We start from the raw sequence: 114,662 nt of genomic DNA, 5'->3' as shown, positions 1-114,662 counted from the left end.
ACTGAAGTAGTTTTGGGTGGACCCCTTTAAACTGGCAAAGTTTCATTGAAATCGGTGAGATGGCTTGTGCCACCCCCGCCTGGTCCTATCATGGATGCACTCTTAAGCTGTACATCCACACCAACAGTTCAGGGCTACCACTGAATCTGGATGAAGGCAAGCAGCAAGTGTCAAAGCTTGTCTGAGTATCCAGAAAAAAACAGAACAAAGCAAAACAAAACAGTTTACTCTGTGCAATTTGTTGTGAACAAAAGGCCTGAAGCAGAAACTCACTGTTAGTGCATCATTTTTGATGATGGAATTCATCAATATTAGCACTGACAAGACATTAACTATGACTTCTTGACAAACTTAAAAACTGTTTCATTTAAATGTTTGTTGAAGCTGACAAAACATTTTTCCAACATAAACACGGTTCAACATATTCACACAGGAGCTGCCCAGTACGACCAGTCTGTTACTGGTGGATACTGATTCCTGTTGTACAAGTTTCTCTGATATGCAGTGCACAGCTTGGTTAGTAATGCATCACATGTCTGTCTAGTTTAATCTGAAAATAAAAAAAACAAAACAAAACAAACAAAACAAAAAAACAGGTAGCTGTGGTCTACACAGTGCACATCTGGTATTATTGAAACAACAGTCAAATATAACTTAAAAACTTCAACTTTAAAATCTATGCAGGAGGGCGGCCTTAAATGTTTAAAATTCTACATAGTGCACACATTAGACAACATATACACTGATACTGATATCTCAGTGACAGGCTACTATCAGCTCATGGATATAAAAAACAGCAGAGAGAGATTCAGTCTTCACCTTATCTCTGGTGATCTTGGGTAAAACATCATAACCGTCTCTCGCCCTCTGTTCAACACTTCGCTGTCCTTCTACTCCTCAAACCACTTATAGTTGGCAAAACTGACAAGACTCAAAGTAGACTTTCCTGGTGGGAAGAAAAAATACAACATGTTTGAAAAAGCTGAACAAACCATGATCCTGAGCATAGACTGTATAAGAAAGATGGACGTGGCAACCGGCACTGAAACATGAAGCCAACCCACAAGTGTCAAAAGCCTGCAATACCACGACGGCCAACAGGAGCTGGTACCAAGAAGCTCTGGCTCTATAGATCCGATTCTACACAGAAAAACTCAGATGACGAAATACAACTTTTCTACAGCTCAGGATTTTTTTTTTTTAAATTAGGTCTGAACAGTCAAATCTAGAGATCAAGTGGTCAATCTAAAAATAATTCAATCTTGAATTTTATATAAAATGTCAAAGATTTAGTCCCGTCAGGGGGCGTGGCTGCTTGATTGACAGTCTGCTCTGGAACGATTGATAGGTGTTCGAGAAGGAAGACCTCATTTGGGGCCTCATGTACAAAGACTTGCATGGATTTCATACTGAAACCTGGCGCATGCTTCAATTCAGAAAACTGCGTACGCACAAAACAATGCAGATGAACGAAAGTGAGCGTACGCCTGAACCCAAGCACATTTCCTTTGTACATCCCACTCAGCGTGAAATTGGCCACTCATGTTGGAGTACCAGACTCCTCCCTCTCCATGCCCCCCATTTAAATATGCAAATTAGTATAAACAGGGCCGACAGGTGGGATTCCCCTCTCTGCAAGATAACAACAAGGATGATCTCACCCCGTTTGAGCAGAGAGTCGCTGCTATTGTGGGTGACACTGCTCTCACAGATGATCTGTACATGGATTGAATGAAAATGTTCCTGTTTACATAAACAACTTCATCTTGTTATGGTGCCTTTACAGCAATGTGCGCCCAGTCGATTGCTCCATTAGGAAAACTGGCCTTCGCTGCAAATTGCACTTTTATATCGTCCTGGTCAACAGCAGTGTATGGGAATTTGATAGACCTGGCTGACATTTGGATAATTCCATCCCACACAGCTGGCATGGCTTGGCTCAGTGTCGACTGGCACAGTCCTGATCGGTCGGCAAGCTTCCTCTGAAACAACCCTGTGGCTTGGAAGCCCAGTGTGGTCAGCACCTGTATAGGCACAGGTAGGACATGGCTCCTGGGTTGCGCTCCAATAACAGCCACAGTTCTAAGAGGATAGCCCTTGGGAACATAAAGCGGCTGATGAGCCAGTCGTCATCCTGAGGTCTCTGGAAACCCGTTCTCTTGGCACTGCTCCATTGGCAATATCCTCCAACAGTGCCAAAGCTGCCATTGTTGTTAACGGTATTTTTGCACCATTTTACGCACACTTTTATATCCACTCATCTGAATGTAAACTCCTGGGTGTGTTAATTGTTTATCTGTGTATCTCTGATGTGCATATCACTTTGAGGAATGATCTTTTTCACATTATTAACAGGCCCTGTGATAGACTGGCGACCTGTCCAGGGTGTCCCCTGCCTTCGCCCTAAGTCGGCTGGGATAGGCTCCAGCCCCCCCACGACCCTAGTGAGGATTAAGNCATGTTGGAGTACCAGACTCCTCCCTCTCCATGCCCCCCATTTAAATATGCAAATTAGTATAAACAGGGCCAACAGGTGGGATTCCTCTCTCTGCAAGATAACAACAAGGATGAACTCACCCCGTTTGAGCAGAGAGTCGCTGCTATTGTGGATGACACTGCTGTCACAGATGATCTGTACATGGATTGAATGAAAATGTTCCTGTTTACATAAACAACTTCATCTTGTTATGGTGCCTTTACAGCAATGTGCGTCCAGTCGATTGCTCCGACTCCATTAGGAAAACCGGCCTTCGCTGCAAATTGCACTTTTATATCGTCCTGTTCAACTGCAGTGTATGGGAATTTGATAGACCTGGCTGACATTTGGATAATTCCATCCCACACAGCTGGCATGGCTTGGCTCAGTGTTGACTGGCACAGTCCTGATCGGTCGGCAAGCTTCCTCTGAAACAACCCTGTGGCTGGGAAGCCCAGTGTGGTCAGCACCTGTATAGGCACAGGTAGGACATGGCTCCTGGCTGTGTTGCGCTCCAATAACAGCCACAGTTCTAAGAGGATAGCCCTCGGGAACCTAGAACAGCTGATGAGCCAGTCGTCGTCCTGGGGTCTCTTTAAACCCGTTCTCTTCTCACTGCTCCATTGGCAATATCCTCCAACAGTGTCAAGGCTGCCATTGTTGTTAACGGTATTTTTGCACCATTTTACGCATACTTTTATATCCACTCATCTGATTGCAAACTTCTGGGTGTGTTAATTGTTTTTCTGTGTATCTCTGATGTGCACATCACTTTGAGGAATTACCTTTTTCACATTATTAACAGGCCCTGCGATAGGCTGGCGACCTGTCCAGGGTGTCCCCTGCCTTCACCCTAAGTCAGCTGGGATAGGCTCCAGCCCCCCGCGACCCTAGTGAGGATTAAGTGGTGTATAGATAATGGATGGATGGACATTATTAACAGTTTCCCAGCATCACCCCTAGGTGTCGCCAACGGCTCAAAATCAATAGAAACGTGCATACGCCAGTAAAGAAGTTGGTGTGGAGGACGGCACGTTTCCACGATCATTTCACTCTTGATACATCTGGAGGTGAGCGTGGAAAAGTGCGTATGCCAAGTTTTTGTGTGTACGCACCCTTTGTACATGAGGCCCCTGGTGCTGTTCATCTGGTTGTAAAGGAGACTAAATGGAGAACATCCTCAGTGAACCACTTCCAGTTTAGCTTCCTCTGATGGAGGCACAGAGCAACTCTCAGCAGTTTATTCTTCTCTTCTGAACTGAAAGATTAACATTAATCAGTAACAATGTTCTGTGGTGTGATGTTAGCTTGGTTTAATTTCTGTCTGCTGATGATTTACGAACAGCACGTCGAGACAGCAACATTTAAAAGACTGTGATAACATTCACTAATTTAAGAAGCTGACCAACCTGATTTAACAGTTGGTTAAACATTATGTCAAGTAACACAACCTGAGATTTACAGAACAACTTTTAAGCATGATGTTAGATCATGTTTTACCATCAGAGGTTGACAGTCTGATGTTAACTTACAGTAACTTCAGCTACAGTAACGCAGGTCGCTGCTTTTATATGTAACATCGTCCAGATGTGGACAGCAAACAACCAGTTACTGAGACGACTTTAACACTGCCCAGCAGAGTTTATCTCAACTTTTAGAGGCTAACGTTGTTAGCAGCAGCCGGTAAATGTGGGTGGACAGAGAGGCCTGAGCTCAGTCAATCTGACCAATCAATGCTCTCCGGCGCCACCCTCCCTCAGTCTTTTTTCATCTTTTCCTCCAAAAAGCCAAGATGTCAGCCAGGAAGTTGCAAAATCCACTCTCACAGAAACCAGTGTCTGGGGTCATGGTAACCTCGTCCATCTTTCTTACACAGTCCACCTCCAGTCCATCCATCTGTCGTTCTATCTACAGTCCAACCTTCCACAGCAGCACCTTCCAGCAAGACTTACAGGAAGAACAACCAAGACCAGTGCTGCCACCTGGTGACCAAAGCCTACAGAAGCATTTCAACTCTTCTCTGTATCTTACTATGATAACAAAACAAGGCAACACTAAAAAAGAAAACACATGAATTAACATTTAAACTACTTCAAACAAAAAAAAAACTAATTTTCCAGAGTCTATCGATAGTTCACTTTAAAACAATGCATGCTGGGAAGTTCACTAGAATGTCTCCAAGATATTTACAGTAAAGATTATTGATTACTTTTCTGGCTGTGTTGAGTTCATTGTTACTTTCTAACTTCAAACAAACCTCAAAGTGACAGTTCTGTGTCAAGCAGCTGGCTTCTTTTCACGACTGTGAACAGGAAATACTTGAGAAGGGAGTGAAGCAGACGGAAGCAGATATCAGCTAAAGAAACAGCCAGGAAATGTCAGGATTGCATCGAGCTAAACAAATCATTTGAAATGATTTGTGTGTATATTTTGTATCTGCACACACCCTCTTAGGTTCCTTGTTCACATGAAAATGTTTTGTTGCTGGAGAGTATACGCCTGCGTTTCACAATCTCAGTTCATCAGTCATGGCCAGATGTCTGCAGATGTTGCTGCTCATCGTGGCCTTCTCTCAGCTCAACAGCTCAACAGCATCCTCGAGTAACAAGGTGAACCACGGTGCTTTTGTTCGGTTCTGACTTGCATTATTTATCACAAGTAAAATTGAAAACTCAAGTAGAACAACAGGATGGCTTCTTCAAATATTTCATCTTCATTTTCTCCAAGGCAGAGGAAGGAGCTGAGCACCACAAGAAAATGAAAAGCCAGAGGAACTAACACAGATCCAACTATATTATTAGACCTGGATGATGTGGAAGCATTCACTCGATAAGCAGAATTTTTTTTTTTTACAAAAAACGAACATAAAAAGTTGCTGTTTTCATTTAAACGTTTCATGTTTTTGCTGTCAGACAACAGAATGAGGATGAAATAGTAACTGTAGCGCAGCCCATTAAGACTACATGTTAACCAGCAGTTTCTCCTCATTGTCAATTGAAGGCATAAAGACAGTTTTCTTCCTGAATTAGGCAGGAACAGCAGCAGCTCATTGGTTTTCAGAGCAAAACAGCCTGTTTAAAACAGGCCTAAGACCAGGAGTTATACAGTCACAGTGAAATCAACTATCTTTGTAGCATTTTGAGCTGAAAAACAGATTTCAAACAAGTAGAACAATAGTCCAATATTTTATAATTAAGGCTAATTAAAACACTGACCGTGAAAATAGAATGTAACACTTTCTATAGCCGGGGAGTCTGAGGGAGCATGTTGCCTGTCTTGTTGTTGTATATACACACACCTACACCCAAACATTATTTCAGACAGCAGGAATGAGTATGATGTCATCCCTTAAGCGTTATCATCTTGGATCCACGTGAAAACACTGATGAATTGAATTGCACTCAATTACACCAGTAAACGCCAGATTAATGCCGAGTTTGTCCATCTGATGGGAGCATCTGCTCCTTCTGCTCCAGGTAGACCAGCTTGTTTTAACCCAGGGTCTCGAACTCCGGTCCTCGAGGGCAAGTTTTAGATGTTTCCTTCTTCCAACACACCTGATTCAAATGATCAGCTCATCATCAAGCTCTGCAGAAGCCTAATAACGATCCTGATCATCTAAAAACATCTAAAACTTGCAGGATTGCAGCCCTCGAGGACCGGAGTTCGAGACCCCTGTTTTAACCCATTTGCAGATAAAAGTCCATCCATCCATTATCTATACACCGCTTAATCCTCATTAGGGTCGCGGGGGGCTGGAGCCTATCCCAGCTGACTTAGGGTGAAGGCAGGGGACACCCTGGACAGGTCACCAGTCTATCACAGGGCCACACTTCGAGACAGACAACCAAGCTCACATCTATGGACAATTTAGAATCACCCATTAACTTCAACATGTTTTTGGACCTTGTGGGAGGAAGCCGGAGAACCCGGAGAGAACCCACGCTGCACGGGAAGAACATGCAAACTCCACACAGAAAGATTCCGGTGCTGGCAACCTTCTTGCTGTGAGGCAACAGTGCTACCAACTGCGCCACCTTGCAGCCTGCAGATAAAAGTGGCCACCTTAAATGAAAAGTGTCGGGGATATAGGTGTAAGAAGGAAGAACAGAGATAAGACAAAGATCAGAAAACAACTCACCACCCACTGGTTTCTCTCCACACATTTATGTGATTTTCCAAATACAAATGTTTCTGCTGCAAACAGGAATGGAAACAGTTTCTTTTAGAAAACAACAGAGAAGTGAATGTTTCTGTTTCCTCTGTTGATCATTGCACTGGCCTAAGAGAGAACACAGAACAGAAGAAAGTCCTCTGCCAAAGCTGGACAGACAGTTTTCCACATTCCTCATTGTTTTAGCTGGGGGGTTCGTCTCTCTGTGCTTGTGGATGTGACACTGAACACTGTAAAGATGCCTGATTTACATGCACATTAGTGGCAGCTTTGTGCTTTAATAGCGACATATTGTAATTATTCCGTGACATTATCTTTATTGATTTTAACCCATTGATGTCCTTCCTGTGTGTAGTGAAGCCTTGTCGCTTGTGCTGTTCCTCTGCTGTCGAAACGCTCTCAACATTTTTGTCTCAGTTTAAACATGTTCATTCAAACTCTAAACAAAAATGCTTTCCTCAGTACGCTTCCAAACAAATCGCTCTGTGTCATTGTATGTCTCTGTCTGTCTGACTCATCCTTGTGTTTATTTTGTGCAGCGTGACAAGATTCAGCTGGATTTCCTGCTGTGACTAACACGAAGACCGGTTTCCGACTCCAGAGGCCGCTCAGCTTGTAAGGTCATGAAATTTACAGGGTGAACTTTTGTAAACTGTGCTTTTATATGGGACTGCCTAATTTCTCAAGGGGTGGGACATTTGTCAGAAGATTACAAATTTAACAAATGACAGGAAAATACCACTTTACCCACATCTAGTAATTATTTCTCCATATTTTTTTTTTGATGAAATGTGTTTTATCGTGTGGGTTGAAACAAATCAAGAGCAGATTTGCAGTGCAGTAACATAAAACTTAGACTATGCCTGCAATGTGTTTCAGATTCTTGTTCTTTTTTTGTTGCCACATTTGTGTATGTGGAAACAGCAGGGGACGCAAACAGTCAGAGGGAAGTTTCTTGTAAATATGTGTTGCCAGTTGAAATGAGAGCTGCAGCAGATTATACTAAATGCAAGCTAACTTTAAATTAAACCCAGCAGTGGAAGGTGATGTAAAGGTTCATCATGAGCAAATCATACTTAAGTAAAAGCAAACAAGTATTAGCAGTAAAATACCATGAAAGTATTAACGTCCTTGTTTGGTCCCTCTGACTGATATATCATTAGATCATTATTAGTGAAAGTGTGTCAGCAGCATGGTGCTGGTGTAGCCGCTGCAGGTTTGAACTACTTCATCCAGTTTATACACAGCAGGGACACAAAATAAATCAAAGTTCTGAGGCGCTTGTTTTCAGTTTTTGTACGTTTCGTGCTGAGATTTGAACTGCTGGATCATTTAAACATTCATTGAAATAAAACCATGTGAGGGAAGTTTAGAGGAAAAAAAATCACCATCAGACATCTGAACTGTGAGATCAACTACACAGGGCTGCTTTTAAAAATGGCAGAAGCTAAAAAAGGCCTCCCCCAAAAAACAACTACCACTGGTTTAAACTTCAACAATGTGTTGCATTTAAAATGTTGTCCATTGTGTAAAATCTTTATCTTAAAAGTTACTAAAGCTGTCAGATACACTGAGTGGAGTAGACAGTAGAAATACTCCACTGACCTGTGGGGGAGTGGAAGTAACATAACATGGAAACAGTCATGTTAAGTACCTCAAAGTTGCAATTAGATACCGTACTTTAATAAATGTAATTAGTTACTTTCCATCCCTGACCAACTGTTTCTAAAGGAAAGTAGAACCTTTCAAAGCAGCACGACAGTCGTCTGCTGTCTCGATGAGGACGTTTCTTCTGTCTAAAACAGTTTGGTTTCAGTTCCAGAGGACTGTGGAGGGTTCAGACCAGGTCAGGGGTGGACTGGCCATCTGGCATTCTGGACACTGTCTCACTGGACCAGCGTCTAGTGGGGACTGGTCAAAGTTGTTTTTTAAAAAAATCTTTCCCCTACATAATTGGCCGGTGAGTTATGTGACCTGTTGTCCAGTCGTGTGGCTGACTGGCCATTCGGCACAGCCCATCGATACATGTCATTGGTTAACTGTCAGTCAGGGCCTGTCAATCACCCAGTTGCTGGATGGACGGGGCTAACAGAGTTTTGGCAAGTGAGCTGAGGTTAGGTGAGGAGTCTGATACGGAAAAACAATCACCGAAAAAACACCCTGGTGACGCTGAAAAGCAACGAATGAAAAAAATGAAAGCAGTGGAAGCAGAGGCCTCCAAATGCACCAAAATAACTCAGTTATTTGGTCCAGCAGCAGCAGCAGTAGCATCCAATCGCGGAGGGGGAGACCATGCCTGGTCCTGGCGTTACCCTCCCAGCTTCAGGCATCTCCATTGGCAGAGTACAAGTCGAGAACAGAGGAGGATGGATGAGGTGGAGGGGGGGACAACAACAACACAGAGGCAGTGAAATAAGTCCCATAAGCTGTGTCCTCTATGCTGCTACCAGATACTAAGACACTTCAACATGCGAACAAATGCATACCATACCAGTTCCTCCTGACACTATTACTTACTTGCTGAGAAGAGTGAACTACAGAAAAGGCTGCTCTACTGATAAAGTGAGACACATTATCATAACAGACTTAGGTATTTGGCAACTTTATGATTTTTCCACATTTTACATTGCGTGCTTATGTGGTGGTCCATGACAGTGTGATCATGTCCAATCATTGATCAATGTCCCTGCCTCTTTCTATTCCATCCTCTCTTCTGTCTCATCAGGTTGTCTTGAGCTGTTAGCTTCATTTGTCAGCTTCCCTTTTGGGCAAAAGAGCCTTTTTAATTTGGTGAGCACACAACCTGTTGTCCAATAGGTGTCACTACAGCAACAAAAGCAGAGCATATGCAGATAGTGTGTCTGCTCAACTGGATTGCAATTTTTTTTCCAACTTGTCAACAAGTTTGTACAGGTCTCAGAAGATGTCTTTGAATGTTTTGTTCTGAAAATTCAATCTTTCTGTCAGTTTTTTGTCCTTGCATTCATAAAAACAGTGATGATGCCCATAATGTTGTGTCTGGGCCAAAAATGCCAGGGCTGATTTTTTTTGCCCCAGTCCCCCAAGGATCAGGTTTAGGTGGACCTCTAGTTGAGGTCAGGTTGATGTTAGATTTAGTGACAGTGACAGTGCGTTTGTGTGTGACAGAGACATAGTGGGCGTTTCATCTCCAAGTAAAACATTTTAAAAGAATCAAATGTCGCTTTTTTTCTTAGGATGTGTTAACTGTAGTAGTTTCAGTGCGGTTCTTCCTGTCCTTTGCCACGACACGGAGCTGTTACCGCTGCTCTCCGCCCACTCGCGCTGCGCTGCTGCGAAATCAAAGCAGCCTCCTGCGCAGACGGCAGCGCTCTGAGACGGACAGACTGACAGACTGACAGACAGCAGGAGACAGCACCGTGAGTAGTGTTAATCATAGCTTTGTAAATTAATAAACAGCTCAGTACTACACACTGTCAGCTGTTTAGTTCACTGAGAACTGCAGGAGAAACCTTTGTGCTGATTCGCTGTTGCAACAAAACAATCAGACGAAGTGTCGTGTCGAATGATTTGTAGTGAATTTATTTCGATTTATTTATTTTTAAAAAATTTTAAATGCAAATTGGAGTCGTGTCATATCACCTCAAAACAATGCTGGATGAAGTGTTAAGATCTTTCCTAGAGTAGTGTAAAAGTACTCCATTACAAGTCAAAGCCTGTCTGATTAAATGAATATACAAGATGTGTCTTTCCACTGTCTCTTACTATCAGTGCTGTTGCAATGTCTGACGCGCATGCCCGGCTTGTCTCACTTTAAAACGATGTCCAGATATTTCCAGTTGTTTAAATAAGCAAGGTATGACAATTAGGTAGACTACTAATACATACTGCTCCCATTTGCAGTCATCTCATCCGCGCCAAAAAAACAATCATGCACACCTGTCCTCTCTGACCTGGCAGTAAAATGCTCCTCCACCGGAAGCTGCCAGTGCCACCAGCAGTACAAACATGCAACAAGAAATAAATGAATAAACAAACACATGAATAAATGGCTGTTATACAAGACAAAGGCAGAGAAGCTCCTGATCAGTTCAGCTCCTCTCTGGGTTAATGCTGATCTCACTCATATTTAATTACACTGTAATTATTCTACTGATGTACAGAAATGAAAAGGAAGGACTTTTAATTGACACAATGTGTTCTCATAAGAATATGCTTAAACTTAATAACACAGTCCTGCTAATGTTACTTCTCTAATACATTATGTACACTATCACCTAATGCAGTAACATAGTAACTATTATAAGAACATAATAATAACTACTAAGCAGTGGAATAATGTGTTATCTGTCTTAGAGGCTAACTAACTAGCCTTAGGTTAAACTTACACCATTAGCTAGCTGTAGTGCTACCTAACTAACTAACAGGCTAACCATCGCTGGAGATGTTTTATGACAGGAATTTAAATATCAATAATAATAATTTTGTGGTAAAGTGAACACTTCTGTCATAAAGGCATCAGTTCTCAAGTGAATGGCAATAATCATTTTTTGTCCCTGTGCATAAAAGTTTGAAAATAAATGTAATCTTATACATAAATCATAGGTTAAGGTGAGATGACCCCGTTGGAGGCTTCTTTCTACTAAATGTAAAATTAGGCCAACTTAATCCAGGGGCATCATGTATCATCAGTGCGTGCGCACAGATGTGTGCGTAGAGCGTGCGTACGAACAAGTATGGCATTTATCAACTTGTACTTATACTTAGGAATGTGCGTAAATATACGCACAACTCTGACCATGTGTACACACATAATCTAGTGGTAGAATAGAGAAACTACAAATAGAAAGCATTCAGGTTTTTTGACCACCGGCACATTCCAGCGTGAAGTTGGAGACATATGCGGCATTTCCAGCCACCACTGAGCAGGATCAAGCCGGCAGTGTTAGATGCCATAACTCCCCTGGGCCCAGCCTACATCCAGTTCCCTTACAGCCATCACCAACAAGCCCAAATCAAACGGAACTTAACGCCATCGCTGGATTCCCAAACATAAGTGGAGCCATAGACTGCACCCACATCACAATCAAAGCAGCATCACTAATGAATTTAATTTTGTAAATAGACAAGGGTTGCAATGAACGTACAAATAATTTGCACATTTGTTGCTATCCAACGTTGTTGCCCGGTGGCTTGGAGGACCGCACGACTCATTTATTGAACAGAACAGTTCTGTGGGTACGTCTCCAAGCAGGAGCTGTTAAAGAGGGCTGGCCTATTGGTGAGTGTTAGAAAGTGTGGAAATGTTTTAGCTGGACTTAGTATGGTTAATAAAACATCTATAGTGATGAGGGTTATCCACTGGGTGAACGTTCGGTATTAATTCATCCTCCTCCAGTTGCAGTCATTTCTCTTTTAAGGGCTGTGATGCATTTTTTGGCACTGAGCTTAACGTCAGACTACTTTTCAAAAATTTTGCCACTGCAGTGGTTATCTTGTCCCATGTGGTATTTTTTCTTTCGCTGCTTATCCCAACATTTCACACACCAAACAATATTTTCTGGCTAGCATCAACCTCGCTGACAAGTACCTTGATCTCAGTTTCAGAAAAGTTCCTCTGTTTCGCCCGTTTTGCCACGATGATGACGACAGGTGAGGAAAAAAATCAATAAAGAGGCATGTTGTTGCTTCCTAGCTCCCACAAGGTCCAAAAACATGTTGAGGTTAATTGGTGATTCTAAATCGTCTGTAGGTGTGAATGTGAGTGTGCTTGGTTGTTTGTTAGACTGGTGACCTGTCCAGGGTGTCCCCTGCCTTCGCCCTAAGTCAGCTGGGATAGACTCCAGCTCCCCTGTGACCCTAGTGAGGATTAAGCAGTGTATAGATAGTGGATGGATGATGTACGTACGACCCCGGTACGCACGTTTGTTAAATACAGATTTTTTTGTACTTACACACACTCAAAATTTCATGCGTACAGGTTCGCACTGACAACTTCTTTTACACACTGACAAATCTCACTTCGGACACACAGATTGAGATAGACAGACGACTCTCCATTCGCGTTGACAAATCACTCCCTATGCCCTACATAGTGCACTATGTAGAGGGTTCGCCATTTTGTAGGGGTGTCCGAATGTTAAGTTACAAATGTTACACCCTATATAGTGCACTCAAAATATCCCACAATGCACCATGAACAGTAGTGTACAGCCGATGGTCACTAGCCGAGCAATATGGACCATCATGCATTGCGCGAAAGGAAATGGAAACTAGACGAATAAGAGCATGAAAAATTCCCGTTTGTTTTGTAAAATTTTATTTTACCCGGACAGTGAACGTCGTTAAAATTGTGGCGCTCGGTTGTGATTTGGACATACTACACAACTTTATTTAAATTGCTTTAAGTTACTGGATCCTGAAGAAACGCTCTCTCATCTGGTATGTACAGCAAAATGACAATAAACGTGATTTAATTTGATTTCTTAGCTACGCAATGAACTGTGAATTTGATGTGTTTGTACTACGCTGTTGCAGCACAAATCGTGGCTAGAGAGCGACGTAATTAATAGCTCAAGTAGTGTCCGAAATGTTACTTTGCCGAGGTGCTCCCTACTTGGTGCACTATGCAGTGAGCAGGGAGTAGGGAGTGAGTGGATGATTTCGAACACAGCCATAGTTTTGCTACAATAATGCCCTCATAGATGTGGACATTATTAACAGTTGTTTTTATACAGTCAGCATGTAAATTTAAACTTTTTTTCCTTTCACTTCACTAGATATCATCTGTAATTTATCAAAACAGGCAAAATCTGTAAAAAAAAAAAAAAAAACCATTAATAACAACAAAACAGTTAGAATAACTATCTACCATTTTCCAGTCCTTAAAACACATCATTTATCTTTCAAATAACAGCCACAGTCAGTAAATTAATTGTAGTTTTTGCTGATTTAAATGCAGTAGTACATTTTTATTACCTTACAGTCACGCATAGTAAACAAACAAATTACAATAAAAGCAGGTTTTTGCTGTGGACATTATTTGTGGGTTTGTTTGTTTTTAACAGTTAACATATCAATAATATTTTTCTGTTTTTTTCTCCTTATTATAATATTATAATCTAATTATAGTTTTCATAATACCATTATCTATACACAGCTTAATCCTCACTGCAGAGTGAGTTTGCTGAATGGGGCTCAATGCAGATTTTTTTTAAAGAAATGTTATCTCAGAAGGTATTTGATAAAGCAAGCTCAAATTTTATAAATATACATATTATATCCATCCATTATCTATACACCGCTTCATCCTGACTAGGGTCGCGGGGGGCTGGAGTCTATCCCAGCTGACTGAGGGTGAAGGCAGGGGACACCCTGGACAGGTCACCAGTCTATCACAGGGCTACACTTAGAGAAACATTTCGAATCACCAATTAACCTCAACATGTTTTTGGGCTGTGTGGGAGGAGGAGAACCCGGAGAGAACCCATTTTCTATTTTGATCATGTCTCATGTGGTAACGAACATCATGTTATATGTAAATTGCTGTTGGCAATAATTGATAAAAAGGTGAAGCACTGTCATTAAAATGTCTCACAATCATCCAGTCACAGTACATGATACAGTGAGTGACATCCTGCAGATGTCCTTGAACCGTAGGTGTGAATGTGAGTGTGCTTGGTTGTCTGTCTCAAATATCAAATATCATTACATTTAAACACATTCCACCTACAGATTAACACATTGGTAAGGTCTCCAAAACACATTGTTGAGCAGCTGATCATCATTTTTTCTCGTTTGGATTATTGCAACTCACTGTTCACCTGCCTGAGCGATTACAGTTGTCTCAAAAGTCAACAGCGAGATTACTCATAAGTACTCATTACTCCAGACCTGGCTAGATTACACTGGCTCCTCATTTGATACAGAATTCTGTTTAAGCTTGTGCAGATTACTTTAAAGTCTCTACAGGGTCTGGCTCCACTATACATGTCTGTAGTTTTACCACCTTATTCTGCACCTGGACCCCTCAGATCTGAGAATCATAAAGCTTTAAAGGTTCCACAGTCCAGACTTAAAACTAAATGGAAACCATGCTTTTTGCTTTTACTGTTTCAGCTGTGGAACAAGCTCGTCCTTACTGTCAGAACAGACAGATCATAGAGACACCCAACTGTTCCCCCCACAGATAAACCACAGACAGAACCAGACTCTGGGTCAGTGGCTTTGCAGCAGTTTTCCCATTAAGGCCTGATTCCTCTCAGCAGTTGAGGGGTTCAGTACCAAAGTGGGCCAAACCACAAAAAATCAAAAGTTGGGTTTCATGTTTTTTTCACAAGTGCTTATGGTGTACTCGTTTGTGGCAAAGTGGTCCAACCAGCAGCCCACTAACAATGTCACAATGGGACTTTAAAGTTTGGCCCATAATGGTTTTGGCATAAAAATTAAGTGGCAAACTGGGCCAAGCCACAGGAATTGCTGACCATTATATCGCTGGTGCAGGTTGTTGCAATGTTTGCAAGATAGTGTGACCTCAAGCCCTGTGAAAACTCAACTCGTAGGTACAGTAAGGTACAATTAAAAACTTAATTAACCACCACCAAGCATCTATTTCTACCCCATGGTACTCAAAAGTATCTCTAATTCCTCATGATGTAAACTCTTCATGCTGTTTGGCAAGACAAACCTGGAATCAGTTTTTTTTCTCAAAAAGTAGAAAACGTGGTATGGCCCGCTTTGGCACTCAGCAAAAGGAAAGGCAAGATTAAAACTTAAATAAGTCATCACAAAGGACCTACTTCTATCTCTTGACAGCGCTGAAACATCTTTGGATGTGTACAATGACTCCTCCAACAACCAGGATTTTTTTTTTTTAGCAACACAAAATTCTGACCTCATTTTTCTCTAAAACTAGTAAATGTGGTTCGGCCCACTTTGGCACCAACCCCTCAATTAATGTTGAGCTGGATCTGCTGCTTGAACTCTGGGAAGCACTGATGTGGACTCTAATCTAAGAGTTCAGTATTGATTTCTGAGGCTGCTAAGTTACAAAATGACTCAAACTTATTTATCAGTTCGTTGCCGATTCATTTAGTTGTTGACAACTAATTGATTTCGAGCTGTAGTCTGCAGCAGAGGGGACTCGTGGTCTCCTTTTTTGTGGTCATACATATCAATTTACCTGGAGTGTCTGTAAATCACACAGATTATTTTTTGCTTACAGAGGTATGCATAAACTCATCAACCAGTATCAGCATACGTGTGCTATAAAGTTGAGCTACAAAGTTGCAAAGCAGAACTTAGAACCCTTAAGATTTATTAATTTGTCCTGGTATTGCATTTGAAGACTTGAAGAAACCTTTAGAATTCTTGAAATTTTCTGATCTGACTGACTTCATGTCTTAAAGTAATGACCAACTGTTTGTCATTCGTCAGCTGAGCAGAGAGTAACTGAACAGGGTCTTTTGCTGTGTACCAACACAACCACTGCACAACACAAGTGAAGGTCTTCTGACAAGACACAGCTGTTACCTGGAAACCGTCCCAGGTGACGACCTCATGAAGCTGGTTCTGATACTGCCAGTAATGTGAGAAGTTGTTGTTAAAGTAAACAGTGACTACTTTAAGGAATGTGAAATATGAAACACATTTTATCTGTATTTGTTTAAAACTTTTTTCTTCATACTACATATTTTTATGTTTATATTTCTGTGATTGGGGCGTCTTCTATTAAATAGTGCTATGTAATTATATAATACGTCCTGAGAGACCAACACATTCTCCAATACTGCGTTTTAGCCACTGATCGTACAAGTGGAACCACGTGTTCCCTGCACGGAGGTGTTAAAAACACAAAAGCAGCCGAGTAGAAATGTAATGCACTGTGCAGAGGAGAAATCTCAGCAGGGGGATCTCCAGAGAAATTTGATTGTTTATGCAATCTACACTTGTGGAAATTATTCCTCTGCACTTTGCACTTACCCTGCTGAGAGAGGCAGAATGAAGTCACCATGATCTCAGAGAAGATGCAACAGGGAGGAAAGGTTCAGGCCAGGACACGATGTCCACATATTGACACTGATTGTATCACAAAACAGTAATTGGCCCACAGTTGCACAACTTTTTTGCAGTATTTCTTCTTTACATGCTTCTTTCCAAACCAGATGAATTTTGTGTCCATGTTTCCTACTGTGTGGCCAATTCTGCAAACAGTTCAGCTGTGTTGCATTCAGAACATTAAATCCAGACATTAGGTTTGTAGTTGCTTGTGGCTTCAGTGGAGTCCTGGCATCAAATTATCATTTACTTTTGCCAATTTCTTTGTCAATCTGCACTGATTTAAGATATCCCCTGTGCAAAGTTACTTTCAATTGTGTGCACGTTGTTGCCTGAGCATAAAGTTTAGAGGCACAGTGACATGACAAATACAGTGTGCATTGGTTCATTGCTCATTTCTATCTTGTTGCCTGTTATTTTTGAGAATTTTACAACAAAATTCCTTTTAGAATCCCTCAAAAGATGTTTCAGATAACTGGTCTTGATTAGATTGTCAGTGGTCCAGGTCACAGTAATCCTAAGTGCTTTAGTAGAAGGAAACTGGACCAGTTTTTGGTTCTTGAAGGTGTTTTACTTTATAATCAAGAGGTTTAGGATTAACCAGACAAAAACCAGTTCACCCTTGGGATAAGATACCCGAACTTAAGGTAAGCAGTGTTGTATAAGGAGTTCAGTGCAGTGAGGAGTTCACAGACGTCTATACAGGTTAAACAGTCACTCCATGAGCACATGGCACAACCTGGAGTGCATCTAAAAGATAAGGGACACTTACTTTAGAACAGCTATGTACTCCTTTTAGACAGAGAAACATTGTTTGAGAGGAGTAAAGGAAGCCCTCTATGGTCAACTGGAACAGCCACAGGAGGGGGGTCTACTGCACCACTGATCAGTTACTTATAACTTATAATATCGTGAGTCGTATGTTTCCCAGATCGTTAACAAGCCTTGACAATATGTTATTCGGGGTGTTAAATACCTCCAACTCCCCACTTCCAGCTGAGGAAGCCTCTTAGATGAAGGGTGAAACATTTCAAGAACCAAAGAGTCCAGAGTTTCCACTGAAGCAATCTCTCATTCAGCAGTTTCTCTTCAACTCTCTATCTAAAAATCAATGTGACATTTACACAGCTAATAACTGAAAATGAAACCTTTCAAAGTCCTTTTTTTTTTTTTGTAGCAGTGCATTGAGTCTTTGGCTTCTTGTGTTTAGGCAAGTTGTTAGACTTCAGCTGAGAAAATGCCTTTAAAGGAAGGCTTTGGTCACTTCTGGATACAGCTGAAACTCTGGTGTACCTGCATACCTCCATGCTTACTCTGCTTTTTCCATTCACAAAGTAATTGCTGTTTTTCTCATGTAATCTCTGAGGTGTTATAGTGGATGTAGGTTTATCTAAGAAGAATGTCAAGGACTAGATTGATAATCTCGTAGCGAAATCCTTCATACGTATGACACGTCACATTTTAATCCAACGTGTTTCCTTACAGCTGTATCAGGATGGATGTCTCGGAGGAGGACGACTACTACTACCACGGAAACGTCAGCTTTAACTTCAGCTACGATGACTATCCAGCCCTGTGCGAGAAGGGCGACATCCGGTCCTTCGCAGCCCTCTTCCTGCCCATCATGTACACTGTGTGCCTGGTGGTGGGGCTGGTCGGCAACGCCCTAGTCGTGGCCGTATACGCCTACTATAAACGCCTGAAGACCATGACGGACGCCTTCCTGAGCCACCTGGCCGTGGCCGACCTGCTCCTGCTCTTCACGCTGCCTTTCTGGGCTGCTGATGCTGCAAGGGGCTGGGAGCTGGGGGAGGTCGTGTGTAAGATCGTGTCGGCCTGCTACACGGTGAATTTCACCTGCTGCATGCTGCTGCTGGCCTGCATCAGCTTGGATCGCTACTTAGCGTTAGCCAGAGCGCAAGTTAAAGGTCAGGGAGGGCGGCTGCAGAGGGTGTTCTCCAGGAAACACTGCTGGAAGGTGTGTTTGGCTGTGTGGGCGACAGCTTTTCTCCTCGGTCTTCCTGATTTAACGCTGTCAGAAGTGAGGTGGGCGTCTAACAGGAACATCTGCGTGGCCATCTATCCCCCCTCTATGGGTCGAGGCGGTAAAGCTGCTCTGGAGGTGGCCGAGGTGTTGCTGGGATTCCTGCTTCCTCTTGTGGTCATGGTGATCTGTTACGGCAGCGTGGGCCGAACGCTAAGCGGCCTCCCCATAAGGAGCCGAGGCAAGAAGTGGAAAGCTCTGCGTGTTCTTCTAATAGTCGTAGGGGTGTTTGTGGTCACTCAGCTGCCGTATAACGTGCTGAAGGTGTACCGTGCGATGGATTCAGTCTACACTTTAGTGACTCACTGCGGGACAAGTAAAGTGCTGGATCAGGCTGCTCAGGTGACAGAGAGCCTGGCCCTCACTCACTGCTGCCTCAACCCCATCATCTACGCATTTGTAGGGTCTTCGTTCAGGCAGCACATGATGAAAGTGGCCAAGAAGTTTGGAGAGAACAGAAGGAAGAGGAGCAGAAGAAGGGAAACTCCTGCAGAAGTGTTCAGGATGGAGATGTCATGTAACTCCCACAGTGCATCCCAAGCGACAAACACATTCTCAATCTGAGTTGTGATTAATACACCACAGCAAAAGACGCCTGAGGTTCTTCTTTGGTGTAGTGCTGTTGAGGAAAAGAGCAGCAGTAGCATGTTTGAAAGTCATTAAGTTGTTTAAAAAATTCCACTGGTTTTAACACTCAGTTCCCTCCACATCAAAAACATGAGGTTACGCTCAACAAGTCTTTTTCTATTGAAGCTGACTTTCACAGAAAATAGTCTTGTTTGCTTTCAAACAACAAAGCATTTCACATTTCTGTCTATTGTGAGTCATAAATGGAAAAAAAAGGGTTTATGTTCTAATCATGAAAGAGCACAATGTCCATATTTTACAATAACCATGACAATAAGCACTGTAAATAGAAACTTTAGGAATATTTTAAGATTCTGTTTGTGATTTTTATGATTTATAAACCATAATCAGCAAAAAAAAACTGTAACAATCTAAAATATATATTCAGTTTTGACTTTCTTAAATGACTGATGGAAAATGACTTTCTTCAGCATGTTCTAATTTTTTGAGATGCATGAGTATGTTGGCATCTGACCCAAAAGTCTGCTAATTGCTCCGCCCACGCTGTACAAAGTACAAATGACATTCATTCTTTAACTTCTTACATAGAAGGAAAAACAAGATCTGCTTTTAAAACTATGTAACAGCTGGAACTCTTCTCTGTTGAAAAACAACTCTGTAACTGCAAGTTGTTAAAAGGATGCTTGTTTTAATTATAATCAGCCTGATGTGTAGATTCTTTAAACCAGATACTCATGCCTGCACCTGTGAATCAGTGAGGGAACATACTGATCCTTTGATATTGTTCCAGTTGAACTTTGTGCTCTCTGATCTTGCGTTTTCTTTCTCAGTTCAAGATGACTGACTTTCTGAAAATTAAAAGATAACAGATCACAAATAATCCACACCAAAGCATTTACCTCCGGTGGGATTTAGCTCCATTTGATGTAGAAAAAGCATTTGGAGTTTCCACGAATTCCTCAGACCATCTGAAACGCATACTTTGTGGACACGTACGCCTGAGTTTTTCCTCACAACAGACTGAAACTTCCAGTAATTTTTATTTTTATGAGGTGATGATGAAAAGTTGATAATCAGACTTTTTCACTACAAATGTGTTTTTTTAGCACTGATTTAAGATGACAACATTTAGTACCAGCGTGTAGCTGCACAGAGGAGCGATGGACGTTTTCTAATCTTTAGTGTTGTTCTGCAGTATTAGCTTCATCTACTGTGACAGACGTAAACACAGCACTGCTGAATTGTCTGATGCAACTAGTTACTTCTTTCTTTTCAACCTGTATCATATGGTTTGTCATATCACTGATCTCTCTTATAAAATGTATTAAAGCTGGTGTTCACACTTTTTCATTTATCACCCAAGGATTCTTTTACATTTTTTTTGTTTTTCCTCCCTTATCCCAGCTGGTACACAGATCAACTGATGATTTGTGCAGCAGGTCATTCTCTGGCACGTGTGCTCTCATATGGAAACCATCTGACTGAGGTTTACCGTCTGTTAACGGAGGAAAACACTTTACTCAGCCAAAAAAGAAAAGGTCTGAATCCAGGGTTTAGCGGTCAGGTAATGTGTGGTAAACACTACCTTCTGTAAAGTTCAAGACAACCTTAAAATGTCACCCTGGAAGATTAGTACATACTGGAGGGATTTGGGATCGTATTCCTTCCCTACATTTGCAAATTGAACCATGCTCACTATCTGCCAGGATTAAATCAATTTATTGAAATAAACTTTCGAAAATGTGCAACAAAAACATTACTTCTTGTAATAAACAACAAAGGAGATATAAATATGCAAAAATGCCACTCAGTGCTCGTAATATTTAACAATTCAGATCAGAAATATGGCAAATTTAATTATTTAAATTATGCTTAAGGCAGTTAACTAGCTTCAACCCGAACCAATAATTCTTTTTCTCTTAAATTAAGTAAAAAATATTAGTTATTCAAATATAACTGCAATGACATGAAAAAAAAAATCCATGAAAACAAAAAACGGCCTAAAATGGCAGTGTCACAATAATTTAGAAAAGAAAACTTTCTTGCATTTTCACAAGAACAAGGTAACAAAATGCAACCACAACATTCACTTCTTCAATACAGAAGGTTTGTTGAAATATGACTATGAAATTCATTTCAGGTGCTTTCCATGCAAAGAAAGTTACTTTCTTACACACCCACAACTAGATTAACTGTTGAAATTTTAAAAAGAAGTCAATACTGAAATTGTTACAAGTTACTGTAGACATCAACTAAAGCGAAACACTGTCACAGTCCCAAAAGTTCATAAACTGCAAAAAGTAAAGCAGTCGCCTTCAAGTCTTAGGTTTCCACTGGATGTGGAAAAATACAAAGATCCGTAGACAGAAAAGTGCAGCAGGAGGCTGAAGGATTTGTCTTGGCTCACTTCTACTGAGGCACCTCATTTGTCTGGAATCTATAAGATATTTACTCATTAAACCTGTAAAGTCTCAGTGGAGACACAATGGCTCATGGCGACGCACAGTAAATACCTTATGGTAAATTCATTCAGGCTCTTTGCTTGAAAGAGGCTAGTGTTGTAAACTGAATGTGTAAGATGTCTAATGGACAGCAGTTAAGATATGTGTGTATATATATTTTCCTTAAGATGACAAAAAGGTGATAAAGTATCGACTGTGCAACCACAGCAGAATGGGGAAAAGAATCTTTGAACCATCTTTAAAGAGAGGCTAAATGTGCCTCTCAAGATTGTACGAGCGTGGCAAAATCAGAGTCAGCCATCAGTAATTGAGGATCTGCATATCAAACAGGTCACACACTCCCTCATTGTCGTCCAGGTTGAAGCTGTAGTCTATACCTGCATGTGGAGAGAGACATCAGAAGAAATACTGGAAAAATCTTAATGTGTCACACACACCTAACATACATTTCCAGCTGTGCTAGCAGCACGGCTCCAGGAAGGGGAATGACGGTCTACTTGTCACTTTGATCTAGACGTAATACAACTGGTAATGGGATTGCCATGGAATTTGGTACAAATCTACATGGAGTCCTAATAATGAATGCTAATTACTCTGTAATAGAATGATTAGGTTCATTTTGTCTATTCTGATTATAGGTATAAGACTGAGGCCAGGCGAGTCACACCTCCAGGAAACCACCAGCTGATAAAGACACATCACCACAGACTGAAGTGAAAGTCGAAATATGTCAAAGGTAAAAACAGCTCCTATCTAAAAAATACTCATTGTCTGATAAAAAAAAAAAAAAAGAAACCTTATAGTTAATTACTCTGTTGATCCCGTGACCTCATTTAGTGCAGTCATCAGGTCAACGTTTTTAAAACGTCAGACGCTTTGGTTTATGACTAACTGTAGATAATTATATTCCCACTTTTCTTAGCTTCCTTTTGCATTACATTCTATTCAACAATGGCTAGCATGCTATCATGACACACTAAGACGGTGAACATGGTGGTGACATCAACACCACCATCTGCTCAACATCAACATGATAGAATGCTGATGTCAGCATCTGGTCTCACAGAACCACTAGCATGGATCTTCCCTTTGGTTGATCATCTGTTTAAAGAGTAATTAAACACCTTCTAAAAATCTCATCTTTGCAGACTTCTGAAGATTTAACTTTTCAGCTTGTGTCAAGTATAATTAAGAACAAATGTAGACACAAAAAGTATGAAGTTAGTTAAGCCATGTTGTGAAGCTTACCATCGGTAGACATCAGTTCATCAATCAGATCAACAGCTCCTACAAGGGAATTAAAAACATATTTCTATTCCAAAGTATAGTTGAACTGTAATGGTCTGTGTTGCATCAAAAGACTACAAAATGTGCATCATAGTCCCACACCAGGCTGGGTACATGCCAGGTAGCCCGCAAAAAACTACACAGAAAAATTACACGTGTATAAATTCAGATACGTCCACAGACAAAAATGAACCTAATACAGGTAAAAACAAAACCTTTTCTTTTTCCAACTGGAGAATCAGAAGTAAAAATGACTGTTTACTGCAGTATTTATCAAAATCAGTTATATTTTCAAGCTAAATCAGCTGCTATTTTTTTGAATTGTTTGCCATTTGTGCATGTTTATATGTTTCCTAACCTGGCAAATATGGAAAACGTGTTCGCCATTCAGGCATCAAGCGCAACAAGTGAAAGACACTTTTTCTTGGTTGGATTTGTGATTTAAGAATGGAGTACCAGCTTAAACCAAGACTGTCAATCATATTCTTTATCTGCACAGAAACCTCAAGGGCAACGAAATGTCAGCATAGTGAGTAGCAACAATGTTGGTGACTGATTCTGCCAAACAGGCTATGGTTAATAACGATGAGTTCGTATCTCCACATGTTCCAAATGCACATGTAAAATGAAGCACTTTACAAACAAAGCAAAGTGAGTGACTGGACAGCCTGTTTGTTAAATCATGTGTCTCATTAACAGGGTGAGGCGGGTCTGGACTGTACTTGGGTCGAATTGCAAGCCAGTTCTGGTACAGAGCTTTATGGGGGTATGCAAAGTCTTGACCCATGCAGGGCTCTGGTCTGGATTTGATTAGGCCATTTACTCTCAGCAGTAAATATCTTTTTAAAAACATAACTCAGAAAAAAGCAAGCTTAGATCTTCAAGCCTAAACAGAACAAGAACTGAAGTAAATGTGAAACAAACATTCAATTGCCTCCAAGCTTCACTGCTGGATGCAATTACAGAACAAACTATTTGGTGTAACTGCATGCACATCTCCATATCTCACCCTCTCCGTCATCTTTCACGTGGTCTCCAGCAGCGCTGAGCGTCAGCAGGCTGCTCACATCCAGCATTGACTGGAACTCTGGGCCTGCCAGGTCCGTCTGCTGACTGTGACACTCTGCAGGGAGAACAAGATGTGAAACAAGAATACTTAGCTGTACAGTACAGGGCATAGTTCTTTGGACAGAGAAACAGAGAAGGGCAGCTGTAGTAACAAAACAAACAAACAAAAAAGGTTACCACTCTCATATTTGTCGAGTAAACAGAAAGTTACAACCAGCAGCTAGTTACATTAGCTTAGCATATGGAGTCAACGAGGTCATTGTTTCTTGCCAAGACATAACTCCCTGTAAATTCATGATTATTTTTACATGTCTAAAAGTGAATTAAAAAAAAAAATCATTCTATCAACATCTCTTCTCTCTTAGAAGTCATCGTGCAAACACCAGAGTTTTGTCATTTTTGTCGATACTGTGTTCAGTAACCGCAAAAATCATTGAAAAAAAAAGAAGTCTTTTGTGTTACAATTTTGGTAATTCCTCATTTTTTTCTTGGAACAAAGGTCTGCGTGGGTTTCACTTTGACTGTGGTATGATCTCTTGTTACCCAATTTCAACACTGACTCACCCTTTTCTGGTAAACCTACATCTGAACCTGGGTGTGGGTATACTCCTACACAGGAATTTTTATTTTAGCAGATTAGTCGGTTCCCATGACATGATGTGGGAACAGACGAACACAGTCTTGGAAAATCAGCTGATGCAGAACATCATGTGTAATATATAGTGTATGGAACATAAAGATAAAGATAAAGATAAACTTTATTCATCCCGAAGGAAATTGTTTTGCCAGAGTACAGTTAAAGCAAGCAAAACAGTTAAAGTAAACAAGTAATTCCAAATAAGAATAAAAATAAAAAGTAAAAAATAAAAGTAAATAAAATAAGAATACAAGTACCAGAGAAGAATAGTGCCTTAATAAAAACAATACAATAAGTACAATAACAATAATAATTATAAAGTGACGAGTTACTATATATTACAAATATATATATTTTCCACAGCGTCCACAGCAGTGTGGCTGTTAAAATTTCTTCATCTATGCAAATCATTATAGCTCTTGTTCTGGATCCGGACAAATTACTATCCACCAATGCCTCCTTGACAGAAAAATGACACCAAACCAATACTGAGGTTACACCATGAGCATCACCTTCTCTGTCTAAACTGTAACAGACAAAAACATGGTGATCTTTGTAATAGCTTTACCCAAGTCTGTCCAAGTATGTATTGCTGTCTTCCCACTACAACTGTTGTGGAAAGTATTATGCACAGAAGTCAGACCTTTTAGAATTGAAGGTCGATAGGGAAAAGGCTTGGGGCTGCAGAGATTTTAATTTTCCCCTTTTTCAATGCAGGATGTTGTGTTTGAATGCATCAGTTTTAGCTTAGTGAATATATACAGAAAGTGTGTTTTCCCAACAGGCTTGTTTTAGTAGTATTTTGTGCCACAAGTCTACACCAACGTATTTTTTTTCCCTGTTGTTATTTACCTAAAACACCCCATGCATCAATTAGTGTCATCATAGACGTCCAACAACATTAATGATCCAACACAAAGCAGAAGTGACACTGACTACAGTGACGACAGTTGAGAGGGACTTTATTCAATGTCTTGACTCCTGTGGGGCCAAACAGAATAAAAACTCACACAGTGTGGGGACTAAAAAAGTGAACTTCAATAGTTTATTAGTCTCTACAAGCTACTAAAACATGAGTCATTTCATTCAAACTGTCCATTCTTATTACTATTCTAAGACATCTTTGGATGTATTTCTTATTGTCTCAGTCATTGGTTTTGGTTCATGTAACTGCACTGTGAACGTTAACTTGCTGAGACAGGTGCTATTTTGACTGACAGACCACTTTTATTTTCACCACATAGTATTATAGATGCAAGCAACAACTTCTTTTAAACTTTTCTGTTCCTGCACAAAGTAAAGTGTCATATGATGCTGCTGAGTCATCTGCCAAATATCAACCAAATCACATGAGCTATTTCATAAAGCCAGTGTTTTCCTGAGTGCGGATTTCATTTTCTTGCTCATGGTGTGTTGCATTACATTGCTTTTTACTGGAAACTGTTCTCTGTTTTGTCACCCTCATAACAGGCAAAATATTTTTCTGTTACTATAGGGCAACAACAACGAGGAAATACTCTGATATTTATAAGGTCTAGGAGTAATTTTTACTCTACAAAAAGGACAACAGAATATGCAGCATGAGTGCAAGGTGCTGATAGTCCAAATTTAGAAACAGTTTCGGTTTGTGACTTCCTCATCATAACTGATGCAGCTGAGCAATCATCTTGCATACCAGAGTTATGTCTTAAATCACCACCTTCTTCACTCATTTTCTACTGCACATCCATACATAATTGACACTCAACATCCATCCATCCATCCATCCATCGTCTATACACTGCTTTATCCTCTGTAGGGTCACCTGGGCCGTGGGCTGAAACCTATCACAGCTGGCTTTGAGCAAAGGCAGGGCACAGACACTCAACACCGAAGAGTAAATTAAGAATTTAGATCCATCTACTGATTTTGAATCATCACTGTCAGCTGATGAGTTGTGCAACAGTCATTTTGCCGTTCAGAAAATGTGGTGTGTTACATCACGGGACTGTTAGCCAAGTCATGCACACTGTTTTATCCATGTGGTGTACAATGGAGTAAATATGTAGTGATTTCAGACATAGCCCTGAGCTAAGGATTTATTGTTTTTGTTTATAAAGGTTCCTAACAAAGTGAAGTGACCTGTATGTATCAACTGTAAGTGTCAGCTTTGATAAGGGCTGGTTGAATTCCCTAAAAGCTCAGTGCTTCCTTATTCATGAATTTTTGCATTTGATACAGCAGTCTGTGCTTTAGAAAAAAAAAAAAAAAGGAAATAATGCTATCTCACAACTTCTTGTGGCAGCAACATTCAACGCAACACACCATCCACGCCAGACCCTCGGCAAAAACATCCACCATCACCTGTTTACATAGCCTAGTTTAGATGCAGGCAGATTCTCTTAACATCATGGTTGTTTTTTCCCATGCCCTTATTAATTCTCCTTCACATTTTGCAGGACCTCATGACTTTTCCATTGAGGTCAAGGAAACAAGGTAATTTTTGGACTATTTTACCACAACCCTATTAGTAGTTAACTGTTGTTTCCTCAACAACTCTAGCAACTCTTGATGTTTTTAAAGGCTCAGCACACACATCCAGGTGTGTAACCTATTGCTCAGGTTGAACTTAAGTGGAACTATGCTGTGAATTAAATACTATTCTCACACCTTAAAAGATACACAGTGGCTTTCTAGATCTCAAACACCACAATGGAGCTATTTTTTAATAAGCCAACTTCTTTGTTGCAAACCCAGGTTATGGTTTCACACTACTGCTCTAATCTACAGCTGGTGTTAATGTGCCAACAAAGACTGCAATACATCAGTAAAGGTGAATATAAGCAATACAAGACCACAAGAACTACTTTTTAAAAACACACATAATTGGAGAAAGGAAACAAAATCCCTGTGTTTGTTAGACTGTATGAATATTACATTTTTCCAGTTGTTGTCATCTAACATATGCGGCAAAACCTTGTCTGTACACTCAGCAACACCACAACCAACCAATTGCAAAATTGGTTGAATCATAGCATTTCTGTATTGGCTATTGATTACACGATATTCTGAAAGGCATGTTTAGAATAATCAATTTACAAGCTCCCAAACCTATGGATGCTTTGTTCATTTAATGGTGTTATGTGTAAAGTTTTTCTGCAAGTTAAAAATCTGTTTCTACTCAAAATTTTACAATCTGGGAGTGGAGCCAAACTTTTGGCTTACAAATTTTGTTTATTGTAGCTTCTTTAAAAGTAAATACAATTGTATGTATAATCCTGAAGCCCATGTCCTTACCTATCTGCACATCAGGAGGGGTAGAAGATGGTGTCAGCAGTTCATGAACTGGCAGCACCACCTGGTGGTCTGAGCACAGAGAGTCCTGGCTGCAGTAGGAGGTGGTGGTGTTGAAAGTGGAGCTTGCAGACACAGAAAGAGGGCACCTCTGCAGGCTGGCGGGGGTTCTGGGTGGAGCTGGCATTGGACAGATGTTGTCAGTTGGTGGTACAGGAAAGACCACAGGTATTGTGGAGTCTGAATCCCGATTGATGAGCATGACCTGGATGGGAGCCGAGCAGCTGCGCAGATTCACCTGGTACTTCTTCTGACCAGCCTGGCCCTTAGGTACAACAGCATGTCAAAGAGCTCAAAGTTTAACAGAGCAGTTATAATCACTATTTCACATAAACCACAGATCACATGACTGCCAGTTTGTGATAGGAGATACTTGTAGGGACAAATCGACAGATACTTATTAAATGATTGTGCAGTTCCCCTAAACTCTATGAACGGTTCAGCTTATTTAAGCTCACTGTTTCGGTTTTACAACCACAAGTTACTATATTTACAAATGCAGGAGGAAGTTGTCAGCTAAAAAAAAGACCACTGGACATGTACCATAAGGTGGCGAGAAAAGTATTCCAAATGAATACAATTGTTATCTGTTGAATGTGCAAATAGGAAACTTTTTGCAAACAATTGCTGGCCTTCATGGCCCCCGAGTGGCCCAAACATCAGGTATTGCAGAGCAGTCATTACGACCACTATGTTTATGAATCGAAGGTAAGGAGTCTCTCGCTCAACTCAAGCAGTTTCCTATTTAGTTGAACTTGGCATTTGAAAAGTTTGAAAATTGCTCTGTAATAGTTGCACTGCAATATGACACAATTACTAGCACTAAGTTGATCAGTGTCACAACACACACAGGCCAGCTTATACAGAACAAGCAGACACGTGTTGAGGACCCTGTGGCTCAGTGCCAAGTAGTTTATCTTTAAGTTATAGTCTTTAATACCACAGAAACAAGGACTATATATAACAACAGCTTGGCATTCTCGTTATTGTTGGAATTAGTGCAGAGTAGAAAAAAACAACATATCCAAATCAGTAAAGCAAATTACCATTTCAGGCAGTGGCACCTCCAGTTGAGTCCCAGTTGGAGCTATAACGGCAAGAAGAGTGTCTCCGCTGAAAGCACTGCAGATGTCTTCATGTGTCACAAATTTATAAGTGGAGAAGTGTTCAGGAAACAGGATTACTTTTGGAGACAATAAACTGGAAAAACAAGACTGTGAGCATTGTGCTAGTCTGGATTAGCCTGGCTGTGATTTCACTGACTGACAATAGCAATTATATCCATAATCCTCTTCCATAGCATTTTCTCTGTTCAATAAGCAAACAATGTTAAAAGGATCAAGGCAGGATTTCTTCCCTCTGAAATGAGTAAATGGGGCCCCAAGAGGACTAGAATTACAAACTGTAGCGCGAGCCAATATAAAAAACCAAAAAGCAAAGTGAAATTTCACTGGAAATACATCAAAGCCTCAATATCACGTTTCATACACTTAATGTGAAAGCAGTGAGTTGACTTTTGGCCTTTGTACTAAGTAGTAAGTAGTACTAACTGTTAGCAGATTTTAACATGTCTTGACATGAGAGGTTAAAGTAGAATATCCTGTTCTACTTAATACTCCAAAAACAGGGCCAAGTGAAGAAAAGAGATGCATAAAAACACTGGCCCAAGTTGTACTAAACAAAAACAGAACAATCCTAAAATAGGTAAAAATCAAACCACCTCGAGATATAAATAAAGGATATTTGCTGGTGATGGGATCGCGATTAAGGTGTTTGATGTTCTCCTCTAGCCAGGCCTTCTGGTCATCCAGCTCTTTCTCTTGGGCCTGCAGCTCAGATATTTGGGCCTTTAAAACTTTCACCTGCTCCAGCACCTCCTGAGTTTGGCTGCCTGTGTTCTCCCCCCTCCACACAAAGAAGGTAAAAGATGAAAGTGTCAGATGCTGTAATATTTCGTCACTGCTGGTCATCGCTCTCTATATGAGAAAAAGAGTGCTTTTTAAAAATTCATCTGCTGAAAAGGCTAAGGTGAGGAAGATCATGCGTTTTTATAGATGCCAAAGCCAATTGAAAGTGTTGGTTAGACAGTTGACCGATTCCAAAATATGAAAAGATTTCTTCAAACCTCCACTGGATTATATTCTTGTTCTTCTTCTCAATCAGCCCCACACCTTCCAGCACGTTGGTGATGTCATATATCCTCCTCTTCTGCTTCACTGCCAAGCTGTCTGCAGCCTGTTAATTTAGACAGACACCTCCATAAAGGGGCTTACTCAGTAGCAGCTTCAGATGAACCCTTGTTGACAAGTTACAGATACTTTTATCAGACATTAAGAGAAAGTTTCTGTGGGTAACACTGCATGAGAGGGGGGAAAAATGAGACCAAAACAAAGCCAACAAATGAAGGATTTAGCAAATTAAGCTGCACAAACAGCAAATCAAAGTCTTTGGCAGAGGAGGACAGTTATACAATAGCAGAGGAGGAGGAGGAGGAGGAGGGAAAGGGTCTGAGGAACCTGCTGTGTAAACATTACCCAGCTTTGGCGCGCAAGATGAGAGGGAAAACTCTTTATCATTGATGCAAAAAGGGTACGTTTGTAGAATATAAAACTTCAGGTAGGGCTGAAGCCTCTTATCAAAACACTGAAAGCTGCTGGGCTGATGCTAGGTTGCATAACTTAAAGTCTATTATAAGCTTTATTTTTAGTGTTGAGTGATTAAAAAAGTCTCATCATGAACTCAAAATTTCCAGATCGTCGGTCATAAAAAAATTAAAAATAAAGAAGAAAAAACAGGTACTTGCACAGATTATTATGAGTTTTGGTTTCCAGATCCTTCAGGGAGTTGCAAGATAAATATGACGTGATTAAAGACAGGAAGAATAAAAATAAATAAATAACTTTTTCAGGCAGCCTCTTAACACACACCTACACACACACAAATTCATCTCCTGGCCCCTTGGAACCACCTAGTGGAATCATTAGGCCTAGGCTGAGATCCAAACATGATTTTATGACTATTATTGAGTTCTTTTTTCTTTGCAAAAGTTTGAATAATAAAGAAATGGACCTGTATATTTACACCTGTCATTGTGACATTGCTTTAAAACCCTCAAATAATGTGATATAAATGCTTAAAAATGTTGGGATATTATTTTACTGTTCATAAAAGTCTGATCTGTTTACTAAAGTCCAAATACATCTATATCTGTTATTTTAAATGTTTTAAACAGATTTTTTTCAATTTCACAGGCTCACAGCAGTAATACTATTGTCCCTACAGGTGATTGTCATATAGAGCAGGACCTCTCTAATCATAAGTAACTAACAAAGCAACAACAGGTGGCCAAGTAGCAATGAATACACATTTCATCCTTTTATTGTTCCATCAAAGTTAAAATTAGGCTATGGACAGAATTTTGTGTGAGCAACACAAACAGAAAATTTGCTCCGATTATTATTAGTTATTTATTTTGGGTATTGTGTAATGGCACTTCATACGTGAGCTTTTTCCCTTTGCCACCTTTGTTAATCATCTTAAATATGCATAATTCCAAGTCACACAGTTAGAAGTCACTGGTGTGGCTAGCCTATACTCCCTGTGCAGGTAATGTGAAGCAAGGGGTAAGCACAGAGAGAAAGTGAGATGGGTCTACTGTTGTTCTAGAGCGTAGCATCTCACACTATATTCATTTTACTCTAAAAGGTTGCTATTATCAGGTTAAAAACTAAAGACTGCTGGAGTGGGCTAAGCCTCCAATGTGGTAAGATCCCAACAGCTCCTTTGAAACAACCACAGGCAGTAAAACGGGATTTCAGGGTCGTCTGCATTAAAATTAATAATAGCGTATTTTAATGCAATTTAATTAGGATGGAGTTAGTTTCGAAGGCGGTTCCACACTCAGCATATTAAACGTAACATTCTTCTCTAAATGAATTACCCTGCAATTTGAGTCTAAGTGTACTTTAGATGCACAGAGGGTGCAGTAACACAACAAACAACATTTTGTGGGCTATGTTCAACAAAAGCCAGTTTACTGCTATTAACTATTTCACTACAAACTGGTGGCTACACACATCTTCTGAAAACTAGTACATTAGGTTTTCCCTTCTGAGTTATCGGACACACTGACGATAGGGCCAAGTAATGGCGGCTTGCTAGTCCACCTGTTAACTAAATCAGTGCACCTGACGGGCCCCATTTGTGACCGACAGCCCTTTGTTCACAGCAGCTGTGTGGTACCACAACACACCGATTAAAGTTAAGCTAAACAACCTACAGACAAGACTGAGCCTCCTCGTTTCACTGACCACTTTCAAATCAAGGACGCCATCCTTAGCTTCTTGTAGCAGACTGACAAACTTCATGGTGAGGAGCCCCAAACTTTTCTCGTGGCGACTCGGCGTCGAGCGTACGGTCTCCGTCGTCTCAAATTCCATCTTCTTTCTATAAAAGAAACTCGTACTTATTTTAACTCAGCTGTCTAAGTCAAAGTACAAATAAGGACCATTCTTTCTGTTAACAGATAATACGCCTCTGTTACCTCTACGGGACACCGCAGTACCTGCAGGTTTTTTAAAGGAACGGACGTTACGTTGGGTTACAGTTGCCACGGCAACCCTTGTCGCGCTCGTGCCGTGGTCGCGCGCCCCCACGCCTGCCATGGAAGCCCCGCCCCCACCAGAGTCTGACCCCACCCCCTGTCTGCTGCCGGACAGCTCACGTCAACATGAGTAAAATGTACGACAAAAACCCAAATAATAGTAAGAAACAATAAAAACTACTTGTGACAAAACATACAAGGTGCTACATCAAAACAAATCAAAACTTTCAGCTGTCATAAAAACTGAAAATAATGAATCATGGTATTACTATACAGTAAATCCAGTAAAAGAAATGATGCAGTCCCAACAGTTTTGTTCACAATACTAATCTAAAATTTAAAATCAATATTTCACAAATTTAACATGGTATCACATACTTGTATAATGCCTCCCTCTGATTATGTGTCGAACATTTGTGATAAGCGCTGCATTGCAAAGAAAGCTATAACAAAACTGTTCAGCTGTAGCAAAGTTTATAAAATTCCCTGACTGTGTTAATATTTCACTATGCTGCTATGCCTTCAGTTTGGTTCTCTTCTATGTTCGTTTGACTCTGAGAGAAGTGATTCATTGTAAACTGCGGTAAAGCTGACCAGCCTCTGTGTACAATTGAACTTCTTTATAAATAAAAGAACCACAAACATTTTATACCAAATGCCCACTCAAATCAATTCCCATCTTATGTTAAAACAGAAAACAACAATAGGCACAACAGAGTTTATTTAGATAAATTACACTATACTAAACAATAACAATAACTAAAATTAAAATATACAAAAAATGTGGTATTAAAAAAATGTATGGATTATAAATATGGATTAACCCTGGACAGTTGTAGTTTTTAAATGACAACTGTCCACGGTTACTCTACATTTCATGTTAAAAGTCTTTTAGTACACTGGTGAGACGTTTCATCTTCTCTTCCATGATTCTCTTCTTAGTTTCAGTCTCTTCCAAGAGCTGACGCATCTCCTCCTCCACCTCGAATACCTGAGGAAGAAACACGGACAGACAAGCTTAGCTCCAGAAAACACCGGAAAACATTTTTTCAAATTGTTCAATGCAGAATTTTTGCAGTTACTGGTGAAATGCAATCAGTTTCAGTGCATCAATAGAGGTGAGACAAGACTGCATAAAGATCCATTTAATATTTATACTCTGACACTGGTTTCTGACTTTGCATTTTATTTACTTTAAAAACTCTTATTTTCTCCAGAAACTCTCAAGCATTTCAAGGACTGCTGGACAATATTGATTTACTATGTCAAGAATGTCCTTTAACTTTTAAGTGACTGAATCTCTCTTAGAAATTAAACACAATTATAAATCCAGCAGTGAAGAAAGCAACAAATGCTTTGGAAGAAATGTTTAAATAGCTGTCTCTCTGCCAACATGATCACCTATAACCACTTTCAAAACTCACCATGTAGTGAAACATTGGTTATGTTCACATTTCTCAGAGATGAACACATTGGCACACAGCAGCTACTCTTCCCTCTGAGAGGAAAAATATTTCTGTGAAAACTGTCAATGTATTTTACCTTCTGATTGGCTTGTTCTATCTTTTTTTGTTTTTCATTAGCCAGACGTAGCAGCTCAGCTTGATGCGTGGCCTGAACAGACTCCAGCTGTCGACGAAAAGCATCGTCCACACAGTGTAACTTCTCCACTGCAGTTCTGCAGGACAGACAACCACAAATAAATCATGTTACATGAAATGTGCCACTTTTCATGCTGTCAATACTGCCTTGGGTGAAACAAATGTACAGATATACAGCACTAACACCGAAAGGGCAGACTTATGTCATATTTTATTAGAATGAAATCACCTACCTGCTCTTGTTTCAAGTTAAACATCAAAAAACACCATGATTAGGCTCTTTAAAAAGCCTAAGTATGATGTGACCCCAGATTTTTTAAGCAACAATTTGAGAAGGGCCTTGTTTGACAAATTGGTCACAACTGGGCCAAACTTTTCAGAGTGAAGGAACTATGGTCTTACTTTCAGGCTTATGAGGGAAAGTAATAATAATAACAATAATGAACAAATCTGCTCTCTTGTAGGATTCAGTAAAAGTACAAAACTTCACTAACTTGTTTTCAGTAGGCAGGCAAATATAGAATGTATTTGTTGATATTGTAACATACTTGTGTGCTTCTGTTGCTTTATCTCTTTCTTCCAGCAGCACACGCTCCTTGGACTCAAAGTTGTCTTTCATACGCTTCACCTGGCTCTCCAGTCGAGTGAGCAGGTCCGCCTTCTCCTGCCACTTCTTACTGGAATCACTAAAGGAAGAGATGCAAAATAGAAAACATACTGGTTTCACAAACCACTTCCATCACAAATATTTGATAATCATCAGCAGCAGAAGCAGTAGGCATAGCCACAATAAGAGTTAGGTGTGCCTCAAATATCAACATTACCCCAGCATTAAGTTTAAAAATGATGTGGCAGTGTTTCATTTGGTTATGATGCATTTCGACTTGTTGTTCTTTGACCTTTTTATGTGCATGTTTAAGTTTTTGTGTGTGTCTGGGATGGGACACTTGCCTGTAAACTCTTCTGACCTCGTCGAGCTCTGCCTCCTTGTCTTTCAGCTGCTGTTTCAGTTCCTCCTTGCGCAGGCTAAGATGTTCCAGTTGCTGCTTCAGCTCCGCCTGCTGGCCCGTTTCCTCCTCCAGCTGCTGCTGAAATCTCTTTTGCGTCTGGACCACCTCCTCCCTCAGCTTACGGATCTGATCGTCTCGCTCTTGTAAGGACTGAACAGCAGGAACGTGGCAGACGAGGAGAGGCTGCATCAGTGTGTCTCAAGATACACACAGACAAATATTTACAGATACAAAAATGCACATAAACATAAATCAATTCAATGCACACCATAAGATGAACAAATATGCAAGTTACATTTTGCTAGGCTCTGAGCGGATGTGTTTTTTCGTTTTGTTTTGTTTTTTTTGCTACTGTTTGGATTTTAGTTTAACACACTGGCTTCAATAGCATCATGCTACCTCTTTGAGTCTGCGAATGGTCTCTGTCTGGTCATCCATGATTTTAGTTTTAATTTTAAGGCCATCATTGTCCCTTTCATTCTGTTTCTTCTGATTTTCCAGCTCGCTGCTTAGCACCTCTATCCTGGCCTCCAGACGTCCACGATCCTGAGCCAACGATGCTCCTGGTAAAGACAAATATAGAAAATTGTAAATTAGATCATGTCTATTACTTCTTCACTTTTATTCTTTTTTTTCTTTTAATTATGTTTTATGTAGATTTTTCTTTTTTCTTTTTTTTTTTACTAAATGTCTTGTAAATGCTGTTTTAATATTTTATGTAAATGCATTTTAACAACTTGTGTGTGAAACGAGTGCCATGACTGTAAGAGTTTGGTTTACCCAAGATAACCACTTGATGGCAGGCTTTACTTGATACAGATCAAAAGAAAAAAAATGATCAACACATACAGTATTGAGCCTCCTTGATGTTGGCCCTCAAGCAGAATCTCCAAAATGTTACAAGTGACTCACAGGTCCATGCATTGCAGACAGACTCAAGGGACAACCTGCACTAATGTCTACATATAAACAACTAAAACTGCTCTCCTGAGTCTTTCGTGTACTATAAGGCTGACTCAAAGTGCACAACGCATGTCCTCTTGGGTGTGTCCCACCCTGCTGAGCGAGCTCCTGTCCCCAGATCCTCCTCTCTGCCCTGAGGCCGTCTATCACCGACTCCTGAGCTGTGAGCTGAGACAGCAGTCGGGCCTTGTCTTTTTTGAGCAGTTCGAGCTGCAGACTGAGACGCCGGTCCTGCTCCACCTCTGCTTCCAAGGAATGCATACGTCTCTAGGAGAGGGACAGACAGTATTAATGATCAACAACCATCTGTCATGGCTGGCAGATGGAAAGGCAGCTGGAACATTCAGTATTCATGATGTCTCAAAGTAGTCAGTTTCCTACAAGCTCAGGGTGAATCATGTTTGATAACGCAGTCCTCATGCCACTCTGCTCTACCCTATACACGAAAGGGATCAGGCAATTGGGGTTTTTAATGTAGATTAGGTGCAGGAAAGAAAATCTTCAACATTTGACACTCTTACTGCACTGCATCACACCTTCAAATCAGCAACAGCATCTCTCTTTGCTTTGATGAGCTCAGAGATGCGGTTCTTCTGTTCTTTAACCATGGCTGTGAGCTCTTGCACCAGAGAGCCAGATTTCTTCTCCCTCTGCTGGGACTGGGCAAGAGCCGCCTTGAGCTCCATCAGCTCCGCAGTCATCTGATCACACGCCTCCTTCACCTGCAGAACAAGAGCGAGGGTGTGGTACTGAATGTCAAAAGGAAATCTCAGGAGTTAAACAGAGAGAAGTCCTTCGGCCCAAGTATTACTTGACTTGACAATTTTGTCAATCAGTGTCAACGCTGACAGAACAGGTTTCAGAGTCATGATTCACCAAAAGCAATCCTTGAATGATATGTTTGGAAATCTATATCTTACTTAGATTTTTCTCAAAGAGTAAAAGTTTGATCATTTAAAGGAGGCAATTGTGTGAGCTGCAGCAATCAAGAATAAGATTGCATTTTGTGCAGAGGCTGAATGAAATCTGTAGCCATAAGAAGAAAATAAAAAAGTGAATCATGTCCAGTCCTTTTGTAAAGCTTTCTTCCTGTGGCAACCACATACTACTTATCCAGAGTCAAATGATCCTAATTCAATCTCAGCTTTTAGCATCAGGCTAAAAAAATACACAAAGTCTATGAAGATTGGGGTCAATTTCACTTCAATCATTTTACTTTTTACTGTACAAGGAAATCACTTATAAGCTGGACTGCAAAGAGAATGTAGTGTAAAATTCAGGACAACACTTGAGTGATTACAGGCCATCTGGATGGCAAGTGTCCAAGTTTCAGCAGACCTCGGAGAAGCGAGTGGCCTCGATGGTTAGAGCCATGCGGAACTCGTCCTCCAGAGCAGCGTACTGTTTCCTCCCTTCTGCCAGTTTCTCTTGCAGTTCAGCCTCTCTGTGACTGTGTCTCTGTTCCACTGATGATAGTTCTTTTGCCACTGCCTCACGGAAATCTGCCCCACCAGGTTGTAACCGCAACTCCAGCTGTTTTCTGTGAGAAAGATGCAAACATTTTAGGATGGGACATTGACATCTTTCACAGAAACAAAATAGCCTGCATGTAATGTTAGAATATTCACTGACAGTACATGAAACTATATATATAAATATATATATAAATATGCATAAAATAAACCTCATGACTAATTTGGACTTTGGTATAGTCACCACTTATATTACGAAATACAGATTCAGAATCAGCTGATTCTTTGTACACTAATTTTAGTACTGTATAGTATTAGGAAACTTAGTACATCCGTACAGTTAATGGAGGATTTCAAAAGTAGTAAGTACATAAGGGTCAAAATTGCAACACATAAATTTGACACAAAAGCAATCATGGATAGAAGATGAACCTGGTATCAAAATGTAGCAAAATAAAAAGACCTTCCATTTTCTCTAACTTGTTTTGAACCACCTATCCCACATCGAGATATGGGATGCACTTTTTAAATTTTTCACCAGTAAATTATCAGAAAACAGATAACACATCCAGGGTACAATGTTTATGACTCAGACATTAAAGTGCTGTTGTGATAGACCTCATGATATTAATGTTCAGAGTTGGTTACAGGAAATAAAGTCGTGCTGAACAAAAATGACATTCTGATTTTAGATTGTGACACCTGGAGTAAATGTAACTTTGATTGGATGGCAGTTTTTAACAGAGCTCAAATGTGTTTTTACATTTTTGAAAATTTCATGTGTATATTTACTCTACATATGAAGTTAATAGGGTAAGAAATTGTATCGTAAGTGTACATTTTTGACCAACCCTTATGTATTTCAAGGGCATGTAACTCTGAAAATATTCATAGTATGAAGACAAAATTTCATATTAAATAAATATAAATATTGTATATTAAGTAAATATTTCGTAAATATACTAAAGTTACTTTACCAAAAAAATCTGCTGATTCTGAGGGAGTCAGGTGGGAGGAACTAATTAATTTATTTTTAATGGAATGACCCACAAGCACAAAACCTCACCATTGCTTATAAAAAATAAGTTGATACAGAGAACAGGGTCTTTAAAAAGGGAGTGAAGCTGATATTAAGCAAGACTTATTCAAGTGATTCAGCAGAAAGCCCTTCAGGTGTACCTGTGCGCTTGTTCCCTGGATGCCAGCAGTTCATGCAGCTGCTGCAGTTTGTCTTTGTGCTGCCGCACTGAGGCTCTCTGGATATCCAACTCCCTCTTCAGAGCTGCTGCCCTGTTCTCCAGCTCCTGGTACCGCTTCATCTGAGGAAGGTCAGACATGTTTTGCACAAGCCTTTAGGAGCTGAATGACCCTCTTTTCAGAATCCTTTTATCTCTTGGCATTTATTCAGTCTGTGGGCAGGATCAGTGCACTGCACTGGTATAATCAAAAATTACAGCAATAAGGGGAGTTCAGCGGTAGGTTTTAGGGTGTAGCAGAAGCAACATGACAGATATACTTCTGTATCACACCAAAGGAACTCTGTAGATGCATAGACAACAATTATATGTCAAGACCTGATTAGCATCACCTGACTGAATATACACTATCTGTAGCAAAACAATGTGTTCTCGGGGAAACAAACTTAAATGTGTACCTCCTCAGCCTGCTGGCAAGCCCTGAGTGTCTCTCCGTGGGAGATACTTTCCTCCAGTCTACGCAGCGCAGTCTTGTGTTGTTCTTCACTGCTGTGGGCCTGCTCCAGCTGCTGGTTTAGGGACTGACAACTCCCCTCCAGCTCCTCAACATGAGCCTGCAGCTCAGAGCGCCCCGATCGCTCTTTCAGCAACATATCTTTCAGTCTGGATGGGGAAAAACCATGATAAGGGTGCGCAAGAGCAGCAGCAGCAACACCCTGAATTTCTATTTTTACTGCATATAGAAATTGGCAAGGGACACCACTACCAGTTTTGTGATGCCCTTGATTGTCCTCTTCCAGCATTAAATACATGATAGCTTGTGAAATTGACAAAATCTAACATCATAGCATAGTCAAAATCTTATCTCAGAGGATAGAAAATGAAAGTGGGAATGGATGCAGCAGTCTGGTTGAAAGAAAGAAACAAGCTGCACACAGCACAACTAAGCAACCCCAAAACTGTAAAGCATCTCATGCACAGTAATGCCATTGCAAAATCTGTCTTGATGAGTCATTTCTCTGTAATCTGTCTCCCGATGAGCGCAGACATCAACAGTTACAGCAGTATTCAGTGTCATTAGAGAATGACAGTTCAGATTGATTTGTGTAATACAGTTAACATATGTACGTCACCAGGCTTCTAATTACAACCATAATGCAGATTTATCTAAGCAGGAAGTGATGCAAACAAGAACAGAGCAGTCACACCTTGCTAAAAAAGCCACATGTATATACCAATGGAGATAAGAAATTTAAATCATAGATACTTAAAGCCGCTAGGATGTAAATATAAGAGATATAATCAGGATGGATGTGTAGGTTAATGATTTTCATACTAAACTGCTTTATTATCACAGACAACTGCCTGCATATTTGAAGATTTTGAGGTGATGAAGCTAAAACATGTACTTAGTTTCACAAGAGGCAATGCCACAATGACAGTGAAGACTTTAAACGGTGGGATGGATATTCATTGTTCAAGAATGAGACAGGCAGCGGACCCTGGTCTCAAGAGAGCTAATACAAAAGATGAAGAGGGTAGAAATGGATGAGGATCCATTATGCAGTTGACTACTGATATCCACAGAGACAAGTTCAATTGTCCTTTTTTTCCAATATGATTTCTGCTTTACAGCTGCCAAACCAATTCAAGTGGAAGTTTGTGTGCACAGTGCATACATGTCCGCCTGTGCTTCCCTCTTACCTGTCAGTGGTGTGCAGGGCCATGCTCTGAAGGTCTTTTTCTTCGCTAACCTTTGTCTGCATGGACTTTATCTCCTCTGTCAACTTTCTCACAGCTTGTTCTGCCTTCCAGCGTCTCTCCCTTTCCTGGTCACGCTCCTCTACAATTGTCTGAGTAGCACACATACACAAAAACATGAATATACACTACGGTAAAACACAAAGACAGACAAACAAACAGCATTATTCCAGATTCAAGCTTAAAAATGAGTTTCTATTCACAACTCTCATAAAGCTTTTAAAAAGTCTCCCCATACTGTCTGAACATTTTTGTTAAATAAGTGAGTTCCTGCGACTAACACTGTAAAAAAAAAAAACCTGACGTAAACCAGACTATCAGTATTCAGACTGCATTGTGGGTAATGTAGGCATCCGATTTTAAAGAAAGAAAGGAAAAATGTAGGGAATAAAAACAGATGGTGTCACTTCTACAAAAATCATCTTCTATTTTTAAGATCTGCAGATGAATTGTGCAATTGTTGTTGCCAAAGTGCATGCATCCACTATCAGAAAGGGTCTGCACAAATTGAACTGCACGGCTGCCAAAAACAAACAAAGATGGAGCCTTTTCAAATAAATAATGTGCTCTGGACAGACAAGGACAGAGTGTTTTGGCCACAAAAACAGTACATATATTTAGTTTAGACTGACTTTTTCAGACAAAGAAACACACTGTAAAACATTATGATGGAGATGTTCTGGTTGTGGAGGACTGTGGAGCTTGAAGTCATTGACTCAACTAGGAATTTTGCTCAAGTATTAAAGAGTGCTTTAAGATAAAAGTTGAACTGGATGTGCACATTTCAACAGGATGATGATCCTTAGCAACAGCAGAAAATCAACCAAAGAATGGTTAAAACAAGAAGAATAGATTGTTATGGAATTGTCCAGTCAAAGCCCAGATTAGAATCCTATTTGAATGTTGTGGAGGGTTTTTAAACAGGTAGTACATGCAAGAAAAAACACAAAAATCTTGCAATTTTGTATGGAAGACTGGTCAGACATTTCCGCAAGAGAATGCCAGAGACTGGTGGACGATGATGGACAAAGAGCGATTTCTACGAAAGGGAGCAGCATGACCTTCTGAAGCCACGGGTGTACTCAGTTTTTTGGATGTATGGAATGGCTTCTTCTGTTTTTAACTTTAGTGAGCAAACAGATGGTAGACTCTTGACTTTACTCCTAGTTTGTGTCTAAATCAAAAATCAAGTATCAGGGAATTTACTGAAATTGCGAAGATATGATCTGTTTTTCAGGTTTTTAGGTTATTACAAAAAGCTCAAAAAACTGAGAGGAAAATGTAGATATTGTGGTGATGTTTTTGTATCCACTCTTCTGTTACTCAATATATTTGTTTACAGAGATGTTTGCAAAAAAAAACACCACTTTACTCCCTCCTTGTACAGCGACTTAACCTTTTTCACATTACATTCACTCAATAAAAATAGAGGCTGCCATTCAGCCTGCAGGTGACCTATCTTTTGTGTACCCTGTAGGTTTCCTCCTCCTCAGTGGACTTGGTTTTCACATCGCCTGAGGCCTTGGCTGCTCTCAGAGGTCGCCTCCTTGTTGGCCCTGCTGCCTCTACACCCGCTGCGCCGCCAGCCTTCCTCCTGGGCCCCACAGCAGACTTTGAAGTCCTCTGTTTATGATTCTCCTGATCACTGCACATAAAACAAATCACAGGTATTGAACCAGCTGTAAGATTGATTCCAAAGAGCCTGCAGCTAATGTCTGGCTAAATAAAGGTCAAAGCAAATGACTTACTCACTTTTATAGGGAGGCAAAGTTTGAACAACTTTGAATTGAATTTGAGCTACTATTTTAAAATCACCTTGCTTTTTGATGAGGACAGTTGTGAGCTTGCTTAAGTGAAATTACTGAATCTTAAGCACATGTCATCTGTGGCTGATGAAGTAAGATGAGGGGGAGACCACAGAAGTGTGGTCGTTAATCACTAGAGTGAGGTGACAGTTGTAATTTCTAACAGAGAGGAGGAACGTTTACAACATCGCTCATAGAGGAATATTTATCACCCTCTTTCATCCGAGAGGTAAAAGGATTTCCTCTATCATCAAGAGACCTGATTATATAAGTTGACGCATGATGGACAAAATGGGAATATCTATTGCTGCATATTGTGTTTGATTATTATAGATGCAGACTTTGTCAGTAACAACAACCTAAACACTTCTGTGTCAGCAAACTTTGGCAAGTGTGTGAATGTGATTATCATGGCTCAGAGGCACACCCCCTGATTTTGTTATGGTGCCCACCAGTGCTTAAAATGTCTCAACGTAATTCATTTAACAGAGTTCTGAGGAACTCTGGGCTTTGCCAATGTAACAGCTAGCTCCTGTAACAAAATCAGGGATTACAAATTTAACATAACAGCAAAAGAAATTATTTTCATTACAAAATATACCTGACAGCAGAAACATCTTTTTTGTGCATAATCACCTGTCTGATCTCCTGCCCTTGGTCTCCTTGGTGGTTGTGCTTGATGCTATGCTGTTGCAGCGTTTGGGAATCCTTGTTCGCCTCCTGTTTTCCTTCCCGCTCTCACATTCGCTTTCTGAAGTACGGTCTGTGTCCCTCTTGGCTTTCCGTACCATCACCACAGGGCGAGCAGGGCTGCTGGATTTATCACCTGCAGGTGCCTGGATACATAAGAGTTAAAAAATAACACAATAGTTGAGAAAATAAAATCACTGTTTAACAGAGTAGAAGAGATGAATAATACATTTGGTATGTTTGATTGAGTTACCATTCTGTGGAAATGTTTTAGGCACTAAAAGTAAAGTGAGGATGCTTTTTAAAATTAATGCCTCAAATAGTTTTTAATTATCTATTAACTTCATAACAAGAGCAATAAATGTAAAAATCTAAACCAAATGACTGTTTAATGTGTATTTAGTTTGTCGTTAAAGCAGTCCACATCCATAGTTTTCTGAGGTACTGGGCAGGCAGATTGCTTCAAGCATCTTGAAGAACAATTGCTCTGTTGATTTAGACTGTCTCAATTTCTTCTGCCTCTTCATGTAATTCCCACTGACTGTACACAGGGATGGACAAACACTCTATGACATCACCCAATAGGTTCTGTGCTAGCTGTTACCATCTTGGCAGTGTTTGACTCATCTCAACTCTTCTCTAATCCAAATGTAAACATCACTGGGCCTGCACTTCTGCACTGGTTTCATTTCTGCACTATGGAGGTTACAGCCTAGTAATCCCACGCTGACGTGATGACTGTAAGATCAGAGCATTGTGGGGGGTTTGCCTTGTGTTGCACAATTCCCTGCTCTACTTCTGGCTGAAAATGGATCTGGTTGTGTTGTTGGGGTTGCTAATGATAAATTTGTGACCAATCTGACAGCTCCCTGATAGCCCTGCATTTAAGGATGTGAATCTAAATGCCTAAAACTTTTGCAAAGCACTGTATGTGGTGCACAAGCTGTACTAAAGCCTTAATACAACATGTCAGTCACATGCTGTAAACCGTACAACATAATCAGTCAGTCACCACAAATCAACACAGAGAGCTTCTATTAAATGAATGAATGGCTTTCAGCAGTGTTAAATGCACACCTGCTGGATGAGCTGGGACACCTGGTGCTCCAGTTTCCTGATGCGCTGTTCATTGACAGGGTCTGCTGGATCAACCACAGTGGAACGAACCAGCTGGAAACACTGCCGATCCGGTTGCTTGACTGCGTCTGGGATTGTTTCAGAGGCAACCCGGTGACGAAACTGGGTCAGCAGCTGATCTATGCGAGGCGTGCTGAGAGGGCCATCCCCTCTAACCTGCAATGCAAACGTAACTTTTACTTTAATAATTTATGTTTTTGAGTTCCTTCTTGGCTTTACACTGTGAGTGTGATATGAAATTTGTCTTCTTGTGGACCTGGTCAAACCAAGAAAAACAAAATAAACCGCCATCTGGTACAATGAACATGTAAAGTCATTTACTGGTTAGGGACCATACTTATAAACTTTCACTAGACCTGGTGTAAAATCACCAAATTACAAAATATTTCAGCAATTTGGTGACACGTGATATTCAGCTATTTACAGCTATTTGGCTTAATGATCAGAACTGTCTCTCAACTTTATATTTGTTCAGTAACATAACACAGTCCTTATTTGTTGGCATTTCTGAAAAGTTTGCTTTTTTCTAAATTCCATTCATCCATCCATTATCTATACACTGCTTAATCCTCACTAGGGTTGTGGGGGGCTGGAGCCAATCTCAGCTGACTTAAAGCAAAGGCAGGGGACACCCTGGACAGGTCGCCAGTCTATCACAGGGATACACTTAGAGACAGACAACAAGCACACTCACATTCACACCTACGGACAATTTAGAATCACCAATTAACCTCAACATGTTTTTGGACTGTGTGGGAGGAAGCCAAAGAACCCGGAGAGAACCCATGCTGCCCAGAGAGAACATGCAATCTCCACGGAGAAAGATTCCAGGTGTCCTCACCGGGACGCGAACCGGCGACCTTCTTGCTGCGAGGCAACGGTGCTAACCACCGAGTCCCCTTGCAGCCCTTTTTCTAAATTCCAGTACACACATGTGGAAATCAAATTCTGTTTTCTGTTATTTCTATTATATCAAATGTAAAATCTACTATCATGTGGACAGTTCTTCAGTTCTTTTGCACAGCATTGCTTTCTGATGATGGTATTTTGTGTAAAGTTCAGATATAGAGCTTGGCAACACTGCATTTTTGTAATCTGCACCATGTGCTTGGAATATTTCACAAAACAAATTTGATTTTGAAATGTGCTTGTCAGGTAACTAAAAGCAAAAAAAAACAACTTTTGTTCGAAATGTAATTGTTTCAAAAGCTTCTTTCTCACATGCCTCATATCACATTACATCGTACTATACAGTATATAAAGGGTGTAAATACATTGTTGTGTCTCTTGCAAAAAGTGATAATCTATGTGTAGAGATTTCCTTGTTAAATAAAACTTGATTTAACAAAAATTTAACTGAAAAGCCACCATTACAAATAAACAGGTAGTATGAGAATTACAAGTGAAATAATTATGGTAACATTGCAAAAAAATAAAAATAAAAATAAATACCACTTCACTGTGACTTGTGTCTGAGGACAGCAGGAGGTCTACGTAGTCTTCCAAACCAGGGATATCACAGGGACTGCCTAGACCTGGTGGTGATGGATTTCCCAGCTGGTCCAGGCCATCCAGAACTGTGATCTGTGGCAGCGACTGCATGACAATCTCCCTGTAACCTGCAGAAAGACAGAAACACACGTGCATTACAAAAATCTGACAGGCTGGAGCAACCTGACTGCCCCCCATCGCTTACTACTGTCACATCAGTTGTTTATTTGGCCTTCATGAAACAGCAGGTGTTCGGGTGGTAATAAAATAATCGAATTTGCATGAATAACCTCTGAATGTTACCCTCAAATGCACTACTGAAGAAGTTTACTTCACAGGAAGTGAGCACAGTATATCCAGGCACATTGACAGCAAGGGTTGTAAGAGTGCGTTAAGTGTGCTCTCTTGGATTTAAAAAGATGAAAAGAGACTCTCAACAACTACTGCTGGGAATTAATCATGAACAGAAAAATATGGATAATGGGCACACAGCAAAAAGACTTTTACATTAATATAACTGCTGCCGGTCCAATTAACAAAGAGGCAGAAAGAGAAGATGCACAGAGAGACAAACAGACCCCAGTCGTTACTATTAATGGCTGTCAGTTTGACTGATTTTCACTGGGCTTTCATTACAGATCGTACAGGGAGGGTGATGAGTCACTTATTCTGTGAAATCTAAAAATATATTTATATATCCCTTTGGACTAGTGAGTGATTCCTCAAAAACAAGGAAAGAAAATAACCTGTGTTTGTGTTCTCTGGTGTTCCTACATTTGAGGCACTTCTAACACATCTGATGCACACTTTAGGATGTTGCTCGTCTAAGTCAGAGAACAGCATCACAGAGGCTTTATTCAGCCTTAGGAAGAGCTGCTCTCAGTACTCATCCAGGCTCAGAAAACACTTGTGAGATCGTCTGCATATCAATTTCTTTTACACTGAATGATGAATTGATATGCTGATATCCTGTATGCCATTTTATTCTTTTCTTTTCTTTTTGTTTTGCTTGTTAGTCTGTAAAAAAAAGGTACTGAATGTCCTCACAGACTAGCAAGTTCAGTGGATTAATCACTCAGTCAAAGGAAAATGCATCTATTTTAATAACCTTTTTACTAAATTTTAGGCAACAAATATGAACATTGCTGTTCCTAGCTTCTCAGTGACAGTTCCGCACTTATGATAGTAAAATACATGTATTTGGATTTTTAACTGTCGGACAGAAAAATAATCAACTGGGTTTGCAGAAAACCTGTGTCTTGTGCATGTGTGTGCTCGTCCATCTGATCAGTCTATCAGCATTTTTTCCTCAGAAATGCAGACTTCATCTTTTATCAATAAATCAAAAAATAAATAAGAAATTAACTGATGAAAATAGCATTAATTACAGCCCTAGTTTCAACACTGCTGACAATGATCTAACACACCCCGAAATATTCAAGAAATAAAAAAATAACAAATTCACTGATACATGACTGATAGCCCCCCGGCAATGACCTCAAATAGCTGAGTTCAAACAGAAACAAACTGAATTTGTTTCATATACCATGTCAGATTTGCTGAATGCCCTTTAACTGTATCATGTTTTCAGTATTTTGTGTTATAATGAGAAATTCCACCCCTGAGAATCAACACTTGTCTCTTTTTGTTTTTCTGTCTGAAATGCCATTTATAGCTATTATATCAGACACGACTCTTGTTATAGCTGTACTCCATAAAGGGAAGTGGGCAACCTGACATTTCATGTAGACTGTTAATTAGGACATCTGGTGGCCTTTTGGTTCAGGTAAGATATACAATGCTGCTGGTCCATCTCTGGTTTGAGACCTTTGTTGTCTGTGATCTGCCTGCTGTTTCTGTCTATATTTCTCCTACCATCATTAAACAAAGACAGAATCCTAAAAACTAGTCTTAGACTTGCCAGCTGTCAGAGAAAGACAGCTGCCACTGACAGTCATGGACAAAGGTTTACATATACTTGTAATGTCTTGAGTTTCCAATGACTCCTACAACTCTTACTTTTCTATGATGGAATCATTGAAACCTGTGAATCTTTGTCAGAACGATGATAGTGCATTTTGGTTCTTTCATAAATATATTACAGGTCGTCTAGAAATACGACAAAATCTGCTGGGTCAAAAATATACACACAGCAATGCCAATGTTTGGTTCTGTCCTTTAGTCATTTTCTCCTCAACTAGGTGCTTTTGGAAGCCGTCCACTAGCTTCTGGTTGTATCTTTGACCGCTCCTCCTTGCATAGTTGGTGCAGTTCGAAGAAATTTGTTGGATATTTGACACTGACTGACTTCTTCAGCACAGTCCACAGGTTCTTGAAGGAGTTCAAGTCAGGACTTTGGAAAGGCTGGTCTAAAACTTCCATTCTAGCCTGATTTAGCCATTTCTTTACCATTTTTGATGTGTGCTTGTGGTCATTGTCTTGCTGGAACACCCAACTGCATCCAAGACCAACCTTGTGGCTGATGATTTTAGGTTTTCCCAAAGAACATGAAGGTAATCCTCCTCACCATAATTCCATTTACTTTGAGTAAAGCACCAGTTCCACTGGCACCAAAACAGCCCCCAGAGCATAATACTACCACTTCCATGCTCGACGGTAGATCTGGTGTTCTTGAAGTTTAAGGCCTCACCTTTTTCTTCCAAACACATTGTCAATCATTATGCCCAAATAGCTACTTTTTTTTTTGTTTCATCTGGCCACAGAACCTTCCTCCACAAGGTCTTTTCTTTGTCCATGTGATCAGCAGCAAACTTCAGTCCCATTTCTGGAGGAAGAACTTCCTTCTTGCATGGCAGCCTCCCAGCTCATGGCAATGTAAAACACACTTGACTGTGGACACTAACACTTGTGTTCCAGCAGCTTCTAATTCATTACAAACCTGCTTTGTGATGATTCTTGGTTGACTCTTGACCTGACCAATTGTCTCTCAGCAGCAGGTAGTAGTTTGCATTTTTGCCTTACTGTGGCAGTGATGCAGCTGTGCCATGCATTTCATACTTTGTTTGCACAGTTAATTTTGGGATCAAAAAACACTTTCAAGTGGCTCCAAGTGACCTTCCTGACTTGTTCAAGTCAATAATTTCCTTTTTCTGACCTTTCCTCAGACTTTCTCACTGTAGTGTTTGTGGCTTAGTCTGATGAGAGGATCAAATGGGCCCTGTTTAAATTGGCTCACAGAAGTCAGCAGCTGTATTCAATTGTTTTCACTCACGAGAAGTGAAGAGGCCATTACGCTAAGATAATTTGAGTATTTTAACCGTAGACGTCATTGGATATTCAAGACAGTCATAATAAACATGGTCTTTACAAGTGTATGTAAACTTTTGTTCACTTGTATGCATTGTGATGTATACACATGCCAAAGTACTGTTTTCTGTCCACCCTACCTGGTGACATACAGAGAGGATTATCTCTGCCATCCTGGCTTAAAGTGACCTCTCTTAAACCTTGTAATCCCAGCAGGCACTGCAGAAGGTGATCAATGCTGTCCAGGTGGTTGCTATGGAGACTGAGGTGCTTCAGCTTGTACTCCGAGCCATGAAGATACAACAAGCCTAATGAGGACATAAGGAATTAACAGCATCTCAGTAATAGCAACTTTTTAGTGTTCTTTTTTTTGATGAAGAAAAAGAAAACTCTGTTCAGGCAGTACTGGACTCACCAGTGAGGCTATTTATCTGATTGTAGGACAAGTTTAATCTTGTTAAATTCACAAGGCCATTCAGTCCTGAGGTAAAGGGGGAGGACATTAACAACTGAGTGATTTTACAGCTCATAGAGCAGTGACAGCAACATCAGAGTAAACACAGGATCCAGTAATAAAGAATTATCACTTGGAGAACTTGCACAGGCTGAAACATTTATTATCTCAGTAAAATGGTGACTAAAGACTCACCTTCAACCTTGGTGATTAAGTTGCAGGATAAATTTAAAGTCCTCAGGGAAGTGAGGGAACTTAGACCCTCAATCTTGGAAATGCAATTGGAGGAAAGGTCTAAGTGCCGCAGGTGCCAAGCTGAGGTCAGGCCCTCGATCCTCGGGATGTGATTGCAGTGCAGATTAAGAGCCGTTACAGTGGGAGTCAGGGGAATATCGAGCAAACTAGACAGAAGGAAACAAGGTCAGATTCACAGTGGAAGAAAATAAACTTTGTGCCAACAAACTATGTACCATTTGTTCGACAAGACAATGTGTGCCAACTAATGCAACTTAGATTAAATGAATGAATTGATTGATTAGTTTATGACAGGCCTCAAAATTTTTGATTTTTGTCCATTAAAAATTGTGAAAGCTTAAGGCTCAAATTTTAGGGCTGGACCCAAATAGCCGAATAGCTAACTATTCGTCTATTCGAATAGCCGACTACTCATTTCCTGCGCTGGAATCGGGATATCAAACTTGATCTCCGAACATCCCTGCCGCCGCGGAAACGGAGCTGTCGCCGCTAACCTAAACACAGAAACTGGTTGTCAAAAATACTCACCCGCCACCACCGCGCGGCACCCCCGAATGTCCGGAGATCATAAATTGCTATTCGGACCAGCCCTATCAAATATCTGATTTATACAGTACAAAACCCAAAACATATGTCAGTCTACAATGATAAATCACTCATCCATTCCTCACATTTAACTAGGAACTGGAAAACATTTGATTGATCAAAAAGTCTTGAGTCAACAACATTTTGGGATCGTGGCCCCTCAACATTCAGCAAGATTACTCATGATTCATTATCACAGGTCATGGCACTAATGTACACAAAAATTATGACAACTTCAACTGAAGAATGAATTTTCTCCATCTAGATGCTTAATTTAAGTTTTTGGGGAGCTAAAATGAGGTGAAAGTATTGGAGCTGACTGACAGAATAATAATTGACAACAGTTTTGACGGATAATAAAGCTGATGTGCCAAACACAGTTAGCTGCTCATGTTATACTCTAGTTCAATACTTAAGAGTACTTTAGTTTCATGGCACTTTAAACTACACTCCACTACATTTAATATACTGCATCATATTTAATAGGGGAATATTGTATTTTTCTCTTCAGCAAGAAGATTTGTAGATTAACATTTGTTATTACAAACCTGTGAAGAAACACAAGGCGAATATTATGATTGACTATGGACCAGTGGTGGAAACTAACAGGTTTAAGGTGTTTTCTTGACTAAATTCATTTAATGCTACTTTATTCTTCCACTCCACGATCTAGAGGGAAACATTTCACTTCATACTGCACTGCATTAATTTGACAGCTTTAGTTCATTTTAAATACAACAGGATTTTACACAATGAACAATATAAAAAGCTTTTAAAATACAACATACCGTTAAAGATTAAAACTGAAGTTTTCAACCTTTTTGGCATCTTACCAAAAGCAGTGTGCAGTCGGGGTCACATTTCAGATGTCTAATCAAAGATTAGCGAAAAAGTCCACAAACCAAAAACAGATTTTAGTCGTGCAACTTTGTGTTTCTTATTCCTCTCCCATTTATCATCACGCCACATCCGAGATTTATCTGGTTTGGCTGCATATAAAATTGAATATACAGTGGTTTAAACTAGCTCCACCTGCAGTAGCTATAACACTAAAACTTCAGTATTAAAAATCTTGAGATATTTCATATGATAATATCACAGTCTGAGGAACCAAACCTGTACTTTTACTTTAATCCTCTAACTACATTTTACTGCTAATACTTATGTAATTTAACTGAACTAGTAGAATTTTTCATGCAGGACTTTTCCTTATAAAAGCGTAGTTTTACGTTGCTGTATTCTCAATACTTCCTCCAACTCTGACAATTATCAAACCATGCCAAGAAGCATACTAAAATGAATAGTTCAAATCTGTTGGCCAACTATATTAAAGTACTACTGTAATAATAATCACTAATAATCTAATAACAACATGTAACTTTAGAGGGGTTTTTTGTTGTTGCTGTTTTTTTCCCCCCAAAAAACCATTTTAACTTATACTAACAATCCTATTGTTTTTGTATTGATCAGTTGCCTGATTTTTTCTCTTATACTTTTTTTTTTTTGCTTTCAGTCAGGCAAATTTCAAGTTGAGCAAGTTTAGCAATTTCCCTGAGGTCTTGTACCGAAGGGATCACTAAAGTTTTATTCTAATTCTTTTATTCTAAGGTTTTCTGTGATTCTTCTCCCTGGTTCTATTTATATGCACTTTTGCATGTAATTACCATTATGTCCTCTTTCTCCTGTCATTTGTGCTTTGCCATCTCTGTAGGTGTGTCTGGCTCTGGGGCTGCACAGGTCTGATCTGCAGCTGCTCTCTCCGATCTGTCCACTGTTTATGTTCTCTTGTATGTCGTCTTTTTGTCTCTGCTATCCTTTTCTCTCCCCTCATCCTACCTGATGGAGGCAAATGTCTGCCTTACCTGAGCCTAAAGGAAAATGAGCTGTTTCTCTCCAGTGTGGTCAACTCAGAAAAAGTCTGTGGATTGATTGGTGCTTCCATGTTTAATTTTGGAGGGCCTCAGTGTTAATTTTTAAATTACTTTGTAAGCGTATATAATATTGTTGGTCATTAACCTTAACATTAGTCAGTTAAATTTGTTTAATGAATAATACTGTACGGTCCCCGGTCTTACATAACTCAGTCTGATTTTTTTACCGTAATATTTGTATTTCTCCGGTAAATTACCACAATAAATGACACTGTATGATCTTAACCCTAATACTTAAACTGAGTTAAACAGTCTTATCTCGCTACTGGCAGGCATTTTGTTCTATTGTGTTAAATGTGCTGTATAAATAACGGTGACTTGACTTACATAATACATCACTTATACGTGTATCGGATGACTTTTACACTGTTACTTCACTTTAAAGATAATCAAAGCTACGAGCCACTGACCTTAATGGAACCCGAAATAAGACATTCAAACTTTTTACGTCTTGGGTACGACACGTTTGTAGTAAAGGCACAACAAGGTGACGGAGAGCTGTGGTTACCTTGTTATCTTCTTGTCAATAAGACTAAGCTCCTTGTCTCCCATACCGGCAGCATACAGGTGTTTATACGGTCAGTCGAACAGTTAAACATAAAGTCTGCTGACTAACGAAACAACGGAAAGAAAGCTAAATGAGCAGATAAATCAGAAAACACGTCTCCAAAACCTTTAGCTAAGTTGCTAGCAGCTTAGCAAAAGTTAGGCTAGCGTCGATCCATTTCCAATGAATTTATCTCATAATGAACCGTCTACAAGTCGTTAGCTCTTCATGTTAACTGCTTAAATAACACGTTAAGAGCTCAGTACAGTATTTGTTGTTCTTGTTCAGTTGAACTGGCCGCTTCTTGCACTTCACTTCCTGTTTACATGACGTCGTTAACGCTTACATCCGGGACGCGTTGATTGGCTCCGCCCCCAGTGTGTGTGGCTACCGCCTACTCCCACTAAAAATAAAACAAACCTTAGATTACAGTCGTGCCCTATACAATACACAGCAAACGGGCTCCTTTTAAATCACACTTACTGTAAGTAAAAGTACAGAAGTATTTGGAGGAATTTCTACTTTTGATGATTATATCGAAGAAGAAGATTTATTGTCATTGTACAAGAAATACAACGAAATTTAGTTTGGCATCATCTTTGCAGCAGCTAATATGGTCACATATTAAGTAATTGCATAGTAAGGTCCTACCTGTAATATTTGTTATAATATTATAATACAATAATATAATTCATTTGTGTAATTAATATTATTCTTGAGTTTAAACCTTAATATTTAAATTAGTCAGGTACATTTATATATTAAAAACTACTGTAGAGTCTTAACTTTAGGGTAATTCCATGTAAAAGTAAACAAATCTGAAAATGTTCCCACCTGACCACCTCAAAATCGGCTGCTTTTTGTTTAGTATATTAAACAAAGCCATTCAAAATTTTATCTTCATGGTATGAATATTTTCCAAATTACAGACCCTCAAAGCACAGAGGGGTGGGCTGAAATCTCTTGAATTTGTGATACTTTTACCAGGATTTTTGAGCCCTCAAAACTAAAAAAAAAAATGTCATGAGAATATGCCTATATCAGAAAATACTTTTGACACAGAAGGGATTGCGGATAGAAGATAAGTCTGGTATCAAAATGTAGGTAAAAAATGAGTCCTTGTTTTGACCAACCACCTGTCCCACATGCTGATAAGATCTTTGAAAGTTTACCCAAAATGCACTTTTAAAGTTTTTTCTAATGAATCATCAGAAAACAGAGAACACATCCAGGGCACACAATGCTTGTTTCTATGACTCTTTGTCATAGACATTAAACTGGTATAGTTTTGATCTTAAAACTATGTCATATCTAATGATATTGACACTCAGAGGTAATTGTTCGAGAGAAAAAAATGTGAAAACAAGATGTTGGCTGTGATTGTGATACTTAGAGTGAAAGTAAAATATATATTTGTATATGTATCAACTGATATTAGAAGTGTTTTTTTTTAACCCTGAAATCTTCATGCATCTGTCACCTGTACTCTAGCTATGAGGCTCAAAAATGTAAGTAAAAATAAAACACTGAAATTTGAATTATGTAGTCAAAGGGCCTCTTAATCTGCAGATATTCACAGTATGAAGATTACATTTTTACATGGCTTCAATAAATATACTAAAGTCATCCTTCTTCAACCTTTAGTAGAGGCTGTCTTAAGTTTAAGTATAGGAAAAGCTAAAAAAAACAAAAAAAAAACCTATTCTACATTTCCTAGAATGCAGCTTAAACAGTTTTTCTTCAGATTCTTCCTGCCAAATCTAATTTCATTGAAGGTCAACTCAAAACTCCAACAACTGAAACCTGTTGAGCTTAATATCACAGAAAATTAGAAAATGTGCAAATATTCATATGTGAGAATCTGATACTGGTGAAGTTTTTAAAGTTTGTGCATAAAAGGTGACTAATTATTACTATTATTGTTGTTACTATTGTTGCTGATGTTGTGTTGGTGTTGTTGTTGCTGGTGAGGTTTCCACCAAAGGGATCAATAAAGTTCTATTCTATTCCATTCTATTCGAAAGTAATTTATTCATTGTAAGAATTTTTGCCAATTCATTTTCTGTCAGTTAATCGTTTCAGGAACACTGGTCGGTTTCTGTGTGCTTGACAAAGTGGAAATGCACCAATTTTTTGTGTTTTTTTTTAAAACAGAAGTTTAGTTTCAATGTTAATGCTTCAATTTTTCTAGACGACTAGCATCACACATCAGTTCTGTATATGTCTGTTGTGTTATGAATTGTTCAGGTGTGTTTATTTCTCATGAATTTAAGTTAAAAGAAGAAAAACATCTTCTAACTCAAACTGTGAAGTTCTAGTCAATTTTACACTTGTTTCCTAGCAGCTTTCTCCTAAAATCTCTTTGTTTAATATATATATATTTTTTTAAAAACAGGGAAAAAAAACCAGCACAAGCAACATGTGGTGTATGAGAAACACATCATTTTAGTACCACAAGAGGTGTGGTTTATAAATAAACACCATTAATTTGCCAAAAAGCATCTTCAACTAATCTATGTGTGTAAAAAAAACCAATTAAACCAAGCCTGTTCTTAGCTATCTTCACTTGCAAATACATAAACACGAAAAAATCAAATCAAATCAAAATGTTTGACAAAAATATTTTTTTATACAACTGGAAAGAATTCTCATGTTGAAGCCTGGTTGATGTCTTATGTACATCTCTGGAGGATGTCTCAGATGCACACACTGTTTTTAACGTAAAGAAACCAAATAAATCTGAGATCAGATGACAAATAAGGAGGGAAGCAGAAAAATAACATATTCTAAAGCACTTGTTCTTCTCATTTCTTAATTTTTGTTCTGTCCTTTCCACTAAGTTTTGCCCTTAATTTGTAAATCATCAGATATTTTACTTCTTCAGTATGTCAAATAAAAGAAAAAAAAAACTCTGTAGTGACATCTGCAACCAGTTTGTTTATTCTAAAGTCTTAAAGCAAAGCCAGCCGTCAGCCCAAACTGGAAAAGACTTCCCTGAACCTAAACTGAAGACTTATTTGTTTTTTAAATAATCGTAATTGGGAATGCTAATAAACCAGATGTGTAACCAGAGCTGCATGTGCACATCATGATATTTGTCACAAATGTTGAAAACACAAACTAAAAAAACACTTAAAAGCACCGTGATAATGAACAAAAAAAAAGAGCCTGGGTGAAATCTATCAACTCTGACCATGTAGAACCAATAAAAGGAACATAAAGTCGATGATAGAAGACAGTCTCTGCAATTTTGGAATTATTCATGGAGCAATTAATTAAATATAGATGGATTTTTTATGCTTGCTTTCCCTAAGATATAATTCATAAAACTTCCTACATTAGCACTGTCTTTGACTTATGGGCCTGTGAAACAATGCTCGCTGTGAGTTGTGCGTCCTCGCTCAGCTGTGGCTAATCACAGATGTATTATAAAGATCTTGACCCCTATTATAGTCATAATTCCTCCAGCGGCTCTGCAGGCCGGTGATTGATTCAGTTCATCACACTCTGAACACTGTCCATATTAGAGGAGCTGCATGACTGATCACTGTACTTACTGGCTGCTAGCCAGCGCTGATAGAACCAATTATACCTGCAACCCAGCCAATGGCCCTCCTTAACCTGTGAAAATGATGATCTGGCGCTAATGAAGTGAGTGAATTAGTAATGCCATCTGTTGCTGCCTCGCCAACACATCCCTCATAGGCTGTAGTTTTCAAGGACACTGTATTTTTAAAAAAATAATAAAAAATAGATGAATACTCTCATAGCCAATTAGGGAACAGGACGAATGTACAGGAGTGCTATAATTAAGTCTGACTGGAGAATTTGAACATTTAGCATCCTGCTGTGCCTTTATTTTCACCTTGTTAGTCCTGTTTGTTTTTAAAATGGTTCAGGGTTGGAGGGGAAAGTTACAGAGAAGTGTAACTTCAGGTTGAGTCAGGCACAAGTTTATACAAGGTTAATACCAAGAGCCTGCAGTCATGCTGGTGGCTTTGTGGTGTATTGCGATAAATTCTAAAATTCTGATCTTAAGAGGATACATTTTCTTACATTTTCCATGCCAGTTTAGCATGTTAACGTGCTCATATAATCCTCATTCTGATGGGTGTGATTGAGTGTAATAAACTGCTGATTACTACTTTATTTAATAGAGGAATTTTTTTTGGTTCAAGCCTAATAAAATGGTGAAAAATACCAATCACAATCAACAACGGTCTGCTCGTTTCATACAATTAGAAAATATTTACATGGAAAGACTTCACATTTAAGAGTCTAGAACCACTTAAATTCCAGCTCCAGTCACTGTTTTAACCCTAAAAATGCATCTCTTTGTATCGGCTATTCCATATTCTTATTTTTTTCAAACAAAATAATCCCTTTCCTCCCTTAAATCGATGAAATGTAAGATCTTCTGCTATATGCAATCCCTCCCTCTCTTCACCTACCGCTTACTGCAGCACATCAGCTCTACTATAGAGCTCTCGCATCAAACTACTCTAATGGGAACTTGTAATATTGGAGTAATTTAGCCGTAGGTATTCGAGCTATTGTGATTCTGAAGAGCCCCACCCTGCAAGTTGACAGGATTGATTCCTTTGGTTTGTTACATATAAAGTCCCGGAAGGCTGAATTTGAGATCGTCATCAGTGCACTGCGGTTTATGTGGAAATACTCAGTCATGGTGTTGACTGTTTATTTTGCTCATGGTATGTTGTCCTGCATATAAAGACACCATATGGACATGTTAAACTTAAAAAAACACCCCCCCCCTCAGATTTCCAGCAAGAGCATCTTTAAATGAATTCCAATACATTTTTGTTAATCAAATTAATTGACTAGTCATGTCAGCTTTATTTGCACAATATGTCCATCTGAAATGTAGTGGAGTAGAATTACTGTATAACGTCTATACAGTCATGGAAACATTTCTTAGACCGTCATTGTTTTCTTCAATTTCTTGTTCATTTTAATGTCTGGTATCACTAAAGGTATATTACCTGAAGAATACAATGAACACAACAAAAAAAATGCAGCTGATTACATAATATTTTATGTTCTAGTTGACATGCTTAAGCTTAATTGTATTTCCAGGGTATATAAGAGGCCATTTCATGTCATAAGCAGCACTGCACATGCAAAGGCCTCGAGTGGCGTCCTGCTTACATTCAAGCTGTAACACAACTCGGAACTTGTCAGCTCTCACATAATGCCTAAAACAAAAAAAAAAATATGTGAAGTCAAAAAAGCAGCCATCTTGGCACTGCTGGAAATTGGCATGAGTGAGAAACAGGTAGCGAAAAAAACTGGAAAATCTGAAGATCTCCAAGACAGTCACTTACTACTCCAAGAAAAAACAAGCCCAACATGGTACTACCAAATTGCTAGCTGGTCACGGCAGGAAATGTCCTTCTACCCCATGAGATGACCGTTCACTCATCCATTCCTGTCTCAAGAATCGTTGTCAGACCTCCAGGGACCTTAAAAATGACTGGGCACTGTTGAGAAATGTGACTTGTTCGGCAAGGACAGTTGGAAACCGGAATGGAAGAAGCCCTTCATCAAGCAAAGGCAGAGGAAAGCCTGGTTACTCTTTGCTGGGGATCACAAGGATTGGACTGTTGATGATTGGGCTAAGGTTCTCTTCAGTGATGAATCCAATTTTCAGTTGATGCCCACTCCAGCCAACTTGCTGGTTAGGAGGAAGCCTGGAGAAGCCTACAAACTAGACTGTCTTGCCCCTACAGTAAACCATGGGAGTGGATCAGTGACAATCTGGGCTTGTTTCAGTATGGGTGGAACAGGGCAAATGCAATTGTGTGAAGGGCAAATGAACCAGGTCATGTACTCTTGAAAACAATCTTCTTCCATCAGCTGGAAAACTCTTTCCTGCCTTGAATGACTGGATTTCCAACTAGACAATGCCCCTTGCCACACAGCAAGGTCAGTTAAAGCCTGAATGGAGAACCAGAACATTGGAACCATGCCCTGGCCTGGTCAATCACCAGATCTAAAACCAATTGTAAACCTGTGGAAAATCATCAAACGCAAAATGGGGAACCACAAGCCCCAAAACAAAGCAAATTAGTTTGAATTTGTACACCAGGAATAGGCTGCTGTGACAACAGAACAATATCAGAAGCTGGTGGAGAGCATGCCAAGATGCATGGCTGCAGTCATCAAAAACAATGGTTATGCAATCAAGTACTAACTCCTGTGTGTATCATGTGACTGAAAACAGACAGAAAAGGGAACTCAGAATGCCTAAAAGCACTGTTACTGGCAGTACAATGCCATAGATATTGATGTAAGAACTTAAGTGATTTTGGTAATCAAGAAAACCACAGAAAGTGGCTCGATATCAGCTCTTTAATGAAACTCTTATCAGCTATTTTTGTTGTTACCAGGCATCAAAATGAACAAGAAATTGAAGAAAACATGGTTGGTCTAATAGTTTTTTCCATGACTGTATAATTAATAAAAATTTGAAAAATGTATCTAAGTACAGTACTTAAGCTACATGTTCCTGCTATATGTATGTACCAGATTTAATGGCAAAGGATCTTGCCATTAAATTTGAAACATTAAAAAACAAAACTTGTATGAAAGACTACAAAAGTCAACCTCATGGTGGCGCTAAATAAACTACTGAGCGCCACCATAGTTATCACCATTTATCCATAAATGTCTGTAAAATAATTTTATGAGAATCCATCCCAAAGCTGTTGAGATACGGCACTGATCAGGAATCCAACACAGAAACACAACGTGCTTGTTTTTTCTCACCTGTGAGTGAAAAGGACAACAACACCTTTTTTTTTTTTTAGGTGGAAGCAGATTTATGTCAAAAACTCTTATCCATGGCTGTACAACAGACGCAATGAATACAAATGAACCATAATAGCCACATTTTTAACATGCTAATAGCAAAAATCTGTCATCTTTTGATTACGATAAACAGAACGTAAAGAATTCAAAATGCATCTTATCATGTAGAACAAATTACAAACGTGATATGCATACAATACAGTGTGGAGACATTGTGAATAAATTACAGACTGTACATTTCCTTAAAATGTACGAATAAAGCAAATCACATAATTATCGAGTGTCAAAGAGAATGCGTTACTCTTACATTCAGGTTTAGCTCTCTGCCAGCGTCGTGGCTCGTCACAGTTTTCAATGCACAGAAACAGAAACATACATTTGAGGTACAACAAAAGAGACCAATTCATTTTCATCTGATTGATCACTTAACTGTATTTTTATACACAATACAGACCATAATATATTAAGCACACAATACACTGTATTGTCCGTATTTTTCAGAAAGGCAATCAGTTTGAGTGGAAATTATTGATTGCTCTTTGCAGTTGATCTTGCAGAAGACTGGAGAATATTCATACCCAGCATTTTGATGAAGTACACATCAGAAGTGTTGTGTTCTAATGAGGCAAACAAGCAACAAACAAGTTGGAAAAACTTTTCCTCTGCCGTCAGTCACGTCCCTCATTGCTTTTCTTTCATGTCAAATACACCTCCTTGATCAAGAAGGTTTTGCTGGTATCTGTTCTCCCAACGTCTTGTACTGTAGACATCTTTTCCCCAACTTGCAAAAAAGAAAAAAGAAAAAAAAAAGAAAGAAAAAGAAAAACAAACAAACAGGCTGCAGTGAAAATGAATTATTTCTGTCACGCTGTTTTTCACACTGAACTTATGTAGAAAAGGGAGCTACATTTTCAGGTGCTTTTTTTGGCAAGATTTTCCTGTGAAGTGTAAAAACACAGAGGACTAAAACACTAAATAAACGAACACTCTTGATATGACCTGCAACCACTCAAGATATCCACCCGAGGACAAACAGTTCATTAAGCCATCAACTTAACAATCTATCATGATCAGAGCGTCTAAGAAAGATTCCTGCTCGTGGGCACTTGTGGACAGCAGGGAGGAAACGTCAGCCAAGAGGCAAATTAAATTCACAGCTCTTTGTTCATACAAAGAGAATCAGGGGAGATTTAAATGTCGTTTGATGGAAAGTGCGGATGAGGCGGAGTCCTATCTCTGCGGCTGTTCAGACAGTCATCAGTGATAACTGTAGAGAAGCTGCCTTCCCTTACGCTTCCAGACGGAGAGAACGATAGGCCATTTAGAACAGTGTGGAGGATTAAACTGGAAGGTGATGAGCAGTGTTTCTCACTCTTTCACTCTCCTTAAAAATGGAAGAAAAAAAAACAAGCCTGAGATCTTTTGTATCACTCTTGATGCTGCCTATAAGTTGCTGGGTGCTAAAAGGTCGACGAAGCATTCATTTTCCACACACTGCTCCCAAAATGAAATGGCAGTTCTGTGCAAAATTGCACCACTAAAGCAGAGATTAAATACTGACCTTGCTCAGTTGTCAATGTCTGATATGTGGTTCTCTATCTGCAATACAAGAAAAAAAACAGGTCATCATATTAATCAGTGGGATAAGCTGGCATTCAGTCTTGTAAGTGGGCAACACACATTTGCTTTTTCCATGAAACCTCTAAAAACTGAACAGTACAATAGTCGTCACGGTGTTAAATGGTCTCTCAACGGACCTCGCAACAAAAAGACAGGAACAGTCGGATACACGCAGACAACTAAAATAAAAATCCTTACATATAAAATCTGCCATATGCAGTATAAGTAACAGAGCTGGTAACTGGTTCCCAAGTACAACATAAAGCATAAAGTGTGAATATCTGTATCTGTAGTTAACACTTCATTTATCACGAAACAGATGAACGCTGTAAGCAGAGAAGAATTGTTAAAGATTTCAGATAGAGTCAGTTTACCCAGAAAATCTGCATTTCCTGTCTCCTCCTCAGAGACATTATTTTCATTAAATCGATATGGGGAAGGGTTTTATTTTTTTTTTAGCTTGTTCTAACTTTAATGCCACTGGTATTTATTTTTGAGGGTGCTATCATTTATTTAGAGTGTGTCTTAAATGAGCAACTGAAAATAGTCAAGAAAAAAAATACACTATTTACACAAGTTTGAGTAACACTTGCAAAAACTTCAGCGACTGGCTGTTTTCAGGAAATGATTTACCCCTTTTATAAAATCCAAAGATAGACTTGTAATCTGTTTTTAAACATTTATGGGACTCTGCGGCCCGAGGCTGTGTGTCTCAGAGAGGGAAGGAAAATCAAAGTGTTAAGAGACGCAATGTTAGTTTTGGTCCTTTCATGGGTTTTCTTAACCAGGATAAAACAAAACAAAACAAAAAAATCTTATCATGTAAGGCAAAGCTTTTTATTCAACACAGATGAACAGAACAGTTACATTTTCATGTTTTGCGAGGTGAAAAAATGATTTAAACATTTCTATATTTTCCAAACCATGGTATCAAAAATACTGTTTTGCTGTTGCACCAAGAGGATAACATTAGAACTACAACCCTACCACCCCAGAAAAAGGCCAGCTGTTTCCCTCCTAAGCTATGCTGTCTCCTGGTTATAGCTTTATATTTAATGTACATACAGTCGTATGAAAAAGTTTGGGCACCTCTGATCATTTTCAAGATGCTCCTTTATAAATCATCGGTTGTTTTATTATTGCACACTTTCTGTAAATCCTATAAACTTCATTTCACTTCTCAAATATCACTGTGTTTGTCTGCTATATGATATATTTTACTGAAATTGCTGATCCGAACAACCAATGATTTATAAAGGAAAATCTTGAAAATGATCAGGGGTGCCCAAACTTTTTCATACGACTGTATATTATTAGAGCAGCGTCAATCTCTTAATCTACTTCTCTGCCAGAAAAAAAGTTAATAAACATATTCTCCCCAAAATGTTCAACTATCCCTTTAACACCTGAGATCATGACTTTACTTTCATAGACTACAGGCACATCAAGGGACGCCATACATTATAGATAAAGGCTCTCAAACGAACCGTAATCAAGCTGAAGACAGTATTTTTCCTTTACTTCAGAGACAGGAGAGCTCATCCACTCTTTGTTCAGACTCTAAATGGCTACTTGGCCTGCTTACCATGTCACTGGTGCCTTCATCTTCAAAGTCGTCTTCGCCGCCGTCCGTCATCTCCCCTGCCTCCACCTCAGCCGTCCCCTCCACTTCCTCTCCACCAGAGAGGTCTGCTGCATCACCATGGAGACACTCGCACACCTCCTCCTGTTTCCTCTGCATGTCTGGCAGAAGACGTCAAGACAGATGGAGAAGGACTGACACTTAACACCAGAGCACAAGAGATTTATTGTGTTTGTATCTTGTTTCATAATACAACTATCGGTCACTCAGTACACCTTTAATATTTTCTGTATCACTCAGCTCTCTCTCCTCTTATTTAAATACCCAGTGAGCACCATATTACTTATCCCCATGTATATATGGATGCTCCTCCAGCAGGCAGCTCCGCCCTTACCCTCCATCAAATCTTACCAGCATCACAACGATGTTGTCTCTCAATCTTTTCCAGCCTCCCCAGCAGTGAGTCGATCTTGGTCTTGATCTGTGACAGCTCCTTCTTGATTGTTAGGAGTTGGTCTGTCTTCACTGTAAGCATTCATAAAGTTAAAAGGCATAATTAAAGTTATCTTTTTTATTTATTTATTGTTTTTGCAAGAGACAGTTTCAGCAGCGACTGCTCTGCTCAGACACATCAACAGCCACTTTCATTTGTCAGAAATGTGGCTGAGACAGAACTGGTGAAAAGTTTATGATATTTCACCGTGTTGTATTATAGTGAGAAGCCTGATTAGTAGGTGTGAGAGTTTGAGCAGCACAACAGCAACAGTTAAACAATTAAAAGACAACCTGATTGTAATGAAGCTGATCTTCATTACCTATATGGGAATTCACATTCTGGAATAAATATAATAAGACAAGACAATGACTGTTGGATGAGTTTAATGAGTGTATCTTTGGGGCTGGCATGTGCTGCCGTGTGCTGTTTGATGGTTTCTCCTCGCAGCGCTGGGTGAGAGGCCTGGTGAGGCCTACAGGACAAAGAAATAACAGTTTTAATAACATGATTAAGTGATTGGATTTAATTAATAACTGAATGACCATAGAAGTGATTATGTGGCATTATTCTAAAAATGTGTGAATTGAAAAGTTTGTGACGTCTCACCTCTCTTTTGTCTCCTCAGGTGTTCCAGCCAAAAGAGTCCCCATGGGCTGGAACACCTTTTAAAAGGTTCCAAAGTGTAGATGAGGAGAGGGGGGGATAGTAATTTCTTCAGGTGATCAAATAGATACATTGTTTGATGAGGATGTCGGTAGTTGTTTTTAGGAAATAAATACTTAGTTTTAATGGTTGTTATTATAGTTCAAAGTAAAGAGGTATTGTATTTTTTTGTATTCTTGTGCTGGATTATTTTACGTTAAACCTTATGTTGGTGGACCTGAGGGGCTGGTTAGGGGCTGCCTATAAAAAGCTGGCAGTTGTGTGAGCGTGAGAAGAGAGGGAAGGAGCGCCGTAATATATGCCACCAGTTAACCGCCTTGCTTTGTTTTTTTTGGTTTGCTATTTGTCTTGTTTTTGTAAGGTGAGTGTCGGTGCATAAACACCCGGTTGGTCTGTACCTTATCTCGTCTCAAGTCTCCTGCTTTATCCAACCGCAAAACGGTCATCCTAACACTGATCTAACTTAATCACATTTTATTGTTACCAACAATAAGAAAACTTTGTCCACTAACATAAACCTGCATTAGCTGGTTTTAGGACCACTTGTAAACACAACAGTGACACTTATCAACTCATTTAAGCATCCAGCACAGCAGACACATTTAGAGTCTTGTTGTGGCCAATTTACAACTGATATTCACTGTCTTTGAGATCTGTTTTAACTCTGTTTGGGGAAATATCTGACTGTTTAGATAAAAGATTTTAGTTGCTAACTATGTCTGTCCATCAGTTAAATGCTCAGAAAACAGCTGCTGCAAGACAATAAGCCAAAAGATGCTAAAATACAACATTACATGTGGTCAACTGGGCTATCCCTAAAATAAAAGTACTGACTAGAGCAGCTCTCAAAAAGTAGAATCATTACCCAAACTGGAAGCCTGTTGAAAGCTTCCACCATAGTTTATAATTGATGTAAGCTATTTTGTGCAAGGTTGACTTTTTACTACCACTTCAAATGTGCTCACTTTTGATTTTACCTAAAAAATAAAGTCATTCAGATAATCTAGGTAAACCAGTCTAGACTGCAAATAATGATTTGATTAATTGTTTTGAATTCTGTTGTAATAACTGCTATTAAAAAGTAATTTCACAAGAAAAAAAAAACATCACTAGTTTCAGCTTCCTACATGGGATGATATTCAGTTTTTCTTTTTGGCCAGTTGGACATTTTAATAGTGAAACTGTGAAAGTTCTGGTAGTGCAAAATTATTTTTTATCAAACGATCAAATTGCACACTCACATACTGCTATGATTTTGAGAAGCTGTTTATCTATAACAGTCAATTTAACTTCATTTTGGACTGTTGCTTGGCAACTAATAATGAAAGCAATTCAGTACTGCAGCTGTAAACCCGTCCTATAGTGATATCTGACCATGACTATGCTGTGCCATCATTTCTAGACCACAGCATTCACTCTGATAAGTACATAACCATGTTGTAATAAACTAGAATGTTCTTTTAAACAGAGCAGGAAAAAGAGGAACAAAAAGGGATAAAAAAAACATACGTTTAGGGCCAGTGATGGAAGAGCCGACATTGAGTGGTCGGGAAGATGAGGAGGAGGAGGAGGAAGAGGAAGAACAGGCCCTGACTGGAAAGGAGGATTTGGCTCTGCGTGTGGATGGGACAACTAGCCGTGAACGTTTGATGGGGATCACAGCTCGGGTCGGGGGCACAACACGGCCGTGGTACTCAAAGAGTCTGAAGACACAAAAATAAGGCTGCAGTAATAGAAATATTCTATGACAGTGCAGAGAAATACAATTTTTTTTAAAAAGAAGGGAGAAGAAAAGTGTTTTTTTTTTTTTCCAGGAGTCAGTTAAATGTTATTGAAGCGACAAGAAACGCACCTAAAAGACATGCTGCAAAAGATGTCTGAACGACGGAGGTACATACTGAACAATGCCACATCTGTTCAATCAAATCCTGTTCCCAGTTGCTCACGACATATAAAATTGCCAAGATAGCAATAATGACTCAAAGCTGAAGGAATCAACTATCGGGGATATTGCAAAGTAGAGGAAGTAAACAAACCAATGAAAATGTCAGAATAAAGATACATTCTCTGGCTTGCCAGTGCAAATGACCAGCCGGGGGACTATCTGACATTCAGTATGCGCCTATGCGGATAAAAGCATCATTAGTAAGCCCAACGGAGAGGAATAAAAACCTCCCCAATATGACATTCATTATGCCTGTGATAATGTAGTTACTTTGCCTCAGATGAAAATGGGGCTGTTCTGCACAAAAATCATCTTTATCCAAGATCGGAAATGGGGGAGTAAGGATGTGTACACTAAAGGGCAAAATATCAGGAGAGAAGGGATGAAAGAAGTGAAAAGTTAAAAAGGACACAGCGTGCTGAAATTCAACAACACCACCAGTGAATCTATTTACATACCGGCTGTAGAAGTCGTCTCTGTAGTAGTCATAGTCAAACTCGTAGCCACTGTGAACATAAAACAGAGCATTTAGATTTTTCTGTTACATATGAATGTGTTTACAAGTGGAGTCAGAGAAGAAACAAAATCCCACCAGAAGACAAGTGGAAATCAAAACAGGATACACTGACATTTATCCTGAATAATTTATTCAGCGCTGTCTTAAAGGAACGGTTTGACGCTTTGGGAAATTCCCTTGTTTGCTCCAAATGAAAGGAAACCAGAGTCATGGTTGTATAGTAAAAACCATAAACAACAGAAACAGGAGGAAACCAATAGTCTGACTCTGCACCTCTAAGATGCACAAAGAACTAAAACTGTTGAAGAGCATTTGTTTTATCTGGACAAAAGTATTTTTTCCTTTTTCAGGTTGGTTGTGTGCCGAAGTGCTTCTTGTCTGAGAGAATTAACAGTCTCATTGCTAAGTGAAGCGAACAAGCTGCTGGCTTCATCCTTGAATTCAACAGCCAGATTTTCATGCAACGTTCCTACAGAAAGTCAATGAACGTTGTTTCCAAAAATGTCCAAAGGTTGCCCTGAATGTCAAGTATCTAGCAGCTGGTTAGCTTAGCTTAGCTTAACATAAGGACTAAGACCAGCAACTTCAGGAAGGTTCTGTTTCTGACTTAGAAAAATTCTGCCACATAGCTTTACTATAAAACCACAAAAGGCAAATTTTACACATTTAAAAAAAAAAGATTAAGTTAATAAGTTTTGACTGAAGTGCTGCTGGGTGGATCTTGTCAGCTTGTTTGGCTGCTTTATCCTGTTTCCATGTGCTAAGCTAAGCTAAGCTACCCTGCAGCTGGATGTAGCTTCACATTTCAACTCTCTACAAGAAAGTACATTTCCAAAGACTATTCCTTTAAAAGTTCTAAAAAAAAGAAGCTTTTTGTGTTCTTATTGACCTGCAAAGATGTTACTTCTTGTTCCTCGTTATTTGCTTCCAAGAAGGCTTGTAAGAAAAGAGCTAAAGTACAAACAAACAGTGCAAAAAAAAAAAAAAGTGGCACTAAAAGCAGAGGCAGGGAAGAGGCTGTTCCTTTATAAGCACCTGTCCTGTCAGTGAGCATCATGAGCACATTTTTTACAGACAGTGGAGGGTACGTACAACAGAAAAAGTAGGTCAGCAAAGGAATATCCAACGACACACAGAAATAAGGCTCACATGCTTCACACAGACCTGTAGAGGGATGAGAGAGGCCTCTTGGAGCCCATCTTAGGCCGGTAGGGCTTGGGCTCTCCTGCCATGTTGATATCTGGAAACAAAATGACAATAGAGGTCATGATGTGATACAATAGCAACATTCTGTATATGTCCTAATAGGAGAGTTTGCAGCTGCAGTGAGATCCTGTGAGAAATATGGGGGTAGAGTTTTTTTTACACCTGCATAGTTTAATCTTTTGAATATTATCTATGAAATAGCTGTAAAAATATAACAGATATTTCTATGTGCTTTGATGAAACATAGCTTTATGAGCTTCCAAGCAATTTCATTTAAACCAAATCTAACACTTCATCATCCTGTCAAAATTGGGTTACCCTTGAACTCGGCTCACACATTTAATGAAACACTTGCTAAGCGCCGAGACATGTAAGCACACACACTCACATTCTCGTTTCTTCACACTTTCATTTAGTTTGTAGCTTAAATTCCAAATGTACTAATGACCTGATAACAGAAATTGGAGATTTATATCTCAATTACAGAGATAACTTTTAACTTTATCCAATAACTTGGATAAGAATCACAGCATCATATTATGATGGATCTGGTTCATACCCGTGGAAAAAAATGCCTTCTCTAAAAATGCTTTTTATTTGTGTTGCTTATTCATTTTTCCTTTAACTATTTATAGTCTTTTAGTTTGATGGTCAGTTTAGCCTGAAGATTCTAAGAAAACTGGACCAAAGAAATCCTAAAATAAAGAACAAATACTTGTAGGTTCCTTATGAGCCCAAGTTAGTTACTCTATGAACAGATTTTTATGAAATGTTGTAAGAGTACAGATGGGAGCAACTAAATACAAAGACAGTTTGCATCTGAACATATACATTAAATATATTTGTTGTACATCGTTCCTATTTCCTTAATATATCTGTTACTCAATATTTTGTGAATAAGAAACAGCAATCCTGTCCCATGAATTTACTGATCAGTTAATCAATAAAAAGTCAGTTAAAGAATATTATATTCTCTAGTTAGTGGTTAATTGTTTAAAGTATAAATGTAAAAAATTTTTTTTTTAAAAGTGAATAAAGCTGCTCGCTATTTCAGCTTCACTTGTCTGAGCAACAGCACAAAACCGAAACATGTTTGGTTTACAGTGACATTAAACACAGAAAAGCAGAAAATCGTGACACTGGATAAGCAGAAAATAATAAATGGCACAAAGTGATTAATGAACTAATCAAACTTAAAGTCAACAGCAGAACTTTCAGTGAAGGCTTTTGTTAGATAGAGCTGTCTAAGCACCTGTCTGGTTCTGTGTGATGGGACTAACCAGGCGAACTGAGGGGAAAAACCATTGATTCATTTAAGGATTTCACTTCAGTTCACTGTAGCGCTTGAATAGACAGTAAAAACTTTGTGAGAGTTTTAAATGCCCTGAGAAACCGGAGGCAGCAATTGTGCAAAAAGGACTCTTGGTCAGCATTAGGACAGTAAAGAGAGTAGAAAAATAAAATGACGACTATGAAATCGGCTTCAAATGCATTAGCGGATGACTGTGACTCATCTGTACACACCTCAGGGCTCTTGTCATGACTGACAGCACCTTCTACCTGCCAAAAACCCTGATGCGTTAAACCCGGCTGGTATCACTGAGTTTAGTCTGTCGGCTTGTCGTCGCCACTTCAGCTCAAACTCAGCTCAAATCAGCCTTGAGTGCTGCTCAAGGTCATACACAAAAACACAAACAAAAATCAAACGCCCCCATCCCACGCACACACACCCAGGCTGACAGAGCAGGAGAGATCCCTTTCTGATGGGTGAGTCACCCTTGAGTCGAACAGATAAAACATCAGCTGTGGGAATCCTGCAGTACCAAATGTCATGACAGGAGCTGAAGTCAAGTTGTTTTGCCTAAAGCGCTGCAGTTTTTTTTGTTTTGTTTTGTTTCTCAGGGGCAGAGATGATAATGAAGTCCCGAGCTGCAATATTAACGCATCAAGCTGATAAATTAAAGAATGCAAGATGTGTCAGACTACAGTTTACAAGTTTTCCTCTGTCACACCTTTTCTCTTTGACTCACACATGCAAACACACTCCAGCAGCGGCACCTGCGCCTGGATCTTCCAACACATTGTCTGCAGATTAACCATGGTACTATGTTTGGAGCCCCAAATTCCTCATCCTCTCTCTTTCTTTCAGTTTCTTTCTTCCCCTCCTCGCACTCCCTAATGGACTAATGGACTGGGGATGTATCGGTAGCTCTCAGGTTCACAGGGACAGCTGTATCATTATCATTAGGATACAGGAAGACGTGAGGAATGGTTCGCATTGTAAAGCGTGCTCTACTCTGGTCCCCTGCTAGGGTCATTAAAGAGAGAGTGGAGCACTAAAAAGCACTCTAAAATGAACACTGCCACCTCGCAACACCCCCAGCCTCCACACCCCCCGACAGACACACACTGAGCCTCTGATTAATTACAGTCATTATACTAATCATATACAAAAGTGGCATGAATAAGTGTGTGTGTGCCTGCAGACTGACTTGTTTGTGCGTGTATCCATAAAAGTTGAGGCTAGAGATAGAGGAGATAGAGCCTGTGTTGCTAAGCAATAGCCACTTAGGACTTGATTGATACTATAAACAGTGTGCAGCATCGCTTTGAGGGGGAATATAAAAAGTTACTTTATACTGAAGCTATTATGAGCAGGTTGGCCACAGCAGAATAGCACCGAGGCAGACGCAGACACTGTAAAAACACTGGCCATCCCCTCAACTCCTGAGAGTCTACTCTTATTCAATGCTGGTACAAAGCAGAATATACTGCTGTGAGCTATTCAGAAGTGCAGTGAAAAACAGGAAAATGTGAATCCATGTGGGCATGTAAGCCAGTAACACTGCTGAATCTTTAAGGAGCAATGAACCAACCTGTTAAAAACTAATTATCACCTTAGCACTGATCTGTGCGGCAACATCTGAGGAATTCAAACACAGTATTCACCCTCCTCTCAGCTCTGTTTTTGGTCACCACCATCTTCAGAGAGAAATACAGTATCTGCATTTTTGTTACGAAATGCTCTGCTGTTTACATGACAGTTGCTGTCTTTTGGGGCTGAGTACCAAACTTAGTACTTTAAAAGATCCCCTCTGGTTAAAATCAAGTTGTGTTTTTTTTTTTTTTTTAAACCTTGTTAACAGGTCTGTATAAGACACAACATGAGGAAAATAAGATTTAAAATAAGTCACCAGATGTCCACTTTGGAACCGTAGTGGCAATCTAAAATAACAGATTCAGAAAGTAAAGGGTTTCTACGTAACAAACTCAAGGAGTCAATCCTGTCAACTTGCAGGATGGAACTTTCTGTATCATTATTATTCTTTAAAAGCTGTTTCCTGTTCTAATACATATGGCTGAATATCTCCAATATTACAACTTGCCATTGTGTGGCGTAGAGTAGTTTTACAGTGTCTGAGCAGAGTCAAAGGTGAGCTGGTGTGCTAGAGCTGCAGCCAGCGTGGAGAGAGAGAGAGAGAGAGAGGCAGGGACTTCACAGATCTGCACATTCCAGAGGAAGCAACAGTGTAGAGTTACATCTGAACCATTCTGAGGCATGAAAGGATTGATGTCTTGGGAAAAATAATCTAAACATGTCACTTTGATGCACAGAGATGATTCTTCAAAGGTTAACTCAACAACCAGAGAAGGACCTTAATGCTCACAACCGAATTAGGCTGGTACCTAACAGCTTGACTGGCTGTAAGGTATTAAGCAGGTATTGCACACCAGGTTGAAAATACTGCTGGTGAGAGCAAAGTTTGTGGGCTGGAAAACCAAATAATCAAAACACCAAAAGATGCTCCAACACTGGATGGAGTGGGTGATTATCGTCTGTGGGCTTATCACTACAAAACACCTTTTTCACACTACAGTCAGACACTAGAGCCATTGCTAATATCAGACTATTGATTAGAGCTGCTTTAAGGATTTTTAAAGAAGTACAACTTTGTTTATATGTTTTTAACATGAATGTATTTTTGATATTGATATTTTCAAAAAGATATTTGTAAAAGTGTTACAAAAAGACAGCATGTTCTGACAGTATGGGACATTTGAGATACGATTTACATAGAGTTTACTTGCCAGTATGTGATATTAGTTTCAGTCTTTTCTCTGGGCTCTCAGCAGGATCTTTCCTGCTTCTTTCTTTCCTTTTCCATCTAACAGAGCTAACCTGAACAAGGAAACACTCTCACAATTTTGTCAGTGTTATTCCTGCACAGTCTAGTTTACATTCTCTGAGGTCAAAGTGGTGTTTTCACACCGTCTCCTCTCATCTATGTACACGACGAATGCACCAATTGCAGGCTCGACAAGACCTCATTTTAACTGAGTGTCTCCGAAGGAAAAGATGGGGCTGAGTTCAGTAACAGTATTATCCATCCACACAGAATCCTTCAAGAAAACAATCATCACCACCTCAGGGCCCTCTGACACACTTTGGATTCATTCATATTAATGAAGCTGTGCTAAATTACCTGGGTGCACTGGTGTGTTACTGCATGAGTGCGTTTCTATTTTAGTTAGATATAGACCCCTCAGCTCAGCGTGCCCTTGAGCTCTTTGTCTCTGGAGGTGTGGACGCGTCATTATCACTGGACTGGGTGCAGACAATGAGCGTCACAGCACACACACATAAATCTGATTAAGTCCACTTGAATGAACCTGGTTTAAAAAGGTGGCTCGCCTGTGTACTGCTACTATTTAACCAAACACAATCTGACTCATTGTGTATGAGCAATCTTCCTCTTAAGCAGGGTTACTTTGATATGTAACAACACATTTGAAGAGACAAAACAACTGGGCTTTGTGACACCGTCCTCCTTCATCTGTGGCTCAGACAGACTGTGCAGTGGGAGCCGTGCTCTCTGTGCAATTATGAAACAATTACAACAGAGGAGGAAAGTGAAAAGTCTGAGAGAAGAATGGGAGAATACATTTGCTCCTTCAACTAATGCCTAAGCATAATCTTTTGGCAGCCAAAGGATCATTCCTGGCACAGAACAAATTTCATCCCTGTGGTTGCACACATGCAGAGAGCAGGTGAGCTATATTTGATTAAGAGATCATCCAGGCACCTGCATGAATACAAATGTGTGACTAAGAGACATCCTGCATGACAGCAGTCGCAGATTCAATCTTTGCTGTGTTCTCGCGCCCTGTAAATCTGACAGAGAAGAGTTGAATAATCTACGACCTGGGCTCAAGGGCATAGGCGGCTTCTTCTTTTTATTACACCTGAGAGTGAGTTTCCTCAAACACTCACCCTGACTGACAAGCTGAAAAAGCCGACACTGTGAATGTGTGTCGGAGCATATTTACATATGTATGCGTTTAAGTAGAAGTGCATGTGGGCACGATGACCTCTGGTTCACATTACATTGAATTTTCATTCTTACAAGTCAGAATGCATATTGATTTATAAATGCAGGAGGCCACACTGTGATTCTACCTGTTCACAATGTATCTGTATTGGTCTGTAATTATGGATAGTGTATAATACTAGTGGAAGACTATGTAAGAAGCAACACAAACAAAAATTCTATACATTTAAAAACATACCACTTTTATCAATTCAATACACTGGATTTTACATGGTTTGGAGCCAGTTTCACCAGAGTAGACTGACTGATTCAGGCCTACGTCAAACCAGATATATGTCTAAATTCATCTGTGGTATAAAGCTGTCAAGCTCTTGAGGTAGGACTAGTGTGTCATGAATTCTGGGTTAAATAAGACTTTTTTTCAACTAAGCAAAAAACTCACTGTAACATTCAGCTCTTTTAAAATCAACAGAACACATTACATCAGCATAAAATCTAAATGCAGTGCAGACCTGTGATGCCACGGTGTCTTAATATAGTGGGCTTCAGTGGTTCTGCTAACTCATCAGTCAGGCTCATGATATCTCCTTGGACAGGATGTCTTATACTCTCGAAAAACCTTTCAGACCTTCCCTCACTGTTGCTCACTCCATACAATTTTAACAAACCACAATGTTATTATGAGCTAAGCTATGCTTTTAACTTTTGGGGCCATTCCGTGGCACAAGCCTCAATGTGTACTTACGAGAATGCAGTTTCAAGGTGGACAGACTCAGCCATGGTGCTGACTACTTATTTTGCTCATGGCGTGTCTTCTAGCATATAAAAAAAAAAAACCCATATGAACATGTTAACAGGGTAAAAACCTTGTATTCATTGGTGGGGGTCTTTAATGAGATTTTAAACATTTCCTTCCAGCCAGCAAGAATGTAATTTAACATATCTTAAATTGGGCTTTTGCCTGGTTTAAATGTAATTAGACTTAAGTGAAAGCCTTAACTAGCCATAGATTAACTGCAGATATACTGGATGTGAATTCTGTCAATGTTAATGTTCAAACTGCTCACCATGTACACAGGGGAGCAGACTATCCCCGTACAAGCTTGCAGGCATCACTGACGTCTGTGGAAATTACTCTGTCAACTCTCCCTGCATGCCTTCATCTAAAGTGCATAACGTCCATACTGATTCCAATCAGGACGAAGACCTCGGGCCTTTAACAGTTCTGTTATGGGGACATGTGGATTAATTGCCCAATAGCCCGTCCTTCCTTAATGAATTCCTTGTACTTTACTCTTTCGCCCTCTTAAGGAAAATGGTTACTTGGCAGTGCATAAATTTGGCAGCCTGTCTTCAAGTTCCTGAGCATCTAATAAAATTATTTTCATAAGCCTTGCTGAGTTATGGTCCATTAAGAAGAATGTGACGTGTGACTGCTAAATCACCAGGTTGATTGGCCTCAACATATCGTGTTGGGAATAAAACTATTAGCAGGTAAATGGTCGTACACCCAAAGACACAAACTCGCAGTGCAGAATGCAAAATTTTGATGCTACTGGTTGGTGTGTGTTGATTTTTGCATTAAATCATAATGAGCATACTGCTGTAGCCTGAGGTAAAGATAATTTAGTCTTTCATCTCTCCTGAGCGGTTAATGCACTTTCCTCCTTTTTGCATTTTGGCATCTTTTCTTATGATGTAACTATGTGGCTCTTAAGTGCAACACTTTGAAACATTTTAAACCCTGGAGCTGGTCCATCACTTTCACCTAACCACATGCTCATTAATCTGTGCAACCAGCTGGGAAACAAACTGGCGGCTGCCACCTGCTTGAAACTACTTGTACATCTGCTGCAGAACTTGGCTGCGTCCATCATGTAGTCACTGTAGACATACAGCTGTATACATGGGGAAGAGTTACAACTGAAAGACATCGCAGAAACTCCACATTACACATTTGACTTGTATTAAGCTGTGATGTAGCTTTTAGCTGATCAAAAGAAAACTGACATGGAACTCCTTCGATTGTTTAAGTCTCTGGTTCCCAACCTGTGGGTAGCGGCCCCCACAAAGGGTCAAAGTTAAATCTAACTTTTTGTGGGCACATCAGTCAGATTGAAGAGCAACTGAACATGTTTCTGCTACAAAACAATTGTGCACATTTTTCAGATGTTCCTGTAATGTGTGATTTAATCTTGCTGTTACTAGATACAGTTCAGTGTTTCAGAACCTTTAAAGACTATTCAAATGAGATAAGTACAAACAATCTGTAGATGCACAAATAGTGACAGAGTATGTTATTAAAGTAAAGAAACGTTTGTTACATTTACATTTGCTGCTTGTATTTGTCTTATGCAATTGTAAACTGAATGCAAAGAAATTAAAAAATGTCACTTATCTTTAGGTAGTTTCCATTACCTGATTTTCTAGTGTTCCAACATTTTGCACAGCAATTAATGGATTAATTAATGAACCTTTTTTTTTTCACATGTGGCAGTGAGAAAACCACAAGTGTAAATAATCAAACTCGTGATGGCTGCATGTTTTTAGTAAAAACCTGTGTGTGCTCTCCCACAACAAGTCAATGTGCCTGCTGTGAAAAAAGACATTAACAACAAAAAATAACCGGTAGTTGAAGGGAACATTTTATGAATTTCAATAAATATTTAGACAAGACTTTAAAAAAAAATGAAAAAAAGAAAAAAAAGAAAAATGCGCAACACACCCATTTCATAAATAACTGATGCTGCTTATATATCAGTACATATTCATTAATTCACCCAAGGATTTATTGCCCATGCAGAAATATGTCCGTCAGCACTTCGTTTCTTATGCACACAGCTGCACACACACCTGGAGCTGCCACGTGCAGCCACTGAACAGCTCCTGTACAGACACTTTGCTCAAAGGCAACTAAGCAGTACCCTGAACACACACTTTTATTCAGAAGACAACTACACGCTAACTTGTTAGACTGCAGACATCCAGTAGACTAAAATAAATGTTGGTGATGCACACAATTCAGAAACAAGGAAAGAAAGTATGTTGTCTGAACTGTTTAAATTACTGTGAGATTAGCCTGGCCGTATTAATGGTTATTTTTGGATGATTTATATCAGCTATACTGCAGGAGCTCACAATGAATTGTATGATAAAATGAGCTCTATTGGAAAATACTCATTACATGTTAAAATGCTGAAACATGCCGAGCAAAGAAAAAGGGGCGCAAACTTCAACACAGAGCTGCAACTAAGGATTTTTTTTTATTGCCAAGTAATCTGTAGATTTTTTGTCATTGAATTGATTGGTTGTTTTGCTTAAAAATGTCAAAAATAATAAATAAATAAATAAATAAATAAATAAATAAATAAATGCCAATCAGCAACACAACATAACGCCCTCAAATGTCCTATTTTGTCCACAACCCCCAAAAATATTCTGCTTACTGTCATAGAGAAGTTTAATTTTAAAAGCCTGGAATCTGAAAAGTTACACAAGCTGATTAATTGATTATCAAAACAGTTGACAGGTTGATTGGTTGATTGTTGCAGCTCTAATTTGCATCACTGCCTATAACCAACGTGTCATGCATGGTTAAAGCCACAGTGCAAAAGTTCACAACGCAATTCAAGTGAAATACGCCTTACTGCAAAATGTACATTCACACGTTAAAATGCTTAAACACCCTGAGCTAAGAGGAGAAGAAGAAGAGAGCAGCGGACACAAACTTCAATCCAGGGACCAGTCACACTGCCAAGTGGCCTACATAAACAATTAGCAAGTTTCTGCTCGGTTTTAAAAACACGAAAAGCGCCTCAGCTCGGCAACTTTTAGTCATAGTTCCGTCTACTCCACCTACACGTCCTACATACATTATGAAAACAAGTGTCAAACCTGACGACCATAGCTTCAGCGACATTAACTGTTCTGTTAGTAGCTCACATCTCACACTCACATCTCTGGTTGCGGCGCCTGCCTTTGTACATGGTCATGGTGAGAGATATACCCGCTGCTGCTGCTGCTGCTCGAGTCTCCTGCAGGCTGACGGACTGTCGGACTCCTGCAGCTGCACAGAGCCGAGCCGCTCCGGACCGTACCATTCAGCGCACTATCTAAGGGGTGTTCCCGACTCACACGTTTAACTCAGCTCCGCAAGCAGGAGCACGAGTTGAACCAAAATGAAATCCTACTTTTATCTCTACGCAGACAGTTCACACGTTGAGAATTACAAGACATATTAATTGTTTTTTTTTATATGGACGACATAAAAACAGACGTAGCGCCCCCTAAAACCAAAATGTGTGCTACCAGAGTGCCGATCATAAAATGGAGCGTTTTCAAATGGAGCGCGTGAAGGAAACAGTTCCAGATGCCCCTCACAATGTTTGGACCCAACTAAGTGGATTTTTTTTCTTCTTTTTTTTAAATTAATCAATTTATTTATTTATTTGCAATTAATTCGCACAATGACTTATTAATTTAGATTTTCTTGTCAATTTTTTGGTGAAGTAATGCACTATTTTTCAGTTTCTTACAAACTAAAAGTTGTCAAATTTAATTATAAAGACTAAAATCCAGGAATCCTGAATAAAACTGCAATGAACATTTAATCTCCCTCTGGGGTCATTGACTGAACTCCTGAAAACTCACATCTAATTATCAGAGCTACATATTTAGATTTCCCACCCATGAAAATAATTAATTCCTGTCTTAAAATGGCATAGTTGAAACTGTATAATTAGAATGTGCATTTCTCCACTTCCCCATCCCCAGTAGCTGCAGCTCTGGCACACCAGCTCACCTGAGACTCTGTTCATGCACCGTAAAAGTACTCTATGATACACATCAGCCAATTTTACTGTTGTTTAATGTTGTGTAATGTTTAACCCATGGTGGTTACAACTTACTTCCTCGTCTTCCAGCATATAAAATACACCATACTGACATGTTAACAAGGTTAAAAATAATAATAATAATAATTTCACTAAAAGTGGTTTTATTTCTTTGGTTTTTAAAAAAAAAAATCTTCATTAATTGTTTCTTACCAAACGGCCCATGGATATGATCTTAAATATTTAGTTTTGTTGTACAGAAGGTCCAACACCAAAACGTTTATATTCCATTATAATAGAAAAAAATGGAAACTGGAAAATAATGAAATTGCATTTGTAACTAAATCAATCAATGCCTTGTCATAATTGTTTAAAGATGTTGTCACTTAATAAATCTACTAACTGAGTGACAATTTCTATTCCCATAATATTTTTGAATTGTAAAATTCATGCCCTGGTTGTATGTGTATATAATTCTTTTCTGTAGGATCACAATAAATCATATTACAAACAAATCTATGTTAACATTCATTTAAAGCAACATAAACAGTCTGTATACACAATTACCCTTGTGAGGTGAATTTGGCTAATATGTTAGAAATATGTCGCTGAGACAGAAATACAACAAGCCAAGAGCAATATTGTATGCTCGTCCACACCGACTCTTGAGACTCCACCATGTTAATTAGCCTGTTACTTGGTGCCGAAAATGTCTGCCTGTTCTTCCTGAAAATGCACTGAAAGCATTTAGACAGAATCAAATCATAAAGCTGTGGGCTGTAAATTTTTTGCCCCTGTATGTCAACACATAACCACTCAAGTAGAATAAACACAGACAGACACACATTTATTCACATGCACATGGTGAATTTAGTCAGTTACTGGTATACAGTTCTGTTTTTCATTCTGAATGTGTTTATTCAGTTGTTTGAGCAGGAAATAGTGTTTACATTACATATATCTATTGCATTATACACTATCTGTATTTTCCCCTGCTTCATTATTACATGAGCAATTCACTTCTTTTCTTTATACGTTTTGCTCGCTTCAGTGACACTTCTCTGGCATAAATAAATTGACCCAAAAAAATGCATTTATAAAGAGAGTAAAGTGAATAAACAAATACATAAAAAGCAGTTATTTCTCATGCATGAAATTACATATGTACTTGCTGATAACAGAACTAAGTGAGAAATGCTCAGAACAAGAAAACTAGGAGGGAAAATGAAATGATTAAGATATCAAGAGAAAGGTGTCCTACACGAAAACATATCTTGCTTTATGATTCTTTCTATTAAACACAAACCCACACACTTAATGCAGTTCTGGTGCATTTCACAAACCTTTGTAGCAAATATGCAAAAAAAAAAAAACTCATCAAGCGCGTCATAAGTGAATGACTCATCTGATATTCAAGGTTCATCTTAGAAAAGAAAACAGTCTGCTGTTTCTGTCTTTAGATGTGCAGAAAAATGTCCCTTTGACCTCACTAGTCAAACACTGCTCTTTCATTCCCTCTTCATGTAAATCAGGTTCCTGTTGCCTCTGTCTCATTCATCTCTTAGTTTTCTTAATTTCATTTAAAGTGGATGGGCCGTGGGCTTTGGAGACAGATTTAAAAAGCAGAGTGGAGCAGTCTACTGATCCAACAGCTGTTGCAGCTTTCGAGCTTGGTTGAAGATGAAGCCCTGTAATTGTAATACATAATTATACTGACTTGGAGTCTGCAGCTGTCTCGTGCACAGTCAGACATCTTGACAGTCCCCCAGCTTCTTTGTTCTATATAAGAAAAGACATTAGAAGAAAGAAACTAAACGCTTATAAAGGCGGAGTGTGATGGATTCATGGCTTCAAGGCTGGAATCAAACACCAGTGTCCTCATCTATTGTCTCACTTTGATATCCTCTGAGAAATATTAGAAATACATCTGTAATTATTTGATATAAGGAGTGAATGTTCTGTAATAGAAAACTAAAACATTTTCCACAGGCTTGTGCAATTGGATTTTATTCAAGAACACAACTTGAGGCTAATTTTGAAATGTTATCTTTATCAAGACTCATACTCATTTTCATAAGTTGTTTATGACTGCTACAGAAAATGCAAATTCAGTTATTAAATCATGTCACAATTTATGGCATATCATAATTCATAACTGGAGAAATGTGGTTGGATATTCTGCATGCAGCCTTTCACTGTTTGACTACTGGGATACAAATGAATGTTGCATGCTGAGGAGCAGTATAAGATGTTCTAATTTTTGTCTTAGTGCTATTCTCTCAGCACCATCTAGTGTTCATGCAGATGGGAAATGCATGAATTTGTGAGAAAGAGACCAAAAAACACCTTATAGAAGTTCCAGCTGATTAAAAGGTAAAAAGGGTAGAATTCAAGGGTTCATACATAATTTACCGCCACTAATTTTATGAGAATTTATTATAGAACAAACCAGCTTTATCTACCAAACATCCCAAATGAAGTCTTTCAAATTGCAAGGATTCAGTATGAGGTTCTGCAGTTTGTATTTTAACCACAGAGAGGCGCTCAAACACCACCAGACAGCAGTCACACATGAAAGAGCTGAAACACTGTGAAACCAAGCAGATATGATCGCACAAGCACTGATTGCAAAAAAAATAAAAGGACGTGGAAATATCAATACATCTATGTCCAGCTTTTATCCGCAGAAGCAGAAACTAGGCGGAGGAATGCTGAGTTGGTAAAACAGAAATGAAACCCTACCCTGCGCTCTTCATCAGCAGCAGACATCTTCATCAGGATCTAAGTAGCTGCTGCCTGAGGCCAACCACTGGTGTGATTGAATGTCACTTTTATTTGCATGAACTACTTTAAGTCATTGTGTCTGTAATCCAGTCATGTCCGAAGAAATTAAACTGAGTAAAGCAATCGCTGCACTTCAGTATCTCACGGTTATTAAATCTACTCAAGCATGGGGCGTTGTCGTACCTCAGCAGGCCGAGCTGCCCGCTGCATATTCAGGTTTGATTCTGACCCCGTGACCTGTCACATATCATATACCTTCACATGGCTACCTTTGCTGTCGCTCTTCACTGAGTGTAATTTAATAAAAGCAGAGAGTGTTAAAGAAAATATCAAGAATTCAGATGTCGTGCAGGCTGCACACACCTCTGGCAATATAGTTCAGGAGCCTAATCAAATATAAAGTTCATGTTTAAAAGATATGGTGCTAAGGGTTAAATTGCACAGGAGCAGCAGAATAAAGGCAGAAGAGATGATTTCCAGAGCAGTGGGAGACTTTGCTGTAGGCATCGACAGTGTACCTCTGATTCTTATGGTGTATTGTAAATACAATGGATGTATTGTGTGTGTGTGTGTGTGTCCACAGATGTTCATGTGCACAAGGACACCATGAAGAGCAGCCAGAGGAGTTAAAGTACGCAACACAAGGCAAAGGTATGTTTCTTTTTGTCAGCTGTATGAAGACACATGTTAACCTGAGATCTTCTCAGCTTTCTACTATAACATCACTTTTCTGTGGGGGAACACAATTGTGTGGCTGTTGTGTTTCCAGTGTGTTGTGGTTTGTCAGCATGCATAACAATGAGAGGAGCCTCTTTAAGTGGATGCAGACAGGACATGTGAATTTGTGCTGACAGCGCTGTGAATATTTCTGTGTTGTGGCAACATAAAACACTGCAGCATTTATGAGTGTGTTTTTTTGTTTTTTTTGGGGCACTAACTATGAATGAACAGCTTGAGCAATTAACAGCTTTTATCACTTATAACCCCAATATGTGTCCATGGTTTATAACTCAAACCCTTATTTCCAGTGGACTGATGACTGAGAATGCCTTTTTAAAGCAATCATTATCATTGCATATATAGCAGCCTGGTTAGCTTAGCTTAGCATTGGGACTGGAAAAAGAGAGAAACAGTTAGCCACGCTGTGTCCAAAGTTAAAAATCTGATTCCCAGAACTTCCAAAGCTCACATATTAACATTGTGTGCTGGTTTGCTATTTCACACAGCACACACACAAGCACACAGATGTAAAAACAGCAAGCTGTGCTTTGGCTATCTTTGCACATGGCAGTCAGGCAAACAGACTTCACTGGAGATGCAAGTGTTTGCCTGGTAACCTCCCAGCTGCTACTTGGCAAGATAGAAACACAACACAGACGCAACACTGGTGGGCTGACGATGTGCCGTTGACATGTTTCTGAAAACATTTTCTGGAACACGCAGGATGCTTCAAGGTTTGATGATATGCTAAGCTAAGCTAACTGTCCCCTGGCTCCAGCTCTGTACTTTAAGCACACATGTAGGTCTCTTGGCAAGAATTTCTCTGAATGTTAAACTAATCCTTTGAAGGGTACTTTGGGACGCATACAGTATGTCACAAACAAACATGGACATTTTCATGTACTCACTTTGTTAGTTTAGACATTAATAGCTGTGTATTGAGTTATTTTGAGGGGACAGTAGATTTACACTGTTATACAAGCTGTACGCTGTTTACATTGAAGCAAAGTGTCATTTTTTTTGTCAGTGTTGTCCCATGATAAGATATGATAAAATATTTGCAAAAATGTGAGGGGTGGACTCACTTTTGTGACATTCTTAATCTATCAGCTATGCCTAAGCAGCAACTTCTGTGGCCGAAAAATGAAGCCAATGCAGCAAGTGCCAAAAACTGCAGGTTCTCAAATGACCACTTGAGGCAGGCTTCAGAAGTGAGTCAGCTCTACACAGATCTCCATGTTAAAATGTCTAAGTTTACAACACAAATAAACATGTTTACAGGCGAGGACGAAACATCATTATGGTCCCTGTTACTAATTTCTCCATTCATGAAGACTGTACAGGCAGCACATTTTTGCATAACTCATCCATTTCAATTAAATCAGTGCTTAAAGTTAGACATAATTAAGGATGGCACCACTTTGAGTGACAAGTGGGTGCCATCACAGGACATTCCATCGTCCACTCAGCTCCAATCATGCTGCACTGCTTTGCTCATTTCTGGATTAGCTGAGTGATGGTTCAAAACACAAGAAACCTGATGTCACATAGGGTTAATCCATCTTTAAATAGAGTCTATTGTTATAACAATGNCCGGTAGTTGAAGGGAACATTTTATGAATTTCAATAAATATTTAGACAAGACTTTAAAAAAAAATGAAAAAAAGAAAAAAAAGAAAAATGCGCAACACACCCATTTCATAAATAACTGATGCTGCTTATATATCAGTACATATTCATTAATATTAGGAATTATTAATTCACCCAAGGATTTATTGCCCATGCAGAAATATGTCCGTCAGCACTTCGTTTCTTATGCACACAGCTGCACACACACCTGGAGCTGCCACGTGCAGCCACTGAACAGCTCCTGTACAGACACTTTGCTCAAAGGCAACTAAGCAGTACTCACTGAACACACACTTTTATTCAGAAGACAACTACACGCTAACTTGTTAGACTGCAGACATCCAGTAGACTAAAATAAATGTTGGTGATGCACACAATTCAGAAACAAGGAAAGAAAGTATGTTGTCTGAACTGTTTAAATTACTGTGAGATTAGCCTGGCCGTATTAATGGTTATTTTTGGATGATTTATATCAGTTATACTGCAGGAGCTCACAATGAATTGTATGATAAAATGAGCTCTATTGGAAAATACTCATTACATGTTAAAATGCTGAAACATGCCGAGCAAAGAAAAAGGGGCGCAAACTTCAACACAGAGCTGCAACTAAGGATTTTTTTTTATTGCCAAGTAATCTGTAGATTTTTTGTCATTGAATTGATTGGTTGTTTTGCTTAAAAATGTCAAAAATAATAAATAAATAAATAAATAAATAAATAAATAAATAAATGCCAATCAGCAACACAACATAACGCCCTCAAATGTCCTATTTTGTCCACAACCCCCAAAAATATTCTGCTTACTGTCATAGAGAAGTTTAACTTTAAAAGCCTGGAATTTGAAAAGTGACACAAGCTGATTAATTGATTATCAAAACAGTTGACAGGTTGATTGGTTGATTGTTGCAGCTCTAATTTGCATCACTGCCTATAACCAACGTGTCATGCATGGTTAAAGCCACAGTGCAAAAGTTCACAACGCAATTCAAGTGAAATACGCCTTACTGCAAAATGTACATTCACACGTTAAAATGCTTAAACACCCTGAGCTAAGAGGAGAAGAAGAAGAGAGCAGCGGACACAAACTTCAATCCAGGGACCAGTCACACTGCCAAGTGGCCTACATAAACAATTAGCAAGTTTCTGCTCGGTTTTAAAAACACGAAAAGCGCCTCAGCTCGGCAACTTTTAGTCATAGTTCCGTCTACTCCACCTACACGTCCTACATACATTATGAAAACAAGTGTCAAACCTGACGACCATAGCTTCAGCGACATTAACTGTTCTGTTAGTAGCTCACATCTCACACTCACATCTCTGGTTGCGGCGCCTGCCTTTGTACATGGTCATGGTGAGAGATATACCCGCTGCTGCTGCTGCTGCTCGAGTCTCCTGCAGGCTGACGGACTGTCGGACTCCTGCAGCTGCACAGAGCCGAGCCGCTCCGGACCGTACCATTCAGCGCACTATCTAAGGGGTGTTCCCGACTCACACGTTTAACTCAGCTCCGCAAGCAGGAGCACGAGTTGAACCAAAATGAAATCCTACTTTTATCTCTACGCAGACAGTTCACACGTTGAGAATTACAAGACATATTAATTGTTTTTTTTTATATGGACGACATAAAAACAGACGTAGCGCCCCCTAAAACCAAAATGTGTGCTACCAGAGTGCCGATCATAAAATGGAGCGTTTTCAAATGGAGCGCGTGAAGGAAACAGTTCCAGATGCCCCTCACAATGTTTGGACCCAACTAAGTGGATTTTTTTTCTTCTTTTTTTTAAATTAATCAATTTATTTATTTATTTGCAATTAATTCGCACAATGACTTATTAATTTAGATTTTCTTGTCAATTTTTTGGTGAAGTAATGCACTATTTTTCAGTTTCTTACAAACTAAAAGTTGTCAAATTTAATTATAAAGACTAAAATCCAGGAATCCTGAATAAAACTGCAATGAACATTTAATCTCCCTCTGGGGTCATTGACTGAACTCCTGAAAACTCACATCTAATTATCAGAGCTACATATTTAGATTTCCCACCCATGAAAATAATTAATTCCTGTCTTAAAATGGCATAGTTGAAACTGTATAATTAGAATGTGCATTTCTCCACTTCCCCATCCCCAGTAGCTGCAGCTCTGGCACACCAGCTCACCTGAGACTCTGTTCATGCACCGTAAAAGTACTCTATGATACACATCAGCCAATTTTACTGTTGTTTAATGTTGTGTAATGTTTAACCCATGGTGGTTACAACTTACTTCCTCGTCTTCCAGCATATAAAATACACCATACTGACATGTTAACAAGGTTAAAAATAATAATAATAATAATTTCACTAAAAGTGGTTTTATTTCTTTGGTTTTTAAAAAAAAAAATCTTCATTAATTGTTTCTTACCAAACGGCCCATGGATATGATCTTAAATATTTAGTTTTGTTGTACAGAAGGTCCAACACCAAAACGTTTATATTCCATTATAATAGAAAAAAATGGAAACTGGAAAATAATGAAATTGCATTTGTAACTAAATCAATCAATGCCTTGTCATAATTGTTTAAAGATGTTGTCACTTAATAAATCTACTAACTGAGTGACAATTTCTATTCCCATAATATTTTTGAATTGTAAAATTCATGCCCTGGTTGTATGTGTATATAATTCTTTTCTGTAGGATCACAATAAATCATATTACAAACAAATCTATGTTAACATTCATTTAAAGCAACATAAACAGTCTGTATACACAATTACCCTTGTGAGGTGAATTTGGCTAATATGTTAGAAATATGTCGCTGAGACAGAAATACAACAAGCCAAGAGCAATATTGTATGCTCGTCCACACCGACTCTTGAGACTCCACCATGTTAATTAGCCTGTTACTTGGTGCCGAAAATGTCTGCCTGTTCTTCCTGAAAATGCACTGAAAGCATTTAGACAGAATCAAATCATAAAGCTGTGGGCTGTAAATTTTTTGCCCCTGTATGTCAACACATAACCACTCAAGTAGAATAAACACAGACAGACACACATTTATTCACATGCACATGGTGAATTTAGTCAGTTACTGGTATACAGTTCTGTTTTTCATTCTGAATGTGTTTATTCAGTTGTTTGAGCAGGAAATAGTGTTTACATTACATATATCTATTGCATTATACACTATCTGTATTTTCCCCTGCTTCATTATTACATGAGCAATTCACTTCTTTTCTTTATACGTTTTGCTCGCTTCAGTGACACTTCTCTGGCATAAATAAATTGACCCAAAAAAATGCATTTATAAAGAGAGTAAAGTGAATAAACAAATACATAAAAAGCAGTTATTTCTCATGCATGAAATTACATATGTACTTGCTGATAACAGAACTAAGTGAGAAATGCTCAGAACAAGAAAACTAGGAGGGAAAATGAAATGATTAAGATATCAAGAGAAAGGTGTCCTACACGAAAACATATCTTGCTTTATGATTCTTTCTATTAAACACAAACCCACACACTTAATGCAGTTCTGGTGCATTTCACAAACCTTTGTAGCAAATATGCAAAAAAAAAAAAACTCATCAAGCGCGTCATAAGTGAATGACTCATCTGATATTCAAGGTTCATCTTAGAAAAGAAAACAGTCTGCTGTTTCTGTCTTTAGATGTGCAGAAAAATGTCCCTTTGACCTCACTAGTCAAACACTGCTCTTTCATTCCCTCTTCATGTAAATCAGGTTCCTGTTGCCTCTGTCTCATTCATCTCTTAGTTTTCTTAATTTCATTTAAAGTGGATGGGCCGTGGGCTTTGGAGACAGATTTAAAAAGCAGAGTGGAGCAGTCTACTGATCCAACAGCTGTTGCAGCTTTCGAGCTTGGTTGAAGATGAAGCCCTGTAATTGTAATACATAATTATACTGACTTGGAGTCTGCAGCTGTCTCGTGCACAGTCAGACATCTTGACAGTCCCCCAGCTTCTTTGTTCTATATAAGAAAAGACATTAGAAGAAAGAAACTAAACGCTTATAAAGGCGGAGTGTGATGGATTCATGGCTTCAAGGCTGGAATCAAACACCAGTGTCCTCATCTATTGTCTCACTTTGATATCCTCTGAGAAATATTAGAAATACATCTGTAATTATTTGATATAAGGAGTGAATGTTCTGTAATAGAAAACTAAAACATTTTCCACAGGCTTGTGCAATTGGATTTTATTCAAGAACACAACTTGAGGCTAATTTTGAAATGTTATCTTTATCAAGACTCATACTCATTTTCATAAGTTGTTTATGACTGCTACAGAAAATGCAAATTCAGTTATTAAATCATGTCACAATTTATGGCATATCATAATTCATAACTGGAGAAATGTGGTTGGATATTCTGCATGCAGCCTTTCACTGTTTGACTACTGGGATACAAATGAATGTTGCATGCTGAGGAGCAGTATAAGATGTTCTAATTTTTGTCTTAGTGCTATTCTCTCAGCACCATCTAGTGTTCATGCAGATGGGAAATGCATGAATTTGTGAGAAAGAGACCAAAAAACACCTTATAGAAGTTCCAGCTGATTAAAAGGTAAAAAGGGTAGAATTCAAGGGTTCATACATAATTTACCGCCACTAATTTTATGAGAATTTATTATAGAACAAACCAGCTTTATCTACCAAACATCCCAAATGAAGTCTTTCAAATTGCAAGGATTCAGTATGAGGTTCTGCAGTTTGTATTTTAACCACAGAGAGGCGCTCAAACACCACCAGACAGCAGTCACACATGAAAGAGCTGAAACACTGTGAAACCAAGCAGATATGATCGCACAAGCACTGATTGCAAAAAAAATAAAAGGACGTGGAAATATCAATACATCTATGTCCAGCTTTTATCCGCAGAAGCAGAAACTAGGCGGAGGAATGCTGAGTTGGTAAAACAGAAATGAAACCCTACCCTGCGCTCTTCATCAGCAGCAGACATCTTCATCAGGATCTAAGTAGCTGCTGCCTGAGGCCAACCACTGGTGTGATTGAATGTCACTTTTATTTGCATGAACTACTTTAAGTCATTGTGTCTGTAATCCAGTCATGTCCGAAGAAATTAAACTGAGTAAAGCAATCGCTGCACTTCAGTATCTCACGGTTATTAAATCTACTCAAGCATGGGGCGTTGTCGTACCTCAGCAGGCCGAGCTGCCCGCTGCATATTCAGGTTTGATTCTGACCCCGTGACCTGTCACATATCATATACCTTCACATGGCTACCTTTGCTGTCGCTCTTCACTGAGTGTAATTTAATAAAAGCAGAGAGTGTTAAAGAAAATATCAAGAATTCAGATGTCGTGCAGGCTGCACACACCTCTGGCAATATAGTTCAGGAGCCTAATCAAATATAAAGTTCATGTTTAAAAGATATGGTGCTAAGGGTTAAATTGCACAGGAGCAGCAGAATAAAGGCAGAAGAGATGATTTCCAGAGCAGTGGGAGACTTTGCTGTAGGCATCGACAGTGTACCTCTGATTCTTATGGTGTATTGTAAATACAATGGATGTATTGTGTGTGTGTGTGTGTCCACAGATGTTCATGTGCACAAGGACACCATGAAGAGCAGCCAGAGGAGTTAAAGTACGCAACACAAGGCAAAGGTATGTTTCTTTTTGTCAGCTGTATGAAGACACATGTTAACCTGAGATCTTCTCAGCTTTCTACTATAACATCACTTTTCTGTGGGGGAACACAATTGTGTGGCTGTTGTGTTTCCAGTGTGTTGTGGTTTGTCAGCATGCATAACAATGAGAGGAGCCTCTTTAAGTGGATGCAGACAGGACATGTGAATTTGTGCTGACAGCGCTGTGAATATTTCTGTGTTGTGGCAACATAAAACACTGCAGCATTTATGAGTGTGTTTTTTTGTTTTTTTTGGGGCACTAACTATGAATGAACAGCTTGAGCAATTAACAGCTTTTATCACTTATAACCCCAATATGTGTCCATGGTTTATAACTCAAACCCTTATTTCCAGTGGACTGATGACTGAGAATGCCTTTTTAAAGCAATCATTATCATTGCATATATAGCAGCCTGGTTAGCTTAGCTTAGCATTGGGACTGGAAAAAGAGAGAAACAGTTAGCCACGCTGTGTCCAAAGTTAAAAATCTGATTCCCAGAACTTCCAAAGCTCACATATTAACATTGTATGCTGGTTTGCTACTTCACACAGCACACACACAAGCACACAGATGTAAAAACAGCAAGCTGTGCTTTGGCTATCTTTGCACATGGCAGTCAGGCAAACAGACTTCACTGGAGATGCAAGTGTTTGCCTGGTAACCTCCCAGCTGCTACTTGGCAAGATAGAAACACAACACAGACGCAACACTGGTGGGCTGACGATGTGCCGTTGACATGTTTCTGAAAACATTTTCTGGAACACGCAGGATGCTTCAAGGTTTGATGATATGCTAAGCTAAGCTAACTGTCCCCTGGCTCCAGCTCTGTACTTTAAGTACACATGTAGGTCTGTTGGCAAGAATTTCTCTGAATGTTAAACTAATCCTTTGAAGGGTACTTTGGGACGCATACAGTATGTCACAAACAAACATGGACATTTTCATGTACTCACTTTGTTAGTTTAGACATTAATAGCTGTGTATTGAGTTATTTTGAGGGGACAGTAGATTTACACTGTTATACAAGCTGTACGCTGTTTACATTGAAGCAAAGTGTCATTTTTTTTGTCAGTGTTGTCCCATGATAAGATATGATAAAATATTTGCAAAAATGTGAGGGGTGGACTCACTTTTGTGACATTCTTAATCTATCAGCTATGCCTAAGCAGCAACTTCTGTGGCCGAAAAATGAAGCCAATGCAGCAAGTGCCAAAAACTGCAGGTTCTCAAATGACCACTTGAGGCAGGCTTCAGAAGTGAGTCAGCTCTACACAGATCTCCATGTTAAAATGTCTAAGTTTACAACACAAATAAACATGTTTACAGGCGAGGACGAAACATCATTATGGTCCCTGTTACTAATTTCTCCATTCATGAAGACTGTACAGGCAGCACATTTTTGCATAACTCATCCATTTCAATTAAATCAGTGCTTAAAGTTAGACATAATTAAGGATGGCACCACTTTGAGTGACAAGTGGGTGCCATCACAGGACATTCCATTGTCCGCTCAGCTCCAATCATGCTGTACTGCTTTGCTCATTTCTGGATTAGCTGAGTGATGGTTCAAAACACAAGAAACCTGATGTCACATAGGGTTAATCCATCTTTAAATAGAGTCTATTGTTATAACAATGCTGTACTCACTGAAATAAATACTGAGGCCTAGGAACATCCCTTCAACAAACTCTGGTGAACATCTTCGTTGTAAAACAAATCAGCGTTTTTGCCACAAAATTTTAAACGTTATTTAAAATGTCTTTGTGTGTAACGTGTCAGCATGTAGGAAACAAATCCTGTCACCAGGTGATGTCTTCTGGTTGCTTTTGTCCAAATTACAGTCCAAAATGTCAACATGTTCATTCTGTGATCAAACAAAACGAAGGCATTGCAAATTCTGAAAATGGAATGAGTGTTTGGCAGTTTTATTTAATCCATTATGACAAATGATGCCAATTTATCTAAATTCAGTCATATATTTGATTGTTTTTGTCCTAATTTAAACCACTCATCCTCTTTTCTCAGTGAGGCAGAAAACTGAGGCTCACTGCTGCCGTCACAGCTTCATTATTTGTAGGTGAACTCCCCTAAAGTACTACCTCTGCCTCAGACAACCAATCCCTGTAAATAGTAAAGGGTTAAAGCGAAGGTGAGAAAAGGCTCAGAAACATAGACTTATTCTCTTACTATTATTTTATGATGGATAATTAACTAAAGTAGACACTGAGTGTATTTTGCACATCTGATGAGTCACAGGTGGTTAAAGATGGTACGAGTGGCTCATGATCCTCATTTTTAACAAGTTTCTTACTTTGAGTGACTTCTGATTCTCTCTACATTCACTTGTTTGGAGGTGTGAAGATTTAACTTCACAAATTCGAGCCAAAAACTTGTTGAGTACAATGTTATTATGACACAGGGGGAGTAATGGCGAGAAGTACCCGATCTGTCGAGCAGCTGAATTACCTCTTAACACTGGTTAAGGCTGATCCTTTCAGCGACTACAGTTTCACTTAAAACTGTCGTCATAAAGTTCTACAATCACATAATAATGGTACCTGAGTCATGTAATTATATACAATCACTGGGAACACAGCTCAACCTTGCAGCTTTAGCACTGCCACATGGAATTTCACGGCCAAAAATACATGAAACTGGGCAAATGCAGGGTGGAATTACAGATGCGACACTGCAGCGCTCTTATTCATATTTAATGAGAGCGCGGGGCTTGGGGAGGACTTTTATTTTCCATGGAGGAGGCTGTGAGCCAATCAATAAGTAATATAAGGAAGATTTACACGGATCCACTGAGCACCCATGAGGACTGGGCTCTGAATGTTTCCTCCTTGTTGCTGTCCATCCGTCTGTCTGCCTGTCTCTCCTCCTCCACACTTTCTCCTCATCTTTTCAGTTTTATCTTTATGTTCAAGCCCGTCTGGTGTCCTCGCTGCACCCTCACCATATTTAACTCTCTGTAAGTCAAAACTTCACACAGGCTGTAAGTAGTTTTATTAAATAGTTTCTAAGGTTTTACTGATCAAATATAAGACTGACAACCAGATGTATCACAGGACTTTTGACCGTGAACCAAATGAGGCAGATGGCAGGTTGAAATCCTCGACCAATATCGATAAAATGTAAGAGTTGATCATTTGTAAGGCTCCAGGAGTATAAAAAACATACATTAGAGGCTCAGACGAAGTAAATCTGGAGCAGACTTCCAATCTTAAAGCTAATTTTATATGGACTTATGAACTGATATTTTATTATTGGTATTGACCTCAGTTGTAGGACTCTAGTCTTGTTTTACATGTTCTTCTGGCTTACATTTTATTGCTTTTGCGATAAAAACTTATCAATCTTCGTTTTGTTGTATATTATAATTTTAAATTTTTTAATTTTTTTCAAATTTTCTTTGCTTTTATGCAGCGTTTGTCTTGTGATGACGTTTGGTAAAATGTTAGTGGATGAGTTAACCCTTGGCATTTGTCTCTGTGACGCTATAAATCACAGCCCATAAATGAGAGAGAGAGACGTTAGGGAACAAATGTCAAACAGTTTTTCATTTAAGTGTGTATTAAGTATTTTTTAAATGACTGAGTAACATTTAATAATTACAATGCACAGTTATAAACCTTCGCTAAAAACTAGACAGAAAATTAAAAGAATGAGAAATGAGTTGTGTTATATTTATTTTATTGTCGTACCTCTGTAACTGTATCTATAAAAATAACTTGAAAACATTTTATGTACAAGGAGATCATCTACTTGATTAAAATAGTAATGCGATATTATAAAAGTACTGTAGTAAAGGCCCTGCTTTGAAAGTAAAAGTGCACAAGTATTAGAAAAAAAATGTGTTAAAAATACTCTTTAATTATTGTTTTGTTGTTATATTACTAATGCTGAGATGTGAATAAGAAAATAATTTTAACCAAGCATCAACAGTGTATTTATCATTGTGAGCTAGTTGTGTTGCTGATTACAGAACATGAACACACAACAACCACAAAATCAACCACAAAGAGAAGCAAACATGGATTTGAACAACCATATATGTTTGTAAACTATGGACACATGGCAAAAATAAACAGACACAAAACAAATATAAAGTGACATAGATACAAACAACCACAGAAATCCAAATCAACTACAAAAACACAAAAATCCAGACAACAGAGAGACACAATCGACTTCAAACAGATAAAAACAAGCACAACAACAAAGAGACACACAAAAAAACTGCAACAAAAGAAACCACTATACCAAAACACACAACAACAACAAGGAGACACAAAGCCACTAGGAGACAAAAATGCGACAGCTACAAAAACACAAAAACGCAAACAACTAAAAAAGAAACACAAACTGACTACAAAGAGACACAATCAAACACACAGAAACGTGTACAACACCAAACAAACAAACAAAATCAACAGCAAAGAATAAAAAATGGACAACTACAACAAGACTTATAACATTAAAGATAAGACATGAAAGAAGTCAACGAACAAAGATGCGCAAGTCGACAACTAAGAAACACAATTGACTTCAAAGAGACAAAAAACTTGGACTCCAACAAATAGACACAAAACAACAAAATCAGCAACAAAGTGAAGAAAACATGGACAATTGTTATGATACACATACCAACATTAAAGAGACACAACACAACTATAATGACACAAAAAGACAACTACAAAGAGGCACTACAAAGAGGCACAAATCAACTTCAAAGAGACAAAAACAAAGACACAAAATTTGTGTAGCCAAAAGCAACACAAAAAAGCACAAAGACACAAAAAAATGTTGCCAACTACAGACTTTAAGTTTGGGGGTCTGGCAGGAATGGGGGGTTGAACTTGTCGGTGCCCCAAAGTTCCTTCTCTCATAACCAGATTTAAAGTAACAACCACAGATTAGCAGCTCTGGCACAAAAACACATGTAGTCCAGTTCAACATTCCCTCTGCAACAAAGTGCAGAAGAAGAATGATGTACTGCAAAACCAAATACTTAAATACAAGTCCCTCAGAATCGCACAGCCAAGTACTCGAGTGAATGATCACAGTTTATTTCCTCCTTTTGGGATCCAACGTAGGATCCAGCTGGCAATAAAAAGTGATGCTAGACGACAACCTCAAATAGCTTTTATGTCCTGTCATATAATTACAGTACCAGCAGGACAGAAGCACTGACAGTGTGGGAGAAGCATCCCTTATTGTAGTGAAGCTTCGGAGGACGTGAGCGGTGAGTAAAGCAGCTCTTGGTTCTTTTTAGTACAGTGTAGTTTCCAGTTTGGAAGCTCTTATGTCCACAAAACCTGAACCCCAATTTGTGGACTGTAACCTGAAGCGTTACTAATGCATGAAGCAGAGTATTTGCTTACCTAGTGATTGTCCAGCAATAACCCTGGCGTTCTCCCCGGCCACGGCTGCTCTGGCGTTCCTCTCGCTGGCGTACTGAACAAAGGCATAGCCCTTGTGCACCGAGCAGCCCACTATCTTGCCGTATTTGGCGAAGATGGCCTCAATGTCGCCCTTGGTCACCACGGCCGTGTTGAGGTTGCCAATGAAGACGCGGGAGTTGAGGGAGCGTGGGTCATTCTTGTTGGTCACGTTGCTGGTCTGGGTCTTCCCAGTCATCCTAGTCCTGCAGTACTGCCTGCTGGGAAACACAGTTGAACACTGCTCAGAAAACCGGCAAGGTTAGACTGCAGAGGTTACGTACAGAAAGCCAAACAGTGGGCTCCGCTGGGATGTAAACACTGGTCAGAGCTGATGTTGTAAATAATTGCTGGGCTTTGCTTTGTACAGGTTGAGAAATAAATCAGTTTAAACCCCACTGGATGGTCAAAAGGAAAAAAAGCTTTCATGTTATCTAAAAGGTATTTTGTAGAGGAAAAAACAAGTTCACCCATTTGTGCGATCACATATTTTTTTATAGATTTAACAAGAGAAAACATATTACCGAAAAGCCAATCAAAATGAATCATTTAGGAAGGCAACTAAGAACTGTTGAATGTTAAAACTGACTTTTAAAATGACTCAAGTTTAGTCAGCTAATTTTATGTTGATGAATTAACTGTTTCTCGTTTGTGTGACCAACAATCAAAAAGTCAAAGAAATTCAGTTCATGAAAGAGAAGGAGCAAACACCGCATTAGAATTTGATCTGGTGGAGAGGAAAGGAATCAAGAAAGCAGCAAGGAGGAAATGATGAAAGAGGGACAACAGTCAGAGGAAGGGACAATGGTGGGAAGTTGGTGGGAATGGAATCAGAGATGGAAGGAACAAAGGATGGAATGATGGACGAACAAATGAAAGCAAAGAAAGAAATAAAAGGTAAGAAGTAAAAGTAGAGGAACACTTTAGGTTCTCTCATCAGAAGAGGTCTTTGAGCAAATTCCTTCATTATTTTTCTCCACTGACAGCAAATGAACTCATTGTTTCTGCTCCTGAATCATTACACAGCTTGCAGAGTCTTTCTCGTCTCCCCACTCACCTGTGCTCGTGTCTACCTCTGCCGAGGTTGGACGCTGAGACAGATTGCTGTCTGCAGGAGGTGAGAGGATCTCTGACATGGCAGCGGCTGGGATTCAGACGTGTGAATCTGATACCTCTCACTGTATATGTCAGCTGTGTTCCCACATTTGAAAAAAATAGCACATCACACCAATGTCACACTCACACGCTTGCTTTTTTTTTTGAGTCTCTTTGCTGTGCCATGACTTCACATGTAGCCTAAGCATCATCCAGGTATTTGAGTTTGCCAACCAGCGGTGACTTCTGTATTTTATTTTCACTTACTGCAACTCTGTACTTGTACTTCACAACATTTCAGAGGAAAATATCATACTTTTCTACTCTCTTTTTTATCTTATAGATAATGCTTGTACTTACAAAAACATAGGATAAATTACATAGCACAACAACCTGGCTTTTCTTTTTTAATGATATCTAGTCTCCCTCTAAACTACTAACATTATTTATTTTGGATAACTTCAGTTTTTAGATTTTCCAATATCTAGTCATCCAATATTTTACAAAACAAACAAACAAACAAAAAGTAAAGATAAAAGCATAGACAAATAAAGTGGATTGGTGCAGCAAAACTCTTTTTCTTTTTCACGACCTCTCAGATGTATCTTGTGATGCTGTGGACGGCTCACCCACTACATTGGAACCCTTTAGGCTGAACTGTATATAAAGCAGATAAAACGGCTTCACTTCAGCCAGCTACAACCACATGGCTGCAAACAAACTGATATTAAAAATGTAATAAAGTCTTATTATAATCTGCATATTTTGTAGATAATACTTTTGAATGAAGGATTGTTGCCTCTTTTTGAGCAGTTCTACAGTGTTGTGTTGAATCTATAAACAAAGAATGTGAATATATTTTCTACCAATGACAGTGTCACTGCTTACAAATAAAAACCAGGTCAACAGACAGAAAGAAGGATTTAACTGGACACTTCAAATAAATTTGCCTGCGGGCATAAAGCCGACAAATCATCTCAAATGAGCCCTGAAGCAATCTTTCTCTAAACACCAGCAATCCTTCATGAGCTTTTTACACCCCCTGCAGCCTGCACTGTTTGCTCCCGTAATGCTGCGGTCTTGTGGGATGAGCATCAAGAAGTGTCACCACAGGAATCTGACACATCCACTTGAAGATGAAGGAAGAAACTCTCAGGTTGTTGCTTTTCGGAATTCCCTGTTGGTGATGATCTTTGCGTTTGTTTGTCAGTGTGAGTCTGTAATGAGGCTTTTTTTAACCCAGATTCCACAAACTGTAGACACGTTGTTATCACAGGCGAAGTGCCTGTGAAGCTGTGAGGACAGCAGTGAGTCTCAGTTTTCTGCCCTGCCGCCTCACTAAGAAGATGAGTGGTTTAAAATAAAGCTAGAACATTCAAATATTTGACAGAATTGAGATAAATTGGCATCATTTGTCACAATCGATTAAACAAAAGAGCCAAACACTCTGATTCCATTTTCAGAACTTGCAGCGTCTTACTTCTGTGTGGTCATAGAATGAACATGATGAAGTTTTGGACTGTAATTTAGATAAAAGCAAGAAGACATCATCTGGTGATGGGATTTGGTCCCTACTTGCTAATGCTTTACACACAGAAATTATTTAAATGCTTATTTGCTGTCTTGCTGTTAGATGTATGTGTCTATGCTAAATATAAAGCTACAACCTGCAGCCAGACAAGTTTTTGGTCCAATAACTAGCGTTTTTACACTTTTTTTTTTTAAAGATTAAAGAAAAAAAAAAAAAGCGTTAATTAAGGAGCTGTAAAGCTGTCGGTAGTCATGTTTAGTTTTGTTTGGATGGAGTTTTTGTGCTGAGCTTACCAGCTGCTGGAGAGGCTGTTTCTTTACCACACAGACATAAGAGTGATGTCATTCTAATCTAATGCTGGCCACGAAGGCCAGGAAGTCTATTATTTAAAATGTCCAACTAGTTACACCTGGCTCGAGGTTTTCCTTCTCTATGCCGCTTGTGAATGTACATCAGTGAGTGATTATGCTTTCTGACAATGTTTAATGGTCTCAGCTCCAATGCACGGCACCAGAAGAGTAAGTATGTACAGAAAAAGAGCAGAAAGATGTAATGATATCGACAGGTTGTTACTAAAAATATGTCTGCAAATTTCCTGTGCAGGAGATGGAGGAGCAAGTGTGCAGAATGACTTAAAGATCCTCACACATACACTAATACTCTCTGCAGTCAATCTCCTCTCAGGTTCGCTTCACGTCATAGTTCTCTCCATCCTGCCTCTGCTTTACTGCCTCCACCCACATATAATCCACCCTAAGTCTCCTCCGCTGCTCTTAAAAAAATCTCCTTTTGCATTTCACAGTTGGGAAGATAATTTAACACTGCTGTAATACTCATAATGTGGCAGTGCTGCGATTGAGTTTTCTGGAGGTAAATGACTTAATTATCAACAGAGTCGAGGGGGAACTACCAGTCAAAAGCCAACCAGTCAATCCTATAAAACCTCAAATCCCTTTGAACAGCCTCTCAGCCCCAACATCTAACCAATCCCACTAAGCCATAGATGAATGTGAAGTGCATTAAATGCACAGAGGTCAGGCCAATAGATGGTAGGTGTTTGATTAGGCAAGTAAGAGCAGAGAAAATGTGAGCTCCTTAATTCAGACCCATGCTGAGCTGGGATAGTGCTGAATAAAGGAACTGAAATGTTAGACAGACAGCCATAGCCAGTAGGAACTCCAAACAAAAGAAGAGAGTGAAGCAGTATTTTATTTATTCTATTCTATTCTTTGATGCATTGAGTGGAAGCATGACCGTGTGTAAAACAGAGTCTCTTCTTTCATACATTTGATCTTTACAATACTAAATGATAGAATGGCTTGATTGGCAACAACTCCAAAAAACAAACATATACCATTGTGTATGTATATATAAATACATGTATATAGAGTAATGCTTGCAAATGAGGTAGTTTTCAATGATAAATACTGTATTATTGAACAATTCCTATTAACATTATACACGGATGAAAACACATTTATTGTATTTGATTTGATCTTTTTTGATTTGAAATTTTCTGTAATTAAACATAATATCTCTTATTTAACAAAAAATAAATCTACGCAAAATTACAGACATCACTTCCTTCTCTGTTCATTGTATATTGATTTAACAGTTTCACCTATTAAATATGAAGGAAATATTCAGGAAATTATTATCAATTTTGCAAATGTATTTAAATAGTCAATTTTCTTTAAAAAAAAAAGTTTTTTATTTTTTTTAATTTTATGTCTCTTCACATTTAAAGGTTTTACATGTTATTTCACATTAGACGTAAATTCACCATGTATTTTTGTGGCTATATGAATAATTTCCTGTATTTCAAATGCACAGAAAAAGAATCTATGAAATCTATAAATTAATAAAACAAAAAATTTAAGAAATCAATTATCCAGTTCTGTTTTATTTATTTATTTATTTTTGTTGTTTTCTTTGTGTAGACAACTAAACTACTTCGTTACGTTCAGCAAAATATCATGGTTTTAGTTCAAATAGACCTTTTCATATCTGCAACAAGTTTCTCCTTCATTTTCTTGGTTACCGTGGTGATGAGTCCTGCCTTAAAGCAGTGACAGTGATCACAGATTTGACATTCACTTATTCACATGGACGCAGGAGTTCCCCGACACTGACATCAGCCATTTTAACCCACTAACACCAAATAGCACTATCGTCTTTTCATTGGTCAGGATGAAGTGTTAGAATTAGACGGAGCACTCAGCAGCATCTGTGTTCAACTAACCTGAGAATTACACTTACACTTGTGGAGTTTGTCTTTAAATAAACAAAAGTTGTATTGACTTTCACAGAAAGACATTGTTCGTATCCTTGAGGTCTAATGAGTGTGCTGACCTTGTTTCAGTCTCATTTAAAAGAACGTTTTGAACATGTCAATACCCGTGTGTTTACTTGCAAAGTGTTCTTCTTTACATTTACATTACATTCCCATCTATCTATTCACAAGATAAAGCACATGTATGAACAGAGAAGTAGGAACCTTCTGTTGTTCATTCTTTAAAAACTCTTCTACACTGATGTGTTATTCTGTCGATGGGTTTGTCGGTTTGGTCCAAACTGAAATATCTCAAGAATGTGGAAATTCATGATTCTCATATGATGAATCATGATTCTTTGGTTTGGAATTAAACCTTTGAAATCCTCCTCAGGATTCACTTGAAATGTCAACATAATTTGTTGAGTTTTTTGAGAACAACAATGGCACATTAGCAGACGTTCCAACATGCATTCATGCACTGCTGGAGAGACGAAGATTTCCAGAGAAGATTTTTCTTCATTTCTATCAGTATTATTACTCATTTCTTGCAGCTTGAAGAGGCCCTTGAATGGATTTAGCAGTTAAATGAAATGATTCACAGAGTATGTGTGCATCTTTGAAAGATTCAGGTATGTTTTCCTCACATACTAGTCCTCTCACTTAAACTTATATAACTCTTCTCAAGAGAGATTGACCCCCTGAAATGAATAGGACAGGGTCAGACTGTGAAGCAGGAATTCATGGTGCGATTGTGAGTGAGGCTTTATTTTTCTATGGGGTGTTTTTGGATGTAACACTACCACACACGAGCCCAGGTACGCTATACTTCTGCTGCATAGATCTGTCTTGTATCAAAATGTTGCACAAGTAAATGTATCTTTGCAAGTTAGACGGTGTGCTGGAAACTGATTGACTCTTTCCCTCTCCTATGTACCTGCCTCATGTCATAGATGTGTAAAGAGTTCCTTTGGTTGTTTTTACCTCCAGCCATGGCTGTACTGTTTCCATAGAGTTGCAGGACTTTCTATTGCAATAGCAACATGAGCTACCAGTGTGGAAAAATGTGATAGGTGCAAAAAACTGCTCTCTGGGACAGCCTCACAGAGCCAGTAGGGTGACTCCTTTGTTACATTTATCTTTCACTAAAGCCCAAAATCTGAATAAACATATTTTGATTTAAACAAACTTAGCCTGATAGCATTGGGTTACAGCAATCAAAAGCAGCTATACGGACCAGAAACTGTACGATGGAGCATCACAAATGTTTGTGTGTCTCTACATTTCAGCCCGCATGCAAACTTGTTCATGGACACAAGACATTAGCTTGACTAATGGTTTGTAGTTTCCTACAAAGTCGTATCAAACCTCTATCAGCATCAGATGGTCACTGAGCAACCCGCTGAACCGACACTCTGAATAACTGCAGGCTGCATCTGGTACAAAAATACAACCACAGGCAATCTATTGTCTGCTAAGTAGAAGCATTCATACGTCTCTCTGTCTCTGCGTGTATCTTCTTAGAGCATCACTCCAGAGATGCTTATTTTGTCAATTATCCTCAATTACACATTTTTAATAAAAATGATCACAGAAAAAAGAGTTACATTATTCCTCTAGCTTATTCAAATTTAGAAAAAAATAGAGACTTCAAAGACGATTTCTTCTACAATATTCATGAGTCTCTAAGATCCTCAAAGCCTTTTAAGAAGAAGCATGTGGCATAACTGCCGGCAAACACTTTGGTGGAAATGTCCCAGGCCAGAAAATACACTCAAACTGAATTCAAAACAGCCTGATAGGCAAGACAGGAAGAGAGAGATAGAGCAGGATTCATCTTGGCACACTTAATGCTTCTGAAATTAATGCTAAATAACATCTTCATGCATCGCTACAGCTGCGAACACATCGCAACTCATCACTGGCATGTTTTTCCACGCGCAGACTTTGTTTTGTCTCTCAACAGTCTTTCTTATAGTAGAAAAGTGAGTGTTTGACAGTGATGTTTTTTTTTTCTTCTGGGCTTCTACAGCATCCTCCCGTGTTGCAGAGGTTCCAAGTGTAAGTATTTCATGGATCCTCTTTGGTCCTTTCACACCGACTGTCAGGGGCTTCAGAGTCTGAATTCTCTGGAGATAAAGGAGCGAGGAACCGGTGAAAGTAATCATTTTAGCACTTCCTCTCTCCCTGATCTCTCCTCACTGACTCACACTCCTGTCTGAGGAAAAAAAGATGAAAACTCCTCATCCGATATGACAAATACATATGGGATGTGAAGGATGCATTCAGGCCACACTCAGTCTCCGCTGCTTGAATGTTGCATTGCAGCATTTTATCTTTAGCGTGTTGACAGCGTACAACCTAAGAGCGGCTAACCTCAGCTGTCGTCACCAGAGGAAAATAAGGCTGAGTTTAATTTGTAGACATCTTCATAGTCTGTCTGCAAAGAGACATCGACACGTGTCACCTTCTGCTTTCTCAGACTCAGGAAACAGACATTTCTGAGCCAAGTCTCAACTTTTAGTGCCTTTCTGGGGGGAAAAGTGGCTTTATAAGAGAGTAAAATATGGGTCTGAAATGAAACTATGTTTTTCATTGTCTCATTCTTTTGAATGACAGCAAAACACATTACAAGGGAATACATGTGGACTCAAATCTAATTAAACTTTTATACAGTCTAAATTTAAGAACCAGGCTGCAGTGCAGGTATATGTGGCTTTCCATCTTTCCACTGTTCTGAACATGCGACATAAAATGTGAGGACATGCTGCTTTGAATATATAAAAGCTAGTGATAAACATCCCTCAGTGACAGATCTGCTGTTGATACTGTAGCTGACCTGACTGCTACAAGATCATTACAAAACGTAGAAGTTTCACAAAATTACATATGTACAGTGTGTGTGTGTGTGTGTGTGTGTATATATATATAGGTATGTGTTCATAGAAAAAAGCCAAAAACATAGGTTGAATGTGTAATGAAGAGAAGATTAATACCACTCTGCAGTTTGTGTGGTAAATATAATGCTACAGTTAGCAGCTGTTAACACTCGGAAACTTCTGGGACTTCAGAGGGTTAAAAAACAGACATGTTGAAAGAAATCTGATTCTAATTTATTTATTTATTTATTTTTACTCCAGGCATGTTCTGTTTTTCTGCTTTCTGCTGTGAAGATGAGAGGATTTTGCAGAAATGATCAGAAGATAGTTTTACAATCAGCTGTTATTATAAGGAGAAATTGAAGCAAGAATAATGATGGTAGCTGACCGGACTGCAGCTGGAAAACTACATTCAAATATCAACAACTATAAAGTACACTCATTAAAATGTTATATCCTATTAGTTTAATCTATATAAAAAAAAACAAACACTCATTAAAATGTTATATCCTATTAGTTTAATCTATATAAAAAAACAAAAAACAAATTGTTTCAATCCACTTCCTGTGTTTATGCTAATGCTAAGCTAAGGGTTTTTTTTTTTTTTTTATTGACTCCACGGACATCTATAGTTCCATATTTAAGAAATATGAAATATGATCTAATTATGTTTTATCTTTTTTTTTTTTTTTTTTTTTTGCTGCAAGCATGGTCTATTTGTTCTCTTTCTGCAGTAAAGGTGTGAGAATTCATGAAAATACATCAGCAAATTGTGCTAAAATTACTCAATTATAGACCAGCTATTATTACTGGGAGATTTTATTACAAGGGTAATGATAATGATTGTAGCGGACCTGAGCACCACAATTTTCCAACCGTCAGTCAAAGAGCAAAAAATAAAAGAAACGTAGTTACAGACGTACAAGGTCCACAAAGACAAAATAATATGTTTTATTATCAATATAAAAAAATGACTAAGCTGTGCAGCGAATGCAATTGAACCACAGAGTGGTTAACGTAAGGCGACTGTGAAATCATTTGTGAAATAATACCACTCTCATGTAGTTGGTTTAGCTTAGCTTAGCATAAAGCCTGGAAATAGGGGGAAACACCAGCCTCAGTCTGTCTGACAGTCAAACGTGTAGCTACTATTATCTCTAAAGCCCACTTTATAGCTTGTTTGTTTAATTTGTATTAAATGTAAGTTTTAAAAAAAGTTCTTGTTTGATATTTAACAGACAGACATGAGAGTCAATATCATAGGACATTTATTTTTTTCTTTTTCCACATTCTTTTAAATCACAGCCAAACAAGAGAATAAATGTGGACTGAAATCTAAGTTTGTCAACTAGGCTGCATGCAGGGATATTTTTCCTCTTTCTGTTCTTATGTGAGAATATTCAGCATGAGTTGTAAAGATTTATCAAAAATGCTGGTGAAAACAGTGCTAAAAAATCCCTCAATGACACATCAGCTTTGATTACTGAGAGGCTTTAGAGCAAGAATAATGATTGTGGCTGCCATGACTAGCACAATTTTCTAACTGTCAGTTGTGGACAAAGAAAGAAACATCAATGTTCCAAATGTAGAATTTCCACAGTGACAAAATAATATGCTTAATCAAAAAAACAACAACAACAACAAAAAAAAACATTAAATTAAAGTTGCATGTGGAGTGCAGAGGCAAATTGCATTAGGGCTAAATTAAATTTAATCATGCAACATAATGAATTTAACTCAGACAAATGGCGAAAATCAGCTATAAAAAAAGAGCACTGCACAGATTTTTGGGAGTTAACATAAGGTGGCTGTGTAATAACAACGCTCTGCGGCCGCCAGTGTCCTTTTTAATAACACTTTCTCACCCTCATTCATTTTTTTCCTGCTCCCTTGCAGCCATAAATTACTCGGCTAATGCCCCAACAGCAGCAGCTATTGCTGAATCATTCAAAGACCTCAATTAGCAATTAAGGACTTAATGAATAGAGGTCCTTGCCGGGCCATTTTGCTTCCAGCCCAGAGGAGCCCAGTGGAATCTAATCTCTCCTGCAGGACTTGTACAGTAAATACTGGCTATCGGCGCAGAGAAGATAGAGAATAGCCTGTTACTGCACACATATAATGAGCAACTCGCCTTGCAGGTTTGAGGCTTGTTTACTATGTACCAGGAATTTCTTTAAAACAGTTTTGCTGTGGATCTTAACAAGGAAGGATGACTGTCAAACACTATTCTTATATTTTTTTCCTTCAGTTCCTACACCCCATTACCTCCTGCATAATACCTGTCTTGAGTTTGAATTGAAGACAGAGAGGGGAAATGGCAACAAAAGGAGAGAAAAAGAGATATAGAGGCAGAGAGAGGGAAATAAAGGGAGGTGAGATGGAAGGAGGGAATGAGCGAACTTCAAAAAAAGAAAGGCGAAAAAGACATTTGCAATGCCAATCATCTTCAAGGAGCTTAGAACTGGGCCTCGGACCAGAATATCAAAGATGGAAAATGCAGGCATACATCATGCGGTAGGTAGGTGCTAGCTTATAAATTATTACTGTGACTCTATCCTTTTATATTAGCATTCCATCAGCCTTTTATAATTTACATATTTTTCATACATTTAATGAACTGACTTTTTGAACTGTAAGGCTATGCTTCACTGTGTGAGAGCCCACAGCTAGAAGACTATACAGAAGTCCTGTAAAGAAAATACACTCCAATTTCCATCAGCTTCAACCCCTCCAATGCCCAGGTGAATTTATGGAGACTCTCTGAAGCATGAAGACAGAGGGCAGACGATCACGCGCCTAAAATGAGTTGTACCATAATCTGATTTGAGCAACCTATAGCCTCGACCTGCAACGACAGCCGGGAGATAAAACACAATGTGACCTATACGGTAAGCTGGGATGAAGCCATATCTATGGAAGACATTTTATCTTGCATCGTACAATAATAGCAGGCCTGATTATCTCTAAAATCAGAGCACTTTTATTACATACCGGAAACCTGAGGTCACCATGTGTCATTCGGACAACTTTATGCTATTTGCAGTGGTAAGCTGGTAAACAGTTTTGGGAAGGGTGCATGAAGCAGCTTTTGGGTGACTTTGATGGCAAAAAGCTCTTTAGATGTTGCTTGCATTGATTCTGCACAGACATTTGTTTTCAGGGATTTTACTTCAGAAATTCTCTGTTGCATCACGCTGATGCCTTCTGAGTATTCTTAAAAGTGTGTGTTTTTATTTTATTTGGAGACTTTCCTATTCTCACGCTGTGGAAAACACTTGAAATGAAGGATCAGTGCTACAGCACTGTGTGCATTTGATTGAAAGAGGGGAAAAAAAGACTCCACCTGCTGTTGTAGCAGGGGAGTCCACAGTTTTGCTCGAGGGCATATGAACATATGCCATGCTTTCCCATATCTCTTGGCACGGACATATTTCTCCATTTCCTTAATTCTCCTCTTGTGTGACTGCCAAATATAGCTTCCGCTCCACCAGGCTAAAGTAACTGGGTCACTAGAGCTGTGAGTAATTAGCTGATAACAAAATATGTTTCAGCTTTATGACACCAGAAGGCTGGAGACTGAGGTGTAAAAGTCATATTGAGGTAATGATTTGAGGAGGGACTTGACGCTGAGGGTGAAAGGTCAAAGCTAAAAGTGGGCAAGAGGCCACGAACGTGTGGAAGAGCGCACAGGCAATCTGCAGGTTTGATCAAATGAATCCAAAATATGCATGAGGCCGAGCCGGATGTGTATGACACGGAGTTTCCACACTGAATACTAAAAACAATATGAGTAAGAGCTGATTATAATTTCATTTCAGGAACAATTTGCAATTTAAATAGAAAAATGTGCCCATGTCTGTTATTAAACATTACAGGCTGACAATGTTTCCAGTTTATTGAATAAAACAGATTTTGTAGGCACAGTGACAGACGACTGAATACACACTACGTCACAAACAGTAAATAATGCTCATTTTAATGCAAATAGGCATCCATTGTGATTGGACCACGAAAGATTCAATAAAAAAACGGAACAAAAACCTTAAGACAGGCGACAGTTTTCTCTCCTGATGATTCATTGACTCCCTAGTTTCTATATTTGTTCACAGGGATTTCATAACACCTCACAATGTAAGGCATTCCCAAACAATACTCATGCAGTAAATGCGACATTGGGAAAGTGCGTATTTTTTGCAACAGGGCTGCATCAGAAACATGAATTTAGGGTGCAATGTTAACTAAACACTAAAAATACGTTGTTGTCGTCTTTATCAGTGTCACAGGAGGTAGGTTATATTCCAGTTGTCATTCAGAAACTGTATTTTAGTGTCAAGAAAAAAACAAAACTGCCATGTTTGTAGCTCTCAACTGAAAGTATTGATGATAACACGTCTAAGATATGTAGTTTTATTTGCAAAAATCCCGGAAAAAAATAAATAGCTGGGCACTATATTATTTTATAAAAACACTCCTCCAATAGGAGTAAATAGTGAACGTGTTTTCACTGGTGAACTAATATCCCCCTGGGTGCTCTGGTGAGCATTTCCAGCAGTAGGATGGCTTATGTGAGATGTTCCTAAAATAAACTACTATGCCCAGGTTCACTGTAATGATGGAACATGTCATGTGGTGCAACACTTTGGCTCACTGATGAGTGTTTATTGGAGCTCTGTGATAGCAGACTCTAGAACCTCTCTCCTCTATGAGATGACCTCAAGTACCCTGTCATCAGCACTGGTCAGAACGTGTCTTTTCAGCTCGATATTGTTCAACGCTATTATTATATAATAGTAGATGTGATAACAGTGGTTTTATATCTATGATATAAGAGTCCTTGAATTATTAATGCTTAACCTTGGTATGTTTTTTCTTTTTGGTTAATGTTATACAATAACTGCATCACCAGAAGTAGCAGAAACAGGCCATTGATCAGGCATTCATCTAGCAGGTGTTGGTACAACTGGCTGGGAAACCGTCCTGTGCAGTTGTTGTTCTGTGACAGGCAGTTCAAATCATAATTTCTATAAGCGGAGTTTCTCCACAAACTGTCCACGTAGCCCCTCGGATAAACGTGTCCCTGACTGGGAATACCTGCTCTATGGCCCAGGAGAAAAACCTCAACCACGCTTTGCATACAGATACAATAGTTGTAGCGGGATCACCTCATGGTTGGCTCTCCTTGGAAATGGGAATTATAAACCCTGAGAAAGTATTGTCACCTCTTTTCTAAGGTGACGTGCTTGGAAGAGCTATGTTCAATCTACTCTATGATGTTTTTTGCAGCAGACGTTGTTGTTGTTTTGTAAGTTTTCCTGTTAGTTTTGTGGACCAAACAACACAGATACCTGCTGTCTACCAGTGGCTCTGTCTTTACAATGTAAAGAGTATGAAAGGTTAAAAAAAAAAAACTTCACAACACATCAGAAACCCACTCTAAGAAAGTGTTATCAAGATGTTTCTGATCTAGGTTTCAAGTTCCTTTTGAAATGAAGCATTTCATCTCCTAACAATATTGTGCAATCCAATCCAATATTCATGCAATGAACGCTACAATTGGAAGCTCATCATGTTCAACCCTTTTACACTCACCAGGCTGAATATGAGCCAAGTGAATATTCTGATGTTGTATTTTGAATCGGACACAATTGTACATCAAAGCGGAAAGCCTCCTGATTCAAACGGTGTCAACCTTTCGAAGACACCAACACCACCGCAGCAGCAAATAGTTCATTACTTTGTAATAAGAGTGTGTATACAGCAGAACAGGAGTGTATTTTCTGTTGTCTGTATCACTTAGAGCTGCACACTATTTTCACCAAGAAACAATGTCCAACAACAACAACAACAACAAAACCACATCCAAGCGTTGAGCCTTTTATTTTAGTAAAAAGAGGGTGAATGTTAAGACGTTTAATTCCCTTGAGTAAAATAACTATATGGTAATGGTGTATGTTTGTATGTGTTCCTGTTTTTTTTCTTTTTTTTGTGAGCACGCGCGCGTGTGTGTGTGTGTGTGTGTGTGTGTGTGTGTGTGTGTGGGACATAAACAGAAACAACTATTGTATAGCTGTATATTTTCCCAATTTTGGCTTTAAAAAGATTAAATTGAGTTTGTTTAACAGACTTTAGCTACAGATGAGCCCATTCTGCAAAAGTGTTTCTTTTTTAGGGTGTAAATGCTTTTTCTTCCTTTTGAATGGCATTTCACAACAACTGCACCTGACAACATGATGCAATCCTGTATAATTAGGTATGAAAAGGCACTCTCATGAAGGTACTAGTCAAATGTATCCTGGGAAAGGGTTGATTCATTTCTACAGTAACTTTAAGGCCACAAACAGCTCCTATATGTGTGCAATATAACACATATTTCAGTTTTATTTTTAAAAAACACATTCAAAGTAGTTTTTTCAGCACCTCTGAAAAAATATAGGAACCTATTCTGAGAAAGTGTTATCGTTTTGTTTCTTATCTGGGGTGAAACCCCTTTCTTAGCCTTGTGAATGGAGGTTACAGTGCTGGGAATAGCTCAGAATAAGACATGGGCTATGGAGAGGGCAGGGGTTGGTGAGTAGAGACACTCCAGACTTCCAGGCAAGAATCAGCTTGTTCCAGCTGCCAGAGTAATAAAGTGTTGGCAGCTGTCCATGGTGCTGAAATCAACCACTATCTCTTTGAATGGGGAATAAAAGGAACTGGCCGTGGTGCTGAGATACTGATGCTGCTAGGCAAATGGCACGTCTCACAACAAAACTGAGCATCAGGTGCATGCATAGACAGCGGCTGTTGTTTATCCAAACTGCTGCTTTCCAACAGCTGAAAGGACAGACTCTGTCCTGAGAAATGTCTTGAATATGACTAATGCAGCCGTGGAAATAGCACACACATCCAAGAATAAGAGATCTAATAAGGAGCAGTGGGTATTGCCACATGCATAATGTAACAAAGAACTGCTTTATGTGATGTGGATAGCATACATGTGTGTGCTCGTAAAACACACTTTTCCACATGAGCATGCACTCATCTTTCCATCTGTTTGTCTGAGTTCCTCATCTGTTTTTCTCTTTGGTTATCTCTCACATGCAGGGATATAAAAAGAGACAGAGAGAAGCAGCTCCCCTAATCTGTTCTTTGACCTATAGTCTGAAAGCTGGAGCCGCTCTAAAATGTTTTTCATCCGTATCTCGGTGAAGATGGACTCTGTGGTGCGTGGCTTTGAGGCAGCCCACATCGTACACCTACTAAGGGTCAATGATCATCCGGGCCCACGGGTGCAGAAACGTAAAGACGGGCCTCCACTGGACAGAGACAGATTACTGACCGGTCCAGAAATGCCTGGCTAAACTTTATCCCTTCCTTCTCCTCTCTGAGCTCATAGTCATTCAGTGCATGTGTCTATAGACTGGCTATTCCAGAGCCAGCCTCCCACTTCATCCCTTGCGAGAGATAAGTATTGTTTGCATAGCAGCACATTTCATGCTTGGCTTCCCCCACCTGTTCCCTGACCTGCAAGTCTGAAGGCTGGAATAGCTGTCAAATGTCTTCACATATATCTTTTGAGAATGATTGAAAGGTTCTGTCCTGAGCTGCGAAAGTTTCCTTTAACAGAACACAAACTAAAACTTTGGTCAAGGATGTTAAGGAGGTTGATCCCAGCGGTCATTTAAAAGGGTAACGTCACTTTTTTTTTTCTCTGTTAATTGTAGGAGATTTCGGGTGTTTTTGGACTTGTCGCCTGTGGGTTTGTGGGTGGGTTCTGTCTACATGTCAAGGTCAAAGTATTAATCAAACCTATCAGCCTGATTTGCATAATGAACCGCTGCAGAATTTGCTGGGCCTTGAGGACCCCCCCTCCCCTCCACCCCTCCTCCCGTCTCTCCATTGCCTCATTCAGCCAGTTTAAGTTTCTCAGCTTCTCGGTGTGACTGTGTCGGCCGGTTATCAATCCCAAACGCAAGGAGGTTTGTGTGTGCAGCAAGACAAACAGGGTGGAGGAGCAGGGTGTCTGGTTCACTTAGCAGGAATCTGTTTTGTTCTGTACACCTGTGATTTGCATTCATGGACTTTTTTCCCCCCAAATTGTGATCACTGAAAGACAAATTTAAAGAGTAAAAATCCTTAATTCTTTGACTTTTTCTGTCAGTTCTTCAAAGAAACAGAAATGTGGATTAAAGATAAAGATGTCACTGACTGTGGCATGCTGATTGATGCATGTTTCGGCTGAATTTGGCTTAATTAAAAGATGTCAAACTATCTAATAATTCAATTCAAGTCCAGCACTTTCCGAGAAATTCAGTGAAAAAAAAAAAGAAAAAAGAAAAAAAAAAAGTTCCAATTTGCTCATCTAGGCTGCACGAAGAAGTACCAAGAAAATACCAAAACAAACTCCAATAAAGTTCAATTTCTCACCTATTAGAAAAACAAAATCCTCAAAGGTGAAAATCAAAACTGTTATTTTTGCGCCCTCGGAGACGTACAGCCTCCAACACCAGAGAAACACTGCAAGATCAGAGAAAAGCACCAAAATCACACCAAAACAAGCCATGTTACGGGAAGAAGAGAAGAAGAAGAAAAAAAGCCAGAAAACAAGCAAAACGTTGGGATTATAAGAAGAAGCTGTTTCGGGAAGAGAAGAGGAAAAGAGAGAGAAGAGGGGGTAAAAAAAAATATCAAGAGCGTCCGCAAGCACGTAGGGCTATTTCTCAGTGGATGTCGCCGGAGCACCAACACTCAGCATCCAAGATTTAAATCATTGCATGCAGAAAACATTTTTGCCCACGTCGGAACAGCCAGAGAAGAAAGGAAGAAAAAGAGGATAAAAATATGCTTAAGAAAATGTCAGTGGAAAATGTACTCACCGAGCGGGAGTAAAAGGGTTTCTATTAAAAAGAAATGGGGCGGATAGCGGCGGTGTGCAGCCTGTGTGCACCGAGCCTCTGCGTCCCTTTTGCGCTCTCGCTCGCTGCCGGTGGTTGAGTCATGTGACTCGTGGTTGGCCAGAGTTTCTGAATCAGTCCAGGCTTTTTTTTTTTCTCCCTCCTGCACGCAGAGGTATTCGGTGCTGGAGTAGATGGGAAGCAGTTCTTGGTAATCGCATTGATTTTTCTGTACTGAGCTTTTCGAGTTTCTCAATATGGGGTCCGAGTACTGCCACGAGGGTGCCACAGTGTCCCAGAAGGGTCCGTGTGGGATAATGAGATTCATTTTCCCCTGCTACCAAAGTGAATACATTCATACAATCTCGCTGTTTTGACACAGCAAACACCTCCTTAGATTACTTCTTCAGGTGTGTTTTCTCATCTGAAGGCATTCATAGTTTATTATGGATGTATCTGATAGAAAAAGTCTGATAACTCCAGTTCTGTTTGGTTTACTGAATTGTCCATTAAATCTGCTCTGAGCATCAAGTCCTACAAGTCACTAATAGTGAAAAGCTGTGTAGGTATGCAGACATTAAACAGCGGTTCCCATCCTTGGGGGTCAAGATGATCTGAAGGACTTTTTTTTTTTTTTTTTTAAATTGAATTGTGAATTTATTCAGTCATCTTACAATACAAAAAAATGATAAACAGTTTATACAGCACAAACAAGATGCTGGCTGAAAAGGCATAGCCAGAAGCAAAATGCATATATATGCCTATTCAAAGTGCTTATCATTGTAAGCTACCCTCAGTGGAATAACACCAGAGACATAAGAAAGAGAGAGAAAAACAGCAATAACAACTATGATAAAGCAACAAATCTTTCACATTTATACAATTCAAAACTAGCATTATAAACCATTCTTTTGAAACTCAACAGCAAATTACATATTCTTATGTTTATATTAGCATTATTCCATAATTTGACCCCAACAACAGAAATACATCTTTTAATTCCTTTTTCTGCTTTTTGTACAGTGAACATAGAAACATCTCTTGAATCGTATTTGGAGTCTTAGAATGAAAAAAAATTTCTGAACACAGTGTAGGAGTAACTTTGCTTTGGCTCTGTACATTATTTGCATTACTTTATATTGTATACCAAGTCATTAAATTTCATAGCATGAGGTTTTATAAACAGTGGATTTGTGTGATCACGGTAACCAGCCTTATTGATAATACGTATGGCTCGCTTTTGTAACATGACTATTGAGTTTATAGTTGTTTTAAAACTTGACCCCCCACAATTCCACACAAAAAAGACATTTAAGGAACTACAAGTGAGCAATAAATTAGATACAGAGCTTTATAATTTAATATATTATTGTTTATACAATATACTTTGTTTATAGTTTTTAAATCCTAATCTTTGATCCTTGAATATTTTTTCCCCTGGTGTTTATTTTTATTCATCCATCCATCCATTATCTATACACCGCTTAATCCTCACTAGGGTCATGGGGGGCTGGAGTCTATCCCAGCTGACCCAGGGCGAAGACAGGGGACACCCTGGACAGGTCACCAGTCTATTGCAGGGCCACACTTGGAGACAGACAACCAAGCACACTCACATTCACACCTACAGACAATTTAGAATCACCAGTTAACCTCAACATGTTTTTGGACTGTGTGGGAGGAAGCTGGAGAACCCGGAGAGAACCCACGCTGCACGGGGAGAACATGCAAACTCCACACAGATTCCACACACACTGTGACACGAACCGGCGACCTTCTTGCTGTGAGGCAACAGTGCTACCAACTGTACCACCTTGCAGCCCACTTTCATTGGTGTATTGTGTTATTGTTGTTGCCTGTGTTGTTTAAATCTTGCTATGTAAAGCAGTTTGTGTTGTTTGTATGAAAGGTGCAACATAAATAATATTAAAGAGGATTAATATGATAACGACAGAAAAACATGACTACCACAGAAAGTAATCTGTAACACACATGAGGTTCCTTTGATATATCCAGAACTATCCAAGTGTTACTTCTAAAAGGCAGACTTTTTATTTTTAATTTTTTTGCTTTAACTGGTCATATCTCATACACTAAACAGCCTTTTCTGGTTTGACTCTTTTTATTCCACCTAAGGGTTAATAAATCAAAAAGGCCAGGGATTGCTGACTTAAAACATGGGATTTAAGGGCACAAAATAGTTGACCTGCTGTCTTAAATGAATAGTTTGACATTTGGGGAAACAGAAGATCAATACCACTCTTCCTGTGGTAAACATGAGGTTACAGGCAGCACCTGACAGCCTAGCTTAGCATAAAGACAAGGGAAAAACACTACAACCTGGCTTGGTCAGAGGGTGGCAAAGTCCACAAAACAATGTCAAACCACTGTTTAAAAGGATAAATTCAGTTTATTACAACTTATTTTTGTAATTTTCCACCAGATATGTTGACACTGTACTCAAAATTTAATACACATGGCAGAAACATCACTAGAAGAGGACTGACAGGTTGTTACCACCAGCGGATCTGAACCTGTAGGTGGAGGTAAAATCAGAATGACAGGCTGTTAGTTGTAATAGAGGCTCCCAACAGATAGTTTGGGAAATTATTTTACTGTTTACTTTTGTTTTCTCTCTGGTTTAAATCCTGCCTGATCATCTGACAACCCAAGCTTCTTCTTCTTCTTCTTCTTTTCAATGATCTTTCATGCCAGTGCCACAGTTTCAACTCAAAAGAGAATTACTTGTTGCAGCAACATCCATCAACATTTCTCATTATGTTGCTTCTTGTAGTTCATTATGTTTTTTACATAAATTTTGTCCCGTTGCCAATTACTGCCATCGCTGAGGGCAGTATTGTCCACTGAATGGTAGAAAAAGATCTCCATCGTTAATTTAACAACTCAAGCTCCTCTCTCATTAAAAACTACTTAAAGGATTAATCAGCTGGGTTTCTATTGGGCCTTATGAGAATATTGATGATCAATGAGGATGTCAACGACGGCTGTTCTCTAACACAGTTTAAAGCTCACTTAATGTCGACTTTGTCAGTGGCCTACAGGTGAATATTGATCGAGCATTTTCCAAAACATTAAGGTAACTCCAGGACATGAAAGGTGCAGCATTTCTTCACTTTGGAAAACTTGAGCCCAGCTTGTCATCATGTTTCATTTGATCCTGCTGTGGAAGGTTGACAGCTCCAGGGTTTCTAGCCATTCTTGACGGAAACACGAGTGGTCATGCTGTCAGGGAGGAACAGAAGTCTTTGTTGTTGCTGCAGCGTCTGGCGGGCATGTGAGCAAAGGGTCTGTATGGATCAATGACTTCTCAAGGGGCTGATGGGCAGAGGCAGACAGATGCAAGGACAGCGGGCTTCCTGCCATGACGCTTTTCTTTCTTTTCATGAAGACGAATTGCTTGATAGATTTTGACAAACATGTGAGCAGCATTTATCAGACATAGTTCTGTGCTCTTGTGACTTTATGAGGCGTGGTTTGCGATGGTTTGAAAATCTCATCATGTGTAAAAAATACTGTTGTTTGTCACTCATGCAGATAAATACATCACTACTTGAGTCACTTGGAGCCTGTTTCACTTGTTATTTCTAAGTTCAAACTGAGGCCGTTGTAATATCAGCTTTTTCTTTCTAAATGGCGATGTGTGTCTCACAAAATAAATAAAAATGCCATATCGAGGTTAAAGTAGTAGTACTGCAGCTTAGAAATACAAGTAAAAATCTAGTATTAACATGTTTACCTTTGCATAAGAGCCAATATATTTTATTGTATTTTCATTATTGGTCTATAATTATTCATGCATTACTTTGTAGGCGTCACTTTAATGTTGCAGCAGGTAAAAGTGGGACAAGTTTTAATACTTTTTTTGCTT

At 39.1% G+C, this 114,662-nt stretch overlaps 4 protein-coding genes across 4 annotated transcripts; 1 reads left to right on the top strand and 3 right to left on the bottom strand.

The window, feature by feature from the left end:
* Positions 1-9,917: 9,917 nt before the first annotated feature.
* ackr4a (atypical chemokine receptor 4a) lies at positions 9,918-20,662 on the top strand. The gene is made up of 2 exons (XM_008286757.1): positions 9,918-10,048; positions 18,171-20,662. Exon 2 carries the CDS (start codon positions 18,181-18,183, stop codon positions 19,291-19,293), a length of 1,113 nt encoding a protein of 370 aa, XP_008284979.1. The 5' UTR covers positions 9,918-10,048; positions 18,171-18,180; the 3' UTR covers positions 19,294-20,662.
* Positions 20,332-32,672, bottom strand: e2f5 (E2F transcription factor 5). The gene is made up of 8 exons (XM_008286769.1): positions 32,415-32,672; positions 30,230-30,339; positions 29,848-30,009; positions 29,151-29,259; positions 27,944-28,369; positions 25,215-25,230; positions 24,076-24,189; positions 20,332-22,177 (listed from the first exon to the last, which is right to left on the bottom strand). Exons 1-8 carry the CDS (start codon positions 32,541-32,543, stop codon positions 22,080-22,082), a joined length of 1,164 nt encoding a protein of 387 aa, XP_008284991.1. The 5' UTR covers positions 32,544-32,672; the 3' UTR covers positions 20,332-22,079.
* Positions 32,673-33,312: 640 nt separating this feature from the next.
* On the bottom strand, positions 33,313-53,166 carry lrrcc1 (leucine rich repeat and coiled-coil centrosomal protein 1). Its single transcript, XM_008286756.1, has 19 exons — positions 52,834-53,166; positions 49,750-49,955; positions 49,516-49,581; positions 49,241-49,408; positions 45,795-45,961; positions 44,283-44,498; positions 43,152-43,351; positions 42,181-42,355; positions 40,654-40,802; positions 39,408-39,612; positions 38,933-39,072; positions 37,620-37,821; positions 36,818-37,003; positions 36,374-36,548; positions 35,718-35,881; positions 35,260-35,468; positions 34,857-34,994; positions 34,250-34,385; positions 33,313-33,698 (listed from the first exon to the last, which is right to left on the bottom strand). The coding sequence occupies exons 1-19, from the start codon at positions 52,875-52,877 to the stop codon at positions 33,588-33,590; spliced, it is 3,057 nt and encodes a 1,018-aa protein (XP_008284978.1). The 5' UTR covers positions 52,878-53,166; the 3' UTR covers positions 33,313-33,587.
* Positions 53,167-59,687: 6,521 nt separating this feature from the next.
* LOC103360846 (RNA-binding Raly-like protein) lies at positions 59,688-94,316 on the bottom strand. Its single transcript, XM_008286755.1, has 7 exons — positions 94,061-94,316; positions 67,691-67,766; positions 66,468-66,515; positions 65,574-65,767; positions 63,317-63,430; positions 62,909-63,066; positions 59,688-61,302 (listed from the first exon to the last, which is right to left on the bottom strand). Exons 1-7 carry the CDS (start codon positions 94,314-94,316, stop codon positions 61,270-61,272), a joined length of 879 nt encoding a protein of 292 aa, XP_008284977.1. The 3' UTR covers positions 59,688-61,269.
* Between the last annotated feature and the right edge of the window lie 20,346 nt (positions 94,317-114,662).

Source organism: Stegastes partitus, unplaced genomic scaffold (assembly GCF_000690725.1).
Source record: "Stegastes partitus isolate 25-593 unplaced genomic scaffold, Stegastes_partitus-1.0.2 Scaffold468, whole genome shotgun sequence".
Classification (NCBI taxonomy): Eukaryota; Metazoa; Chordata; class Actinopteri; family Pomacentridae; genus Stegastes; species Stegastes partitus.
The sequence above is the reverse complement of the archived record's forward strand: the minus strand, read 5'-3'. Positions and strand labels throughout refer to the sequence as shown.

What these genes read in the sequence shown, in the direction of transcription:
- LOC103360846 (XM_008286755.1), bottom strand. Translation starts at nt 94,316, where the DNA reads ATGACTGGGAAGACCCAGACCAGCAACGTGACCAACAAGAATGACCCA. An exon ending in TATTGCTGGACAATCACTAG is followed by an intron (nt 67,767 to 94,060) that starts GTAAGCAAATAC and finishes TTTTGTTTCCAG; the next exon opens with ATATCAACATGGCAGGAGAG. An exon ending in AGAGACGACTTCTACAGCCG is followed by an intron (nt 65,768 to 66,467) that starts GTATGTAAATAG and finishes TTGTGTCTTCAG; the next exon opens with ACTCTTTGAGTACCACGGCC.
- e2f5 (XM_008286769.1), bottom strand. Translation starts at nt 32,543, where the DNA reads ATGGAATTTGAGACGACGGAGACCGTACGCTCGACGCCGAGTCGCCAC. An exon ending in GCGTCCTTGATTTGAAAGTG is followed by an intron (nt 30,340 to 32,414) that starts GTCAGTGAAACG and finishes CTAAATTAACAG; the next exon opens with GCTGCAGACAGCTTGGCAGT. An exon ending in AAGAATATAATCCAGTGGAG is followed by an intron (nt 30,010 to 30,229) that starts GTTTGAAGAAAT and finishes CTTTGTGTGGAG; the next exon opens with GGGGGAGAACACAGGCAGCC.
- lrrcc1 (XM_008286756.1), bottom strand. Translation starts at nt 52,877, where the DNA reads ATGGGAGACAAGGAGCTTAGTCTTATTGACAAGAAGATAACAAG. An exon ending in AGGAGGAGGAAACCTACAGG is followed by an intron (nt 40,803 to 42,180) that starts GTACACAAAAGA and finishes TGTGCTACTCAG; the next exon opens with ACAATTGTAGAGGAGCGTGA. An exon ending in AGGCCACTCGCTTCTCCGAG is followed by an intron (nt 37,004 to 37,619) that starts GTCTGCTGAAAC and finishes CTTGTTCTGCAG; the next exon opens with GTGAAGGAGGCGTGTGATCA.
- ackr4a (XM_008286757.1), top strand. Translation starts at nt 18,181, where the DNA reads ATGGATGTCTCGGAGGAGGACGACTACTACTACCACGGAAACGTCAGC.